Genomic DNA, 144,179 nt, shown 5'->3' with positions numbered 1-144,179 from the left:
TGAAGTCATGTGGTTCGCGTTCACGCGCAACCAAAAGTCGATAATCATGAGGGTGATCCATATGAAGGAAGTCCTCATGGCTCTTCTCTTTCCTTTTCTTTCTTCTCTTCTCCGGTCCTGGAGCTTCTGGAGTTCTGTGGAAACAAGCATAGTGTCTGTAACTATCTTTGTTTAATATCTCGTACGATAGTGTGCCTGTCCTGTAGTGCCAATTACTTCCTTTATAATTGGTCACTATGTGTGACTCCCTCATTTTTTTTCAAAAATCGAATTTTCGGACAAGCCACACTTCCCAATAATGAACCAGTGCGAGCCGTCTCGCAGACTGTGCAATTTACCATCCAAATGTTTCAGGATGTAAATAGCATGTGGTTGGCAACCTAAGGGTTACCTAAACAAAACAAAACTTTTTGAACTAAAATGCCAAAATGAGGTGCGTATGGGCCGCGACGGGTACGATTTGGATGGAGTCCCCGGGTAGGACGGTGACCAATGCCGTATCTCTCCTACCCGAGAGTAGTTGACCAGAGGGGGGGTCCCCAGGCAGGGTGGGTCCCAATCCGTTTCTCCACTGCCTGAGCAACCGACAAGAACGGGCAAAAATGTAGTCATCGTGGTGGGGCTGCCGTAGTGGTTCTACCCTTCGAACCAGAAGGGCAGTTACGAACGGGCGTCTGGTTCTTTAACCAGTCTCTGCAGACAAGCTCTCAGAGGTTTCTGCTGAACCGTTGTCTGGCAATGGTGAGTCTCTGTAGGCAAGTCCTCAGAGGTTTCGGCCGAAAAGGCGTGGGGCAGTGAGAAAAAATTCTCCTGTCGGACATACAACATTTAACAAACTTTCAAACAACAAAAAACATTCTGCAGATTCCATCAGAAAGGACAACACTTCTCCCAAGTGGTTCCTTTTAAAACATCATCTGGTTGCGAACAGGGTGGCAAAGGGGATCTCGGTTTGGGAGTCAGACCCAAGGTCGTCCTCTTCTCCCGGGTGCCAAAATCTTGAGTGTATGAGGGCTGAAAGGGCTGCGTGGTGTGCGGTGGGGTCACTCTCGTCGTTGCGGACGAGTCTGAACGAGTTGTCTCGATGCCAATAATTGGTGTCTAGTTGTGTGGGGACAAAATCGGGGTCGTCAGTGTGGGTTGGTGGTCGGTGGTGGGGTTTATTTAGGAAAGTGATCATGAAGGGATCACTTGGATCGTAGTCGGAATCGCTGGGTGTGGGTTCTGTTGCATGGGGATAGTGGGGAGGCATGCTGTGGCTATTTTCCGAGTCACAGTTGCTGTCTCTGCTGCTGCAGCCTGTGGGCGTTCCGGGGCGGAGTGTATATTTCGGGGGTGGAGTCGAGGTCGAGTCCGTGGCTGGGCTGGACGTGGTGGCGGTTGGTAGGGTTACGTTGGCTGTGGGCGGGGTGTGGTGTGCTGCGTCGAGCATGATGTGGTGTGCGTGGTTCGACTGTGTTCCATATGCCTTCAGCTGGTTTATATGAAACCATGCAGTCTTACCATTGGGGTACTTTATTTTATAAACGGAAGGGCTTACTTTGTCCACAATGGAATACGGACCCGAGTATTTTGGTGACAGGATTGTGCTGGGGTTATGTACAGAGAGCATCACTTGCTGTCCAATACTGTACTCAGTCGCATGCACTGTCTTGTCGAAACAAGCCTTGCTCTGTTTCTTCCTTGTGCCCAATTTTACTGCGGCTGCTAGCTGAGCCGTTTTAACATTTTCCACTAATTGTTCTACTGCTTTCTCGTGTGTGAGGGCCGTTACTGCGGGGCTGGTCAAGTCCAAACCTTACAAATATTCTGTGCCTTTCATGAGGCGTCCGGTCATGAGGGTGTGTGGGGTGTAACCTGTGGAAGTAGAAATTGTGTTACGTATAAACATCAGGGCGAACAGGGAGGACTGAGTCCCAAGTGGTGGTGTTCTGCTGGACCATTTTTGTGAGGGTGGATTTTAGGGTCCAATTCATGCGCTCCACGATACCACTCGACTGGGTGGTATGCTATGTGGAATGTTTGGGTGATGCCAAATATCGTGAGGACGTTCTGCATGACACGTCCCGTAAAATGGGAGCCTTGGTCGGATTCAATGCTGCGGGGTGTCCCCATCTTGGAAAGATGTGGTGGGTCAAAATCTTGGCTGTAGTTTTTGCCATGTTTGTGCGGGCTGGGAATGCTTCCACGCAATTTTGTAAATGTGTCAATCACCACAAGTACATATTTATAACCATTCCTGCAAGGGGGCAATGGTCCTATAAAATCGATCTGGAGGTTAGTCCAGGGGCCATTAACGGGTCGGGTGTGGCTGAGTTGGGCCTTTTTGGCATATCTGTCCGGATTATTCTGGGCACAGATAAGACAATATTCTATGTAATGGTTTACATCTTCCTTTAAATTCGGCCACCAACAAAGCTGCTTGAGATGGGTTGTAGTGGGATCGATTCCCTGATGTCCATGACCGTCATGGAACAAGCAAATCAATTGATTCCTGTCCTGTTCAGGAACCACATAAAGGGTGTCTTTTAACACCACACCGTCATGTGTGGTCAGTGCATTTCTAAATCTCTCATAGGGAGCTGGATAGTTTCCTTTTACAATCTCCCTGAGATTGCTGTCCTGCTTCTGGGCCTCTACTAGATCCTCAATCTTTGTCTGTGAGACCTGAACTGCACTCACTGGTGCGCTTTCGGGGGGTGTCCAAAAGTATCCATGCCTGGAACCTGCTTTAGCCAGTGCGTCGGCTTTCACATTTCCAGGGGGGGGAGGAACGATGGTGACTGCAGACTTTGATTATCCCATAAGTCCTGTTCTGGGCTTTTTCTAAAATATGACGGAGCAATGGGGCTGAGGGGAGGGGTTTTCAGTCTGCGGAAACAAATCCTCTTGCTTTCCACAGGGGCAGAAATTCCGTGAGGCTGTTGCAGATATAGAGGCTGTCCGAGTATATGTCTGCTGGGCTGGGGAAGGAATCTGGGTGTTCAACTATATGTGCGATGGCCGCGAGCTCTGCTGCCTGCGCACCTAAGTGTCCGGGTAGTTTTAACGATATTTCCTCGGGGGCGCATCCCTGCGCGTCCTTGACATAGATACCGCAACCTGTTATGCGCTTCCCATCCAAGACTGTGGAAGATCCATCCACATAGATCTTTATGGGCTCACATGTGTCCGTGTGCTGGTGGCTCTGGGTTGAACTATCTATCTTTCTGGGGGGTGTTTTAGCGATAAAGGGGCCTGTGTTGTGGTGTGGAGAGATAATTTCACATTCATGGGGGGTTCCGGGGTACTGTAAGTTGTTGGCTAAATAGGTGTGGGTCTTTGTCCTCTTCACAGTGATGTCCCGTCCCTGCAAGAGAAGGGTCCATCTGGCTGCTCTTATTTGACTGACTGTACCGTCCTTGAGTCATCTGTCCAGTAAACGTTGGGTGGGGGTGTGTTCGGTGAGAATTGTGATGGGGTTCAGTCCGGTAATGTACGAAAAATACTGGACTGCCCAGAATACTGTGAGCAGGTGCCTCTCACAGGCTGAAAATCCCTGTTCCACAGCATCTAAAAGTCTGGAGGCGTAAGCTACGGGCCTTAACTGGTTGTGCCGTTCCTGGAGGAGCACGGCTGAAAGGGTGTGGTCTGTGGTTGCTACCACTATGGCGTAACAGGAAAGCGGGTCTGGAACTTGTCGTGCGGGAGCTGCTATGAGTGCCTGTTTTAAAGAGTCCACAGCATCCGTATGCTGCGGAAGCCATTCCCAGGGGGCTCCCTTCTTTAGGAGGTCTGAGAGGAGTGCTGCCTTGCTGGCGAAACCGTCAATGTGGTTTCGGCAGTAGCCAACCAGTCCTAAAAATGACCGGAGGGCTGAAACATTCTGGGGAAGGGGCAATTTAGCAATTGAGTCAATCCTTTAATGCTCGATCTCACGTTTACCATGTGTGATAATTATTCCCAAATATATCACTTTATCTTCCAAAATCTGGGCCTTTTTGGTGCTGACTTTACAACCGATTGAGTGTAATAGTTCCAGGAGTTCGGACAGAAGCTCAATGTGCTCTTCCTTGGTGTCTGTCTGCAGTAGTAGGTCGTCTACATACTGTACCAGACATTCGGGGCGAGAGAATTTGGCGAAACCATTTGCCAGCTGTCGGTGGAAAATGGAGGGGGAGTTGTGGAATCCTTGTGGCAGGCATGTCCACATGTACTGCTGTGTTTTAAAGGTGAAGGCAAATTTGTACTGGCACGCCTTTGCCAATGGAATGGACCAGAATCCATTACTGATATCCAAAGTAAAGTATCGGGAATTGAGTCCCTGCTTGAGCATGGTCTCGGGACTTGTTGCTACTGTGGGGACTGCTGCGGGGGTGACTTTGTTGAGTTCCCTGTAATCGATGGTCAGTCGCCATGATCCATCCGGCTTTCTCACTGGCCAAATCGGTGCATTATTAGTGGAGGCTACTGTTCTAAGTACGCCCTGCACTAATAAGCTTTCTATTACCTTGGAGATTTCTCCCTCTGCCTCTTGGGGAAATCCGTACTGTTTTTGGGGTCTAGGGTCAGGTCCTGTTACTTGTACGGAGCCAGTCATCCGTCCACAGTCGTGCTTGTGGGTCGCGAATGCTGCCCTGTTCTTTTGCAGAACTGCCCTAACCTGCTTGTCCGTAATAAGCGTGGTCGGGTTGAACCAAAATTCGCCTACTGCACTAATGTTGTTCATGTATTTTCCTATGTTGAGCGTTGCGGGGGCTCTTACAGATTTTGCCATCTTCCAGACCTACACTGGTTGACTGGATCGAATGAAAGGTTGTGGGAATTCATGAAATCGATTCCCAGAATGTGTTCTGCTGTGTGGGGCAGGTCAACTAAAACCACGGGGTGCTTGGTGGTGATGGTGCCGATTTGAATGGGTACAGGGGCTGCGATGTGTCCCTGCTGTGAGTGGCCTGTAAAGCCGCTGAGGGTGATGGTGGCTGTAGTGGGCCACGTGTCTTTTTGAAACAGGGTGGAGGAATTTATTGTGGTGCGGGACCCTCCTGTGTCCCAGAGAAATTCGATGGGCTGTCCCTGAATTTTCGCTGCAACTACCGGTCGTTCGGAGCGATCCCAAAGGGTGTCGCAGACCCAACTGGGGGAGCCCGTACACCATCAGTCCGTTCCGGTCAAGTCTGTCTGATCCGAACGGGCGCTAACGCTATGAATGGGCTCTGTCTTTTTCTTAATCAGAGTGCCCGTCTGCTGGGCTCTCTGTGGCTTTTTAGGGGCATTGCACTCTCTTGCGAAGTGTCCTAACTGTCCGCAGTTGTAACACTCCTGTGACTTGGGTGGGGGGCTGTTCTTTCCCTCATTCACCCATGCGGGGTCGTGGTGTGTTGTTTTTACTGCCTGCATATCTGCGCCTGCCTGCTTTTCCTCTGGATTCTTAACAGTGGGTTTACTTTGAACAGATTGCTCCCAAGCGCGGGACAATCTTTTCACTACCCACTTCTCGTTATAGGCCTCCTCTGAGGGATCATAACTCGTACAAGCTTTCTGTCCTGTTTCTGTGGCATGGGAGATAAGGGTGCGGGTCCATTTAGCCATGCTGTCTGGGGACAAATGGGCACGGTCTAAGTCTCCAAAGACTGCTGCAAAGTGAATCCACAGGCGTCCAGCAAACGCTGTGGGGTGCTCGGATTTCTTTTGCCTACATTTGTTGAGGCCATCTACGGGGTCACCCCGGTTATACCTGATCGCATCCAGGATCGCCGTATGCATTTCTGCAAGGGTGCCTCCTCCTACGTTCTGTGGGTCGGGAAGGGCTGCTGCTACTGATGGATCTAAACTTAAAACTGTGAGCTTTACCTGCTCTCTCTCATCCAGGCCGTACATGGTCGCCTGATGCTTAACTGTGGCAAAGAAATGGTGGGGGTCTGAGGTGGGGAGGAACGGTGTGATCTTATCGCACGCGTCCCGTAATTGGGTCACTGTTAAGGGGGTGGAATATAGAAATTCCGCATCATCCGATGTGGCTGTGCGGTGGGTGGTTACAGGGTTCATTGGAGCTTGAACTATCTGCTGTGTGGGGGCTTGGGGCGCTTTTCTCTTCTGTGGCTTTCCCTGCGCACATGTTCCCTGAACATATCTCTGCGCTGTTTTGTTCAATTCTTCCCAATCAGGGCCATCTTCCTGATCTAATCTTTCTCCCAAGGTTTCCTGAAAACCTTTTTGAACAGAAAGCAGTGATTGTAGCTCTGCAATCTGCTTCCGGCACTTTGCGCGATCTAGCATGCTTTGTCTTTGTTCTGTGGTGGCAGCATGGAGTGCTCTTAATGCTGCCTTGAGGTCACTACACTGTTTTTGTAATGCCTCTACCTGTTTTTCCGTTTCTTCTCGTACCAGGACTGCACGTTGCGTGTCCTGATAGGCCTTTTCGTATTGAGACTGGAAGCTGCTTCAGTGCGCCAGACAAGACTGGTGAGCCCTTTTGGCGTCATCCACCTCTCCATCTTTCCTTCTCAAGTCTAAATTCTCCTTTTCTACCTCGCTTACATCGACCTTACTCATTCGATGTATGCCTTCAACTTCTTTCCGGAGCGTCCTAACGACCTCCTCTGTGCCTCGCAATTGTGCCAAGCAGGACACGATTGCCATCGGCTTGCGAGCTTTCCCTAAGCTCATTTTGTGGATCTCGCTCAGGGTCTCCCACCAAGTATGTCCTATACTCCCGGGACCTGATTCCTCGTTGTCACAGAATTCATTCCAAAGGGGCCATCCTTTCCCTTTGAGATATTTCCTGATCTCTTCCTCCCAAATGGGACATTATCCTACCCTACTGCTGCTTGTCGCTGCGACCGCAAATTCCTCAGGGTTCATGAGGCGCTGCATTGCCATCTTTCCTATCCGAATGCTTCTTTTAAATTTGGAACAGGGGAGCTAAGGCTGTGCTGTAAATACGGGTATGGCTTTCGCTACTTTCCGATATACAAACAAACAAAGAACAAAGAACAAAGAAATGTACAGCACAGGAACAGGCCCTTCGGCCCTCCAAGCCCGTGCCGACCATACTGCCCGACTAAACTACAATCTTCTACACTTCCTGGGTCCGTATCCTTCTATTCCCATCCTATTCATATATTTGTCAAGATGCCCCTTAAATGTCCCTATCGTCCCTGCCTCCACTACCTCCTCCGGTAGTGAGTTCCAGGCACCCACTACCCTCTGCGTAAAAAACTTGCCTCGTACATCTACTCTAAACTTTGCCCCTCTCACCTTAAACCTATGCCCCCTAGTAATTGACCCCTCTACCCTGGGGAAAAGCCTCTGACTATCCACTCTGTCTATGCCCCTCATAATTTTGTATACCTCTATCAGGTCGCCCCTCAACCTCCTTCGTTCCAGTGAGAACAAACCGAGTTTATTCAATCGCTCCTCATAGCTTATGCCCTCCATACCAGGCAACATTCTGGTAAATCTCTTCTGCACCCTCTCTAAAGCCTCCACATCCTTCTGGTAGTGTGGCGACCAGAATTGAACACTATACTCCAAGTGTGGCCTAACTAAGGTTCTATACAGCTGCAACATGACTTGCCAATTCTTATACTCAATGCCCCGGCCAATGAAGGCAAGCATGCCGTATGCCTTCTTGACTACCTTCTCCACCTGTGTAGCCCCTTTCAGTGATCTGTGGACCTGTACTCCTAGATCTCTTTGACTTTCAATACTCTTGAGGGTTCTACCATTCACTGTATATTCCCTACCTGCATTAGCCCTTCCAAAATGCATTACCTCACATTTGTCAACTGTCAAAACTTCCGACAGTTTTGACGAAACAAAAATCTATCAGTTTTACCTTATAGCCCTGTTAGTTACGCATGCATACACACACTTCCGAATTATGACTATTGATCAGAACTGCTTGAACACTTGTGGTTTTCTGTTTCCAATTGGATCTCTAATTCAAATTCTGGGTTCTCCCGGAGTGGTTTTCCACTTCTAGATCGGGTCCCGGCGGAGTCGCCAAATAATGTTGCTAACCTTTGCCTTAGTTTAATTGCTCTGTTTTATCACCTTTGCTCTTGAGTCGCCAGGTATCTTTCTGATAACGCCACGTGGTTCAAGTCCGAGTCATGATCAATAATCCAATACACCGCTTAGTAAGATTTAAATCAAAGCACATTTATTATACACAGTAATCACTACTCATGTACAAATTCTATGTCTAAGCTACTTTTACGACTAACAGGCCAATACTTAACTTGGAACTGGCCCACCAGGTCAGGGAAACAAATGGCCTTTCGTTCGGGTTCTGAGCCTGCGGGATTCGAAGTTGGTACAGATTGGTAGCCAGGAGCGCCTATCTCGTCGCGAGCGTTGAAGTAAGACTTACTAGATATCAGCGATGGCTGGACCGGTCACTGTCAAGGGTTGGTTCGCGTTGCTGAGTGACACGGTCAAGCAGAGAAGCAGAGAGGGTGATTTGAACTTGGGCTTGATTCTTATAGTCCCCAGGGGCTTCCCGCCTTTCGGGGCGGACCTTGTATCTGTTTCCAAGTGATTGGACTTTGTCCCAATCACTTGGTTTGATTTTCTCCAATGCTGGAGCGGTTCCCTGATCGATGGGCGGTCTTGAGGTGGCCGTTCACCTCCCATTGTGTAGGCTTCTGCTGGCGCCACGGAGTCTGGTTTGTCTTTATGTTTCTAAATGTTGCTCATTGTTCCCGGGGATTGCTCATTAATATGCAGATGGCTGGTGTTTTGTTATGCTGATGGTTGCCGGTATCGATCTTGTCTGGCCTTTCCAGAGGTAAATACACACTCAACCCGCAGCTGCTCATTTGTGTCCTGTTGGCTGACTTTCCCATCAGCCTTTGCCGTTCACCATTTTAAATCAGGAGTTAGCCATTCTAAATCGGGAGTTAGCCATTCTAAATCGGGAGTTAGCCATTCTAAATCGGGAGTTAGCCATTTTAAATCGGGAGTTAGCCATTTTAAATCGGGAGTTAGCCATTTTAAATCGGGAGTTAGCCATTCTAAATCGGGAGTTAGCCATTTTAACTGGCTACACCCTTTAAGAGACAAGTTCTCAGAGGGTCATGTAACCTGTTCAGCAAATCGGGCTGGAGCGCACAAATTCAAGGACCGAGAGGTTTACGTTGGCAATTTGCAGCCTGCAGTCATGGAGCACGGCAGCCTTTATCTCACTCTCTGTAATACTTATTAATCTTCATAAACTGTTTATTCATTAATCTATTTGGTGGTTGTCAGTCTTTCAAGATACCATAAAAAGTATCAGCGAAGAGATATAAACTTGTTAAGCTGACATAAAAGAAAGAAACACTTGTATTTACATCGCACTTTTCAAAACCACCAGAGGTCTCAAAGCACTTTACAGTCAATTAAATACTTTTTAGAAGTGTACTCACAGTTGAAATATAGGAAATGTACGTAGAAGGTTGTTATTAATAGGTACATCTTTGATTGTGGCCTAGTTACAAGTAAAGCTCATTATATCTCTTACCCTGGTCACCATTCATTGGTGGAATCATTCTGAAATTGTTTGATGTAATATAAATATGGATAATGAACAAATTGGTACCTGATTTAGGAAATAAGTCATGTATGGAGTATGTTGTTTAGATGATCAAATAAAGGGTGCGATTCCCCTGGGATTCCCCCCCCCCCCGACTGCACTAAGCCCCCCCCCACTGCACTAAGTGTGGGCAAAAGGGTGAAAAATATTTTATCCACTGGCAGCAATGGAGGGTTTCGGCACCATTTCATCCGCTTACTGCTACATTAATTATGTATGCAAGGGCAACACACTGGAGCACTGGCAGGCAGCCTTTAATTTGTCACCCTGCATGAACACTTCCTCATTTTGGGTGCCATATTTAAATGGTACCCTTGCATAGCTTTGTTAATTTCTGCAGCCCAGGACAGCTACAGATGGGAGCTGAAACCCAACAAGATTGGCTACCGCCAAATTCAGTGATGCCTCACTGGTGTGCCTTTTGTTAAAGCCTGCTGCAAAGTCCTCTGCTCATGTTCTGGCCACAGGAGGTCATCAATCCATCTTGGGATTGAGTGAGTTTTAAAAAATTTATGGGATGTGGACATCGCTGGTTGGACCAACATTTATTGCCCATCCCGGGGACATTTTAAGAGACAACCACATTGCTGTGGGTCTGGAGTCACATGTAGACCAGACCAGGTAAGGATGACAGATTTCCTTTCCTAAAGTACATCAGGGAACCAGATGAGCTTTTACAATAATGTAAAAAAAAATTTTTTTTTTTAGAGTATCCAATTCATTTTTTCCAATTAAGGGGCAATTTAGCGTGGCCAATCCACCTATCTTGCGCATCTTTGGGTTGTGGGGGCGAAACCCACGCAAACAGGGGAGAATGTGCAAACTCCACACAGACAGTGACCCAGAGCCGGGATTGAACCTGGGACCTCGGCGCCGTGTCGCCGTGCTGCCCGTTTATTACGATAATTGACAATTGTTTCATTGTCTTCATTAGACTTTTCATTCTAGATTTTGTCTTGAATTCAAGTTTCACCATCTGCCCTGGTGGGATTTGAACCCGGGTCCCTAGAGCATTACTCTGGTTTGTGGATTATTAGGCCAATGACAATATCACTACACCACTGACTCCCCAATGGTAGTGATGGTCAATGCCAATGTCATGCAGAAACGGTCAGCCACCAATACAGGAAGAGGATGAACAATCTCATCTGTGCTGCCAGGGTAAGTCAACCATCTCAGCACTCTCAACTCACACGCCCACAAGCCCATCACACATTTATTGGCATCTCACTCACTGCCAGCTCAAAGGACATAATCGCTCACTCTCAGAAACACCCTCACATCTCCCTCTGGCTCCATCACCCCTGGAGCTTCCGCCGTGTCCCATCCATGGTTTTACTCATCACCCATACATGCCAGATATTGTTATTATCTGCCCTGACATGCATCTTGATCACACTCTCTCCATCTGCCTTCATGCAGGATAAGCTTGTGCACAAAAAGGGCTCCAGCACAGTAAAAGGACAGCAGCTGGACACCCTGGGGCCATCCTGCCAGCTGACTCTGGGACTCCCTTGCTGATCAAACTCCCTTCTTACTGTGACTCCATCACCTCCAGCTCCACAAGCCCTGGAATCATCTACCCTACAGAAGGATATCAAACAGAATGGGGCCCTCCAGGTCTCAGCTCTCTCGAGGACGCCTGCACAGGTCATCACAGACGTAGGGCGTAGCCGTCAGCAAGCTGCCTCCACCTCCACTGCGGTTGTTGGAGAAGCAATAAGACATTACAATAGGGTTAGGAAAGTTACAAAGGTGTAGAAGCACAATGGGGACACTGTTTTTCACAACAAATGTAAATAGAATTACACTCATTTCACATCTCTTGTGTATACCTGCTTCCTTTGATGTGCTGTGTTACTGTCAATCACTTATGATTTCTTGATTCCTTCCCATACTTAGCGCAGAAGTCGCTATCATGGGCTTCTCGTCTATGTAAGCCGCTTCCATATCACCACAGTTTGTGACCCTTTTGCAGATTATTCGCCACATGCTTTGCAGGTCATGTCATGTTTATTCTTGGCTGTGTAAGATTGAGGCAGAAGTGTTTTCCTCCCATGTCTGCATGCTTGAATGGTGAAAGTTGTAGTGCTCAAGGAGAGATGTGATCATGCATGGAGAAGGTGTACATATCTTGCAACTCAATGTGCTCTGTCTGTTGGCATAGTTTTCATTCTTTCAGCCCATACTATTAGCTTGTGTGTGCTGCTGTCAGCCAGCCGCATTTTTGGTCCCTTGAAGATTTCCAGAATCTGTGATCTACTTAAGATATGAGTTGTGAACGCTTCCTGGGTATCTGGCTCAAGCCTGCATGATAAGTTTCTTATAATCACAGACCAGCTGTACATTGAGTGAGTGGCTAGCCTTTCCTGTTTGTGTTGGAGTGCCTGTTGCCAGGGAGCTTTTATAGCCACATGCGTGCAGTCAATGGCATCCTGCACCTGTGGGAATACAGAAATCTCAGCAACACCCAGTGCTCTGGTGTTGCTTGATCTCTATCGATGCTGACGTAATTGTGGGCCTTGACAAAATGGGCGTCTGTGAACTCATGAATGCATTTCTGCGTGGATGCTTGAGAAATCCCACAGAAGTTTCCAGTGGAGCCCTAGAAGGGGCAACTGTGTATTTACTATAATGGCTACTTTCACAGCCACGTGAAATGGATACGCTCTCAGTCCTCTTGGCACCAACCACTGGTGAATTTGGCAAATGTAAGTCACCAGATCCCTGGATGTATGAAGGCACTGGTGGCACTCGTTCCTGCTCATCTACAGATAACAAGTTCTGTACCCTGGGTCTTATGAATTGCATATGCATAGTATTTATGAGAACCTGATCCTCTGTGTCTGGAGAAGGCCTGCTGACCCTTGGTCTTGAAGGTTTTTTAGTGAGCCAGGAGCCTCTTGTCGCAATCTTCCCCTATATATTCAGCCGATAAATAAAGATTCCATCTTCCTCATGGGTTCCTCTCTGCAGTATCAATGAGAAACATTCAAGAGTCAGCAGTAATCTCAAAGTAATGTTATGGGGCGAGGTGTTTTCAGAACCCCAAAATGTATCATGGAGTTCAACCAACCTCCCCCTTTAATGTATTTGTTGCTTTTCCTAGCCCACGGCTTGTTCCCTAGGAGTGGGATTACAATTATGGACACGTGGGTTTTTAAACACAAAACAATGTTTATTCCATGAACTCAACTTAACAGCTTAGATAAACATTGGATCTCTTAACACCCCTTACTTCAAAGATAACTCAGAAAATATTGCAACAGTAAATAATTCCGTAAAATGTTCCTTCAAACTTCCAAGAGACTTAACACCTTTAAATAGAATCACATCAGGTTAAAGGCTTTACAATTATGAGTTTAAATCACCCAAATGATCCAGAGATAGTCTTTCATGTCAGAGATCCAGCTCCCTGCAAACACAGACACTCCCAAGATCTTTTCAAACTTGCAGCTCTCTGGAAACACATAGACACACACAAGGGGCTTTTTAAACTGCAACTAAATACCTGCAAAATGGCTGACCTAAAGCCCAGCTCCACCCACTCTCTGACATCACTGTTTTCTTAAAGGTACATTGCTTAAACATCCATGGTCTTAAAGGTACTCTCACATGACACCTCCCCCCAAGAAAATAAAACCCATCAACATCAAGATGGTTTCATTTTTCACTTTTGCACCATCCACTAAGAACTGCACAGTAAATATACATTTTCATTTAAAGAAAACAACACACTCAAACAGGTATAATAATATAGTCCATTTTCCTTTGTTCCTCTTACTCAAACCGAAATCATTCTTGATTGACAGTCTCTTTGAACAAAGTCTCTGCACGATCCATCCATTCCTCTACTCCTCGGCATTTCTCTTCAGAATCATAATTTAGTTCAATCAGACCACAGAGTTCCTTGCAATTCTCCAATACAGGAACATTGGTGATCACAGCTTTCAGGCAGTCAAATGCCTGTTGAAAGTCCGCTGTCCATTGAAATTTTTTATGTTTCTTCAACAATTCCATCAGCGGAGTAATCACGCCACAAAACGTTTGCACAACTGTTCGATCAAATCCACTCATGCTAAGAAATTGCATTATTTCCCTTCGTCTTGAGGGTATCGGAAACTCCGCAAGGAAAGTGATTCGGGCTTCTCCAAATTCACTTTTGGCTAGGTTCATCACCAAACCCGCCACCTGAAGTCGATCGAAGAACTCCATACAATGTTTTAAATGTTCTTTCCATGTCTGGAAGTTGGAAATAAAAGCAGATTGTCCCACTTTCTCCGTGCAATCCTTCAATGGTGGGATGGAGAATAGTCCGTTCTTGTAACTGCATTCACCTTCCTATAATCCACACACAACCGTTGGGTACCATCTGATTTAGGTACCATCACTATGGGTGAGCTCCATTGGCTGCAACCCACTTCAATTATGCCATTTTTAAGCTTACTCTCAAACTCTCTGTTAACCTGTGCCAATTTTAAAGGATTAAGTCTATATGGATGTTGTTTGATAGGAACAGCATTTCCCACATCTACATCATGTATATCCATTTTAGTACTTCCCAATTTATCTCTACAAACTTGCCCATGTGATATCAACAAATCTTTCAGGTCAGTTCATTTTTCCTCTGGAAGGTAACTTAACAATTCATCCCAATTTTTAAGAACATCCTCATTTTCCAACTTAATTTGAGGTATGTCAAATTCACAGTCATCTGGATTTGGTTCGTCACTTTGAGTTAGAATCATTAAAACCTCCTTTTTCTCCCCTTCCCTTTCAAAGTACCTTTTAAGCATATTCACATGACACACTCGGTGAGTCTTCCTTCTATCTGGTGTTTTTACCACATAATTCACCTCACTTAATTTCCTTTCAATCTGATACGGTCCACAAAACCTAACTTTTAAAGGCTCACCTACCACTGGTAACAACACTAAAACTTTATCCCCACTGGCAAAACTACGAACTTTGGATTTCTTGTCCCCTACCCGTTTGATCACATTTTGTGCAACTTTCAAATGTTGTCTAGCCAATTCACCTGCTCTATTTAATTGTTCCTTAAAATTTGACACGTAATCCAATAGTGTAAATTCCGATTTCACACCCACCAATTTTTCCTAAATCAATTTAAGTGGTCCTCTTACCTCATGACCAAAAATTAGTTCAAAAGGACTAAATTTGGTGGACTTATTAGGTGCATCCCTAATTGGAAACAATACGAATGGGATTCCTTTATCCCAATCCTCTGGATAATCTTGACAATACACCCTCAATATTGTCTTTAATGTCTGATGCCACCTTTCGAACGCTCCCTGCGATTCTGGATGGTACGCAGTTGATTTAAATTGTTTTATTCCTAAGCTATCCATAACGTCTTTGAATAACTTTGAAGTAAAAATTTGTTCCTTAATCTGATTGAATTGCTGTGGGTAGTCCATATCTAGTAAAGAATTTAAGTAACTCCTCCACAATCCTTTTAGCTGCAATATTACATACTGGAATGGCCTCTGGAAACCTAGTAGACACATCCATTACAGTCAAAAGGTATTGATTCTCACTTTTTGTTTTAGGAAGCGGTCCTACACAATCGATTAGGACCCTTGTAAAAGATTCCTCCAATGCTGGAATGGGTATTGAGGGCGCTGGTTTTATCACTGCTTGAGGTTTCCCTATCACTTGACGTGTGACATGATTGACAAAATTTAACTACATCTTTATGTAGTCCAGGCCAATAAAAATGTTTTTGGATTTTAGCTTGAGTTTTCCTTATTCCCAAATGACCTCCCACTGGTACCTCATGTGCAACGCGCAACACCTCCTTTCTATACCCTACTGGCAATACTACTTGATGAACATCTGCCCACTTTTCATCCACCTGCATATGTACAGGTCTCCATTTTCTCATCAAGACATCACTTTTACGGTAATAACACTCTGGTATACTCTCGGATTCCTCTTCCGTATATGCTTTCTGATGTATCCGTTTTATTTCTACATCTTTCTGTTGTAACTCCGCCAATTTTCCTGAACTAAAAATATCCTCCTCATCCTCCACCTGTTCTTGTTCTTTTTCAACCATTTGATCAAAAACCGTTTCTGATAATTGCACTTCAACTTCCTCTTCACTCTTTGATTTCTCCTCTTGTCTTAACCTGTGACTTTGCGACCTTGTTACTACACAATCCGGAGAAATCCCAGGATATTCGTCCTTCACAACTTCAGTGGACTGATTTTCCACTGGCTTATCCACAACAGTAACATCCCACCTGCGATCGAGCTATATCATAACCCAAGATAAACTGTATTCCTGGACAAGATAGTTTATCTACTACTCCTACTACCACTTCACCACTCTTCACTGGACTTTCCAACCTTACCTTATATAATGGAACGCTACTCCTCTCACCCTGAATTCCACATATCACCACCTTTTCTGGCAACATTCTTCCCAAACTACATAAATCCTCATCTCTTACCATTAAAGATTGACTAGCCCCTGTATCTCTGACAATTGTGACATCTTTACCTGCTCCTCCTGATACACGTGAGTAAACTTTACCCACACAAGTAAATTCTTTAAAGACATCTGGCGCCTTCTTAACAATTACTTCTTGAACAGGCTGTACAATCATTTTCACCTCCTTTGCTTCCCTTGGGCTTTCCTTTACCACTTGAACAAACCCCACTGTCTTATCCTGTTTTACCACATCAGCCTTCCCAGTGCTTTTCTTCAACCACCAACGCTGTGACTTTACATGGCCTAGTTTATTACAGTGAAAACATCTGAAACTTTTCATTTCTTTTCCACCCTCCTGGATTTCCTTTTTAATCTGAGGTACACTCTCTTTGTCTCCCATCAGATCACCTTTACCTTTATCACTTGAGTATTTTTCATGTCCCCAGTTTCTATCCCTCACCGGCTGAAACTGATGTCGGAAACCAATCTTTCATTGATGAACTAATTCATAATCATTTGCCATTTCCGCTGCTAATCTTGCAGTTTTAACCCTCTGTTCGTCCACATAAGTTCTCACTACATCAGGAATTGAATTTTTAAACTCCATCCGAAAGTATAATTTCTCTGAGAGCTTCATACGTTTGGTCTATTTTCAAAGCCCTTATTCACCTATCAAAATTACTCTGTTTGAGCCTTTCAAACTCCATGTATGTTTGACCAAATTCTTTCCTTAAATTTCTAAACTTTTGTCTGTAAGCTTCAGGCGCTAGCTCATATGCACTTAAGATGGATTTCTTCACCTCCTCATACGTTCCAGATACCTTCTCCGGTAGTGATGCAAACACTTCACTACCTCTACCTACCAGCTTTGTTTGAATCAGTAACACCCACATGTCTTGTTGCCATTTCATGTGTTTAGCTACCTTCTCAAATGAAATGAAAAAGGCTTCCAGTTCCTTCTCGTCAAACCTTGGCAATGCTTGGACATATTTAAATAGATTCCCACCAAACCTTCGACTATGACGCTCTTTCTCACTATCCTCATCACTATCAGCCAACTGTACGTTTCCCTTTACATCTGCCAATTTTAACTGATTGTCATGTTTCATGGCCATTTCCTGAAGTTCAAACTCCCTCTCTTTATCTTTTTCCTTGATCTGTATCTCCCTTTGTTTTTCTTTGTGTTCTGCTAGGGCTATTCTTTCTTTTCTCCTTTCTTCTCTCTCCTTTTCTGTTTCCTCTCTCTCTCTCTATCTCTTTCCTCTCTCTCACTCTCGTATTCAAGCCGCTTTAATTCTTTCTCATGTTCCATTTGTTTAATTTCCAACTGAATTTTTGCCATTTCCGATGAGTCAAACTCTATCTCATGCAACTTTAAATGCTTAACCACCGCCATAATTACCTCATCTTTTCGCATTTTGTCAGGTAATGTTAACTGCAATGTTCTTGCCAAATCTAATAGTCTGCTTTTCGTTTCTGTCCGTAAGGTACTACGTGTGACATTCTCCACCCCAAAAAACTTCCGAGCCTCTGAAAGAGCCATTGTTCACAACACTCTCCCCACTTAAACTAAAATACCACATCGGAAAAGCAACAATACTTCACTGTCTTTAAGTTCACAAAAGCCAATCCAATAGATAGACTTTTATCCCCTTATAGCCCCCAATTGTTATGGTTGAGGCGTTTTCAGAACCCCAAAATGTATCATGGAGTTCAACCAACCTCTCCCTTTCCTGTATTTGTTGCTTTTCCTAGCCCACAGCTTGTTTCCTAGGTGTGGAATTATAATTATGGACATGTGGGTTTTTAAACACAAAGCAATGTTTATTCCATGAACTCAACTTAACATCTTAGATAAACATTGGAACTCTTAACACCCCTTACTTCAAAGATAACTCAGAAAATATTTCAATAGTAAATAATTCCTTAAAAAGTTCCTTCAAACGTCCGAGAGACTTAACACCTTTAAACAGAATCACATCAGGTTAAAGGCTTTGCAATTATGAGTTTAAATCACCCAAATGATCCAGAGATAGTCTTTCATGTCAGAGATCCAGCTCCCTGCAAACACAGACACTCCCAAGCTCTATTCAACCTTGCAGCTCTCTGGAAACACACAGACACACACAAGCTGCTTTTTAAACTGAAACTAAAAACCTGCAAAATAGCTGACCTAAAGCCCAGCTCCACCCACTCTCTGACATCACTGTTTTCTTAAAGGTACATTGCTTAAACATCCATGTCTTAAAGGTACTCTCACATGACAGTAATCTCCACTTTCTGTCAATGACTCGACAGTGAATGTGTGTTCAAGGCTTTGTTCCTGTGTTGGAAAGTACTGGCCCCTGAAGTAATGGCCAGTGTGGGGTGCATATAAAGGAGCCCCCAATTCAACCCCCAAAATGCCCAACTGCTTTGGCCTAGCACTTGGATGTGCTGCTTTCACCTCTTGCACTCCAAAACTACACTCTTTGGAATAAACATGAGGGTAAATATTTAGTCAGGGAATGAGATTGATTGAGGGGTGTCTGAGGCTTCTCCTCTGTGAACCGTCCAATGACAAATTTCTAAAAGGTTTCTGAATCTTTTGCAGTGGCCCAATTGCTCTTGGGGTTTGTTACTGGGGAATTTCCAGGCTGAGATCAAGGGGTTAAAAGAAATTGATTGATCAGTGCCACTTTGTAAGATTAGTCTTGCACGAATGTGCATCATTGCTTTGCTTTTCTGATTCACTGCACTGCCATTGAAAGACCACCGACATATCTTAGCTGTGCCTCTCTTCTCATTTGTGAATGCACAGTTTTGTTGGGTGCCCTTTTAATTGCAACACCACCCCACTGCCCTCCTCCCCCACCACCACCACCACCTCCCAGTGCACATAGCTGCCCTTCAATTCACCCAGAGAATCCTGACTGGCAAGCAGTGCTTCTCCTCATTTTAATTTTCTATAGCACCGTTGCTGCAGGCTGGAAGATGTTGGTGCAGATCTCCGACTGCCAGGCCAGCTTGGAACCTCCATATCTGAGTATGAAAACCCCTGCCATTGTTCCAACAGAGCTTAATGTTCAGGTTTCCATCCCTCACAGACCTCTGAATCCTTCCCTTGATCCCACTTTGTTTGAGATGCATATCCACATGTTAGCCCCTGAATATCTTGAAGTGGGTGTGACTAATCCCCGTTTGGACCTCATCCCTCATCATCTTGAGCCCAGTTCCACAGTTAACATATATCCATCACAAACCCTGGTATAAGCTGCAATACCTTTTCCCCACCTGTAGGCTGCAGATGCCACCCGCCCCCTTGACTGAGTGTGCCAACTGCGGACCATTATGATTGCAGAAACCTCAGGAGCAGAGGCTTGTGATGTGAAAACCATGCCCTGCTCACAGCATGCTAGGCACAAGTGAGATTCGACTGACATGTCACCCACTCTCCCCCCCCCCCCACCCCCCCTTTCCACCCCAACACTCCCTGAACTGGGACAAGGATAGTCTTTGCAAGCTCAACAATGCAAACTGAAATGATTTTCCACTCTGCACTTCTTCCATTCTCATGCCGAGTGACTTCTGTCATTGAGTCACATATCCTCTCTCCATCCTGGCACTAAGAACACTAACCCCATTCATCTGTCTGAGTGCAGCTTTCCCCACTTATGGGAGCGGAAATTCCCAGGCGTAATCTGTATACAGGGAATTAGGAGACTCTTGGCACACATATTCCATGCAAGATAATAAGGTACATATTTAAAGTTAGCAGCAAAAGAATCAAAGGAGACAAAATGAGTGGTTAGAATTTGGAGTGCATTACTTGGTAGGCTGGTGGGTTCAATAGTAGCCTTTAACAAGATAAAGATATGAAGGAAAAAAGCAACTTCAAGGATTGGCAAAAGAATGGGATAGGAGGACTTACTGGATAATTCTTTGAACAAGTTGAAATTGACACAGACTTGATGGGCTGAATGGCCTTCTGTACTGTTCCATGATTCTGTTCTATTAAACTACCCATTAACAAATGGACCTGGAAAGAAACCTGGAGCTAATAGTTAATTACTTGTTATAAGTAAGCATGTATTGTGAAGCAGGTAAAACCAAAAGAGTTCTGGGTTACATTGCTAGGATTATTGATTACATAATGAAGAATACTACAATTAGGATACATAATGCTCTAATACATCCATACTTCTATGTCCCACCACTCCCTAGAAATACTTTATGCTGCGAGAGGTGAAACGATTTTGTGAGCTATTCAACAAACAAAACCTGGGGTAATTATTTCTGATTCCCTAAGTTAATCAAGCAAACTCAAGAATGCTGTGGTTTCTCATGAATCATTGGAATCCCAATTAACTTGCAACCTTTGCTCAGGAACCTTTCAAGTGCCCTTTTCAAGTGCTGGAGCAACGCCACCAATTGCGTCTTGACAGGTTGTTTTGGAGTGTGATGACTGCAAAAGGACAAAAAAGACTGCACTTGCTGACAGCGTATTTTCATGGGAATTTTCTAGCCATATCCTCGAGTCCCCTCACTCTATCGATTTCAAGTAACCTATCAAATCAGACAGTAATCAATCAGCCACATCAACTTTTTTTAAAAACAATACTTTTGCCATCATAAATTAGCATGTTAAAGACAACAAATATATCTGCTTGAGTTTCTCCAAATTAAATAGCGCTTACTTTCAGAGCACAGCCTCATAACATCCTTGAACAGTTTGTCGTTTCCTACATCCTCTCGAGTTTTTGTAAGGTTCTGCATGCATGTGACGCAAAACTATACGCAATACTCTAAGTAAGGATGCACAGGGGCCTTGCACAATATAGTTTTAAATAACTCTTTTGTTCCTAGCATTATAACTCAAAATCCTATTTATTTTGACTTTTAACCAGCTCATATAGCTTGTACACCTTTAAACAAATGATCAACTGTGACCACCATGTCCCTACTTGACCTGTATCATTACAAGGGGCACAAGTTCAAGGTGAGAGGGGATAGGTTCAGTGGAGATGTGGGGGGGACATTTTTTTACACAGAGGGTAGTGGTGGCCTGCAATGCACTGCCAAGTGAGGTGGTTGAGGCAGATACATTAGTGACCTTTATGACTTATCTAGATAGACACATGAACAGACTGGATATAGAAGGGTACAGGCATTTGGCCTAGATAGGACATGTGGGGCTGGATTCTCCGATTTTGAGGCTATGTCCTGACGCCGGAGTGGCCATTTATGACCAAAGATTTGGCGCAAAACGGCCACCAATCCCCGTTTGCCTTGGGGCGAGCAGGAAGGCAGCGTAGAGCACCCGATTCTAGCTGCCGATACGGCCCAGAGAATTGTCGAGCCCGTGGCCGCGCATGCACACGGCGGTGGCCTGCAGCGGTTGCGCCATGCAACATGGCGTTGGCCGCGCGCGGACCCGGCCTGCACAATCGTGCCTCCCCTTTGGCCGGCCCCTGTGCCCAAGCCACCCCCCAACAGTGCCACAGCCCCTGCCAAAATCCCCCCTTCCTTCGGATCAGCTCTTCCCCGACTGTGACGGCGCTGAACTGAGTCCGCAGCCACCATGCTGAGTTCCCAACAGGTAATACTATGAGAGACCCCACGTCGTAGGGAACTCAGCCGGTCGGGCGCGCAGCATCAGGGGGAGGGCCTCAGTCAACATCCTGAGGACCTCCCCTTTGGAGGGGCGGAGTATCGCGAAAGCGCGCCGCCCCCGGTTTTGTTGGAACTGGGAATTCTCCGGCCGATCGCCGAACGTGATTTGGCGTCAGCGACCGTGATCGGTGCAGGCTTGGAGGGCAGAAGGGCCTGTTCTGTGCTGTATTGTCCTTTGTTCTTTGTATCCTTTGACAGATACCTCTGTATGGTAAAAGCATTCCTGGAGTTTTGTTATACCAATGCATGACACTTGATCAGTCTCTGTTGAATTACATCTACCATGCTTGGATCTATTTATCCAACTTACCTAAATTGATCTGCACAGATTGTTTTTGTCTGAATTACTAACCTGTGTGCAAGGTTTTGTATAATCTTTGATTATATATTATATTCAAAATGGAAATTAATACTGCTGCTTTAGATTGGGCCATTGACTAGGTAGTATAGACATGCTATTATTTTGCCTGTTTTCATACATTTATAGTTAATAAAATGGTTATTCTAAAAATGTGGGTGGTTGGCTGATGCTTAGGTACTTGTAACAATAGAAGATTTGAACTAACAGTGTGCAGGTGAGGAAGAAATATTAGAGACTTAAACCCAGTGTCTCTCTTGTTTTTCCATAATCCCTTCCACCTGGATTCCAACCTTTAAAGATTATGGGCATCTCTTCTCCTCCTTGGTTAAGAATCTTACCCACTTAAGCATGCTTTCTTGCTTTGTTCTTAAAATGTGCCATTTTATATTTCTCTGCATTGAGTTGCCTTTTCTACTGCCTTGCCCAGTCTGCTCAGCTGCTTATGTCCTCATGCAAACTTTGCCAATCTGCCTTACTTACAGTTTACTATGCTTCCTATTTGGTGTATTCCAATCATATCAATGCCATTCTTTTTGTGTATGTCCAATCATTTCCATAAATGGAAAACAAGAGGTCTTACCATAGACCTCAATGGCTGCCACTGCTCCTAAAATCCATTGAAACTAAAATTTGCCCGGACTCTTTCCAGTAAAATGATGGCCTTTATTGCTAGAGATATAGAATACAGGGAGTTAGAAATTATGCTTTATTGACCATGCTTTCGTTAGACAGCATTTAAGGCGAGCAGTTCTGGGCACCACACTTCAGGAAAAATATATTGACCTTGAAAAGAGTGCACAATATTTGAACCTGAATTACAAGGAAAGGTTACATAAACCAGAGTTCCAGAATTATATTCCCTGGAATTTAGAAGATTGAGGCGATGTGATTGATATTTTCAATATGTTTAGGTAAATTGATGGGAATGGTAGAAACACCTTCTACTTATCGGGAACCTAAGACTGGGGGCAAGGTCCAAACATTACAACCTTTACAGGAATGAAACTAGAAGACATGTTAACACTCCAAAAGTAGTAGAAGTTTGGAACTCGCTTCTGCAAATGACAGTTGATGTCAAATTAATTGTAAGTTTTAAATCTAAGATTGATTCTTCTTTGTTAACCAAAGGTATGAAGGGATATGGGTGAAGGCTTATGAAGCCGATCAGTCATAATCTCATTGAATTGTGGGATGGCGAGGGGGGGGGGGGGGGGGGGGGGGCTAAAACATCAATGTTAATATTCGATGCCACAATTTTTGCAAGTTTGATAGGTGAATATATTACATTCCTTCTCAAAATCAAGAAATACAATATTCACGTTATTTTTCTTAATATTTGTTGATGTATGAAAATACAAAACAAGTGAACTAGTTTATTTGGACCCTGAATCAACACTGCTCCACCATTCAATGAGATCAGGCTGATCTGTGTGTATTGGGTTTCACATTCCCCATCTACCTCCAATACCCATTGATTCCCTTGTTGAACAAGAATCAGTCTATTTCTGCCTTGAAAATATACAGTGCCCCTGCTTCTGAGGCAGAGTTCCAAAGTCGCACAACCCTTTGAGAGAATAACTGTCTCTTAATCTCTGTTCTACAAGGGCATCCCCTAGTTCTGAACTCACCCACAAGAGGAAGGATCATTTCCACATCCACCTTGTCAATACCATTCAGGATCTTATGTACTTCAATCAAGTCACTCCTCACTCTTCTAAACTCGAATGGAAACATGCCCAGCCTATCTAACTTTCATTCATAAGACAATCTGCCCTTTCCAGATATCAATATAGTAAATCTCCTCTGAACCACAACCAATGCATTTCCATCCTTCCTTATAAATAAGGAGATCAATGCTGCACACAATATTCAAGATGCGGTCTCACCAATGCCCCATATATCTGAATTTCCACCAAACTGCATTAGAAATCCATGCAAGCTATGTCTGATTACTCCATGAATTTTCAGGCAGGCGCACATTCATTTCTTATTTATTGTGACCTGGTATTCCATTCACACTCTGGCCTGATTGGCCAAGAGGAAATACATTCAGTAAAAGTTGGGATTCTCATTCACAATGGGCAGTTGGTGCTGGGTCAAATGTTACTTTTACATCTGAGGCTGATAGAATTCTGTCCTCTGGAGGTATTTAATGTATAAGTGACAAGACCTGTATATGCAGCCATGGTCTCATTGAATAGCGGGCAGAACAGGCTAAATGGAATGAGTACTCCTGTTCCTATAATGGTAAACTCAAAGATAGGACACGTCAAGGAGTCGCAACTGTATTGCTATTTCCGGGTCTGCATCGACCGCTCAAGTGAGCGCTCCCGCCCGGTAATGTGTATTTGGAAAGTTGATTGAATCCATCTCTTCGTTAGTGCTTACCTTTTCTTGAACCGGGTATAACACTTCAGTCTTCGAGCACATGCCGCGTCTCCAACGATCCTACCAACTGCACTAAGCGACCATTATTGATGGATAATCTCAGGTCACACCATTTACTTCGAATGCGCGTGACTTTCCCAAATATCATCATCACTGGGCCAGGAAACGTGCGAGGCCAAATGTTCTGTAACTAGAGGAAAAACGTGAGCGTGTTTTAACATTGTTGAAAATATGCCGCCCCAGATCCGTTCCTTATCTAAAACAAACCCAAGAGGAGTGGAGTTCACCAAGCGTTCATTCAGAATTTTATTAAAGTTACATTTTAGAGACTTGCAATTCCAAATGAGTATAAAGCTAGGTCTTCTGTTTTGATTTAATATGCCAGAAGTTTAAGAAATTAAATGCCTTTATTGTTTTGGGAAAAAAAAGGTTTTTCGTCTGGGTGGGTCGATGTTCAGCTCTGGTCGTCTTCCAGTGGCGGGGCTATATTACAGGGACAGGGATTCCTGCAGGCAGGCGGCTGGCTCTCAGAATAACCGGGGACAACAGCAGAATGGGAAACTATCAAATTTCAGTTTATTTCCTTTCTTGGCAGTCTTTGGACAATGTCTGCGTCTTCTGTGTACGGATATAGAGGGGGCCGGTGCTGGGCGGCATGGTGATCGCTGTTTTGGCGGGCAAATGCATGACTCCGCCGTGGCGGTGCGGGATCTGCCGAGTTCGGCGAGGCACTCTGGGGAGTGCTCGGCCGTCATGATCGATTCACTGTTCGTAGCTTGATCGCTGAACGTCATTCTGCTGGTCTCTGAGGTCGTATTCATGTCACTGGAGAGCAGGGGGCTATCCGTCTCAGTACTAATGTCTCGGGTTGGGGTCAGGGCTCTACTACTCAAATCTTTGTTGGATTGCAAGTGTCTGGAGTGGGTCATGGCTGCCGCGCTCTTTCTGTCGCCATGGTGAGATTTCTGGATGTTTTCTGTGTTTGCAATGGAGCGTCTACTGACTCCGTGGTGGGATTTCGCGTCTCTCCTCTCTGAGCCCCTCCACTCCGAGTCCCTCCTGTCGATGTCGCTGTATAATCTGGAGTCTTGTCTGGAAGACAAGTTTTGAGTCGGTTCGAAGTCCATCGGAGCTGTGTAGAATGTCTGAAAGGATGTGCTAGTGTCGTGGGATGATTGAAAGGGTGCACCGATGTTGTGGGATGACTGTAAGGGTGTGCTGGCGTGGTAGGATGGCTGGAAGCGTGTACTGGGATTGTGGGAAGACTGTGAGGGTGTGCTGGCGTGGTGGGATGGCTGGAAGCGTGTACTGGGATTGTGGGAAGACTGTGAGGGTGTGCTGGCGTGGTGGGATGGCTGGAAGCGTGTACTGGGATTGTGGGAAGACTGTGAGGGTGTGCTGGCGTGGTGGGATGACTGGAAGTGTGTACTGGGATTGTGGGATGACTGGAAGTGTGTACTGGGGTTGTGGAATGACGGTAAGGATGTACTGAGGTCTTGGGGTGACTGGAAGGGCGAGTTGGCGAGTTGAGATGACTGGAAGTGTGCACTGGGGTTGTGGGATGACTGGAAGGGTGAATTGGTTGTTGAATCGTACAAGGACCTGTCGCCCATACTTGCCCAAGAGCTTCGTGCTCGCGAGGAACTTAAATCCTGGGATTCTGGGTCCATGGTGTTTACCCTGGGGAAAGATTTCCTGGACAATGTCTGGGACGACTTGGGCACGTATTCCTGGATGGCGCCAATGCTATCCAAGTATTCGGCTTCCACCAGGAGCGTGTGCTGCTCGCAAATGGTCAGGTTCAGAGTGTCGAGGTCCACCTCCAGGGGGATGTTGAAGGTGTTGGAAAAGCCCTGGTAGTTGCGCCTGATCATGCCATCCGTTTCCTCGATCAGTTCCACCCGCTCCCCACTGATGTTGATCGTCCTGCCAGTAATGGTCGCGTTGACCCTCTCTGGTGAGACATCGCCCAGGTTAATACAGATGGAAAAGTGTAACGGTTCCTCATGCTGTGCGGAGTGCTTGCGTCGTCTTTCTAGAAGTCTAGACTTTCCCCCGCTCCTTATTAATTCCGCGGAGTGGTTATATGCATCGCCATCCTCTGTTGACCGACGATGCATAATTCACAGGCTTGTAACTTTCTGAAACCGGCAGAGAGCATTTGTTCACGCAACCGATTTGCTTGCGCTTGTCCACCTCTGTGATGAAAATGACTGTGCACAATTGAGTGTTAATATACAGCCCATTAACTGCCAGGGAAAATCATATTGCCCTGGCTATCAAGGTAAAACTGCTTCAAAAAACATTGGCAATGAAATTTATTAAATATGTAAACCACAATACCGAAATTATAAGGCGGATTAATCTCCTGCCGGGGGCTCGGATAGTCGATTCCCCCCGCCCCCCCGCCACAGTCGACGAAGTTTGGAATCCACCCGGAGTGATGCAATGGATGGCTCTTTGTGAAACCTTGAAATTCTCTAATTCTCATATAGTTCTTGTTGAATTAATTCAGATACATAGTGTTACCTTATCAAGACCTGCATCAGCTATCATGTGAAATGGGGCGTTCTCAACTTTGTCTTATTCCAATTGATGACCTAATTATCTGCGAGCTAACACTCTACTTTCTGAAAGGTGAATGCCCAGTGTTTGAGTACATTGAGACTGATATTTCAGCATAAAGCATAGTTTTAAGTACTATATTGTCAGAAGTACTTGTTCAGGTAGATCCCAAAGTAGTATTCAAAGAGAACGTAGCTCTCCCAGTTTTCTGGTCAACATCCCTCCCACAACCAACATGATCAGAAATATATTACTTAGCTGGCTCATCCCATTTACTGTTCAGGGGAAGTGACAAAAATGTAAATCGATTGATTCAGTTCTATACATAACAACTGGATCTGCTCTTCATTGTGAAGACATTGGAACACCCTGAGAACTGAGGAGCCACTAGCTAAATGCTATTCTTGCTTTATGATCAAGAAGTACTTAGTATTTTGCCGGGTGCTCAAAGTGTACAAATGCTTTCATATCAGTGAACCTTCCTGTGAATTTTCACGCAGTCTCCCCAATTTCCCAATGTGCCTGCAATAAAACTATCATTAATGAATGAGCATGTTAAAAGTCAGCTCTGGCTCAGTTTTATAAATGCCTGGACAATAGGCAGGTTAAATAAACTAAGTCTATATTTATTGTAAAATTAATTGGGAATGATCCAAATCTACCAACATCACGGATAATGTTCCCTGAAATAATGTTACTGATATAAAAGCAAGCTACTGCTGTTGCTGGAAATCTGAGATAAAAACAGAAAGGACTGGAAAAAAAAACTCAGCAGGTCTGGCAGCAGCTGTAGAGAGAGAAACGGAGTTAATGTTTGAAGTTCAATATGAACTTCATGTTGTGGGGTTAACATATCAGCATTGGTAGAAGATTGGTTGGTTAGCTAATAGGAAATAAAAAGTGGGCATAAATGGGCCATTTTCAAGTTCGCAAAATGTGTCGAGTGGAGTGCCACAGCAATCGGTGCTGGTACTTCAACTATTTACAATTTATATTGATCACTTGGTTGAAAGGACTGAAGGTGTATGGAAGAGACTAGAATTAGGGGATACTGTTTAAAAATAAAGGGTCTCCCATTTAAGGTGGAAATGAGCAACAAACATTTTCCTCAGAGGGTCATGGGTTTTGGAACTCTCCTTGGAGAGTGGTGGAGGCAGGGTCATTGAATATTTTTAAGGCAGATAGGTACTAACAAGGGAGCCTCTCTCCATGTCTGCATGGGTTTCATTCTCACAACCCCAAGATGTGCAGGTTAGGTGGATTAGTCACACTAAATTGCTCCTTAATTGGAAAAAAATAATTGGGTACTCTAAATTTATTTAAAAAAACAAGGGTCAAAAGTTTAGGAGCCAGGAGGAATGTGGAGTTGAGGCAACAATCAGATCAGCCACGACTTAATGGATTGGCGGAGCAAACTTGAGGGGCCAAATGGCCTACTCTTGCTCCTAATTCATATGTTTGTATGCTCTTATGGGAACTCCTTCTTCTTGGGGCAGTCCATCAGGGTCGCGGATTACATACTTCCACTCCAGGGAGGTTGGTTCTGCAGTGGCTGAATAGTCCGATCCTGGGTCTGCAGACTCTGCCACAGGTTTGGCAGGTGGTGTTTGATAAACTGGGTGGGTGGGTGGGTGGGACGCTCTGGATTCTGTGCTCTCTTTCTGCACTGTAACAATTCTTTAATAAGGCACCTGAACTCTTGGTATGATTTTTTAAAAAGGCATCTGAACTCTTAGTATGCATCACTGATGCTGTAGACACACAGGGTTCCATAATAAGTTTTACCTACATGTCATGAAATCATTTGGAAACTCAGGGATGGTAAATATGACCTAAGAGCAGAGTACTAAATTATAAAAATGTCCAGGAATTCCTGAGAAGGCAGTCTGTCAAGTTAACTTCTTCAGTATTCACACTGGTAAAATTCTGTATCACCAATCACTTGTTTTGGAACCAGGAAATGAGGAAAGGCATGGAAAAGCGAAAATTTTAAAACCCAAATATTTAGTTACCAAGTTTTTGGGCACATTTCATTGACCAACATATTTGGTAAGCTCTGAACAGATAAAAAGGCTGGATGGTGTAAGCTTATAGAATGATAAAATCATACTGCATGGAAGGACGCATTTTGTCCCATTCTTTTTTCTTATTCATTTACGGGATGTGGGCGTCATTGGTTAAGCCAGCATTTATTGCACATTCATAGTTGCTCTTCAGAAGGTGGTGGTGAATTGCCATCTAGAACCGCTGCAGTCCTTCAGGTGTAGGTACGCCCACTGTGCTGTTAGAGAGGCAGTTCCAGGATTTTCCCAGCGACAGTGAAGGAACAGCGATATCGGGGTGGTGAGTCACTTGGAGGGGAAGCTCCAGGTAGTAGGGTTCCCAGGTATCTGCTGCTCTTATCCTTCTAGATGGTAGTGATCGTTTGTTTGGAAGGTGCTGTCTAAGGAACCTTGGTGAGTTACTGCAGTGCATCTTGTAGATGTTACAGAAGACTGCCACTGTTCATCGGTGGTGGATGGTTTGTATGTTTGTGGAAGCAGGAGAAATCAAGTGGGCTGCTTTGTCCTGATGGTGTTGAACATCTTGAGTATTGTTGGAGCGGCACTCATCCAGGCAAGTGGAGAGTATTCCATTACACTCTTGACTTGTGCCTTGTAGATGGTGGACAGGCTTTGGTTGGGGGGGGGGGGGGGGGGGGCAGGAGGTGAGTTGCTCATCGTAGGATTCCTAGACTTTGACCTGCCCTTGTAGCCAGAGTACTAATGTGGCTAGTTCATTTCAGTTTCTGGTCAATGGGAACCCCCAGGATGTTGATTCTGCCTGTGTCTGCTCTTTGAAAGAGCTATCCAATTAGTCCCATTGTTATTTCATCAAATAATTCAGTGAGGTTGGTCAAACAATTCTCTTTTGCAAAACATGTTGATTATGTTTGGTTTTTAGTTGTTTTTCTATTTTCTCCTTAGTTAGGGATCCCTTATTTTTCTACGGCCAATGTCAAGCTATCTGCTCTAGATCTCGCTGGACATGATCCATCTTCCTTCTTACATACATACCAATACCCAGGAACTACAAATTTTTCAGGTTAATTAGTAAATATATAAATATAGTAGTACCTCTGCTATCTCTTTGTTAGATTTTTGTTTAGAATGCAGACATGCAGATAAAAAGGTTTTATCGTCTTTAAGTTTGATTCATTTATTTAACATTTTGGTCATTTTATTTCAAATGCAGTTTCATAAATTATAATCTCATCAGCAGATGTCTTGTTTACTTGATGATGAAATGAAATGAAAATCGCTTATTGTCACGAGTAGGCTTCAATGAAGTTACTGTGAAAAGCACTGAGTCGCCACATTCCCTTGCTTTTGTAGTCTTTTAAAAATTAATTCCTGAAATTTGTGTGCTGCTGGCAAGGTCAGAATTTATTGCCCATCCAAAATTGTTGTTGAGTAGATGGTGGCTTAAACCACTGCAGTCCATATGGTATAGGTACATCCACAGTGCTGTTAGGGTGCATATCTCAGGTTTTTGATTCAGTGACAGTGAAGGAATGGTGATATATTTCCAAGTGAGGAAAGTGTGTGGATTGGAGCAGAACTTGCAGGTGAAGATATTTCCATGCATCTGCTGTCCTTGTCCTTCTAGGTGGGAGAGGTTGTGTGTTTGGAAGGTCTTGTTGAAGGAGCCCTGGTGAGGTATTGCACTGTATCCAGTATTTGGTACATACTTGTATATAATGCATAGCTGATGGAGGGAATGAATGTTTAAGGTGGTGGATGGGATAATGATTAAGCAGGCTGCTTTTACATGGATGGTGTTGCGTTTCTTGAGTGTTGATGGAGCTGCAGTCAGTGAGAAATATTTTTTAACACACTCTGTGCCTAATAAATGCTGGTTAGTGTTTGGGGAGTCAGGAGGTGAGTTACTCACCACAGAATTACCTGCTTTGGACCTGCCACAGTATTTAAATGTCCAGTTCAGTTTCTGGTCAGTGGTAAGCCCCCAGATGTTGATGGTGATTCAGTGATGGTAATGCTGTTGAATACCAAGGGAAATGGTTAGATTCTCTCTTTTTGGAGATGGTCATTGCCTGGAACATGTGTGGTACAAATGTTACATGCCATTTCTCTGTTCAAGCCTAAATGATGTCCTGGCCATGCTGCACCTGGGCACAAAGTGATTCAGTATCTGAGGGGCTGCAACTGGTACTGAACATTATGCAAATAAATAACAATGATAATCCCCACATCTGACCTTATGGTGGAGGAAGGTCGTTGATGAAGGTGGGTAGGCCTAGGCCTGAGGAACTAGTATTGAGGAATTCGAGCAGCAATGGGCTGGGATTGAGATGATTGTTCTCCAACAATCACAACCATATTCCTTTGTGCTAGGTATGATTCCAACCAATGGAAGAAGTTTCCCTAGATTCTCATTGACTTCAATTTTATTACAGCTGCTTAATGCCACAATAAGTCAAATAGTGCCTCAATGTTCAGGGCAGTCACATTCACCTGATGCCTGAAATTCTGTTCTTTTTAACACATTTGGATCAAGGTTGTAATAAGGTCTTGAGCCATGTGGGTAATATCTATTAGCAAGTTGGTGCTGAGTAAGTGCTACTTTATAGCACTATCACTGACACCTTCGATCACTTTACAGGTGATTGAGAACAGACTGCTCGGGTGGCAATTAGCTGATTAGATTGTGCCATTTGTGGACTGGACATTCCTGCAAAATTTTCCACATTGTCTGGTAGATGCCAATGTTGTAGGTGAACTAGAATAGCTTGGCTAGGAGTGCAACTAGTTCTGGAGCATCGGTCTGCAGCACTACTCTTGGGATATTGTTAGGATATCAAGCCTTTTATGTATCCAGTGTGTTCTTGATATTATGAAGAGTGGATCAAATTGGCCAATGGTTGGAATCTGAGGACCACAGGCAAAGGCTGAGATGTTTCATCCACTCCATACTTCTAGCTTTAATATGCTTCTTCTGCTGTTTAGCAAATATGTGGAATCATCTCAGCCCCATGGACATTGCTGCAGGAGTGTGCTAGGCCCAGCTATCTTCAGCAATGACCTTTGACTCCACCATAGATTTCATAGAATTTACAGTGCAGAAGGAGGCCATTCAGCCCATCGAGTCAGCACCGGCTCTTGGAAAGAGCACCCTATCCAAGCCCACACCTCCACCTTATCCCCATAACCCAGTAACCCCACCCAACACTAAGGGCAATTCTGGACACTAAGGGCAATTTAATATGGCCAATCCACCTAACCTGCACATCTTTGGACTGTGGGAGGAAACCGGAGCACCCGGAGGAAACCCACGCACACACGGGGAGAACGTGCAGACTCCGCACAGACAGTGACCCAAGCCGGGAATCGAACCTGGGACCCTGGAGCTGTGAAGCAATTGTGCTAACCATTATGCTACCGTGCTGCCCATGTACCAATGCTGAATTTCCTAATTTCACCCATCTTTGGGGTTTTACCATTGACCAGAAATTCAATTGGACTAGCTGTATAAAAACTGTGACCACAGGAACAGGTCAGTGGCTGGGAACCCTGCTGCGAATAATTCATCCCCTGACTCCTGGAAGCCTACCTGCTTCAAGGTAGATGGCAGGAGTATGGTTATATGGTACCTACTTAGCTAGATGAGTACAGCTTCAACAACACTTAAGAAGCTTAACAGCATAACCCAGGATAAAGCAGACCACTTGATAGCCACCCCCATCCTCCACCACCACATTCAGTTCCACCACCACTGATGCACTGTGGCAATAATTCACCAAGGCTCCTTGAATAGCACCTTCCAAACCCATCTCTACCACATAGAAGAAGAAAGATAATGGACACATGTGAAAATCATCATCTGCAGTTCTCCTCCAAGCCACACACTATCCTGCCTTGAAACTACAACTCAGTTTCTTCACTGTCACTGGATCAACATTTTGGAACTCCTATTCAAACAGCACTGTGGATGTTGGACCAATGGACTGCAATGGTTCAAAAAGGTGGCTCCCATCATCTTCTCAAGAGCATTTAGGGATGAGCAGCAAATGTTGGCCAGCCAGTGACACTCGTACCTCATGAAAGAATAAAATATGGTCCTGTCGGTTACAGGTAAGGCACCTGTTGTCGCTCTACTACACTCCTCTTGTTTGTTGTCCACCATTTCCCGCAGTCTGGAAACATGATGTTCAGAACTTGGCCAGCTCAGTAAGCAGTGCGACCACCTTACTCAGAATACATTCTGTGCACATACTACCCTTAATGCTTCTGGATGAGTGTTCAACTTGGAGGAGTACTGATTCATCAGTTGAGGGGCCGGTAGGTGATAAGAGACAGGAGGTTCATTTGCCCAATGTTGACTTGATGCCAAGGTATTTCATGGGGTCCAGAATGATTTTCTAGGACTCCCTAGGCTACTGACTGCTGACTGTATGTAACTCACCCCTGGTGCATTGATTCTTCCGATGAGACTGGACATACCCAGCGATAGTGATGGAGGAAATGAAAAACAGAAAATGTTGGTAATACTCAGCAGTCTGGCAGCATCTCTGGAGAGAGAAACAATATTAACATTTCAGATCAAAGGCCTTTCTTGAAGATTGAAGGAAGATTTCCAGCATCTGCAGTATTTTGAAGGAACAGGAGTACTAGGAACTGGAGTACACCATTTGGTCCTGGAGCCTGCTCGGCATTCAATAAGATTATGACCTTAACTCCACTTTCCTGTCTATTGCCCATAACCTGTGACTGCCTTGTGGATCAAAAAATTATTCAACTCAGGCCTGAATATATTCAATGACTCAGTTTCCACTTCTCTCAGGGTAGAGCGAATTCTAAAGTTTAACAACCTTCTGAGAGATAAAAATTGTTCTCATCTCTGTCTTATAATGCAGACACCGAATTTTGAAACTGTGCTCCCTGTTCTAGATTCCCCCACAGTCGGGAACATCCTCTCAGAATCTACGATGTCAAGCCCCCCTCAGAACCTCATGTTTCATTAGGTTTCAGAGGACAGTTAAGGGAAAACCATAATGATGTGGGTCTGGAGTCACATCTAGGCCATATTGGGCAAGGCTCAGAGGTTTCTTTCTCTGAGGGTAATCCAATAGCTTTATGACCATCATTATTGAGGATTAACATTTTATGCCAAATTGATGAATTATATTTTAATTCTATGTTTGGATTTTGAACTCATGTCTTCGAGTATTAGTCTGTGTATCTACACAATAGGCTAATAGCATGACCACTATGTTGCAATGTCATGTGATTTAAGCTTAGGATCTCATAATCTTTCGTAAAAACATGATTGACTTGCCCTGTCAGTGCTTTCTAAATGCGAACCCCTGCTCCTGTATCAAGTTTGCATGCAAAGCCTGATAGTTTCATACATGTAGCTCCAAAAAAGGTGTAGAACCACCTTGATTAGGTACTTCATGGAACACTGTTGGTCAAATCAGATGCTATCTCACACATAGTAAAGAAATCTGTTGAGCTGGATTGGTAGAGAAATTTCAAGTAGACTCTCCTTCAAGGATTCCAAAAAAAGACTACATGTTATTGCCTTTTGCATTGGAGTTCATGAATCTCATTCTTTGAACAAATGATTTCCACTCAGTGAATCAATGAGAGCACTCATCATTCAAAAATTAATAAGATTCTTCGCTGCTTAACAATGTCTTCTGGAGACTTCCGGTTGCGGCTATGCGGAGCTAAGCCGCACGATTCGGCAGCTCCCGCTACCACGGACTTTCTGGATCGTTAGAGGAGCCCCAACGGAACTTTGTTTTGACGCAACCCGTGGGGAAGGGAAGAGAGAGGTCCCCCTCCAACTTCTATGAAACGGACCAGAAGTGTAACGGCCAAAGGAGCGGCACTGGAGCAACGGGAGAAGCGAGGGAAAGAAAACAAAATGGCGGCGGCTAGGGACAAAGGGGAGCTGCAGGAGTTCATCAGGCGCTGCTTCGAGGAGCAGCGCGAGGAGATGCGCAAGGAGATGTTAACGCCTATGCTCTCGGCAATTGAAGGACTCGGGATCACCCAGAAGGCCCACAAAGTTAAGATCCAGGAGGTACAGAAAAGAGTCAGTCAGAACGAGGACGAGCTCGTGGGCCTGGCGGTGAGAGTGGAGCAGAACGAGGCGCTACACAAGAGGTGGGCAGGAAGACTCGAAGGCCTGGAGAACAGGTCGATGAGAAAGAATCTGCGAACCCTGGGTCTCCCTGAGGGAGTGGAGGGGGCCGATGCCGGGGCATACGCGAGCACGATGCTCGAGGCGATGATGGGCACGAAGGCCCCTTCGAGGCCGCTGGAGTTGGACGGGGCACATCAGGTGCTGGCGAAGAAGCCCCAGGAAAATGAGCCGCCAAGGGCGATGGTGGTGAGGTTCCACCGGTTCACGGACAGAGAGTGGGTCCTGAGATGGGCCAAGAAGGAGCGGAGCAATAAGTGGGACAATGCAGAGATCCGAATATACCTGGACTCAAGCACGGAGGTTGCAAAGCGGAGAGCGGGTTTCAACCGGGCCAAAGTGGCGTTGTACCAGAAAGAAGTGAAATTCGGAATGCTGCAGCCAGCGCGACTGTGGGTCACATACAAGGGCCAACACTATTACTTCGAAACGCCTGAAGAGACGTGGACCTTTGTACAAACCGAAAAGTTGGACTCTAACTGAGGGTTTGTGAGGGTGCGGGGGGGGGGGGGGGGATGTTTGAGGATTGATGTGTGATGGTTGTTGTATATAGGGGGTCAATCACACGCAGGAAATATTACATGGGCTGGGGGGGGAGAGAGACAAGGCCGCGACAGGAGCTGCGCCAGAGGGGTTGGAGCGGGCTTTGAAAAGCGCGGGGTTTTTTCCCGCGCGCGGGAAGAAAGGCGTGAAGGGGAGCGAAGGAATGCATATTGATTGGGAGACTCCCACACGGGGAGGTCAATGGGACGGCAGGGGAAGCCGGGGTCAGCAGGCGTCAGCTGACTTACGGGAGTGACATGGGGGGAGCAAAAAGCTAGACAGGGGTCTAGCAGGGGGGGGAAGGGTTGCTGCTGCACTGGCCGAAAGGGAATGGGACACAGAAGAGGTGGTCGGGACGGAGGTCCTCCGTCTGGGGGACTGGAGGGTGAGGGAGGCATGGACACGGCCCAGAAAAGGAGATGGCTAGTCGGCTGGGGGTGGGGTGGGGGGGTGGGGGGGCGTGGGGGGGGGGGGGGGGGGGGGGCGAGAGCCCCTCCAATCCGGCTGATAACGTGGAATGTGATGGGCCTGAATGGGCCGGTGAAGAGGGCTCGAGTGTTCATGCACTTAAAGGGACTGAAGGCGGACGTGGCCATGCTCCAAGAGACACACCTGAAGGTGGCGGACCAGGTCAGGTTAAGAAAGGGATGGGTAGGACAGGTATTCCACTCGGGACTGGACGCGAAGAATAGAGGGGTGGCAATATTGGTGGGAAAGCGGGTGTCATTTGAGGCCAAGACTATTGTAGCGGACAAGGGAGGGCGATATGTAATGGTGAGCGGTAGGCTGCAAGGGACTGGGAATACGCCTCGAACTGGGATGATGCAGGATTCATGAAGCGCATGTTGGGGCGTATTCCGGACCTGGAGATAGGAGGCCCGATAATGGGAGGGGACTTCAATACAGTGTTGGATCCAGCACTGAACCGCTCCAAATCAAGGACTGGAAAGAGGCCGGCGGTGGCCAAGGTACTAAGGGGGTTTATGGATCAGATGGGGGGAGTGGACCCATGGCGGTTTGCAAGGCCACAGGCCAGGGAATTTTCTTTCTTCTCCCATGTACACAAAGCCTACTCCTGGATAGATTTCTTTGTTCTGGGTAGGGCACTCATCCCGAGGGTGGAGGGGACAGAGTATTCGGCCATAGCCGTTTCAGAACATGCCCCGCACTGGGTGGAACTGGAGCTGGGAGAGGAGAGGGACCAACGCCCGTTGTGGCGGCTGGATGTGGGACTGCTGGCGGACGAGGTGGTGTGTGGGAAGGTGAGGGGGTGTATCGAAAGGTACTTGGAGGCCAACGACAACGGGAGGTGCGGGTGGGGGTGGTATGGGAGGCGTTGAAGGCGGTGATCAGCGGAGAGCTAATCTCCATTAGGGCTCATAGGGAGAAGACAGAGGGTATGGAAAGGAAGAGGTTAGTGGGGGAGATTTTGAGAGTGGACAGGAGATACGCAGAGGCCCCGGAGGAAAGATTACTTGGGGAAAGACGACGGCTCCAGACGGAGTTTGACCTGTTGACCACAGGGAAGGCGGAGGCACATTGGAGGAAAGCGCAGGGGGCGACCTACGAGTATGGAGAAAAGGCTAGTCGGATGCTGGCACACCAGCTCCATAAGAGGATGGCAGCGAGGGAAATAGGGGGAGTCAAAGATGGAAGGGGAGCCACGGTTCGGAGTGCGACAAAAATAAACAAGGTATTTAAGGCCTTTTCTGAAGAGCTGTACAGATCCCAGCCCCCAGCGGGGGAAGAGGGGATGAGACGATTCCTAGATCAACTGAGATTCCCGAGGGTGGAGGAGCAAGAGGTGTCTGGTTTGGGGGCACCAATTGGGTTGGAGGAGCTGAGCAAGGGTTTGGGGAGCATGCAGGCGGGGAAGGCCCCGGGACCGGACGGATTCCCGGTGGAGTTCTAAAGGAAGTACGTAGACCTGTTGGCCCTGCTACTGGTGAGGACCTTTAATGAGGCAAGAGAGGAGGGGACCCTGCCCCTGACAATGTCGGAAGCGACAATTTCTTTGATCCTAAAGTGGGACAAGGACGCACTGCAATGTGGATCGTACAGGCCGATCTCGCTCCTCAACGTGGATGCAAAGTTGCTGGGAAAAGTGCTGGCCACGAGGATCGAGGACTGTGTTCCGGGGGTAAACCACGAGGACCAGATGGGATTTGTAAAGGGCAGGCAACTCAACACCAATGTGCACCTCTTAAACGTGATAATGATGCCATCGGAGGAGGGAGAGACGGAGATAGTGGCAGCTATGGATGCGGAGAAGGCCTTTGACCAAGTAGAGTGGGCGTACCTCTGGGAGGTGCTGCGTAGGTTTGGGTTCGGGGGAGGGTTTATCAGTTGGGTTAAGCTCCTTTACAGAGCCCCGATGGCGAGTGTAGTGACGAACCGACCGAGGTCGGAGTACTTTCGACTGTACTGAGGGACGAGGCAGGCGTGCCCCCTGTCATTGAGGGAGTCAAATAAATGGAGGGGGGTGGTCCGAGGGGGAGAAGAGCATCGGGTGTCGCTATATGCGGATGACCTGTTGCTGTACGTGGTGGATCCAATGGAGGGGATGGTGGAGGTCATGCAGACTCTAAGGGAGTTTGGGGAGTTTTCGGGCTATAAGCTCAATGTAGGGATGAGTGAGCTCTTTGTATTACAGGCGGGGGACCAAGAAAGAGGGATAGGGGACCTACTGCTGAGGAGGGCAGAGGGGAGCTTTCGGTATCTGGGGATCCAGATAGCCAGGTGTTGGGGGACCCTACATAAACTGAATCTGACGAGGTTGGTGGAGCAAATGGAGGAGGATTTCAAAAGATGGGACATGCTACCACTCTCGCTGGTGGGTAAAGTGCAGTCGGTCAAAATGGTGGTCCTTCCGAGGTTTCTGTTTGTATTTCAGTGCCTTCCCATCGTGTTCACTAAGGCCTTTTTTAAGAGAGTAGGCAGGAGTATTACGGGGTTTGTGTGGGCGAATAAGACCCCGAGAGTAAGGAGAGGGTTCCTGGAACGCAGTAGGGACCGAGGTGGGTTAGCGTTGCCAAACCTGGGGAGCTACTACTGGGCAGCAAATGTGGCGATGATCTGCAAGTGGGTTATGGAGGGAGAGGGGGCGGCATGGAAGAGGATGGAGATGGTGTCCTGTAAAGGAACGAGCCTGGGGGCGTTGGTGACAGCACCGCTGCCGCTCTCGCCGACAAAGTATACCACGAGCCCGGTGGTGGCGGCAACGTTAAGGATCTGGGAACAGTGGAGACGACACTGGGGTGCAATGGGAGCATCGGTGTGGTCCCCGATCAGGGGTAACCACCGGTTTGTCCCGGGGAAGATGGACATCCAGAGCTGGCATCGGGCGGGGATTGGAAGAATGGGGGACCTGTTCATCGACGGGACGTTTGCGAGCCTAGGGGCACTGGAGGAGAAGTTCGAGTTACCCCCGGGAAATGCCTTTAGATATATGCAGGTGAGGGCTTTTGTGAGGCGACAGGTGAGGGAATTCCCGTTGTTCCCGGCACAAGAAGTTCAAGATAGGGTGATCTCGGGTGTGTGGGTCGGGGAGGGCAAGGTGTCGGAAATACACCAGGAGTTGAAAGAAGAGGGGGAAGCGCTGGTAGAAGAGTTGAAGGGTAAATGGGAGGAGGAGCTGGGGGAGGAGATCGAGGAAGGTCTGTGGGCTGATGCCCTAGGTAGGGTTAATTCCTCCTCCTCGAGTGCCAGGCTCAGCCTGATACAATTTAAGGTGGTCCACAGAGCGCACTTGACGGGGGCGAGTTTGAGTAGGTTCTTTGGGGTGGAGGACAGATGTGGAAGGTGCTCGGGGAGCCCGGCGAACCATGCCCATATGTTTTGGTCATGCCCGGCACTGGAGGGGTTCTGGAGAGGAGTGGCGGGAGCAATATCTCAGGTGGTGAAAGTCCAGGTCAAGCCAAGCTGGGGGCTAGCAATATTTGGAGTAGTGGACGAACCGGGAGTGCAGGAGGCGAAAGAGGCCGGCATTCTGGCCTTTGCGTCCCTAGTAGCCCGGCGAAGGATCTTGCTAATGTGGAAGGAGGCGAAGCCCCCAGCCTGGAGGCCTGGATTAATGATATGGCTGGGTTCATAAAGTTGGAGAGGATTAAGTTCGCCTTGAGAGGGTCTGTGCAGGGGTTCTACAGGCGGTGGCAACCGTTCCTAGACTATCTTGCGGAGCGTTAGAGGAAGGTCGGTCAGCAGCAGCAGCAACCTTGGGGGGGGGGGGCGCGGGGGAACGTCCTGGGAGGGGGGGGGAAAGGGGAGACTGCCTGGGAGGGTGGATGACCAAGAGATAACATGAAGGGTTGGGGAAACTGGCACGTACGGGAGAGGGCCGGTGTACAAAGCTGTGTAAATATATCATTTTGCCATGTATATATCTTGCTCTGTGCGATTTCTCATTTTTTTGTTACGATGGGGGGGGGGGTTATTGTTTGTAAGAGAGAAAAATTGTGTTAAAAAGCTTTAATAAATATATATTTTTTTAAAACCAATATCTTCTGGAAATCCAGTACTGGGTAGTTTTAGATATGGGATGACATTACGTTTAATCTGGTGTGTCGAAGGTGTGAATCTTAAACAATGTAAAACTACTTTTGGTCTCACATCTTCTGGTTTATGTTTGGTCAAAAGCGCCTATCACATCACAAAATCCCTAACTGCCTTATGCGAAACCAGACCATTTTGTTGAATCACCATTTCATAAGGACCATTTGCTTGATGGTTCCTTTATGGCCTTCCTCACCTCTCGCTCTATAATCTTCCCAGGCTGAATCACCAATTCACTATGTTTTAGTTTTTTAGGTCAGTGGTGGCCAACCATCTCCCCAGTGGCCACATGCAGCCCATCAGGGTTCTGAGTGTGGCCCATGAGACATATTTTGTTGACTATTGCCCATGCACAGAATTACCACATTCCACTGATTTCTGCCCGTTGTAGCTTTTTTCCGACTGGTATGACTGAAGTTGTATGCATGTAAAGCAAGGGCAAGTGAAGTGAGCTGAGTGGTGATATGCCTATGGGCTATATTATAGATGGATGTGTGTGACCTCTAACCTCCAGGTGGCAGTACAGACACACCATGGGGTCTGTAGACCAAGGTCATGTGACCTGTGACTTTGATATAAGGGGAGAGACATCTGGCCATCTTGAGAAGAAGATTGAGAGGGTAATAAGACATACAACTGAATGGTCAGTGCGAGGTGTCAGTTCCAGAGGAGTAGTTAGCAGACTCCATGATAATGTGCTCTATATCAGATTCCTATCTTACCACACGAGACTCAATAAAAGATTCTGGTTTGGACAAGTCAAAGTGTTTGGTGGATTCCTTTGTAAAATACAAAGGACCAAACACAACAAGATGCATGCTGATAGCATACATTGACTGTGAGAGCCATGTGCTCCATTTGCTCCCAAAGTGTAAATATTTATTTTATTTTTACCAGTTGAAGTTAATGACAGTTCTGGGCGGCACGGTGGCACTGTGCTTAGCACTGCTGCCTCGCGGCATCAGGGACCCGGGTTCCACCCCAGCTCCGGGTCACTGTCCGTGTGGAGTTTGCATTCTACCCATGTCTGCATGGGTCTCGCCCCACACCCCAAAGATGTGTAGGGTAGGTAGATTGGCCACGCTAAATTGGCCCTTAATTGGAATAAAAATAATTTGGTACTCTAAATTAAAAAAAAGAAGTTGATGACAGCTCTATTAATATATGAACGATTAAGCATATTGTATGGGCGAGATTCAACAGATAAATTTCAAAGTCTGGTTTTGGATGCGTTTAGTGGGATGTTTCGCGGTGGCTGTGTTGGCAAGATATCGCGGCCTATATTCAATGCTCCCCCACCACTCACTCCCAGTCAACGCACAAGCATGGCAATGCACAGACTTGCTCCTCACTTTTTGCAGATGCTGACCTCTCGACACTGTTGATGACATGCACGCCACCCTGTTCTTCCAAAGGGGTCAGTGGACCAGCAGTAGGATCATCAATGCTGCCTTGGAGGCAGTGGCGGCGGGTGTCAATGCGGGCAGCATGACCTGGAGAACTGCCATCCAACGTTGGAAAAAGACAACGACCTCCACTGGGCTGCTAGGGTAAGTTAGCACTGCTCTCCTGGCATCTTCTCCTGGCATCAGTTCAGGCTGCCAACCCTCAAATTCCCACACGCATCCACACCCTCCAAATAAGTGGCTGACACCTCGCACCCTCCCCGCATCCGATCTTTGTGCTTGTTCCTCAGAACCCCCTGTCAGCTACCAGCACAATCCCTCATGTCCAGGTGCAATCCCCACACATATGACCTGTTGTAGATCCCCCGACCTATCAAGCATGCGGCTCTCAATGCCTTCTCTTTGTCCCCACGGGAAAAGATAACCCATAAGAGGAAAGGGCCAAGATGGGGAGGACGGAGTCCCAGAAATTCAAGTCTTCACCTTCTATGAGGAACGGGCTCTGGAAATCACGGATTTGCCTGAGGAGAGAGGAGTCACTGACAATGATGTTGGCCTGCCCCGCAGAGCTTAGGATCCATGCCCCTTCACCCAAATGATCTGTCTCAAGTGAGTTGTTCATGTCAGACAAAATGATCCTTCCGTCTGACTGACCACACGGCCATTGTCTTTCAGGATCTCCATCCTATAAGGCCGGGCAATCCGGAGTCATTCCCCCGCCCCCACCCCCCCCTCCCTTCGCGACCCAAGTGACCATCTTAGAGGAGAGATCCAAGGAGATCACCATCGAAGCGTCACAGCTATCACCTGCACCTTCCACCAATGCAGAGACACACACCTCGGTAGGCGACATTAGTGGACAGGCAACTGGGGCACAATCTGGTGAGCACCACGGTTGCTTGGTACACATCAGGCGGAGGCAGGAACATCCAAGGGAGACAGCTGTTGGAGGTCTGCTGGATCCCAGGACACAGCTGGGTCCCAGTCAAATGCCGAGCCGCTGGACAAAGTTCTCCCAAAGCTGATAAAAATGATAGGACACAGCAGTGAGATTCAGGAGGGGGTCTCAGCTACACTCCAGCGACTGCAAAGCCGATTGAAAGAGTCCCAAATGCTGCAAGCACAGGAGATGGTGCCGACAATACATGGCACCGAGGCCAAAATTGCTAGGGTTATGACCGCAGTGGAAAACCTGAAGCGTGACATCCACTTCTTGAGTGATGGTGCTCAAGGCATGGCTCAGTCTGTGACGACCATGGCTGAGGGCCACAGCTTCATGTTCCAGTCACTGAGGGACATGTCCCAGATGCATGTGGATATTGCTGAGGCACTGCAGAGCATGGCCCAGTCACTGAGGGACATGTCCCAGATGCAGGTGGACATTGCCGAGGCACTGCAGAGCATGGCCCAGTCACTGAGGGACATGTCCCAGATGCAGGTGGACATTGCCGAGGCACTGCAGAGCATAGCCTAGTCACTGAGGACCATCACTGAGGTTGTCCACACCTCAATGCAGACAATGGGAGCCTCCAGGACTGGCAGTGCCAGATAGCTTAGAGGCCTCTGGAGCTCTCACTCCAGCTGCTCCTCCATCCCATGGAGTCACTGAAAGCCCTATGGCACTGTCAAGCAGGAGGAAGTGCTGGAGGCCAACATGGAGCCTGTCACCAAGGAGATGACGGTGGTCTCCAGTTCTTCCAAATCCCCCCCTCCTGACACCAGTGCATCTCAAGGACTGTGGGGCATAACAGGGTGGCCCATGTCCTCAGTGGATATCCCTTGTCCCTGATGAGCCAACCGGTCATCCTGTCTTCGAAGATACTGGATAACTCTGAGTATCCCAGGATGTAGCTGTCTTGCACATTCCCTGGATAGTGGGCACACACGTCCATGAATATGAGGTGGTGGTCACACATTCAGGGAGTGGAACCCCTTCCTGTTAGCATAGGGCACTCCTTGATGCCCAGTTCTTGCAGGGCAACATGTGTGCATCAATCACTCCCTGGACCTGGGGCATCCTGCCAATGGCAACACATCTTGCAGCCCGGGCACTTTGGTGGGCCTGGTCTAACTTAAAGGTGATATAATTGGATGCCCAGACGTACAGAGCATCTGTAACTTTACGGATGCACATGTGGGCTGTAGATTGTAATATTCCACACAGATCCCTGCTCAAGCCCTGGAATGATCCGGTGGCATAAATGTTCAGGGCTGACACTGTCTTCTGTGGCACATGGTGTCCATCAGCTCATTCAATGACCAACGACGCCATTACACTGTGGGCCGTCGCCAGCCTCCCTTTTTGGGACCCTCCTCAGCGTGATGGGTGGCCAGGCGTCCCGCTGCACATGGGGTGCCGCCTCCAGCTTGTTTTGGCCTTGTTGCTGTCTCTGGCATCTGCCCATCTGGGCTGCCACAAGTAACATGAGGGCAGCCTCCGTGGGGTGGATTCCAGCAGACATTGTTATATTTGTAAGGAATTGGAGAAGGAAAGAGACCAACAATCAGTTAGGGCTTCCACCCCAGGGCCCCTCACACCCCATACAAGACAGCCCACCCTTACATGTTCTGCCTTCAGAGTGCCATCCAGCGAGCCAGTTGTGCTGGCAAACCTTGCTCTGCACAGTTACGCCCAGCCACATCAGGAGCCCTTAGACCCCAGACCTCTGTCGGGAACATTAGGGAGACCATGCTCAGGTGCCTTTTGCTTGTCCATACACTTACACTTTGGGCACAAGAAGATCCACAGTGCTGAAGCCTTGTTCTTTAGGTTTGATTGTTAGCAACTACCTCTACAGTGCTGATGCACCTAGAGTTCAGGCTCATTGTTGAGGCTCCAAGGTTTTCTGGACATGCAATGCATTAAGCATCCTCTGAGGCATGGCACGTATGCCCTCGAGGAGGCACTTGAAAGTTGAGGAGCATGAAGTGCTATCGCAACTAATAAGGCTAATTCCTTATTTGAAGTACCCTTCAGCTGTGAAGCTAGAGGCTGCTCACAGTCAAAGGGAGTGAAATTGAATTTTTAGGAGAGAAGCCACAGCAGTGCTTTGCCCTGAGAGAGTTTGGGAGGATAGTCAGGCTGCAGCTGTGGTTGTCCACAAGATGGCTTGATGCATAGCCTCTCACCCCTCTTCCCCGGCCCAGGGACGACCACTGAACTAGGATGCTTCAGCCCCCTGACCAACCCCACTGAGGGGTCCTCAACTACCCCCCCAAACCCTCCCCCAAGCACTGGGGCAACAGCTGTGGTGCCCTTGAACTGTCCGCTGGAAAATGGAAATGGTTACTCACCTCCTCACTTCCCCTCAGTAGCCATTGTGCCAGCTTCACGCTTTTAAAATGGTGTACCAAACAACGCCCACTTGCCTTCCCGTAGGCAAGTTAAGTAATTTCTGGGAGGCCACTGCATTTAACTTCAATCTCGTCAGTGAGATTGAAATTAATGCAAATGAGGGTTAATGATATCCTCACCATTTGGGGGCAAGATCCGGAACTCGCCATCAGGAGTGGGTTGGTGGGCGCGAATCTTGATTTTGGTCTTTCTCGCTATTCACTTGGCGCAGGGGCAATGCAGTGGTTGAATTGCACCCTATAACTCATTATGAAATATTCAGCATGTATTAAATGTATCCAATCTTATTCGTAGCAACGAGCCTGATTTCAACCTTGCAGCTGACTGAGGTGAAGGATGGCCACTCATTAGCCTAGGTTACCTATCAAAGAACAAAGAACAAAGAAATGTACAGCACAGGAACAGGCCCTTCGGCCCTCCAAGCCCGTGCCGACCATGCTGCCCGACTAAACTACAATCTTCTACACTTCCTGGGTCCGTATCCCTCTATTCCCATCCTATACATGTACTTGTCAAGATGCCCCTTAAATGTCACTATCGTCCCTGCTTCCACCACCTCCTCCGGTAGCGAGTTCCAGGCACCCACTACCCTCTGCGTAAAAAACTTGCCTCGTACATCTACTCTAAACCTTGCCCCTCTCACCTTAAACCTATGCCCCCCTAGTAATTGACCCCTCTACCCCAGGGGAAAGCCTCTGACTATCCACTCTGTCTATGCCCCTCATAATTTTGTAGACCTCTATCAGGTCGCCCCTCAACCTCCTTTGTTCCAGTGAGAACAAACCGAGTTTATTCAACCGCTCCTCATAGCTAATGCCCTCCATACCAGGCAACATTCTGGTAAATCTCTTTTGCACCCTCTCTAAAGCCTCCACATCCTTCTGGTAGTGTGGCGACCAGAATTGAATACTATACTCCAAGTGTGGCCTAACTAAGGTTCTATACAGCTGCAACATGACTTGCCAATTCTTATACTCAATGCCCCGGCCAATGAAGGCAAGCATGCCGTATTCCTTCTTGACTACCTTCTCCACCTGTGTTGCCCCTTTCAGTGACCTGTGGACCTGTACTCCTAGATCTCTTTGACTTTCAATACTCTTGAGGGTTCTACCATTTACTGTATATTCCCTACCTGCATTAGCCCTTCCAAAATGCATTACCTCACATTTGTCCGGATTTAACTCCATCTGCCATCTCTCCGCCCAAGTCTCCAAACAATCTAAATCCTGCTGTATCCTTTGACATTCCTCATCGCTATCCGCAATTCCACCAACCTTTGTGTCGTCTGCAAACTTACAAATCAGACCAGTTACATTTTCCTCCAAATCATTTATATATACTACAAACAGCAAAGGTCTCAGCACTGATCCCTGTGGAACACCACTGGTCACAGCCCTCCAATTCGAAAAGCATCCTTCCATTGCTACTCTCTGCCTTCTATGACCTAGCCAGTTCTGTATCCACCTTGCCAGCTCACCCCTGATCCCGTGTGACTTCACCTTTTGTACTAGTCTACCATGAGGGACCTTGTCAAAGGCCTTATTAAAGTCCATATAGACAACATCCACTGCCCTACCTGCATCGATCATCTTAGTGACCTCGAAAAACTATCAAGTTAGTGAGACACGACCTCCCCTTCACAAAACCATGCTGCCTCTCACTAAGACGTCCATTTGCTTCCAAATGGGAGTAGATCCTGTCTCGAAGAATTCTCTCCAGTAATTTCCCTACCACTGAAGTAAGGCTCACCGGCCTGTAGTTCCCTGGATTATCCTTGCTCCCCTTCTTAAACAGAGGAACAACATTGGCTATTCTCCAGTCCTCCGGGACATCACCTGAAGACAGTGAGTATCCAAAGATTTCTGTCAAGGCCTCAGCAATTTTCTCTCCAGCCTCCTTCAGTATTCTGGTGGAGATCCTATCAGGCCCTGGGGACTTATCTACCGTCATATTTTTTAAGACACCCAACACTTCGTCATTTTGGATCTCAATGTGACCCAGGCTATCTACACACCCTTCTCCAGACTCAGCATCTACCAATTTCTTCTCTTTGGTGAATACTGATGCAAAGTATTCATTTAGTACCACGCCCATTTCCTCTTGCTCCACCATAGATTCCCTTGCCTATCCTTCAGTGGGCCAACCCTTTCCCTGGCTACCCTCTTGCTTTTTATGTACGTGACTTTGGTCACTGACCTTGGTATTTGACCATGGACTGGTGATAATGATATCCATGCAATGTTGTGCTGTATCATGAGGCTGTTACAACAGATTCAAATTCCTGACCAGCCATATGATGATATTTGCCGGAGTAAAGACAGATATTTATCTATAGAGAGGGGACAATTGCAAGACAAGTCAGTCTGCTGCGGCTACTACTTAGACTTGGGTGCAGGAGACTGACATTAAGTTTTTAAATCTTAATCATCAGCTGTTCACTGTCAAGGTAAGAATATTTAAAACAATACAAATCTTACAGTCCTGTAATCGTATTCCAAACTGAGCATCTTTGTGATCAATTATATTCTTGTATCCAATATATTTTTGATATATCTGTTTATAAATTACACCAACAAATGTCGTTTCACGGTTTTATTAAGCAAGGTGGAAACTGGGGAGTTGGTGCTTCCATTTTTTTTCCAATGTGCAACTAACCACCGCAGAAGTTTCAGATACTACAACGCTTTCTGAGAAGCTAGTTAAACGTCCTCCCCGATTCTCGGTTTATTCTGGTGTGGTGTCTCTGCCTCTTATAGTTGCAGGGGAAGTGTCTGAGCTTCGTGCAGCTTCGCTATGTTACACGGGACCGCAGCAAAGTGTGCAACAGGGCGCCCTTGAGGGCGAGGTGTATTTTAGCTTCGCCCAGTTGGCGTCCGGCTCACCGGGACTGCTGCCCATCGTGGTGCTTTGGTTTTTCTTGGGCACCTGCACCTCTTCGTCTTTCACTGCCTTCCAGGGCGTTGGCTCGTCTGTGTTCTCGCTGGGTTGGGCCAGGGTCGGAGGCTTGGTCTGGGACCGAGTCTTCTGCTCGGGGGAGCTTTGCCGATGCTGACTTCCTCGGCGATCCCGTTTGTTGCCCTGAATGAGGATAGTTTGGTTGTCGGCCATGCTGAGAGTCAGAGAGTCTGGATCCACGTTTTCGGGCAGCTCAAATTCGTTGGAAAAACCATGAAAGTTGTACCTAACTTCCCCGTCTTTTGTCTTGATCTCGTCCACATGTTGCCCATAGACATTGACCCGGGTGTCTCTGACCGTCGCGTTTACCCTGTGCGGGCCCTCGGCGTCTTGCAAGTTGACGGCCACGGTGTACTTATTGGGGGAGTGAGCGAACGATGCGTGTCCTTTCTGTTTTTTGTTCGGCATGATCTTCCCTGCCATCAATTCCAGAGCGGCGTAAGGTCCGGCAGCACGATGCGCTGACCCACGTTGTCCAATTCACAGGCTTAATTTTTTTTTAATGAAAACGACACAAGCCTCTGCTTACGCCACATCACTGAAAAACGTCTCTTCACACGTCTATGATGAAATGATTGTAGCACCAACAATATTTGTTATTTTCAGCAAAGTGTACACAAGTGGCGAGGTTTGGGGATCAAACGGACATTCAAAGGCTAGTTTCAGTATGGTAAAGATAGAACCCAGTTGTCACATCATGGGGAATATTGTAAAGGTTTTTTTTCCTGCACCTTGGCTGGTGTTTACCAATCACATTTGCGTGTTGGGGTGAGTTAACGCGGCAAGTGTGATTTCCGCTTCGATATTGACTCTCGGGCTGGGTGACCTTGATCTGAGTTGGGTGAAAAGCTGTGACTGTCGTCGAGTTCCCACTGGGCGCTTTGCTACCAGAATACTGGCCGGGGAATTAACACTGGGGGCGCGATTCTCCACTCCCGCGCCGGTTGGGAGAATGGCCTGGGCGCGCCAAAATTTCCCACGCGCCCTCCTGCGATTCTTCCAAGCGGCGGGAACAGCCCCGTCGAGTTCCGCGGGCCGCAGGCCGGAGAATCGCCCGAGACACCCAAAATGGCGATTCTCCGGCACCCCTGCTATTCTCAGGCCCGGATGGGCTGAGCGGCCAGCCCAAAACGGCAGGTTCCCCCCCGGCGCCGTCCACACCTGGTCGCTGCCGTCGGGAACAGCGCGGGAACGCTGGGGGGGCGGCCTGCAGAGGAGGGGGAGGGAGGATCCTCCACCGGGGGGTACCTCAAATGTGGGGTGGCCCGTGATCGGTGCCCACCGATCGTCGGGCCGTCCTCTCTGAAGGAGGACCTCCTTCCTTCTGCAGCCCCACAAGATCCGTCTGCCATCTTCTTGCGGGGCGGACTCGGAGAGGACGGCAACCACGCATGCGCGGGTGATGCCAGTTATGCAGCGCCGGCCGCGTCATGTATGCGGCGCCGGCCGCGTCATGTATGCGGCGCCGCCTTTACGCGGCGACAAGGCCTGGCACGGGTAGACAACGCGGCCCCACTCCTAGCCCGTTATCGGGCCCTGAATCGGTCGGGATAGGGGCCCTTCCGCGCCGTCATGAACCTCGACCGCGTTCATGACGGCGTGGGCACTTCAGCGTGGGAGTGGAGAATCCCGCCCGTGGTTTATATGGCGGCAGCACCGGGGATTCTGGGCACATTGGCGCAGATTTCGAGACTTTCAGATGGCGAGTGGCTAACGTTCACTCTCACAACCCCTCTGAATCTGAACGCAACCTCTGAAATCAGTGCATGTGGCGAATAACGGCAACATGTTGAAGTTGTCCCAATCTTTATTTCACTCTCTGTAGGTTTTTTTTTCTAAAAAGTGATTTAATTGTTATTGCTCTTCATTTCCTTGTTGGTTGTCAATGAGAAATCTATAATGTGATTGGCTGCCTGGATAGCTTGATGACACATGGCCGCTTGATGCGGGGAATCCAAATTGAACAGCATTACATTACAATGATTTGCAGATCAAATGTTCTTGCCGGATACATTGCTAGATTTCTCTGCAAGGCTCTCTTCAAAGTCAATGGTTGCTATCACCCTTGTTTTATCACTGACTGAAGAATCCAAGACAATACGATGAACATGTCTGAATTGGCACAATTGTCAGAAACTCACCATTATGGCCTGGTGATGTGGCCAGTTTGGTGAGCCGTACCTGCTTTAGACAACAAGACTTTTGAACATAATTTGGTGCAAATTTGCTTGATTCTGGGCAGGTTAAACTGATACCTGGGCTGAAGTCACAGGAAATCCAGGTCATTTAGGCTTGGCACCACAGAGTGTAACTTCAGTAAATTTATTACATACTCAGAAGTTTCCTGCCATCTCAGGTACTTTAAACAGGGGTTTCCTGCCATCTTAAGAACTTTAAACAGGGGTTTCCTGCCATCTCAAGAACTTTAAACAATGATGTTAAGCTGACTTCAATGGTTAAAAAGTACAGACAATTCTGCAGTCCTTAACATTTCAAATTTAACCATGGAAAGGGAAATGATTTGTCCTACAAATTCATATGTGCAGTGCTCTTTCCTGGGCTGGTGAGAATCCCGTTGGAAGGGGAGGAGAGTGAAGGATGACATGTTTGGCTGGAATTGATACTGCAGCTACTAATGATGTTATCATTATGTTATTAATGGGAATGACGTGCACAGTTGGCATTCCACAGATATGTTGTGAGACACATTTAAGAAAGAAATGAAAGTTCGAGTGGAATGGTGGTGATTGTGGCCTATTCCAATAAGCTGCAGAAATCAATGCTAGCACTGGTGGAGGTTCCATTTAGAAGTCACATGCCTTCATATGGAGTGTGGAAGAGGTGGGGATTAATATGTGGGAGGGAAATACATGCAAATAATCCACAAATTAGGCTTATTAGTATTCACAAGGCCAATTCACCCATTACTTGTCGGCTTAAACAGTCAGTGACATTACCCATAAGATAATTTTTCCAGTGGATGGTTTATCAGGCAATTGAAAAGCAGAAACTGAGTAATCCAGAATTATTTAATAAAAAGATATTCAAAATGTTTATGTGACACATTAAATGTGATCTGACTGAATACTGCGCTCATTAATGCTTCTAGCATGAATCAATCGGCAACCAATCTCCTTTCATACATTATACACCTTCAGTAAACCCAATTTCTTGAAATGATCCAATTTACAAAAGGTAATATGTTTTTCACAGAACTGGGTCAGCACTATGCCATCATCAACACCCCTTGTGGTTAAGAGACAAAAAAAATACATTTTAAAAGTGAACATTCATAAAAAGAAGAAACGTATGGTGCAATAAATTACTCACCACTAATATTTCATCAGGGGATTGATGCGATAGCTCTTGAAGAAACATTCACAGAGGAGTTTCGGCTGACCCAGAGGTGAAAGTCTTGACTGTATTTCACCTCCATACAGAATTCTGTTTGTCACAGGTTAACAAAGAAATCAGTATTTGAAAATGCTAGTTATAGTTTACAGCACAGAAACAGGCCATTTGGCTCAACCATCTCTGTGGGTGTTTTTGTTTCTCAGAAGACTCTTCCCATTCTACTTCATCTAACGCTATCAGCATTTTCTTCTTCCTTTCTCTCTCAAGTCTTATATAGATTCTCATTAAAGGCATCTATACTATTTGCCTGCATATTGGATGTTGCAACAAGTTCCATATTCTAAACACTGTCTCAGTAAAGCTGTTAATCCAGAAGTTTTTCTTGTATTTTGTTTTAACAATCATCTTATATTTATGGCACTCAGTTTTGGATTCCCTTCACAAGTGAAAACTTTGCTACTGCAGCAACCCTAAACAACCCTGCATAATTTTAAATACCTGTATTAGCTCACCCTTCATTATCTCTTTCCTATAGAAACAAATCTCAGACAATTCCATGCTTCTTCATCGTTAACCTGTCAGTCTGGAATAAGAACATAAGAACTAGGAGCAGGAGTAGGCCATCTGGCCCCTCGAGCCTGCTCCACCATTCAATGAGATCATGGCTGATCTTTTGTGGACTCAGCTCCACTTTTCAGCCCCAACACCATAACCCTTAATCCCTTTATTCTTCAAAAAACTATCTATCTTTATCTTAAAAACATTTAATGAAGGAGCCTCTACTGCTTTACTGGGTAAGGAATTCTTATATAAAGTCTTTGCTCCCAGTCTACATTAGCTAGTTCTTCTCTCATCCCATTGTAATCTCCTTTGTTTAAGCACAAAACACTAGTGCTTGATTTTACCTTCTCACCCTCCATCTGTATTTTAAATTCCACCATATTGCGTTTTGTTTCTGTCCCTGTTTTACTACCTTCCAACTTCCTGCATTGGTTCCCATCCCCCTGCCACATTAGTTTAAACTCTCTCCAACAGCTCTAGCAAACCCCCCCCCCCCCCCCCCCTCGGACATCGGTTCCAGTCCTGCCCAGGTGCAGACCTTCCGGTTTGTACTGGTCCCACCTCCCCCAGAACCGGTTCCAAAGTCCCAGGAATTTGAATCCCTCCCTTTTGCACCATCTGTTGCAATTGTATAAGGTGTTAGTGAGGCCACACCTGGAGTATTGTGTTCAGTTTTGGTCTCCTTACTTGAGAAAGGACGTACTGGCACTGGAGGGTGTGCAGAGGAGATTCACTAGGTTAATCCCAGAGCTGAAGGGGTTGGACTACGAGGAGAGGTTGAGTAGATGGGACTGTACTCATTGGAATTTAGAAAGATGAGGGGGGATCTTATAGAAACATATAAAATTATGAAGGGAATAGATAGGATGGATGCGGGCAGGTTGTTTCCACTGACGGGTGAAAGCAGAACTAGGGGGCATAGCCTCAAAATAAGGGGAAGCAGATTTAGGACTGAGTTTAGGAGGAACGTCTTCACCCAATGAGTTGTGAATCTATGGAATTCCTTGCCCAGTGAAGCAGTAGAGGCTCCTTCATTAAATGTTTTAAAGATAAAGATAGATAGTTTTTTGAAGAATAAAGGGATTAAGGGTTATGATGTTCGGGCTGAAAAGTGGAGCTGAGTCCACAAAAGATCAGCCATGATCTCATTGAATGGCGGAGCAGGCTCGAGGGGCCAGATGGCCTACTCCTGCTCCTAGTTCTTATGTTCTTAGACCTTGGGGGCATGTGTGCAAAAATCATTGAAGGTGGCAGGTCAGATTGAGAAAGCAGTGAATAATATATACGGGGCCCTAGCTTTATAAATAGGGACATGGAGTATGCAAGTAAGGAAGTTATGATACACCTGCAATAAGCACTATCAGCCAGCTGGAGTAGTGTTTAGTTCTGGACATCATACTTTAGGAATGATGTGAAGGCATTAGAGAGGTTGTAATAAAGATTCACAAGAATGGTTTCAGCAAAGAGGAACATAGATATATTGGAGAAGAAGATTATGAGGAGAATTGATAAAGATGTTCAAAATCGCGAGGAGTCTGGGCAGAGTAGATAGGGAGAAATAGTTTCTGTTGGCAGAAGAAGTGAGATCCAGAGGACACCAATTTAAGGTGATGGCAAGAGAGGCAATGTGACATGAGGAAAAGTATTTTTACACAGTGAATGGTTAGTATCTGGAATGCACTGCCTGAATGTGATGGAGGAAGGTTGACTTGAGGTCTTCAAAAGAGAATTGGACAATTAACTGAAAAGAAAATAATATTTATTATTGTCACAAGTAGGCCTACATTACGCTGCAATGAAGTTACTGTGAAAAACCCCTAGTCACCACACTCCGGTGCCTGTTCGGGTACACAGAGGGAGAATGTGGTCGGGAGTACGGGGAGAAGGTGGGGGAGTGGGGCGCGGTGAGCTGTTCTTGCAGATGCTGGCACGGATAGGATGATCTGAATGCCCTTCTCCTGTGCTTTAACCATTCTACTCTATGTCTCAATCAGGTTTCCACCCATGCCATTGTACCAAAATAGCTCTTATCAAAGTCACAAATGATTTTGTATGATTTTTATGTGACTGTGACAAAGGGAAACTTTCCCTCCTTATGCTTCACAACCTGTCTGCAGCCTTCGATCTAGTTGATCACACCAACCCCCTCCAATTCTTCTCCTCTGTCATCCAGCAACATCATAAGAAATCACAAAGTTTTAGTTTTCACATATATGCTAACGACACCCAGCTCTACCTTACCATCACTTATTGACTCCTCCACTGTTGCTAAATTAGCAGACTCCTTATCTGACATCCAGTACTGGATGAGCAAAATGTTCCTCTGTTTAAATATTGGAAAGACTGGAACCATTGGCCGGACTTTTCTGGCCATTCTCACTGGTGGAATCTTCCGGTCCTGCCGATGACGAATCCCTGCTGCAGGGTTTCCCAGTGGTCGGGATGCATTGAACAGTAAACCCTGTTGACAGTACCAGCTAATGGCGAGCCACTTCCGCCCCTGTGATTCTCTTGTTGATCAAAAGCTGAAGGGTCAATTATCAGCAGGTACAGAATTCAGGTGATTGGTAGAAGGATTAGATGGGACATGAGGAAAAAAATTAGGAAAAACCTTTTCATCCAGAGGGTGGGTGGGGGGGGGGGGGGGGCACATGGAAAATCTTGTCTATTGTTTTCATTCCCTGCTCCAAACTCCATTCCCTGCTCCTGACTCTGCTTTCTCCCTGGAAACAGTCTGAGATTAACCCAATCTGTTCACAATATTGGTGTTAAATCTGACCCTAAGATGTGATTCCATAGAATCATAGAAAAGTTACGGTGCAGAAAGATGACATTCAGCCCATTGTTTCTGTGCCAGACAAAAAAGAGAAAAAAAAAAATCAGTCACTCATTTTAATCCTATTTTCCTGCATCTGGCCTGAGGCCTTGCCCTTTACGGCACTTCAGATGCAGATCCAGGTAACTTTTGAATGAGTTGAGCAATCCAGCCTCAACCACCGAATCAGGCAGTGAATGCCAGATGCCCCCCCCCCCCACCCTCTGGGTGAAAGGTTTTTTCCTAATTTGTTTCCACACGTCCCATCTAATCCTTCTACCAATCACTGAAATCTGTGCCTTCTGGTAATTGACCCTTCAGCTGGGGAACACGTCTTTTGATCAACATGGGAGTCAAGGGTTATGTGGGGCAGACTGGAAAGTGGAGTTTGTAGTGATCTGTACATACATCTGCACATACACCAGGGACTACAGACAGATGTAACCGCAACAGCATCACGGGAGGGCAGCATCAGAGATGGGTATAAAGAGTCCAGCCCAAGGGAGGATCTGCCTCTTTCAGAAGCACAGGGCTAGTGAGCAGCAGCAGACAGAGACAGCTCAGCATAGGCAGTTTACCTTAGCTTCCCTGGTCATACCTCTTGACTGTATTATATCTAGTTAAGCTCTGGAAACAAAACAAACCCATTGAATAAAGTATTTGTGTTAGCTGGAAGTCTACAATCTTTATTCAGACTTAGAGAATAACATATGGTACCAGGAGTGATTTCAGAAAGCTAGCTAGACACCAGCAAGAGAAGAAAAACTTAAACCGGAAAATCGACTGTGGAAGACTTCGCAGCAAATGGATCCTCGACGACTAACTGATTCGATGGAACTTGTTGCAATTATCAGAAACGATTTTTGAACAGATTGTTGAAAAAGAACAAGAACAGGTGGAGGATGAGGCAGATATTTTTAATTCAGGAAAAGTGACGGAGTTACAACTGAAAGATATAGAAATAAAACGGATGTATCAGAAAGCATATACGGAAGAGGAATCTGAATGTATACCGGAGTGTTATTACTGTAAAAGTGATGTCTTGATGAGAAAATGGAGACTTTACATATGCAGGCGGATGAGAAGTGGGCAGAAGTTCATCAAGTGGTATTGCCGGTAGGGTATAGAAAGGAGGTGTTGCGAGTTGCACATGAGGTACCAGTGGGAGGTCATTTGGGAATAAGGAAAACTCAAGCTAAAATCCAAAAACATTTTTATTGGCCTGGACTACATAAAGATGCAGTTAAATTTTGTCAATCATGTCACACATGTCAAGTGATAGGGAAACCTCAAGCAGTGATAAAACCAGCGCCCTTAATACCCATTCCAGCATTTGAGGAACCTTTTACAAGGGTCCTAATTGATTGCGTAGGACCACTTCATGAAACAAAAAGTGGGAATCAATATCTTTTGACGATAATGGATGCGTCTGCTAGGTTTCCAGAGGCCATTCCAGTACGTAATATTACAGCTAAGAAGATTGTGGCGGAGTTACTTAGATATGGACTACCCAATGAAATACAATCGGATCAAGGATCAAATTTTACCTCCAGGTTATTCAAAGAAGTTATGGATAGTTTAGGAATAAAACAATTTAAATCAACTGCGTCCCATCCAGAATCGCAGGGAGCATTAGAAAGGTGGTATCAGACAATAAAGACCATGTTGAGGGCTTATTGTCAAGATTATCCAGAGAATTGGGATAAAGGAATTCCATTCTTTTACAATTAGGGATGCATCTAATGAATCAACAAAATTTAGTTCTTCTGAACTAATTTTTGGTCATGAGGTAAGAGGACCACTTAAATTGATTAAGGAAAAATTGGTGAGTGAGAAATCGGAAATTACATTATTGGATTACGTGTCAAATTATAGGGAACGATTAAGTCAAGCAGGTGAATTGACTAGACGACATTTAAAAGTTGCACAAAATGTGGAGACTTCCGGGTGCGGCGATGACCAGCTAGGTCGCACGTTTCGGCAGCTCCCGGTGGAACGGACTTTTGGGCTCTTAATAGCCCCAACGGCAATTTTAACGGCTAAAAACACTGTGCGGTAAACCAGAAGGGAATCCCCCCTGGACACGGATGGAAAAAGGAGAGGAAAGTGGCCGGATTGCGGAGGATCCTCTAGAGCAGCGGCAGGGAAGGCAAGCACAAAGCAAGATGGCGTCAGAAGGTGGCCGTTTAGTATGGGGCCCTGACCAACAAGAATTCCTGCGGCGCTGTGTGGAAGAACTTAAAAAGGAGATGAAGAAGGAGCTGCTGGCCCCGATATTACAGGCGATTGAAGGGCTAAAGGAGGAGCACAAGACCCAGGAGCAGGAGCTTCGGGTCGTGAAGGCAAAGGCCGCTGAGAATGAGGACGAAATACAGGGCCTGGTGGTGAAGACAGAGATGCACGAGGCACAACACAAAAGGTGTGTTGAAAGGCTGGAGGTGCTGGAGAATAATGCGAGGTGGAAGAATTTAAGGATTCTTGGTCTTCCTGAAGGTGCAGAAGGGGCGGACGTCGGGGCATATGTGAGCACGATGATTCACTCGTTAATGGGATCGGAGGCCCCAACGGGCCCGTTGGAGGTGGAAGGAGCTTATCGAGTTATGACGCGAAGACCGAGGGCTGGAGAAATTCCTCGAGCCATAGTGGTGAGATTTCTCCGATATAATGACAGAGAGATGGTCCTCAGATGGGCGAAGAAAACTCGGAGCAGTAGGTGGGAGAACGCGGTGATCCGCGTATATCAAGATTGGAGTGCGGAGGCAAGTCGGCTGATCACGTGGAACGTGAGAGGGCTGAACGGGCCGATTAAAAGGGCACGGGTACTCGCACACCTAAAGAAACTAAAGGCAGATGTGGTTATGTTGCAGGAGACGCATTTGAAACTGATAGACCAGGTCAGACTACGCAAAGGATGGGTGGGGCAGGTGTTGCATTCAGGGTTAGACGCAAAGGACAGGGGGGTGGCTATATTAGTGGGGAAGCGGGTAATGTTTGAGGCAAAGACCATAGTGGTGGATAGTGGGGGTAGATACGTGATGGTGAGTGGCAGATTGCAAGGGGAGGCGGTGGTTTTAGTGAACGTATATGCCCCGAACTGGGATGATGCCAATTTTATGAGGCGTATGTTGGGACGTATCCCGGACCTAGAGACGGGTAAGTTGGTAATGGGGGGAGACTTCAATACGGTGCTGGACCTAGGGCTGGACAGATCGAGGTCCAGGACCGGGAGGAGGCTGGCTGCAGCTAGGGTGCTCAAGGACTTCATGGAGCAGATGGGAGGAGTAGACCCCTGGTGATTTAGCAGGCCTAGGAGTAAGGAGTTTTCGTTTTTCTCCTATGTCCACAAAGTTTATTCACGGATAGACTTATTTGTTTTGGGAAGGGCACTGATCCCGAAGGTGACAGGGACGGAGTACACGGCTATAGCTATTTCGGACCACGCTCCACATTGGGTGGACCTGGAGATAGGGGAGGAAAAAGAACAGCACCCACCCTGGAGAATGGACATGGGATTATTGGCAGATGAGGGGGTATGTTTAAGGGTGAGGGGGTGTATTGAAAGGTACTTGGAGCTCAAGACAATGGGGAGGTTCAGGTGGGAGTGGTCTGGGAGGCGTTGAAGGCAGTGGTTAGAGGGGAGCTGATATCTATCAGGGCACATAAAGGAAAGCAGGAGGGTAGGGAAAGGGAGCGGTTGCTGAAAGAACTTTTGAGGGTGGACAGACAATATGCGGAGGCACCGGAGGAGGGACTGTACAGGGAAAGGCAAAGGCTACATGTAGAATTTGACTTGTTGACTACGGGTAATGCAGAGGCACAATGGAGGAAGGCACAGGGTGTACAGTACGAATATGGGGAGAAGGCGAGCAGGTTGCTGGCCCACCAACTGAGGAAAAGGGGAGCAGCGAGGGAGATAGGGGGGGGTGAGAGATGAGGAGGGAGAGATGGAGCGGGGAGTGGAGAGAGTGAATGGAGTGTTCAAGGCATTCTATGAAAGATTATATAAAGCACAGCCCCCGGAAGGGAAAGAGAGAATGATGTGCTTTCTGGATCAGCTGGAATTCCCTAAGGTGGAGGAGCAGGAGAGGGCGGGACTGGGAGCACAGATTGAGATGGAGGAGGTAGTGAAAGGGATTGGGAGCATGCAGGTGGGGAAGGCCCCGGGACCAGACGGATTCCCGGTGGAATTTTAGAGGAAGTATATGGACTTGCTGGCCCCGCTACTGACGAGAACCTTTAATGAGGCGAGGGAAAGGTGGCAGCTGCCCCCGACTATGTCAGAGACAACGATATTGCTCCTCCTAAAGAAGGAAAAAGACCTGCTGCAGTGCGGGTCGTATAGGCCCATTTCCCTTTTAAACGTGGATGCTAAGATTCTGGCCAAGGTAATGGCGACGAGGATAGAGGACTGTGTCCCGGGGGTGGTTCATGAGGACCAAACTGGGTTTGTGAATGGGAGACAGCTGAACACAAACATACGGAGGTTGCTAGGGGTAATGATGATGCCCCCGCCAGAGGGGGAAGCGGAGATAGTGCTGGCGATGGATGCCGAGAAAGCATTTGATAGAGTGGAGTGGGATTATCTGTGGGAGTTGCTGAGGAGATTTGGCTTTGGAGATGGGTATATTGGATGGGTACAGTTGCTGTATAGGGCCCCGATGGCGAGCGTGGTCACGAATGGGCGGGGGTCTGATTATTTCCGGCTTTATAGAGGGACGAGGCAGGGGTGTCCCCTGTCTCCGCTATTGTTTGCACTGGCGATTGAGCCCCTGGCCATAGCACTGAGGGGTTCCAGGAAGTGGAGGGGAGTGTTTAGGGGAGGAGAAGAACACCGGGTATCTTTGTACGCGGATGATTTGTTGTTGTATGTGGCGGACCCGGTGGAGGGGATGCCAGAGATAATGCGGATACTTGGGGAGTTTGGGGATTTTTCGGGGTATAAATTGAACATGGGGAAAAGTGAGTTGTTTGTGGTGTATCCGGGGGAGCAGAGCAGGGAAATAGAGGATTTACCGCTGAGGAAGGTAACAAGAGACTTCCGGTACTTGGGGATTCAGATAGCCAAGAATTGGGGTACATTACAGGCTTAATTTAACGCGGTTGGTGGAACAGATGGAGGAGGACTTTAAGAGATGGGACATGGTGTCCCTGTCACTGGCAGGTAGGGTGCAGGCGGTTAAAATGTTGGTCCTCCCGAGATTCCTCTTTGTGTTTCAGTGCCTCCCGGTGATGGTCACGAAGGCTTTTTTTAAGAGAATCGAGAAAAGTATTATGAGTTTTGTGTGGGCCGGGAAGACCCCGAGAGTGAGGAGGGGGTTCTTGCAGCGTAGTAGAGATAGGGGGGGGCTGGCACTACCGAGCCTAAACGATTATTACTGGGCCACCAATATTTCAATGGTGTGTAAGTGGATGGGAGAAGGGGAGGGAGCAGCGTGGAAGAGATTGGAGAGGGCGTCCTACAAGGGGACCAGCCTACAAGCAATGGTGACTGCACCGTTGCCGTTCTCACCAAAGAAATACACCACAAGCCCAGTGGTGGTGGCAACATTAAAAATTTGGGGGCAGTGGAGACGGCATAGGGGAAGGACGGGAGCCTCGGTGCGGTCCCCGATAAGAAATAACCATAGGTTTGTTCCGGGGAGAATGGATGGGGGATTTGGAGCATGGCAAAGAGCTGGGGTAGTACAATTGAGAGATCTGTTCGTAGATGGGATGTTTGCGAGTCTGGGAGCGCTGACGGAAAAATATGGGTTGCCCCAAGGGAATGCATTTCGGTATATGCAACTGAGGGCTTTTGCGAGGCAACAGGTGAGGGAATTCCCGCAGCTCCCGACGCAGGAGGTGCAGGATAGAGTGATCTCAGAGACATGGGTGGGGGATGGTAGGGTGTCGGACATATACAGGGAAATGAGGGGGAGATCATGGTAGATGAGCTGAAAGGGAAATGGGAAGATGAGCTGGGGGAGGAGATTGAGGAGGGGCTGTGGGCTGATGCCCTACGTAGGGTAAACTCGTCGTCCTCGTGTGCCAGGCTAAGCCTGATACAATTCAAGGTTCTACACAGGGCGCATATGACTGGAGCACGGCTCAGTAAATTTTTTGGGGTAGAGGATAGGTGTGGGAGATGCTCGAGAAGCCCAGCGAATCACACCCACATGTTCTGGTCATGTCCGGCACTACAGGGGTTCTGGGTGGGGGTGGCAAAGGTGCTTTCGAAGGTGGTGGGGGTCCGGGTCGAACCAAGCTGGGGGTTGGCTATATTCGGGGTTGCAGAAGAGCCGGGAGTGCAGGAGGCGAGAGAGGCTGATGTTTTGGCCTTTGCGTCCCTAGTAGCCCGGCGCAGGATATTGCTAATGTGGAAGGAAGCCAAACCCCCGGGTGTGGAGACCTGGATAAACAACATGGCAGGGTTTATAAAGTTAGAACGGATCAAGTTCGTATTAAGGGGTTCAGCTCAAGGGTTCACCAGGCGGTGGCAACCGTTCGTCGACTACCTCACAGAACGATAGAGGGAATGGAAAAGAAAGAAGACAACAGCAGCAACCCAGGGGGGAGGGCGGGGGGGTGGGGGGGGGGGGGGGAGGAACCGGGCGGGCTTGCAGGGATGTCATTGTATATGTATAGACATTTGTTATAGGTAATGTATATTGGATTGTTGGATTGTATCTTTGGAGAGTAACTATTTTTTGACAAGGCAGTTGCCATTTAGTTTTGTTTTTGTTCCTGTTTATATATTATTTATTTATTTGTTTAAAACTGGCCACTGTTATTTATATTGCTTTATTGTTGTTCAAAAGAAAAACTATGTACTGTTATGTTTGGCCAAAAAATCTTGAATAAAATATATATATTTTAAAAAGTTGCACAAAATGTGATGAAACGGATAGCGGACAAGAAATCCAAAGTTCGTAGTTTTGCCAGTGGAGATAAAGTTTTAGTGTTGTTACCAATGGTAGGTGAACCTTTAAAAGCTAGGTTTTGTGGACCTTATCAGATTGAAAGGAAATTAAGTGAGGTGAATTATGTGGTTAAAAACACCAGATAGAAGGAAGACTCACCGAGTGTGTCATGTGAATATGCTTAAAAGATACTTTGAAAGGGAAGGAGAGAAAAAGGAGGAGGTTTTAATGATTCTAACGCAAAGTGACAAACTAAATTCAGATGACTGCGAATTTGACATACCTCAAATTAAATTGGAAAATGAGGATGTTCTTAAAAATTGGGATAAGTTGTTAAGTTACCGTCCAGAGGAAAAACGGACAGACCTGAAAGAGTTATTGATATCACATGGGCAAGTTTGTGGAGATAAATTGGGAAGTACTAAAGTGGCTATGCATGATGTAGATGTGGGAAATGCTGTTCCAATCAAACAATATCCATACAGACTTAACCTTTTAAAATTAGCACATGTTAACAAAGAGATTGAGAGAATGCTTAAAAATGGCACAATTGAAGTGGGTTGCAGCCAATGGAGCTCACCCATAGTGATGGTACCTAAACCAGATGATACCCAATGGTTTTGTGTGGATTATAGAAAGGTTAATGCAGTTACAAGAACGGACTCTTATCCTATCCCACGTTTGGAAGATTGCATTGAGAAAGTGGGACAATCAGCTTTTATTTCCAAACTGGATTTACTTAAAGGTTACTGGCAGGTACCTTTACCTGAAAGGGCGAAGGAGATTTCAGCTTTTGTGACTCCAGATGGTATAGACCAATTCAAAGTTATGCCATTTGGCGTGAAAAATGCCCCAACCACATTTCAACGGTTAACTAATGTCCTGTCTTTTCAGGATTACCCAATTGTGCGGTATACATCGATGATCTGGTAATTTTCAGCCAGACATGGACAGAACATTTGAAAAATCTGATGGAGTTATTCGATCGACTTCAGGAGGTGTGTTTGGTGATAAACCTAGCCAAAAGTGAATTTGGAAAGGCCCAAGTCACATTCCTTGGCCATACAATCGGACAGGATCGAATGGTCCCACGGGATGTGGAAACAAAAGTTATTGGGGAGTTTCCGATACTCTCCACACGACGGGAAATAATGCGATTTCTTGGTATGAGTGGATTTTACTGGAAGTTTGTACCCAATTTTAGCAATGGCATTGCTCCACTGACGGACTTGGTCAAGAAACGTAGCAAATTCCAATGGACAGCGGATTGTCAACAGGCATTTGACGGCCTGAAGGCTGTGTTAACCACTGCTCCTGTGTTAGCCATCCTAAATTATACGAAACCATTCAAAGTGGTGGTTGATGCGAGTGATGTGGGTGTAGGTGTGGTGCTTCTACAAGACGACGAAGGGCTGGAGCGGCCTATTGGTTATTTTTCAAAGAAATTGAATTCTCACCAGAAAAAGCATTCCACGATTGAGAAGGAGACTTTGAGTTTGGTGTTGGCTTTGCAACCTTTTCACATTTATGTGACCAGCAATCCGTCTGACAATGTTATATATACTGATCATAATCCGTTGACGTTTTTAGAGTGATTCCGGAGTAACAATGCACGGCTGTTTCGCTGGAGTTTATTGTTGCAGCCATTTTATTTTAAAATAGTACATGTGGCAGGAGGAGAAAACGTGATAGCCGATGCTTTGTCATGAATGTGATGAATGGAAGCAATTTCAGTTGGAGAAAGTAAAAAATAAAAGGACTATATTATTATACCTGTTTGCGTGTGTTATTTTTTGAAACGAAAAAGTATATTTACTGTGTGCATTTCTTAAAGGATAGTGAAAAGGTGAAAAATGAAACCATCTTGAAAATTAATGTTTTGTTTTTTTTCTTGGGGAGAGGTGTCATGTGAGAGTACCTTTAAGAAATGGGTGTTTATAAATGGGTGTGTATATAAATATCTGTTGTGAGAGTACCTTTAAGAAATGGGTGTTTACTACTACAGTGATGCCAGAGAGTGGGTGGAGCTTGGCTCTCTGTCAGCTTTTTACTTTCATTTTTGAGCAGGCTTCAGGGTGTGTGTTAGTTTGTTTTTAGTGTTGGAGCTGAAGCCAGACCAAGCAGGTGTACTGTTGTTCTCTCTGCCATCAAAATACTATCTCTTGATCATCTGGTGAATTCAGAATTATAAATGTTCTCAGTAGTGATTATAAATCTAATGTGCTTCTGGTAAAAGGTGTTTTAAGTCGTATGGATGTTAAAAGGAAAGCTTAAAGGATTACTTAGTGTTGTCGTCCTTGGGGGTTGTATTTGAATTAATGGTTGTTAAGATGTTCACTGTATGTTTTAAAAAGGTTGACTTGAGTTCATAGAATAAACATTGTTTTGCTTTAAAAAATACTTTTCCTTTTCTGCTGTACCACACCTGTAGAGTGGGCCGTGTGCTCCCCATACCACAATCTATTAAAAGTTGTGGGTCAGGTGAACTCCATGATACACTTTGGGGTTCTCTAAACCCTGGCCCATAACAATATCAACATTTGTGGTTGTTGTTAACTGAAATGGCCTGCAGTAATTGATATTAGAATTGTTTGCATGCTGCTGCTGTCAAAGAACTGGTAACTCCAATCTTAATCTTATTGTTTGCATTTACTGACCCTTTTCATATACCAGCACCCTTAATGGTAAGCTTAATTGTGCAGCATACACTACAATCAACTGGAGCTTCTTTGAGGTTGAATGTGTAGACAACTTTGGGCCTATTCACACAGTTCAATCTTTGTTTCAGCGTGTCTACATTATGCCTGTATCTCTGTGGAGCCATGTGCCTTCTATAATCTTTTTGTTTCAGTTCTTAGATGTTGCACTGATGTCATCGGTCAAGAATGAAGAGGGTATCTCAACTTGCTCAGAATTCATTAATCTATGGCAGAAATGCCTTGAATTAATTGTTGGACTACAGAGTGACATAGAATAAATACATACAGACAAATTTGCCAGGGTACCTGACATTGGACAATATGCCATTCTGATGGTCATAACCAGGATTTTATGGAACAGAAATTCTTCCCATTCATAAATGACATTGCATTTGTGGATGATTCTGGATGTCCACAAGGGTTAAATGCAAGAACACAAGAATTAAGAGCAGGAATAGGACACTTGGTCCCTCCAGCACTTGATAAGATCATCGTTGATCTGATTGTGGCTTCTACTCCGCTTTCCTATCTGCTCACCCATAACCCTTCACTCCCTTGTTGATCAAAAATCTGTCTAACTCAGCTCTTGGATATATTCAATGGCTCAGCCTTCACTACTTTCTGGGAAACAGAATTGCACAGACTAACAATCATCAGAGAAAACCTTTTACCACGCGTGGGATTTTCTGGTCACACTACTCCACTCCAGCATAAATTCCCAGCCAAAGTCAAAGGTTCTTTTGCTGGTCTATCAAATGTTCTGTCCCACCAGCGATGATTCCCGCAATGGACAGGATGGAAAATTCTCCCCTCCTCCCCATATCTGCCACAGATCAAAAACATCCTCACAGTATTCACCCTTTCACATCCTCTCAGAATCTTATACGTTTCAATAAGATCAACTCTCATTCTTCTAAACTTCAATGGACATAAACACAGCTTGCTCAACCTTTCTTCATAAGAAAATCCCTTCATGCCAGGAATCAGTTGAGTGAACCCTTGCTGGACTTGTTCTAATGCAATTACATACTTTATTAAGGAGAACAAAATTGCACACAGTACTCCAGATGTGGGCCCACCAATGCCCTGTACAACTATAGCAGAGCTTTGCCACTTTAATATTCCATCCTCACTGCAATAAATGACAACATTCTATCTGCTTTTCTGATCACTTGCTTTGCCTGCATACCAACCTTTTGTGATTCATGTTCTCGGATACCCACATCCTTCTGTACAGTAGAACTTTGCAGTCAAATAATAAACTGCTTTTCTATTCTTCCTGCTAAAGTGGACAATTTCAAATTTTCCTAAATTATGGGTGGAATTTTCCCAAATTCTGGCAGAGTGTCAGGTTCAGACTGAAAACCAATGTATATCTCTCCAGATGCACAGCTGAGTTCTCATTCAAAGATTTTCTGGCACTCAATGCACATTAAACCTGGGGGCATGGTTTGTACCGTCTCTCTGGCAGAGCTGGCCTAATAGAGCTGGCAAGGCCAGCTCCACAGAGATCGGGGTGTCATCTTTAAAGGGCACCCGAATCTATGATAAAAATAAACTCCCTCCCATGGACATGGAGGAGCCCTCCATAAACATGGGGATGAACCCCCATGCAGGTATTGGGAAACTCCCTCCACCCAGTCCAACATGTTGGTATTTGCCCCCCCCCCCCCCCCAACCCGCCGCCTCCCCATCCCCACCACACAAGTATTTGGGCACTTCCCTCCCAGATATTGTTCTCCGCCCCCCCACAATAAGGGGAACCCTCCCCATAAGGGCCAACCCTCGGCAGTGCCAACGTAGCATGCTGGCACTGTAAGTTTGCATGCCCATGGTGGCAGTGCTAGGGCACTATCCGGCCATATCCCTTACCACCCAGAGGCTATACTTACCTGTGCATCCCGGCCAGCATGGTCACCATGACTGTTTTTTGGAAACTAATTGTGATTTGCACCAGCGTGGTCACATGCGGAGAAGATGGAAGGAGCTATGTTAAGCTCCATAATTAGATTTAAATTTATTTTGGAATATGCTAATCAGGCTCGCATCCTTCCTCAGTGTGAACCTGAGGGATATTATCAGAGGGGGTCAGTGAAGGTCCCAAACTGAAATCTCACTGGCGCAAATCTGGTTTTGGGCCTCTAATGAGATATAGCGATCATTAAGGAATTTGCACCCATGGCTAGCGTGGCTGCTAGATCACAGCATATATATTTAACCTGCCAAAAATTTTGTCCATTCACCTTAATCTACCAAAATTCTCTGTAGATGCTTAATGTTTTATTGACACCTTACTACTTATCCTTGTGTCATCAGTAAATTTAGAAACAATACATTTGGTCCCTTCATGTAAGGCATTGTTATAGTTTGTAAATACTTGAGACTCCAGCATCGATCCTTGTGATAGTCTGCTAAAAACAGTGTGCCAACCCATGAATGACTCTTTTATCCCGACTCTATTTCCTGTCAGCTAACCAATCTTCAAACGATGATAACATGTTACCCTGAACAAATTGAGTTCTTATCTTCTGCAGTTGCCTTTAATGCAGCACCTTGTCGAATGCCTTTTAGAAACCGAAATGCCCCACATCTACAGGTTCCCCTTTATCCACCTTACTTGCTGCATTCTCAAAGACTCTAATAAATTTGTCAAACACAATTTTCCTTTTGTAAAACCATGTTGATTCTGCCTGCTTGTATTCTGATTTTATAAATGTCTTGCTACTGCCTCCTTAGTAATGGATTCTGGCATTTTCCTTATGACAGATATTAGGCTAATTGCACTATAATTTCCTGCTTTCTGTCTCCTATGTTTCTGGAAAAGAGGTGTTATATTAGAGGTTTCCGAATCTGCTGGGAATTTTCCAGAATCAAGGGAATTTTGGAAGATCACGACCAATGCACCTGTGTCTGCAGCCACTTAATTTAAGACCCTAGAATGAAAGCCATTCGGTCCAGAGGACTTGTCAATCTTTGGTTGTAATAGTTTTCCCAGTATCCATTCACTCGTGATTCTGGTTGATTTAAGTTCCTCTCTCCTTATTATTTCTTGATTTTCAAGTACTCCAGGTGTGTTTTCTGTGCCTTCGACCAGGAAGACAGACAAATAAAATCCATTTAACACTTCTGTTTTACCTAATATTAATTCCCCATTGTCACTCTCCAAGGCACCAATGCTCACCTTAGTTGCTTGATGAGGCCTTGCTCTCTTAGAAAGATAAGCATTCTGAAAAGTGAAGATAATTCTCTTGCTGTGGTTCTTATTCTTAGGAATCGTTCTGTGTCTGGGCAAACAAGATATCAGTGATCTCATGCCTGAAGACCAATATTCTAAACTGAATAATCTGATGAATGTCACCTGAGAAAACCTGAAAGGATTTACTTGCACCAAAGTTCAAGGCAGCAATAACTTTCTCTGCTGCAGACACAACTGTCCCTGTCTGTAAATGAAGTTTCTGAATCTGGCTGCTGGAGACAGTACAATTTTGATATTGTCTCATTCATGCAGTACAGGTGGCAAAGACATGGCTTCTTGGACATGTCAAAAATGGTCACATCGTCTGTACATTTGCCTATTTGGCTAGGAACCCACTGAACACTCCTGTGATATCGTTTCTCCTACCACCTTTTGAGTTCAGCGTTGCCTAGTTGGGATTCAAGCTTGGTGCCTAATGCTCCCACCCCATCACTTTGCCCATCATATTCCTGAACTGCCAATGCAAGGAAATGAGAAATGTCTTCTGCAATTTTTTTGTAATATTTTGAGTTGTATGTCTGCTTCACTGGATAAATCTATTATCCAATGTGCGCTTGACATACTTTATGTTTTTTTAAGTAGAAAACTGTACAGAGAAAAATATGATCAAAGAGGAAGTATTAAACTTACCAGTGGAATAGTTCCTAGAGGCTGAAGTAATACGTTTTACTATCTTCCAGTGACATCATATCCTCTGTAATTTATCTCATATCTCAATGCAGCCCAGGATAAAAATAAAAACAAATTTCCATAGCAGTGATGTCATAATGGCTGAGTTATGTCAACTGAAAGTTTGGCCATTTCCTGAGATGATAGGAGAAATAGCAGTGAAGCAGTTTATCTTGCTCCCCAGCCCCCTGTTATCAGTATATTTTATAAATAGGATATCATTTTTTTCTCTACACATTCCATTTTGTTACCTTCATTTTCTGACATGAGCTTACAATTTAAGATGCACAGTGGGTGGAAGGAATATCATAATGTTATGGGCCAGGGTTTAGAGAACCCCAAAGTGTATCATGGAGTTCACCTGACCCACAACTTTTAATAGATTGTGGTATGGGGAGCACACGACTCACTCTAGAGGTGTGGCACAGCAGAAATGGAAATGTATTTTTTAAAACAAATCTATGTTTATTCTATGAACTCAAGTTAACCTTTTTAAAACAAACAGTGAATATCTTAGCAACCATTAATTCAAAGATAACCTCCAAAGAATACAACATTAAGTAATCCTTTAAGCTGTTCTTTTAACATCCAAAAGACTTAACAACCTTTAAATAGAAGCACATCAAGGTTTACATTCAATACTGAAAACATTTAAATTACTAAATTCACCAAATGATCACGAGATAGTCCTTCATGGCAGAGAGAACAGCGATACAGCTGCTTTGGCTGACTTTAGCTGCAACACACTGAAAAACGAAACCAAAAAGACAGACACACCCAAGCTTTTCTCAAAGTGAAACTAAAAAGCAGAACCAGAGCTCAGCTCCACCCACACTCTGACATCACTGCAGTAACATGAGCAGCTAACTATTTCTTAAAGGTACCTTTCTTAAACACCCATTTCTTAAAGGTACTCTCACATGACACCTCCCCCCAAGAAGAAAAAAATAAACCATCAACTTCAAGATGGTTTCATTTTTCACCTTTTCACCATCCTTTAAGAAATGAACACAGTAAATATACTTTATCATTGCAAAAACAACACGAGCAAACAGGTATAATAATATAGTCCATTTAAAAAATTTGTTCTTCCAACTGAAATCCTTCTCGATTGACAGTCTCGTTGAACAAAAAGGTCTCTGCACGTTCCATCCATTTCTCTATGCCTCGGCATTTCTCTTTAAAGTCAGATACTTTAGTTCAACCTGATCACAGAATCCCTTGTTATTCTCCAACACAGGAGCATTGGTTATCACAGCTTTCAAGCAGTCAAATGCCTGTTGAAACTCCGTTGTCCATTGAAACTTTCAACGTTTCTTAAGCAAGTCCATCAGTGGAGCAATCACGCTATAAAACTTTAGCACAAATGTTCGTTCAAATCCATTCTTGCCAAGAAATCGCATTATTTCCCTTCGTCTTGAGGGTATCGAAAACTCCTCAAGGAAAGTGACTTGGGCTTTTCCAAATTCACTTTTGGCTAGGTTTACCATCAAACCCGCCTCCTGAAGTTGATCGAATAACTCCATCAGATGTTTTAAATGTGCTCTCCATGTCTGGCTGAAAATGACCAGATCGTCGAGGTATACCGCACAATTGGGTAACCCTGAAACTACTGTGTTACTTAACCATTGAAATGTGGCTGGGGCGTTTTTCATGCCAAATGGCATAACTTTGAGTTGGTCTGTACCATCTGGAGTAACAAAAGCTGAAATCTCCTTCACCCTTTCGGATAAAGGTACCTGCCAGTAACTTTTAAGTAAATCCAGTTTGGAAATAAAAGCGGACTGTCCCACTTTCTCAATGCAAACCTCCAAACATGGGCTAGGATAAGAGTCCGTTCTTGTAACTGCATTAACCTTTCTATAGTCCACACAAAACCGTTGGGTACTATCTGGGTTAGGTACCATCACTATGGGTGAGCTCCATTGGCTGCAACCCACTTCAATTATGCCATTTTTAAGCATACTCTCAATCTCTTTGTAAACCTGTGCCAATTTTAAAGCATTAAGTCTATATGGAGGTTGTTTGATTGGAACAGCATTCCCCACATCTACAGCATGTATAGCCATTTTAGTACTTCCTAATTTATCTCTACAAACTTGCCCACGTGATATCAATAACTCTTTTAGGTCAGCCTGTTTTTCCTCAGCAAGGTAACTCAACAATTTATCCCAATTTTTAAGAACATCCTCGTTTTCCAATTTAATTTGAGGTATGTCAAATTCAGTCATCTGGATTTGGTTTGTCACTTTTGAGTTAGAATCATTAAAACCTCCTTTTTCTCTCCTTCCCTTTCACAGTACCTTTAAGCATATTCACATCACACACTCGGTGAGTCTTCCTTCTATTCGGTGTTTTTACCACATAATTCACCTCACTTAATTCCCTTTCAATCTAATAAGGTCCACAAAACCTAGCTTTTAAAGGCTCACCTACCACTGGTAACAACACTAAAACTTTATCTCCACTGGCAAAACTACGAACTTTGGATTTCTTGTCCGCGACCCATTCCATCACATTATGTGCAACTTTCAAATGTTGTCTAGCCAATTCACCTGCTCTATTTAATCGTTCCCTAAAATTTGACACGTAATCCAATAATGTAATTTCCGATTTCACACCCACCAATTTTTCCTTAATCAGATTAAGTGGTCCTCTTACCTCATGACCAAAAATTAGTTCAAAAGGACTAAATTTGGTTGACTCATTTGGTGCATCCCTAATTGCAAACATACAAATGGAATTCCTTTATCCCAATACTCTGGATAACCTTGACAATAAGCCCTCAACATTGTCTTTAATGTCTGATGCCACCTTTCTAACGCTCCCTGTGATTCTGGATGGTAGGCAGTTGATTTGAATTGTTTTATTCCTAAGCTATCCATAACTTCTTTGAATAACTTTGAGTTAAAATTTGATCCTTGATCCAACTGTATTTCTGTGGGTAGTCCATTTCTAGTAAAGAATTTGAGTAACTCCTCCGCAATCTTTTTATCTGTAATATTAAGTACTGGAATGGCCTCTGGAAACCTAGTAGACACATCCATTATAGTCAAAAGATATTGATTCCCACTTTTTGTTTTAGGAAGCGGTCCTACGCAAACAATTAGGACCCTTGTAAAAGGTTCCTCAAATGCTGGAATGGATATTAAGGGCGCTGGTTTTATCACTGCTTGAGGTTTCCCTATCACTTGACATGTGTGACATGATTGACAAATGTAACTACATCTTTATGTCGTCCACGCCAATAAAAATATTTCTGGATTTTAGCTTGAGTTTTCCTTATTCCCAAGTGACCTCCCACTGGTACCTCATATGCAACTCGCATACCCTACCAGTAATACTACTTGATGAACTTCTGCCCACTTTTCATCCGCCTGCATATGTAAATGTCTCCATTTTCTCATCAAGACATCACTTTTATGGTAATAACACTTTGGAATACACGCAGATTTCTCTTCCGTGTGTGCTTTCTGATACATCTGTTTTATTTCTATATCTTTTTGTTGTAACTCCGCCAATTTTCCTGAACTAAAAATATCCTCCTCATCCACCACCTGTTCTTGTTCTTTTCCAACCATCTGATCAAAAATCGTTTCTGATAATTGCATTTCAACTTCATCTTCACTCTTTGATTTCTCCTCTTGTCTTAAGGACTTTGAGAAATGTGACTTTGCGACCTTGTTACCACACAATCCGGAAAAATTCCAGGATATTCGTCCTTCAACACTTCAGTTGTCTGACTTTCCACTGGCTTATCAACCACAGTAGGCATCACTCCCACTTCCGATCCAACTATATCATTACCCAAGATAAACTGTATTCCTGGACAAGATAGTTTCTCTATTACTCCTACTACCACTTCACCACTCTTCACCGAACTTTCCAATCTTACCTTATATAATGGAACGCTACTCCTCCCACCTTGAATTCCACATATTACCACCTTTTCTGGTAACATTCTTCCCAAACTACATAACTCCTCATCTCTTACCGTTAAAGATTGACGAGCTCCCATATCTCTTAAAATTGTGACTTTTTTACCTACTCCTCCTGATACACATGAGTAAAGTTTACCCACACAAGTAAATTCTTTAAAGATATCTGGCACCTTCTTATCAATCACCTCTTGAACAGAGTGTACAATTTTTTGCACCTCCTTCTCTTCACTTGGGCTTTCTTTTACCACTTTAACAAACCCCAATGTCTTATCCTGTTTTACCACACCAGCCTTCCCAGTGCTTTTCTTCAACCACCAACACTGACTTGACATGGCCTAGTTTATTACAGTGGAAATATTTGAAACTTTTCATTTTGTTTCCACCCTCATGGATTTCCTTTTTAATCTGAGGTACACTCTCCTTATTATCCACCATCAGATCACCTTTACTTTTACCACTTGAGTATTTCTCATGTCCCCAGTTTCTATCCATCACAGGCTGAAACTGATGTCGGAAACCAAGCTTTGATTTATGAACTAATTCATAATCATCTGCCATTTCTGCTGCTAATCTCGCAGTTTTGACCCTCTGCTCTTCCACATGAGTTCTCACTACATCAGGAATGGAAATTTTAAACTCCTCCAAAAGTATAATTTCTCTGAGAGCTTCATACGTTTGGTCTATTTTCAAAGCCCTTTTCCACCTATCAAAATTACTCTGTTTTGGCCTTTCAAACTCTACGTATGTTTGACAAAATTATTTCCTTAAATTTCTAAACCTTTGTCTGTAAGCTTCAGGCACTAGTTCATATGCACCAAAGATGGATTTTTTCACCTCCTCATACATCCCAGATACATCCTCCGGTAGTGATGCAAACACTTCACTAGCTCTACCTACCAGCTTTGCTTGAATCAGTAATATCCACATGTCCTGTGGCCATTTCATTTGTTTAGCTACCTTCTCAAATTAAATGAAAAGGGCTTCCACCTCCTTCTCGTCAAACCTTGGCAATGCTTGGATATATTTAAATAGATCCCCACCATGCCTTTGACTTTGACGCTCTTTCTCACTATCCTCATCACTAGGGGCAGCACGGTAGCATTGTGGATAGCACAATTGCTTCACAGCTCCAGGGTTCCAGGTTCGATTCCGGCTTGGGTCACTGTCTGTGGGGAGTCTGCACATCCTCCCCGTGTGTGCGTGGGTTTCCTCCGAGTGCTCCGGTTTCCTCCCACAGTCCAAAGATGTGCAGGTTAGGTGGATTGGCCATGATAAATTGCCCTTAGTGTCCAAAATTTCCCTTCGTGTTGGGTGGGGTTACTGGGTTATGGGGATAGGGTGGAGGTGTTGACCTTGGGTGGGGCGCTCTTTCCAAGAGCCAGTGCAGACCCGATGGGCCAAATGGCCTCCTTCTGCACTGTAAATTCTATGACTATCATCCAACTGTACGTTTCCCTTTACATCTGCCAATTTTAACTGACGGTCATGTTTCATGGCCATTTTTGAAGTTCAAACTCTCTCTCTTCATTTTTCCCTGATCCGTATCTCCCTTTCTTTTTTTTTGTTCTGCTAGGGCTATTCTTTCTTTGTTTATTTTTTCTCTCTCCTTTTCTTTTTCTCTCATTGCATATTCAAGCTGCTTTAATTCTTTTTCAGATTCAAGTTGCTTAATCTGCAACTGGATCTTTGCCATTTCTAAAGAGTCAGACTGTATCTCAGGCAACTTTAAATGCTTAGCCACCGCCATAATTACCTAATCTTTTCGCATTTTGTCAGGTCATGTTAACTGCAATTTATTTGCCAAATCTAACAGTCTGCTTTTAGTCTCTGCCTGTAAGGTACTGCGTGTGACTGTCTCCACCTCCAAAAACATCTGAGCCCCTGAAAGAGCCATTGTCCACAACACACTCCCCACTTAAACTAAAATACCACCCCTGAAAAGCAACCACAATATGCTCACCTCTCACTGTCTTTAAGTTCACTAAGCCAATCCAATAGATAGACTTTTATCCCCCTCGAGCCCCCAATTGTTATGGGCCAGGGTTTAGAGAACCCCAAAGTGTATCATGGAGTTCACCTGACCCACAACTTTTAATAGATTGTGGTATGGGGAGCACACGACCCACTCTAGAGGTGTGGTGCAGCAGAAATGGAAAAGTATTTTTAAAAACAAAACAATGTTTAATCTATGAACTCAAGTTAACCTTTTTAAAACATACAGTGAATATCTTAGCAACCATTAATTCAACGATAACCCCCCAATGAATGCAACACTAAGTAATCCTTTAAGCTGTCCTTTTAACATCCAAAATACTTAACAACCTTTACACAGAAGCACATCAGGGTTTGCATTCATTACTGAAAACACTTAAATTTCTGAATTCACCGAATGATCAAGAGATAGTCCTTCATGGCAGAGAGAACAGCAATACAGCTGCTTTGGCTGACTTCAGCTGCAACACACGGAAAAACAAAACCAAAAAGACAGACACACCCAAGCTTTTCTCAAAGTGAAACTAAAAAGCAGAACCAGAGCTCAGCTCCACCCACACTCTGACATCACTGCAGTAACATGAGCAGCTAACCATTTCTTAAATGTACCTTTCTTAAACACCCATTTCTTAAAGGTACTCTCACATGAAAATAAAGATTCACTTGTGTGACATTTCTTCTATCAAAACTCATGCAATCCCTGACCGCACCTACCCTTTTTGTGGTCACGTTATTTCTTTTGACCAGAGGAAGAACGTTCACAAAATATCCAGTGTTCAAGGGAAGATGAAGGTATTGTTTCACAGAGCTTTAACTTCTTCAAAGTTTAACCTATGACTGGTTATTTCCTGTGACGTCAGGTCCATAATAAACATAAAAAGAATTGTTTTAATGTAATCCTTCCACAATTTCTGAACATCTCAAAGGCATTTGACACCGACTGATGTACTTTTGAAGAGTAGTCACTATTGCAATGTAATAAGGCAAATTGAATATGTCCCCTCCCCCACCCAGAATGGACTCGATAAGCCTTATATTTCTTGCTTCTAACCCCTGAGATATTTTACAAAGTAGCTTTCTAAAGAGGAGAAAGCAGAAGGAATAAAGAGAAAATTATTGGAACAAAAATAAATGCTTATGACGGAGAATCATCTGGTCAAGGTGAATAAACAAAATGACAGGGATGATACATACAGAAGTGACATGGGAAGAGACCCATTTGGTCCATGTCTATATAGTTGTGATGCCTTCACAAACATCAAAACTATTTGAGGGAGGGGCAGCAGGGTGGCGCAGTGGGTAGCACTGCAACCTCACGGCATCGAGGTCCCAGGTTCGATCCCGGCTCTGGGTCACCGTCCGTGGAAGTTTGCACATTCTCCCCATGTTTGCGTGGGTTTCACTCCCACAATTCAAAAGAAATGCAGGGTAGGTGGATTGGCCATGCTAAATTGTCCCTTAATTGGAAAAATGAATTGGGCACTCTAAATTAATTTCAAAAAATCTATTTGAGGGGGATGATGTTTCAGAAGGCAGGGATTTTCAGATGCACCACTGCTGGCTTTGTGAGTTCTGAAAGGATGGCAAATCATGGATTCCCCCCAAACGCAGCTAAGTTTGGGATCATGCAGGCCATTCAGCGAGGAATTTGGGGACATGTTGCAAGTTGGATGAGGGATGGCACAACTATGGGCAAGGTTTCCATTGGCACATGGAGCCCAGGAAGTTGCCCCCCAAGCTCCCTTTTGTACTGATCACCAGCCCATAGGATTAGATAGGGGTCTCTCCCACTGGCCATTGAATTGAAACAGCTGCTGGATAGGGCCCTTAATTGGGGTCATGGGTCCCTACTGGGCCATGGGTGGGTGAACCACCCAATACCTTCCTGATGCTTGTAAAATTATGGCTGGGTTGTGGGCAGGCGGGCCGGTGACAGACACGCACCTAATGGCATAATACCCAAATTTCTGGTTCAACCTATCTCTTTTCCCAACCATAGGTGACCCCCCATTTTCTCTGATGTATGTTATGGGACACTTATCTCTCACCCAGGATGACCTCCATCCCAGCCAAGAACTTGTCCAGTTTCTCCTTGAAGGAATGCAGTGAATCAACCTTAACTGTGAAAAAAACTGCTTAACGTCTAACATAGCTCTATCTTTACACAATTGTTATGGAGGAACACTGGTCCTCACCCCACCTATTGAATTGAAATAATGGGTCTGGATACATACAGTCTATCCCTTTTATTATCTTATAAACCTCAATCAAATCACCTCATTCTCTAATAGCTGGCTGAGTAAAGCTGGTGGATTATATCGAGATCACTATTAAACTTAGTTTTATTGAATTGGGAATTAATCGTATGGGCCTCCACGGTACCCTTTCCAAATCCTCAATAGACATCCACAATTTAAGGAGCCTAAAATTGGGCTCCATATTCTAACTGAAACCATAACAGGGCTTTGTGCAAGAATCACATAGTATGCTTTGTTTTATATTAAATTGTATACATTATAGAGCTAGTTGTAATATTGAGGAATAAACATTTTTGACAATAACATAGATTATTGGAAATAAATTGACAATAAATGACTGTGCACAGTTTGACAAGAATTTTGGCATATTTAAACATTACAGGCACATGCAGATATATGATATGAATATTTAAATATGAGTCATTACTTTTGACACATCTCCTGGTTTGCTGTTAACTATGACGATACTATCCCTGTCAAAGATTTCTCTTATTCTTCTGTAAAGAGCAAAAGAGGTCTGGATTCCAGGGGCAGAATTTTATGCCGGTGAATTTTACAGTGCCTCTGAAGTCAATGGACTTTTGAACAGCTTGCCACATTTTATGCCCCACCCCTGTTGTAAATGTTTGCCCCATGGTTCCATCGTGGGTCAATTCTTGCTGATTCGTGCTGCAAGTTTTAACGCAGTTTAAATCTCAAAGCAAATAAACTGTGTTTATTTTGTTCAAGCAAATCAGACACAAGAAGTTTTTGAGCAGTAGGGATACAGAGAAATGAACTATATTACCTAATTTTCCCTCGTAGAAATAACCTTCATCCATCACTTCAAACTCAACTCTCTAGAAGTTATTCAGTAAAGTTCACAGCCTTTATAGACCATCTTTCATACACATTTTCCTTATTGATTCATTATGGCTTGATAAATTTTACTGTGAGGATCCCGAGCAATGAAATATTTCCTTCAAAATGGATGCATTTTATTTATCACCCTGGTCGATTATTTCACTTCCTGTCTCAAATTTTTCTTGGAAATCTCATTCACAATGTGGTGACAAAAATAAGTCAGCAGGCTTACAACATACATCCTGCACTTCCAGAAGAAGGTAAACAGCACATGCAGATAAATTGTACCCTGGCTCACAACACATCCAAGGAACAAATATTTTAACCATTCCATTATTATCTGGTATAGCACATATCCACAAGCCAATTGAAAGCAAAAATGTGAACCATATGAACTAAACAAAATCCTCATTCTACATATATACATATATTATATGTGTGTGTGTGCTGTATCTCAACAATATAACAGTTTTCGTACATTGAAAATACAAAAGGCATCAATAATGTCAGGTAGTAACATAGCTGCTGGATGTTCTAAATGAATTGTCATCATCATTTCAAACTGCCTTCCAAATAATTACTGTTTAAACCATGTTTTGCAATTCTTGCAGTGCATAGCTTAGCACAATAGGATAGCAGTAGTATTTTGGGCAGGAAAATGCCATTGATCCAGCCAGACCACCTTTTCCAAAGCACCCATTAGAATCCTTACTTTAATTATGGAACTATTAGTTTTATATACTTTTCAACTGGTAATAATTAACAGGTATTCACCAGTTTTTTTTCTAGCACCTTCGATGAATTTCTCTTCCACCACTATTGATCTATTTCAAGAATTCCATCAAACTATATGAAGAAGGTGTTGTCTAAATTTCATAAATCTTTTTGACACCATCAGTTTTAAATTATGTTGCCCAGTTCTCAAATCATATGTCGGACAGAATAACTTTTGTGTATCCAATTATTCATATCTGTGAACATTTTGAGGACCACTATTATGTCCACCCACATTCTGCTCTTCCTCAGACCGTTATATCTCAAGGTTAGATTATCTGTCCAAAAACACAGCCTTCTTAAATTCAGGAATCAGCTTGTGGCACTCCTCTATACTCAAAAGTGCACATTGTACTCCAGATGCATCACCCGACCAGAAGCAGTTTCAAGATGATCTCTTTGGACTTGTGCCACATCCCTAATGGTACATCTTAACAATTTACTTGCTTCCCCCACTGTCCAAGCAGAAGGGAACAACAACTAACTCCGTAAATAATTCAAGCTAATTGTTTCATTTTTATCCATCTCATTATTTTCTACTTCATCTGCCAGATATCTGGCTATAGACTTTGAATCTTTTTGATTAACTATAGTTGACTACTAAAACCAATTTGGTGTAATCTGCAAGTTCTCTTCCGGGCCACGCACCAGCCTGACTTGGAACTGTTGCTGTTTTCTCATTGGTGCTGGGTCAAAAACCTGGAACTTTCTAATATCACTGTGGGTGTTCGTGCACCACATGGCCTGTAGCCGTTCAAGGCTCACCTCCAGCTTTTCAAGGGCAATTAGGGATGGGAAATAAATGGTGGCTTAGCCAGTGACGCCCGCATCCCATGAAAGAATGAAACAAAATAAGTTTATTTGATTTCCCTATTGGGTTTCTTGATGATTACCTGACAATGATGACCTCTAGCTATGCTTGGTTATCCAACAGGGATAAGGGACTTCAGTTATGTGGAGCAGCTGGAGAAGCTGGGAGTAGAAAAGGTTAAGAGGAGATTTGAAGTGTTCAAAATCCTGAACAGTTGAATGGAATAAATCAGCAGAAATAGTTTCCGGTGCCAGAAGAGTTGATAACCAATTGACACAGATTGATAAGTAGAACACTGGAGATGTTGGAGATCTGAAACTAAACCCCCGAAACTCTGCAAATACTCAACAGGTCTGGCAGTATTTGGTGAGAGGAAAACAGAGTTAACGTTTTGGTCTGTGAACTTTCACCAGGACTCAGATTGAAGATAATTCATAAAAGAACCAAAGGCAACATGACAACTTTTTTTTGCAAAAACAATTGCCCTGATCCAGAATGCACTTCCTGAAGGAATGTTTGAAGCGTATTCAATTGCAACATTTAAAAAAGGAGATAGATCAAAACTGGGAGGGAAAATAATTTGCAGGGTTATGGGGATAGAGGAAGGGTTGGGATTAGTTTTATAACTGTACCAAAGAGCCAGCACAGGGACAATGAGCCAAATAGCCACTTCCTGTGCTGTACCATTCTATGATTCAGTGATTCTGTACTGCCAATTGTACTAACAATTAAAAGGAAATTAGGTTGAAATTTGAGAAGAATAATTATAAATGAATGCACATTTCAACGGTCAAACCGACTGAAGTATGACATTGGGCAGACTCTTCCTAATCCCACATTGGCAGTGGGACCATGCTGAAGGTAAGATGGGGTGAGGGGATTCGATTGGTGGCTGATACGTTTTTGTCTCCGTCTGATCTTACTGGCAGCGAGATGGAAGCAGCAAGCGCTACTCGCTTGGCAACAGTGGGCACCTGATTTTAACATGTTCTGGCTGATTGGAGTGCCGCTGGCTCCCCTACTGAGGTCAAAACCCAGATGTTGCCAGGAAATGGCTTGCCCGGAGCTGAAGGGCAGGGCCTCTGAAGCCTCTACTTAACCCCCACCAGAGCCACAGCAATCAGCAGATTAAAGGTCCAGCTGCAGAGCAAGAAGTGGAAGGGGTTTCTTTCCACTGTGATGATCTGGTCGCAGTGGACCCAGATTATTAAAACAAAATGGAAACATCTTCAAAGAACACCTCAAGATGGAAGTCCTCATCACAGCCCCTCTCCAACAGAAGCTAAGCCCACTTCTGCTGGTAAGGCTGTATCCTTCCAAGACTGTGGGCCCTGTGATTTCACCTGCAGCTTCAGGAAACTACTGTTCTTAATTGGAAGGTGGATGCAGAAGTGGCCAGTTAGAAAGCAGACTCCTGAGGGTATACTGTTGGTAGGTTTGGAGTCAGAGCCTGGAAAAGGTCCCGACAAGTGATTATTTTTAAAGCGGGCAAGATTTCACCTGTTGTCTTCTTTTCCCTGGGCTTTTCGTTACATGTACCACATTCGTTTGTGACAGATATTCTTGAAAATTGCAACGCTAAGCATCATGAAGCATGTAGTAAAGCTAACTGAGAATTAAATGAGTGAGCTGAGCACTGTCCCCTACCTGCTGCTGATGTGTGGCACGATAGCACAGTAGTTAGTACTGTTGCTTCACAGCGGCAGGGTCCCAGGTTCGATTCCCACTTGCATCACTGTCTGTGCGGAGTCAGCACATTCTCTCCGTGTGTGCGTGGGTTTACTCCGGGTGCTCCGGTTTCCTTCCACAAGTCCCGAACGACGTGCTTGTTAGGTGAATTGGATATTCTGAATTCTCCCTCAGTGTTTGAATTCTCCCTCAGTGTACCCCAACAGGCGCCACAATGTGGCGACTAGGGGCTTTTCACAGTAACTTCATTACAGTGTTAATGTAAGCCTACTTGTGACAATAATAAAGATTAAAAAGAAAGGTTGCTGAAAGGTGAGTTCTCCCAGTGAGCCAGAGAAGACAGAGCCAGGAGTGAGACACAGCTAAGAGTGAGTTTGGGAATTTGAATCTAGGTGGGAATTCGAAGCTGGGTTGGGAGGAGGTGCTTTTTATCCCTGGTAAGTGACTGGTAAGTAGTGTTTCTGTTTTTCTGTTTTCATTGGTATATTTATTTATTTTGTTCTTCGTTGTTTATTTATTTATTTAAATTTTGGGGGGTAAATTGTAATTGTTGAAGTTAACCGAAGGTTTAAGACATGGCAGGAGATCTCAGACCCGTGTCATGCTTCTCGTGTGCGATGTGGGAGCTCAGGGACACGTCCAGTGTCCCTGGCTCCTTCACGTGCAAGAAGTGTGTCCAGTTGCAGCTCCTGTTAGACCACTTGACGGCTCTGGAGCTGCGGATGGACTCACTTTGGAGCATCCGCGATGCTGAGGACGTCGTGGATAGCACGTTTAGCGAGTTGGTCACACCGCAGGTGAAAGGTACCTTCACCTGCGGTGTGAGATAGAAAATGGGTGACCAAAAGACAGAGCAAGAGTAGGAAGGCAGTGCAGGTGTCCTCTGCGGTCATCTCCCTGCAAAACAGATATACCGCTTTGGATACTGTTGAGGGAGATGGCTCACCAGGGGAAGGCAGCAGCAGCCAGGTTCATGGCACCATGGCTGGCTCTGCTGCGCAGCTGGGCAGGAAGAATGGCAGGGCTATAGTGATAGGGGACTCAATTGTAAGGGGAATAGACAGGCGGTTCTGCGGACGCAATTGTAAGGGGAATAGACAGGCGGTTCTGCGGACGCAATAGAGACTCCAGGATGGTATGTTGCCTCCCTGGTGCAAGGGTCAAGGATGTCTCGGAGCGGCTGCAGGACATTCTGGGGGGGGAGGGTGAACAGCCAGCTGTCATGGTGCACACAGGCACCAACGATATAGGTAAAAAATGGGATGAGGTCCTACAAGCTGAATTTAGGGAGCTACGAGTTAAACTAAAAAGTAGGACCTCAAAGGTAGTAATCTCAGGATTGCTACCAGTGCCACGAGCTAGTCAGAGTAGGAATGTCAGTATAGAGAGGATGAATGCGTGGCTCGAGAGATGGTGCAAGAGGGAGGGATTCAAATTCCTGGGACATTGGAACCAGTTCTGGGGGAGGTGGGACCAGTACAAACCGGACGGTCTGTACCTGGGCAGGACTGGAACCGATGTCCTGGGGGGGGGGGTTTGCTAGAGCTGTTGGGGAGAGTTTAAACTAATGTGGCAGGGGGATGGGAACCGATGCAGGAAGTTGGAAGGTAGTAAAACAGGGACAGAAATAAAAGGCAGTAAGGGGGAAAATGTAAGGCATAGAAGCTATAGTCAAAAATCAAAAAGGGCGACAGTACAAGGTACAGTGACTGAGGGAGCTCAGTGAATAGGACCAGGAATACTAAAAGAAATAAAATGGGAAGTGAAAACATTAATAGTAAGCGACGCGTCATGTCATTACATGAAGATATGGGTTCAACGACAAGGAAAATTAGCAGAAAGGTTGAGAGGAAATATAACTTAGGAGAGGTTACTGATCGAGGTGTTAAGATTCAGAACAGAGGTAAAAAAAGTGTACGTTACCTGAATGCTCGTAGTATTCGGAATAAGGTAAATGAGTTGATGGCGCAAATCATCGTGAATGACTATGATTTAGTGGCCATTACTGAAACATGGTTAAAGGATGGTCACGACTGGGAGTTAAATATCCAAGGGTATCAAACTTTTCGGAAGGACAGAGTGGATGGTAAGGGAGGTGGTGTAGCTCTGTTATTTAAGGATGACATCCAGCCACAGTAAAGGATGACATCGGTGCTATGGAGGATAAGGTTGAATCCATTTGGGTGGAAATCAGGAATAGTAAGGCAAAAAAGTCACTGATAGGAGTAATCTATAGGCCACCAAATAGTAACATTATGGTGGGGCAGGCAATAAACAAAGAAATAACAGATGCATGTAGAAATGGTACAGCAGTTATCATGGGGGATTTTAATCTACATGTTGATTGGTTTAACCAGGTCGGTAAAGGCAGCCTTGAGGAGGAGTTTATAGAATGTATCTGCGATAGTTTCCTAGAACAGTATGTAATGGAACCTACGAGGGAACAAGCGGTCCTAGATCTGGTCCTGTGTAATGAGACAGGATTGATTCATGATCTCATAGTTAGGGATCCTCTCGGAAGGAGCGATCACAATATGGTGGAATTTAAAATACAGATGGAGGGTGAGAAGGTAAAATCAAGCTCTAGTTTTTTGTGCTTAAACAAAGGAGATTACAATGGGATGAGAGAAGAACTAGCTAAGGTAGACTGGGAGCAAAGACTTTATAGTGAAACAGTTGAGGAACAGTGGAGAACCTTCCAAGTGATTTTTCACAGTGCTCAGCAAAGGTTTATACCAACAAAAAGGAAGGACGGTAAAAAGAGAGAAAATTGACCGTGGATATCTAAGGAAATAAGAGAGAGTATCAAATTGAAGGAAAAAACATACAAAGTAGCAAAGATCAGTGGGAGACTAGAGGACAGGGAAATCTTTAGGGAGCAACAGAAAGCTGCTAAAAAAGCTATAAAGAAGAGTAAGATAGATTATAAGATAAATATTGGTCCTTTAGAGGATGAGAAGAGAGATTTAATAATGGGAGATGAGGAAATGGCTGAGGAACTGAACTGGTTTTTTGGGTCGGTCTTCACAGTGGAAGACACAAATAACATGCCAGTGACTGATGGAAATGAGGCTATGACAGGTGAGGACCTTGAGAGGATTGTTATCACCAAGGAGGTAGTGATGGGCAAGCTAATGGGGCTAAAGGTAGACAAGTCTCCTGTACATGATGGAATGCATCCCAGAGTGCTAAAAGAGATGGCTAGGGAAATTGCAAATGCACTAGTGATAATTTACCAAACTTCACTAGACTCTGGGGTGGTTGGAAATTAGCAAACGTGACACCACTGTTTAAAAAAGGAGGGAGACAGAAAGCGGGTAATTATAGGCCAGTGAGCTTAACTTCGGTGGTAAGGAAGATGCTGGAGTCTATCATCAAGGAAGAAATAGCGAGGCATCTGGATGGAAATTGTCCCATTGGGCAGACACAGCATGGGTTCATAAAGGGCAGGTCATGCCTAACTAATTTAGTGGAATTCTTTGAGGACATTAACAGTGCGGTAGATAACGGGGAGTCAATGGATGTGGTATATCTGGATTTCCAGAAAGCCTTTGACAAGGTGCCACACAAAAGGTTGTTGCATAAGATAAAGATGCATGGCATTAAGGGGAAAATAGTAGCATGGATAGAGGATTGGTTAATTAATAGAAAGCAAAGAGTGGGGATTAATGGGTGTGTCTCTGGTTGGCAATCAGTAGCTAGTGGTGTCCCTCAGGGATCAGTGTTGGGCCCACAACTGTTCACAATTTACATAGATGATTTGGAGTTGGGGACCAAGGGCAATGTGTCCAAGTTTGCAGACGACACTAAGATAAGTGGTAAAGCAACAAGTGCAGAGGATACTGGAAGTCTGCAGAGGGATTTGGATAGGCTAAGTGAATGGGCTAGGGTCTGGCAGATGGAATACAATGTTGACAAATGTGAGGTTATCCATTTTGGTAGGAATAACAGCAAAAGGGATTATTATTTAAATGATAAAATATTAAAACATGCTGCTGTGCAGAGAGACCTGGGTGTGCTAGTGCATGAGTCGCAAAAAGTTGGTTTATAGGTGCAACAGGTGATTAAGAAGGCAAATGGAATGTTGTCCTTCATTGCTAGAGGGATGGAGTTTAAGACTAGGGAGGTTCTGCTGCAATTGTATAAGGTGTTAGTGAGGCCACACCTGGAGTATTGTGTTCAGTTTTGGTCTCCTTACTTGAGAATGGACGTACTGGCACTGGAGGGTGTGCAGAGGAGATTCACTAGGTTAATCTCAGAGCTGAAGGGGTTGGATTACGAGGAGAGGTTGAGTAGACTGGGACTGTACTCGTTGGAATTTCGAAGGATGAGGGGGGATCTTATAGAAACATATAAGATTATGAAGGGAATAGATAGGATAGATGCGGGCAGGTTGTTTCCACTGGCGGGTGAAAGCAGAACTAGGGGGCATAGCCTCAAAATAAGGGGAAGTAGATTTAGGACTGAGTTTAGGAGGAACTTCTTCACCCAAAGGGTTGTGAATCTATGGAATTCCTTGCCCAGTAAAGCAGTAGAGGCTCCTTCATTAAATGTTTTTAAGATACAGATAGATAGTTTTTTGAAGAATAAAGGGATTAAGGGTTATGGTGTTCGGGCCGGAAAGTGGAGCTGAGTCCACAAAAGATCAGCCATGATCTCATTGAATGGTGGAGCAGGCTCGAGGGGCCAGATGGCCTACTCCTGCTCCTAGTTCTTATGTTCTAATAAGGCCTCTCAGCCATGGTATACTTAGAGGCTAGAAACTGTGTAGGACACCTTGGTTGTCTGCCTGGTATTGTAAATATCAATACTATTGAAATTGTATTGAGGCACCTCAGAATGGAACATGCTGTATGGAATCAAGTTGAATTCTATTGCATTTTCTATCATTATCAATTCGAAACCTTTTACTCAAATCTGACATGGAATGAATATTGTGAATATTGAGAGTGATACAATTGTATTGAGGCACCTCAGAGTAAAACATGCTATACAAAGACAAATTTTAAATGCACCTTCTGAAATGTTCAAGTTGGAATGTTTTGTAATGTACATTTAGAAATTGTATGAATAAAATATATTTGTGAAAAAAAACCCTGCTGCTCACTCAGACAGCTGCAATCCTTAACTTTACACCATGCAGCGCTTCAGATTTCCCGTGTTGAGCCAATGCTGATTACAGCTCACTGGCATATATATGCATCCAAGTTCCATGAAAATGGCTCAGATCTCACTGGTACAAATGGTCAAATGTTGACATTGTTCCTACTTGCTACCCAATCGGAGCTCCATTTGGATTGGGCAACCAGGGACTTTTGTTTGTTTATTATTTTATCATAGCCTCTCATCATGTCAAAACCATGACATTAATGTTTGAATTGTTTTGAAAGCTGTCATGTTAGTTGCGATGCCCAACTCTAGATAAAGTCAGACATGAGAAATAAAGTTGAAGAACTGGAACAAATATTGAGACTGAGTTTTATTTAACAACTACATAAACGGTGGCAGTCCTTTCAGTTCTAAATGAAAGTAAAGTTGTCTCAACTTTGCTGTCTTAGCTCACTGCTCCAGAAGTTCCAGGAATGTATCTTTAGAAGACAGTTGAAATTCAGGATCCAGCTTTTCATCTGATAGAAAACCTTTTGTGTTTGGGTCCACCAGGACCATCAGCAGCATATCAGGATTACCTAATCGTCCTCTTGCAGCGAGAGCAAGTACGAAGCATTTGTTTGCGACCACATTTGCATTCCTTTGTGGCTTTCTCAACTTTCTCGAGCAGTTGCCGGCTGTGATGAAAGTGAACCTTTCTCATGTGATCTTCCTCGTCAAGAAATGTTTCGAAGGGATGTTGGTCGCTTTGAGTGACGAACATCGAATGAGTGTGCCTACATTTGCATTGGATTTGCAGGCGCTGCTTCGCAAGGGACTGAATGTCGGAGTCATCTTGCGGACGTTGAAATTGGTTTCCTGAGAGAGAGTTCCCTTTTCGGGAGGACATTTCGTGATGAGCTTCTCTGTTTTGAGGAACTGGTCTTGAGGTCGTCGTTTTGTTCATTGAGTGGCTATCCTGCTCGGTTTGGATATGGGATATTCTGACCTCTTGTGCAACTTGTATTTCGATTTCAGCACAATCAAGCTGAATTTGGGGGTTAGTTTCCAGGCGAACTTGTCTACCTCGGGGCTCCAATTTTGGGGAATTTTGCTTGTCAGCATTAAGGCATTTGGGACAATCATGTATGTCTTCACGTTGAGCTGTTATTTTAGCTGGAAACGGGGTTACTAAATTATTGACCGTAATTGTTGGGGAGAATGTATCTTGGCCGTTATGATGTGACGTTTTGTTTTGTGTAGTTTCTTGTCTGTCTTGCATCACCTTTTTCTTTTCCACTGATTGCGATGGTTGACGTATTTTACCTATTGCGATGTATGTCTGACTGTTTCGTACCTCTTGCTTGGAATTTTGGGAGACCTCAGCAGGAGGCATTATATCTCTCTCAAGTTTACATTTTGTTGATCTCCATGAAGTTTCCTTCTCATTCTTTAGGAAAACAATGGAATGTTGTGTGGGTGTTTGGGGGGTAAGGGATATCATTTCCGCCTTCGGGAAATGAAGATTCCTTTCAGAGGATGTGCCCATGAGTATTACCTCACTTTGACAATAGACTTCTGAGATACTCCCTGTGTTTTCAGGGTGGACGGGATCCAGGCGATCTTGGTTGCTCATATTTCTGCTGTCTTGTGCGACTTGATTTTGCATTGCTGGGAAATCTTTTTCTTCTTGAGAAGAAGATTCCATGGAACCATGCCTGCATTGGGGATAATGTTTCAATACATGTTTTGCGTCTTTGTAATTTTCCACAGAATCCTGACTCGTTTGCAACTGAATTACTTCAGTGTCTTGTTTGGCTGAATTTTGGATTTCATGAATGTATTGGGAATCTCTTGCAGAGAAAATTAATACGTCTTGGTGACAATATTTAGCTTGTTCTTTGTGCATTGCCCTTTTCCTGTTTTTTGATTTGAATGATTGGTTTGTTTTTTCTGACTCACTGCTGGGCGTTTGGACATTATTTACCTCAGACCTTTGAGGCTGCTTCATTGTCTTGGGGTTTGATTTATTGCACACTGAATCGTTTTTGGGCGCAGTATTTGGAGGCATGAGTGCAATTTCTTTGCCTTGCTTTTGAGAAGAATCCTGATGATATTGAGCTGGGATTGAAGTAGTGATTACTTCCCTATCAAGAACTGGGCTGTTTTGGGAAGATATTTTCAAGCATAGTTCTCTGCAAGGAAAGTTTTTTGTGATATGTTGCTGCTTTTTAGATTCAATATTTAAATCCTGTTGGTTTTGGCTGTGAAAATGTCTTCTTTGTTTAATTTTGGATTGCATTTTGAGAAGATCTTGCCCATTTTCAGAAGAGATTTCTGAGGTTGGTTGTCCGCCATGGAGATACATTTTATGTTTATCTTGCATCTTATCAGGTTGGATAGCCAAGGAATTATATTGGTTTTGGCCATGGGTGCTTCCAATACTTTGCTCTATTTGGGAATGAGTTTCAAGAAGATCTTGACCAGTTTCAGAAGAATTTTCTGCATATACCTGTCCATCTCGGAGATGAACCTTTGGTTTATGTTGCTTGTTTTCAGGGTGGCTTTCCAAAAGATCTTTCTCTGTCTGACCACTTGATAATGTAATGTCTTGTTTGACTGTGGATTGCCTTTTTAGATGTTGTCCTTCCATTGGAAGGAACTTTGAAATATATTGACTGCAATGGTAGGAATCTTTGGTTTGTGTTTGTTTGTCAAGTTTAGCCTCTCTCTTCTGTCTTGATTTACTTGATCGATGCTGTCTGCCTAAATCAGTGGTGGATGTCTGGATATTTCTTTCTATCTCACACTTTTCAGAGGTTTCCAAGCTCTTGTTGGTAGGTTTTTTAGACATTGCGTCAGTCTCAGGTAATGATTTTGAGTCCCTCAGTAGCATTCCCATAGCTTTCTCTTGGAAATCATTGAAATCTCGAATTGGTACTTTAGGGCTTGAAGTGATTATTTCTTCCTTAGTGAGCATAGGCCCTGTCTCCAAAACAGGAATCAGGCTTTCATGCTCTTTGGAAGGGGTTGACGGGTCATCATTTACCTCAAAAGATGGTGGGAGATTTTTATCAGACACTCTAGGAGCTGTTGGGAGATGTTCAGGAGCCACATTGGAAGATGGTGGTAAGTATTTTTCAGCTATCTTGAGAGGTGCTGGCAGATATTCACTCTCACGAGGTTGTGGTTGTAATTCCTGATCTGTCACAGGATGTGGAGGTTGGTATCTATTTAATGTTTCAAGTGGTAGCAGTATTGTTAATTCCTTTTTGTCTTTTTGGTCGTCAGCTGTCAATAGATTTTTAGTATCCACGTTATCAGACAGTGACTGTTTTTCAAAGACTATTCTGTCTGTCTTTTGGGGTTTCTGGTCCCTGTCTGTAAGTGAACTCAGGGGTGTTGTTTGATCTTTAGTGACAGGTGGCATATGTAGACATACTTCTTCCGTAGTTTTTATTGACGTATTGTGTTTATTGGAATTGGCATTTTGTTCTTCTGGATTGCATGAAATATTTTGTTTTGGATTGTGAGTGGGTTTTAGCAAAATGTTGGCTATTATGGGAATATTTAACTTTTCTGTCTTGATGGCACTTACTTTTTGATTAATGTTGATAGTAATGCTGTTGCTACTAGAAATAATGAGCTTCAGAGAATCTAGATCAGCATTTAGTGGAAAATCAAATTTGTTACAAAATCCATGAAAAATATTTCTGATCATTCCATGTTCATCCTGTATGGTAATTGACTGATCTCCAAAGATATTTATTGTCCTACCGTTGATTGTTGAATTAACGTTATTCACTGGAATATGCCCGAGATTTAGACATACTGAAAAATGTTGCCATGCCTCATTATATTCATTGCCTCTTCCATCGTTCATGACCATATTAAAATCATTGCCATCCAAGGATTTGTTTTCCTCCATGCTTGGTCAACTTTGCAGCAATCATAGGTTTCTAACTTTCTGAAAATAGCAATGTACAAAACAACAGTTCCCATTTACAGTAGCAATTTGAAAGCACTTGCTATAACTCTAAAATGGAAATGACAATATAGGTGAGATGAAAGTCTATGGGCTTCGAATAAAACATCGTGGTCCAAAAATTGCTGTCAAAAAGCCGTGAGGCTAATAGCGCAAATGCCACAGAAACTTCAGGTGAAGACAGGGGGCAGATTAAATTCTGAAATTCAAGTTGTCAGAATGCATGTCTCTGCCAATCGCTTAGCAAAATGTCACCTTGGTGTCTGGCTCCTCATTCAAGTGCATTGAGTAATGTGAAGTTTCTGTGCTTGCACAGTGTATGTACAGTAAACTCACCACACGGAGATGAAGTTAAGGGTGACGATAATTCATAACCTTGTTGAATGGTGGAGTAGGGTTGAAGGGCCAAAAGGCCTACTCCAGCTGGTATTTCTTATGCTCTCAAGTCTAAGTACCTGTTTATTAAATTGTTAGTTACTGTCAATCGATCTGTCTGGCACAGAAAATTAATTATTACATGTATGGAGCCTCATTCCTTCAGATTTTTACTGTTATTGATGTTTGAAATAAAGTGTTACATTTAATTTCTTCTTTCTTACTTTTTGTCTTCCTTTTAACCTCTCCTGCACTTTTTTCTCTTTCTGTATCTAAGTTGACATTGAATTCACCATTTTAACTTGCACTTACTTGATCAAACCCTGTACTGTTATTTTCACAGTTCCTCAAAATTGAGACTGGGACGGAAACAACCCTTCTTAGGCCTCAATTGGGGAAAGCTGGGCTTCCTGTCTGTTGTCTTTCCGACCACAGCATAAAATTGCTGTATGGTCAGGGCAAATGTCAGGGAATCCCATCTCTTCAATTTCACGCTAACTGCTGCTTAAAAACCCGCTGGTGGGGGGTGGGGGGCGGGGGGGGGGGGGGGGGGGGGAGGAGCATAACATTTAGGCCACAGGGCAGCATTTCCTGATCCCCTGCCTACGGATTTGAAAGTGAAATCCAGCGGGTAGCATTAAGTTGAAGGGATGGGATTCCCTCTGAGTTCCCGCATGCCCATACCTTGCAGCAATGATGGCCTTCCCACCACCTATCTTCTTGCCCTCACCTGTCTGAAATTTCATGGAGAGCAGAGAAGGCATTGGGTGGCCCATCCGCCCCTAGCCATTTAAAGGCTTTCTCCTTCTGCTGGACGTATTTACTAATGGCGCGTGGAGGCCTATACCATGCCTACACCATGCCAGAAACCTAGCATTTTTATGGGCCGCTGTCAGGCGATGGGGTGTGTGGACACCTCCTCTAGGGGTCTCCTTGGTCGATTGGAAGTCATCAAAAAAAATTCTGAGCTTTAATCCCACCCTTCACTCATTCCCACCTCGCCAAGACAGCCCTCCTCCCCCCATTCCATACATAGATGTCAATTCAGTCTCCTCACTATTCAGGATTTTGTTGTTTTTGTTGTCCCAGCTGGAATTAGAGTTGCTGTCCAATCCAATTGGACTTCCCAATATGGGACTTCCTCGTGAAATTGCTCCAGCATTAAATTGTGGCATCTTGGCAGACTACACCTCCTCTGCCCTGACACTTTAGGCTGCTTGGGTGTTGTGGTGGGGACCATGGTGCCCCATAAAATTCAATTTATAGAGATTCAATGGGAAAAGTCAAGTCTGACTGCAGGTAGCTCCGGTTTGAACTATTTTTGGACCAATAAAAATGTTGGCAGTGATTAAAATAAAAGAACAATTTACTACATAATTTTAATAAATAAATTAGCGTGGATATGGTATTGTGCATATCAGCTCCAGCACAACTGTGACAAATGGAAGATTTTAGGAATATTTGATTTTAAATATTTAAGGGTTTACGCCTGGGGTTATAGTGTGTGTTGACTGCAGTGGTCATGTTTTTAAAAATAATTTTGTTTTGCAGGGCCTCAAAGGTGAAATTGACCAGAGGAATGTGTTTTTCAATGTGGGCTAAGGCCCTGTGGTTTGACTGGGGAAAGTCCCTGTGGACTTGATGTGCTTTCAGCCATGGAGGGTTCATTTGTTTTTCAGCTTGGGGAGATGATGTTGTTGCTGGCTGGAGCTAAGGGATTCAGAGATTTTGAAAAAGCTTTGGAGAGGAGTTGAAGTCTGATTTGTCTGACACTGCATCCGCAATTCTCTCCCAGCAGGATAGTTATAAAAGGAGTAATGATAATTTAAAGAAAAGCCATCTTGTTTGAGGACAAGGAAGAAGCCAAAACATGCCAGGTGAACCAGCTTTTTGGAGATATTCAACCAGAATCTGAAGGGGTTCTCACAGGAGCCAGAAGGGGTCCTAACAGGAGCCAAATCTGTTCTGCAAAGCAAGTATCATTCTATGCTGTGCTGATTTTAAGATGGTTTGAGAGCTGTAACTTTCTTTTCTTGTTGTATGATGGGGAACTGAGTAGTAATGTTTAAAGGGTAATTGTAAGTTGTTCTTTTCGGATGTGAAGTTAAAGAGTTTTATATTGCGTTCATAATAAAGTTTTGTTTTAAAAATACCAAATCCCTTCTTCTTGCAATCACTTCTGAAGTGAATGATTCTTCCCACATAATGTTACAAAACAAACAAAAATATTGTGGTTTCAGTCCAGCATCCTAGCTACTGTTGGTGTCTGGTCTGGAATCTAATACATGCATGTTTTACTTTAAGGTACGCAAAAATTCTGAATTCATAAATAAAGAATAATTACTTTACAAAATGTGTAAAATGAAATGTATAATCCAGAAGTTATCTAACCAGCAGTTATCATTAGCACCAAAGATATAACATATCCCACTGCCATTTATATATTCTGTTCATGCCACATGTGGAACAGACAACTCAAATTAAAGAAAGAAGAGGAAACATATTAGACATCTGAGGTAGTTTACAATGCAAAAGGGCCAGACCGTGATACATCAACAGATCTAAAAATGTTCTGTAGATAGACATTCATTTCCTAGACAGGCTAACATTGAACTGTGTTCAACACTGCGGTCAAACCTGGAAAACACTTCCAGGGTAAGGATATTTTAGTCTTTAATATCCATATCATTGAATCTTAAATTTGGCCAGGAATTAACCTCCTACTATATAACTTTTTAAAAATTACTTTATCAGAGTTCAAAGCCAAAGCTCAGAGTGGACAGGGGCAGACCCCTAATCCAGCTCCTTGTCTGCTCCAAAAACCAATTCAAATTGAATCCAATTCATGGTCCCCACAAGGGAGACATACCAGATCCATGTATTACACCTGACCTTACGCTCGATCTGAGCCAAATGAGCGAGAAGCAATTCCTGCATAACTTTTAATGTTGCTGGCTTATGAGTATTTACTTTTTAAAATAGCATTATACCTTTACCTGGGTGGATTTTTGCACAATAGAAACAAACTCTCCATGTTTAAACTCAAGAAAGCCTGTCAGACTGAGTTCTTAGCAATCAGAACATAAATAGTATAGGCATTGAATTAATACCCCCTCATTCTTATAAATTACAAAGAAACTCCATTACAATCAATCAAGGAGTGGGGATGAGTTCTGTCACATGTCCTCATCGGGTGTAACAAATGTCTCAATGTTCTGTTGTAGCCACCTGGGTTGGCCAACTCCCGACGTAAAATGGAGAACAGCAAAGGCTGCAGGGAAATTCAGCCAACACAGGCAGAAACCAGCAGGTGCAGGTTTACTGTGTAGTAAACTCTGCAAAAGCCCAGACAGCATCGATACAAGCAGCCATCTGCATAATGATGTAGCAGCCATCTACATACTGATGAGCGATCCCCGGGAACAATCGAAACATTTGGGATAAACAAAGCCAAGCCAGACTCCACGGTGCCAGCAGGAGCCAACACAAAAGAGGTTAGCGGACACCTCAAGACCGCCCATCGATCACAGAACCGCTCCAGTATTGGAGAAATCGAACCAAGCGATTGGAACGAAGTCCAATCACTTGGAACCAGGTACAGGGTCCACCCTGAAAGGCGGGAAGCCCCCGGGGACTATAAAGTTAAGCCCCCAAGTTCAAATCGTTCTTCTTGAGCGGGTCACTCAGCAACACGAACCAACCCTTGACAGTGACCGGTTCAGCTACCGCCAAGAGCCAGTAAGTCTTAAGTCAACGCTCGCTACGCGATAGGCGCCCCTAGCTACCAGTCCGTACCAACTTTTGAATCCCGCAGACTCAGAACCCGAACGATAGGCCATTTGTTCCCCTGACCTGGTGGACCAGTCCGAAGCTAAGTATAGGCCTGTTAGTTGTAGAAGTAGCTTAGAAGTAGAATTTATGCATGAGTATGCATGCGGTACCTGAGAGATGGATGACCATTGGCTAGACCCAGGAGTCTACCATTGGCTGATGTACATAGCTACGCCCTGAGAGGCGGAGTATAAGAACAGATGCCGACCCTGCAGCCTTCACTTTCTGTATCGAAGCTGCTGGGGAATAGTTCTAGCAGATTAAAGTCTATTAGTTATGACTCACCTTGTCTTGAGAGTAATTGATTGCGCATCAATTTAATCTGCTACAACTTCAGTGAAGGGATGGATCTCCGTATCAAACCGGAGTGCCTTCAGCTCAGCCCCCACGCGGACAACTGCTGCTATCTTCAAACATTAGATGGCGTGCTTTAAGGGCTACCTAGGCACGGCCGCCGACACCCCACGGAAAGACAAAAAATGCACCTTCTACGCTCGCGGGTCAGCCCTGGGATCTACCCTCTGATTGAGGAGGCGGAGAATTATGCTGCAGCGATCGAGCTGCTAGAAGGACACTATATCCACCCTGTGAACCAGGTCTACGCTCGTCACCTGCTGGCGACTAGGAGGCAAAGCCCCGAGGAAACGCTGGACGACTTCTACCGGGCGCTGCTGGTGCTGGGCCGAAACTGTGGCTGCCCGCCAGTTTCGGGGAATGAGCACACGGAACTTTTGATCAGGGATGCTTTCGTGGCAGGTATGTCTTCCCCCGATATCCGCCGCAGGCTCCTCGACTGCTCCTCTTGGACTGACTGAGGCACGGGCCCTGGCGAGATCCATGGATGTTGCGTATAAAAACGCGCTGGCTTTTGCTCCCGGACGTGCGGCGGCCCCCTGGCAGGCAGCCCCTCAGACCTTCCCCCTGACCCCGCAAGCCTGCGCGGCGAGACGGCCCCCTACCGCCGCCGGACCACGCTGTTTCTTCTGCGGGCAGTTGAATCATCCCCGCCCGCGCTGCCCGGCCTGCACCGCCACCTGCAAAGGATGCGGCAAGAAGGGCCACTATGTCGGGGTCTGCCAGGCCAGGCCCGCGCCATGGCCGCGGTCTCCAGCGACTATCGGCAGCCCCCCTTTCAGGCCCCTGCCGTCCAAAGCCCCCCACCACCCCCCTATCCACAGGGCCCCTTTGCGCTCTGCGGCCGTGGCCATTTTGCCCCCCGGCCACCACGCTGGACGGGTCGGCGCCGCCATTTAGTCCCTCGCCGCCGCCATCTTCTTTGTCCCCGGACTCCATGTGCGACACATGGCTGACGCCATCTTGGATGGGGCCTCAGGCCCCCAGCACAGCCGACTACACGCTGCCCGACCAGAACTCGAACTCTCCATTACTGCAGCTGGCCTCGGTGACTCTGGACCAGAGTCGGCCCCGGACGCTTGCGAAAGCTACAACGACGATCTCCATCAATGGCCACGTGACGTCGTGCTTGATCGACTCCGGGAGCACGGAGAGCTTTGTTCACCCCGACATGGTAAGGCGCTGTTCTCTTGTCACCCATCCCGTAAACCAGAGGATCTCCGTGGCCTCCGGGTCACACGCGGTGGAGATAAAGGGGTTCTGCCTAGCGAACCTCACCGTCCAAGGCCGGGAATTCCACAACGTCCTGCCGCACCAGACCGCGAATATCCTTAATCTGACTTACTATAAGGATAAATGTGTGTTTAGCACCGACTGTCTAGCCATTCCGGGCTACGTAGTGCGAAGTGGGGTCATAAGCCCCTACTCTGAGCGCATGCGCCCCCTCACGGAGTTCCCCCTCTCTCACTGCCCCAAGGCCCTAAAGCGCTGCCTCGGCTTCTTCAGCTATTATGCACAGTGGGTCCCCAATTACGTCGACAAGGCTCGACCCCTGATCCAGTCCACAACCTTCCCCCTGTCGACGGAGGCCCGCCAGGCCTTCTGCCGCATCAAGGCAGACATTGCTAAAGCCACGATGCGCGCCATCGACGAATCCCTCCCCTTCCAGGTTGAGAGCGATGTGTCCGACGTAGCTCTGGCGGCCACCCTCAACCAGGCGGGCAGGCCCGTGGCTTTCTTCTCCCGCACTCGTCGAAAAGGAGGCCCAGGCCATAGTAGAAGCTGTGCGACACTGGAGGCATTACCTGGCCGGCAGGAGATTCACTCTCCTCACGGACCAACGGTCGGTTGCTTTCATGTTCAATAATGCGCAGCGGGCCAAGATTAAGAACGACTAGATCTTGCGGTGGAGGATCGAACTCTTCACCTACAATTACGAGATCTTGTACCGTCCCGGGAAGCTGAACGAGCCTCCTGATGCCCTGTCCCGCGGCACTCAGGGACAGGGCACTTGTGCCACCGCACAAGTGGACCTCCTCCGATCCCTCCACGAGGACCTCTGCCACCCGGGGATCACTCATCTCTGTCATTTTATCAAGACCCGCAACCTGCCCGACTCCATCGAGGAGGTCAGGTCCGTCATCAGGGACTGCCAAATCTGCGCGGAGTGCAAACCGCACTTCTATCGACCAGAGAAAGCGCATCTGATAAAGGCTTCCCATCCCTTTGAACGCCTCAGCATGGACTTCAAAGGCCCCCTCCCCTCCACCGACCGCAACATGTACTTCCTGAACGTGATTGACGAGTACTCCCGGTTCCCAGTCGCCATCCCCTGCCCAGACATGACCACAAATACCGTCATCAAGGCCCTCCAGGGTATCTTTACACTGTTTGGTTTCCCCCCATCCATTCACAATGATAGTGGGTCCTCCTTTATGAGTGACGAACTGCGTCAATTCCTGCTCAGCAAAGGCATCGCCTCGAGCAGGACGACCAGTTACAACCCCCGGGGAAACGAGCAGGTAGAGAGGGAGAACGGAACAGTCTGGAAGACCGTCCTGCTGGCCCTACGGTCCAGGAATCTCACAGTCTCCCGCTGGCAGGAGTCCTCCCGGTCGCCCTTCATCCCATCCGGTCGCTGCTCTGTACTACCACAAATCAGACACCTGATGAACGTCTCCTTGTTTTCCCCAGGAAGTCCTGCTCCGGGATCTCGCTCCCAGCCTGGTTAGCAACACCCGGACCCATCCTGCTTCGGAAACATGTGAGGACGCACAAGTCGGACCCGTTGGTCGAGAGGGCCCACCTGCTGCACGCCAACCCCCAGTACGCCTATGTAGCATTCCCGGATGGCCGGCAAGACACGGTCTCCCTTCGGGACCTGGCGGCCGCAGGAGCCCCACGCGCCCCCGCACCAGTGCCCCCACCCCCACCCTCCCCGCAACACCTGACTGGAGGGTCAGTACTCCCACCGCCCTTGCCTCGGCCCGAACAAGCACCGATGCCCCCTACAGGCACCCCCCCCATCCTGCCCACTTTTCGCCCCAACAGCGCTGCCTAGGGGTGACGAAGCTGCCTGGGAGGATGACACCACGTTCCCGGAATCGCAACCGTCGGCACCCCCATTAGGATTACCACCGAAGCCCAGACGCTCCAGAAGGATGGCCAGGCCACTCAATCGACTGATTGATGCACCATGAACACTTTGCTATTACCCTCGACATCACGGCACCTCAATACCTGGTCCTACCATGCGAAAGGTGACATTAACGCTGGGCATCACCCCACCGGGCTCTTTTTTAACGGGGTGAATGTGGTGATACCAGGTATTGTGGTACCTGAGAGGTGGATGACCATTGGCTAGACCCAGGAGTCTACCATTGGCTGATGTACATAGCTCCGCCCTGAGAGGCGGAGTATAAGAACCGATGCCATCCCAGCAGCCTTCACTTTCTGTGTCAAAGCTGCTGGGGAATAGTTCTAGCAGATTAAAGCCTATTGTTATGACTCACCTTGTCTTGAGAGTAATTGAGTGCGCATCAAGTAGCGATTACTGTGTTTAATAAATGTGCTTTGATTTGAATCTTACTAATTGGTGTATTGAGTTATTGATCATTACTTGAACTTGAACCTCGTGGCGGTATCATAAAGATACCTGGCGACTCGAGAGCAAAGGTTATAAAACAGAGCCAATTGAACCAACCAAAAGTTAGCAACACTGTGCTAAATGTAAAGAATATAGAAACATGGGACCAGGGCTCGGCATTGAGCTCCCAGAGACTTTTTCCATCATTCAATTGAACAGATCTTGGCTGATCTATACCGCAATTTCATTACATATCTGATCCTTATCCCTAACATTATAGAAATCTGTGGATCTTAGTCTTGAATCTCAATCGCTCCAGATTCAAAGCGTTTTGAAGATGAGATTTTAAGATCACTCGACAATTTGTATGAGAAACAAATGCATTCTAGTTTCATTCTTGGACGGCCTAGCTCTAATTTTAAAATTACACTCCTTTGGTCTGGACTCCCTTACCAAAGAAAATATTTTCTCATGTCTATGCTGTCAAATCATTTTATCATTTAAAAAATACTGAAACCAAGGAATTACAAGGAAAACCATCCTCATTATTTGACCCTTTTAGCCTTGGTATAATTCTGGTGAATCTACTAAACTGTACTACTTTCAAGACAATTCTATCCTTCCTGAGGTGTGGTGCTCAACGTTGAATACATTACTCCAGAAGGGGTCTGGATAAGGCATTTGCCAGCGCAAGCATCAGCTCTATCCCTTTGTAATTCAGTCTCCTCAACAGCTGAATTTCTGTGTCCCCGCCAGGCATGTTTTTGGCAAGGTGGGGTGGACACCTTAAAAAAAGGCTGATTCCCACCTCTCCAGCTTCCCAAGGTCACCTGCATAATACGGGGATGCTGGATAGGTACCAAAAGTGGCCATATTTAAACAGGTAATCAAGGGTCAATATGCCTTGTTACCAAGTGAATTGACCCTGATAATACATTGTCCATGCCATTAAAAGGTTTGTTAACGGCGGGAGCCGGCAGCCTGATTTTTAAAATAATTTTGTCAAAGAGCAGGAAGGAAGGGGGTATTACATCTTCGGGAGCTGCTGTTTGTGGTTAAAGGGCAGACCCAACACCCTACCTGACCTGCCCAAATTCTCTCTCCCTGCCTAAGATTCCGGATCTATATAGATCTGGGGACCAATGGACTTTCTTCAACCTCGGCACGGTGGCACAGTGGTTAGCACTGCTGCCTCACAGTGCCAGGGACCCAGGTTCAATTCCCACCTTGGGTGACTGTGTGGCGTTTGGACTTTTCCCCCGTGTCTGCGTGGGTTCCCTCCGGGTGCTCCGGTTTCCTCCCACAGTGCAATGATGTGCAGTCAGGTAGATTGGACATGTCAAATTGCCCCTTAGGGTGAGGTTATAGGGCTTAGGTCGAGTGATCTTTCAAAGGTACGGTGCAGACTCGATGGGCTGAATGGCCTCTTTCTGTACTGTAGGGATTCTATGATTCCTCTTGCAATCCCTGCAGTGACCACCATTGCATTCTTGGCACTGTTGGGACTGATGGGCGGAAGTCCCTCTCGTCCCTTGTAACCAGCACAGCGCATAATGGCTGCAGGGTAGGCTGGCAGGAGCAGGTTGGCTCCACAATTACTTTCTGCTCTCTGCCCCCCCACCCCCGCCACTATAAAGCCCCACCTTTTAGTAGCCTTTCCAATTAGGTTTTGTACTTGCACACTAACTATTAATGGACACCTACATTCCTTTGTTCCTCCATGGATTTTAGTCTCCTGGCAATAAAGTGAATATTCTGATTTATCTTTTTTAGATTAAAGTGGATGATTTTGCACACCAACATTGAAATCCATCTGCACAGTTTTGCCCAATCATTTAATCTGACGATGTCACTCTGTAGCTTTCTACTTCCAACTACACTTTTACTGTGCCACCGGACTTAGTTCAGCAGCATATTTACATATTCAACTCTCTGCTTCATCCAAATGATTTATACACATAATTGAGGTCCCACTACAGATCCCTGCTGAGTACCACTTGTCACATTCCACCAACCAGATTACATTCCCTTTATTGCTGCTCTGTGCCTTCTACTTCCAAAACCAATGCAAACCTCATATAAAAAAGTTATTTCCAAATCTGTGTGGTTTTATATTTGCAACTTTTCTGCAGTATGCAACCTTATTGAATGCCTTCGAGAAATCCGGATCAACAGAATCCATAGAAATTCTCCTGTTTACCATGTCAGTAACTGCCTCAAAAGATTTAACTGGATTAGTCAGACATGGTCTACAAATCACAAATCCATGGTAACCTTCTTTAAAATGTTCAATCTGCCTGTCTCTAATCATGGGCGAAATTCTCCTACCCGCCCCGCCACATTTCTGCGCCGACCGGCCGGCGGGAGTCTCCGTAACACCGGCCGGTCAATGGGGTTTCCCATTGTGGGGCACCCCCACGCCGTCGGGAAACCCCCGAGCGCCGGCAGAACGGAGACTCCCGCCGGCGGAGAATGACGCCCAGATCCCAAACAACTGGCCTGAAATGTACAGATCTATAGTTTCCTGTTTCTAAATCCCATATTTTAAAATATTGGAGTGACATTTGGCAAAGCATCACATAATAGTTTTTCTTAGCAAAATTGAAGCCCAAAATTGGAATGGACAGTGGCTGTATAGGTGCTAAATTGACAAAGGAAAGGGTGGCTGAGTAGGAATTAATGTTATTTTTCAGACTGCAGGGAAATGAGACCATGGGCAAGATTCCCTATTGGCCAACGGCAAAATCGTGAAACGCAATTGGGCGGAGAATCGGTTCCAACCGCAAAATTGCGGCAGGCGCTGATTTGAAGCCAAATCACAATTCTCCGTCACCTTGACAGCGGCGTCAATGCATACCGGAACGCACGTAGAGTAAACACCGTTTGCATATCATTAAGGGGCCTGACCTGGTATTCTCTGGGCCCCCGTGATTGTCCACCTCCAATGTGCCATTCCCGATAGCGTGGTTCACATATGCTTTTAAAGATCATGTAACCGCTGTCATGGCTGATGAGGGGCAGAGAAAGGAGGTAGGACATGGAGGGGAGCTACTATGGGCTTCCGGGCCGGACACGGGCCAGGCATGCAGGGGTGAGGGGGGCCCTGCCAGGGCCAGAGGCGGGAGTGAACGTAGAACAGACCGAGTTGCCGGGATGACGAGGCGGTGCCCAGGCACGGACTGCCATTACCGTGGCCATCTTGCTGCACACACCACTGACTGTTCACCTTGGCCCCTGGTTCTGCAAAGTGACACCGACCTTATGGGTAGCCTCAAACCCCCCACCCCCACATCACACACTCCAACCCCCCACCCCACCCCCACCCGACCACCATCCGCCGGCGGCCCACCCAGGGAAACACCCATAGTTAGCCCCTATGGGGGCCGCGGAGTGTACCTCTGGCAAGGACAGTACCAGCCGACGGTACCGTACCCCTGGCATCAGAGATGGACGCCAGGGCCAGAGGCCCCCACGCTGCCGGCCATCGACGGGGTCAGGGGTGCGGGGACATGGTGGGTGTGTGGGGGACATGGTGGGCATAACCCGCAATGCCAACCGGGGCCATCGTGTAGCCCGGTGGACCTGGTTGGGTACAGGGGTATGCGCTAAGCTAACATGTCAGCATTCCACCCCCTGCAGACAATGGATATTGGAATTCAACCAGCAATGGTGGTCTTCCTGCTAGTCGCCGCAGCCCTGGGGGGTGTGCTGCAGTTGTATGAGCTGGAGCTGCTCGAGGAGGATGAAGCTGCAGCAGCAGAGCGTGCCGCAGAGGGACAGCTGGAAGCCGCGCAGGATGGAGAACCAGCCGGCCAACAGGCCGATGGGGAAGAGGTGACAAGGGGGTGCTGCATGAGGTCTCGTGTGTACTGGCACCGCCTGTCATTCGAGGACCTGCCGGACCAGACATGCCGTTGAAGAATCTGGGTGAGCAGGGAGACAGTGCGACAAATCTGCCAGATGATGGCACACCTGACAACGCGGGGGTATGGGGGGAGTACACCTGCTCCCGGTGGCCATCAAAGTGACGGTTGCCTTGAACCTTTCTGCGATTGGGTTCTTCCAGGTGCCGAGTGGGGACCTGTCAGTGATCTCACAAACCTCGGTGCACAGGTGCACCTGTCATGGAGGCCCTGCATGCCCAGGTGGCTCAATACATACACAATGTAGACCAAGCCCACCAGCTGCCTGGGCGGTTGGGTTTTCTGCCATCGCCGATATGCCCTGGGTCCAGGATGCATGTCCCCCTACAAGCACCTGAAGATGACAGGAGGCCGCTCTGCACCAACCGAAAGGAATACCACTCGAACATGCAGTTGATATGTTACCATCAGTTATGTATCATTCATGTCTGCGCCTGAGACCCGGGCATAGGGAGTGGACCATCTCCGCCTGGGATAGCGCCACATCATGTTGCGACTGTGCCACCACCTTCTGGGTTTGTGTCACATCAGCCAGTAATTGCGCCATCTCCTTCTGGGACTGGGCCGCCTCCCTCTGTGTTTGCACCATGTCGGCCAGCACCTGGCCATGGCCTGCTGTGACTGGGCCACGCTCAGGAGCGTCGCCGCGATGTCCAGGTGGCTCCGCTACGTGGTTATTTGTGAGACGGAAAACCCTGCCCTGGGCCTCGGTTAGTGCCTGCACTAGGCCTTGGACATGCTGTACCATAGCCAAAAGCGTCTCTCCAAATGCCTCCATGGCGGATGCCACCCGTGTGGTGTTGGCCTGGTTGGCATGCATTGCCGGCACCACTTTCTGCTGTTGCACGCATTTGGACTCCTCCAGTCGCACCTGCAGGTGTTGGATACTCACCGACAAACCCTCATGTAGTCCCTGGCTCTGCGACTTCATATCCATGATTGACGTGACTGTCCGTTGTAGAAGCCCGAAACCAGCTGAACGGCAGCTAGACCCAAGGGTATGCCCACCCTCTGACCGTCTGCCCACCCTCCAACCATCTGTCCCCTTTGGTGTTCCTACCTCCACCTGCTGTACTGGACCAGCCATTTGGTGAGCATCAGCTAATGTCCCAGGAGCCTAATCACTAAAGTGCCCAACCGAGGTGAGTGTCTCTGAGATGGTGGATCGTGTTGGAGACAGCTGTGGCGGAAAGTCAGTGCCATCCTCTGACTCGAGTTCTGCGGACTCCTGAGTCTCGGGCGGAGGGCTGGTGTCCGAGCTGCTCCTATTGCTGCTTGGCTCACAGCAGAGCTCTGGCGGTGGCACTGCCTGTGGTGGGAGACGGCAGATGAACCCGTCCCATCACCAGCAGGCCCTGCAAGACACAAGACAAGACGCATGATTAGGCCGTGGGCCGTGGATGAGTGGGGCTGGGCGTGTGGGTATGTGTGGGGGATGGTGGGTGGTAGGGGTGGTGTAGGGTGATGGTGGTGGTGTAGGGGTGAGGGTGGGGGTGTGGGTGGCATGGGGTTGAGTGGGGGTTGTAGGGTGAGGGTGTTGGGGTGGTGTGGGAGCGAGGGTGGTATGGGGGTCATGTTGGAGGGGGGGTTGACACACGTGTCATGGGGAATATTTAAATGTATTTAGCATGTTTGACCCACTTTGCTCCTTGCCTCTGCAATGCGTCACCCCTCTCAGGCAAAAGTCACGTGGGCGTGATTTGCTGCAGGTATTTCTAAATGGGGACTGGGTGCCATGGCTGCTGAGGGGGAGAGAGAAGCTAAACAAAGTTTGACAAACTGTTTAAAATTAAAACGGTTGCTGGGGGGTGGCTGCCTGGGTTGAGGGTGGGGAGGTGGGGTTGTAGCGGGGAGCGACTTGCTGACAGCTACGTGGATTTGGGGTGCCCCCCTCAGTACGGGATGGCCTGGCTCAGGCTGCCATTGCTGCAGTATTTGTTTTAAACACACCCATTTGGTTAAAGTTACAGGATCCTGATTGCTCATTCTGCTGACTTCTCTCTGCCCTGTAAATGTTCACAGAGCCTTTGGCCAGTTGGGAGCTCTCTGGAACTATCAGACCCCAGCTGACCCATCAACGGTTGGGCATGACCAAGGTCAATCAGTGGCACACCAGGCGCTGCCACTTCTCAGTTCACGCATCAGAAGTGTTGCCTTATTGTAGGGGAAGCAGGGGAATAGCAGAGCTCACCCCAAACAAAGAACAGAAGCACCATGGCCTTTCGCACCCTCCCTGGGATACGAGGTATCACAGACAGGTCGGCCTGGTGATCCTGCAAGACAAAAAGCAAGCCACCTGGTGAGATCTTGGGAAGGAGTGGTCTGGAGAGAGGGGTGACTCATTTGCTATTGGGACATCACTCTATATTGGGAGCTCACTTGGTTGTTGACCTCCGCCTCGGAGATAGCTCTATCATGCACATCCCTGGCTAACTCCATCGCTCTCGGCTCGGCGGGCATGGGAGCCCTGAAGTCCAGAACGCTCCCTCTGGTCTTACCCCACTCTCTTCTGTTATGGGTCCCCTTTTCCTAGGGGACACATAAAAGACAAGATGAGATGCTTGGAGATGAGTTACAAGGGAAGTTCCGTAGCTGGTGGTAATAGTGTGCAAAGCAACTGCCAAAGATAAACAATACAAGTCTTGGTGTTTATTGCAGATTGTGATGTGAGGACAGGGGAACAGAGGTGGCGACTCACCCGAGCTGACCTAAGGAGGTCATTCATCGTCTTCCACAATCGCATGATGGTCCGACTGGTGATGCTCACCCCTTGGCCACCTTCGCCCAAGCCCGGTTGACGATTGCGGGCTGGAACCACCTGCTCACCCTGGGAAAGAGGGTGTTCCACCTCTCCTCCACCGCATCCAACATTCAATTGAGCTCAGTCTCAGTGAACTCAGAGTCTCTCTTGTCCAAGCCATCTTCTTGGCTAGAATGAGACTGTGTGGGGAGTGGAGTGATTATACGCTGCTCCAGCTTGTCAAGCTCTCCAACACCAATTGTCGTCCCAGTGAATCCAACGGCAGTGGGAATGAGAATAGCTCTAGATTCACGTGGGCAGAGTGATGACCCATTAGCGTGTCCTGAATTGCTGCACAAATAGCGACCCCAATGGGAACATGACCATATGCTATTCAGTCCTGGCATCAACACTTTGGGCGGGATTCTCCGATTGCCGACGCCGAAATCGCATTCGGCGAATGGCAGGAGAATCCCTTTTGATGCTGAAATGGGGGGCGGCACCTGTTTTTGGATGCTCCGCCCCCTCCAAAATGGCGTCATCGGTGAGTATGCCGCATGCAGTTGGGACGGCCTCAGGACGTCACCTGAAAGCCGTTCCCTGATGCTCCGCCCCTGATGGATCAACTTCCCGATGGCGTGGATCACTTGCGGTCTGAGGTTTCGTCAACCTCGCGTCGCAGCTGTGGACGGTGTCCAGATGCCACAGTCAGGCAGGGGGGGGAGGGGGAGGACTTCGCTGGCCAGGGGGGCGTTGGCGGGGGCTGGGGGGACTGGTGGGGGTGGCCTAGGGATGGCGAAGGGGGTGACAGGGCGGAACTATCTGGTAGGCCGGTTCCACAGGCGGCCGGCACCATGTTGTACGGCGCGACCTCTGTGCGTATGCGCGGCCGTGGACCTGGCAATTTTACATCCGTATCGGTAGGGACAATCGAGGTTTTACATGGTGCAGCTGCTAGCCGCCCACCGGGCAGAGCATCGGTGTGGGGGCACCACCGACTTTTTTGTCATAATACTAGACACATGCTCTGGACACATGCAGGCAACATAGCCTTCTGGACTCTCACCTTTTGCTGCAGAGAACAGTGTCAATCCTCCTGACTATACTGTCCCCTACTACCACAACATACTTACGTGCTCCCCCCACTTGAATGGCTTCCTGCACCATGGTGCCAGTCAGCTCATTGTAGCTCCCACTCTCATCCAAACAAGCTGAGAGAACCGCAAACCTGTTGGGACAGTTATAGAGGCTGACACTCCTGCCCTCTGGGTCCCCTTATCTTCCTCAGTTGCAGTCACTCTCCCTGATCACTTTCAAAACCAGAAGACCCTATCCTGAGGGGTGTGACCGCCACTTGAAACAAAGCATCTGGTTTACTGTCTCCCTCCCTGATGTGTCGCAATGTCCTCAAGCTCAGCCTTCAGCTCAATGACTCTGAGTCGAAGTTCCTCAAGCTGCAAACACACATTGACAAAAAACTAATAATTGTAGCAAAGAAGCAATGCAATATTCATTGTAAAGAAAAATAATTAAATATTCCACCAGTAAGTTTAGAACTCCTTTAAACCCAATTTATGTGAGTGAGCTGATTATTCCCTGTCTTGAACACCGAGAGATAACATTTTTCTTACATTTCCATTAATTGCAGCTTTAATTATATGTTGAATTATTGGCAAACAAACCATTGAATGAAATCTTCATGGGAAATATTCTTGACAGGAAAGTTATTTTCAGTAGCATTGCCGTGAGGACCTTTTAGTCTGGGCATGAGTGACCTGCAGGCAGGGCAAGGGGAAAGAATTTAAGAACACAAGACTGAGGAGCAGAAGCACTCACTTTTGGCCTCTCAAGTTCTGCTTTGCCTTTCAGTAAGAATATGGCTGATCTGTTTAAGCCCCAACCTCACGTTCTGTTTTTTAAAAAGAATTTAGAGTACCCAATTCATTTTTCACAATTAAAGGACAAATTAGCGTGGCCAGTCCACCTACCCTGTACATCTTTGGGTTGTGGGGGCGAAACCCACGCAAACACGGGGAGAATGTTCAAACTCCACACGGACAGTGACGCAGAACCGGAATCGAATCTGGCACCTTGGTGCCGTAAGGCAGCAATGCTAACCACTGCGCCACCGTGCTGCCCCCCCCAACCTCACTTTCTTGTCTGCCCCTGCATAATCCTTGATAGGCAGGTTGTGGACGATACTCCATGGGAGTACCAGAGGATAGCGCAGGTTTTAGTTCCCTGGATGGCAAAGTCACACACTGATTCTGTTGAAGAGGGCTCTGACAAGGTCATGTGTGAAAATGGGTAATGGGCATGCACACCTAGCCTTGGTGCAGTGCTGGCCAGAGGTCTCCATGAAGGAGCATGGAAGAATTGAGTCAGATCACCCCGCGCCCCCCCCAGGACCCCAGAGCCCACCCACGCCGCCTTGTCCCGCCGTTCAAAAGGTGGTTTAATCCACGCCGGCGGGACAGTCAATTTATTGGCGGGACTTCGGCCCATCCGGGCCGGAGAATCCAGCGGGGGGGCCCGCCAACCGGCGCGGCCCGATTCCCGCCCCCGCCGAATATCCAGTGCCGGAGATTTCGGCAACCGGCGGGGGCGGGATTCACGCCAGCCCCCGGCGATTCTCTGACCCGGCGGGGGGTCGGAGAATGACGCCCAAGGTCTTCCCTCCATATCAGGCAACATCCTGGTAAATCTCCTCTGCACCCTTTCCAATGCTTCCACATCCTTCCTATAATGCGGCGACCAGAATTGCACGCAATACTCCAAATGCGGCCGCACCAGAGTTTTGTACAGCTGCAACATGACCTCAGGCTCCGAAACTCAATCCCTCTACCAATAAAAGCTAACACTTCTTAGCAACCCACTCAACCTGGGTGGCAACTTTCAGGGATCTATGTACATGGACACCGAGATCTCTCTGCTCACCCACACTGCCAAGAATCTTACCATTAGCCCAGTACTCTGTCTTCCTGTTGTTCCTTCCAAAATGAATCACCTCACACTTTTCTGCAGTGATTCATTTTGGAAGGAATAACAGGAAGATGTGGTACTTAATCCCGGGAGTGCAGTTCTGGTAAGTACCAGGGGTCCCAGGGAGGGGAGAATAGGGGATGCCCTGTGGGCCCTGAAGGGACCAATCTTGGTATTAGGTATTAGGTCAGGACAGGCGGGAGGGCTGGAGGTCTTTATTCCCTGAGGAGAGGGTACTCGGCAGCTTGAAGGGACCATCCGATTGAGGTGCCCCAACCCCCAACCATCCCAACCCAAGATCGAGGATGAGAACCTTTTCTGTTTCCCACCCTCCATTACCGAGCACCTGCCAGCCTAAAAATTGAGGCTGGGCATAAAAGGTTGGGGCATGGATGGGCTTCCTGCCTGAGACCCTGTCCACCCCACCATAAAATCTCATCCAATTCAGGGCAGTGGGGGAGGGCTCATGGAAGGAATCCCATCCATGCTATTTTATGCTCCCCCACTCAGAACCCCCCCAGGGGGGTTAAGGAAATGTATTAGGTTGAGTGACAGGGTCAAAAATGACAGCTCTCTTACCAGATCAGAATTATAGGCTGACTGATATCATGATCTGCCTACTCTACATACTTTCAGAGCACTCTGCGAATGCCCTCAGCTAGATGGCATTCTGTGAGGGCTATGGTGGACGTGCATGCACATCACGGGATGCCATTTTGCTACCAAAATCCTATTTGTCAGAGCGAAAACTATGGACCCACGGAGCCCAAGTTTGCATCTAGCAAGTTTAGAAATGTTTGAAACTTGACATATTTATTCAATTCAACTATTTAAATTTCACCATTTTGTTAATCTATTTTGTGAAATAAAATAAAACTGCCTATCTTAAAGATTGGAAGCATTTTTCCCTGTATTCAGTAATATCAAAGCACCACGATCTCAGTTGTCATAAAGTATTGCTTTGTGCAGCCAAAATCATTTCTGTTATACTCTGTGAATCACAGAACATAGAACATAGAACATTACAGCGCAGTACAGACCCTTCGGCCCTCGATGTTGCGCCGACCTGTGAAACCACTCTAAAGCCCATCTACACTATTCCTTTATCATCCATATGTCTATCCAATGACCATTTAAATGCCCTTAGTTTTGGCGAGTCCACTACTGTTGCAGGCAGGGCATTCTACGCACTTACTACTCTCTGAGTAAATAACCTACCTCCAACATCTGTCCTATATCTATCACCCCTCAATTTAAAGCTATGTCCCCTTGTGCTAGACTTCACCATCCGAGGAAAAAGGCTCTCACTGTCCACCCTATCCAATCCTCTGACCATCTTGTATGCCTCAATTAAGTCACCTCTTAACCTTCTCTCTAACGAAAACAGCCTCAAGTCCCTCAGCCTTTCCTCATCAGGGGCGAAATTCTCCCGAAACGGCGCGATGTCCGCCGACTGGCGCCCAAAACGGCGCCAATCAGACGGGCATCGTGCCGCCCCAAAGGTGCGGAATGCTCCGCATCTTTGGGGGCCGAGCCCCAACATTGAGGGGCTAGGCCGGCGCTGGAGGAATTTCCGCTCCGCCAGCTGGCGGAAACGGCCTTTGTTGCCCCGCCAGCTGGCGCGGAAATGACATCTCTGGGCAACGCATGCGCGGGAGCGTCAGCGGCCGCTGACAGTTTCGCACGCATGCGCAGTGGAGGGACTCTCTTCCGCCTCCGCCATGGTGGAGACCGTGGCGGAGGCGGAAGGGAAAGAGTGCCCCCACGGCACAGGCCCACCCGCGGATCGGTGGGCCCCGATCGCGGGCCAGGCCACCGTGGTGGCACCCCCCGGGGCCAGATCGCCCCGCGTTGTCCCGCCGTTCAAAAGGTGGTTTAATCCACGCCGGCGGGACAGTCAATTTATTGGCAGGACTTCGGCCCATCCGGGCCAGAGAATCCAGCGGGGGGGCCCACCAACCGGCGCGGCCCGATTCCCGCCCCGCCGAATATCCGGTGCCGGAGACTTCCGCAACTGGCGGGGGCGGGATTCACGCCAGCCCCCGGCGATTCTCCGACCCGGCGGGGGGTCGGAGAATGACCCCCAATATCTTCCCTCCATACCAGGCAACATTCTGGTAAATCTCCTCTGCACCCTTTCCAATGCTTCCACATCCTTCCTATAATGCGGCGACCAGAATTGCACGCAATACTCCAAATGCGGCCGCACCAGAGCTTTGTACAGCTGCGACATGACCTCATGGCTCCGAAACTCAATCGCTCTACAACTAAAAGCGAACACACCATACGCCTTCTTACCAACCCTCTCAACCTGGGTGGCAACTTTCAGGGATCTATGTACATGGACACTGAGATCATCTGCTCACCCACACTGCCAAGAATCTTACCATTAGCCCAGTACTCTGTCTTCCTGTTGTTCCTTCCAAAATGAATCACCTCACACTTTTCTGCAGTGATTCATTTTGGAAGGAATAACAGGAAGATGTGGTACTTAATCCCGGGAGTGCAGTTCTGGTAAGTACCAGGGGTCCCAGGGAGGGGAGAATAGGGGATGCCCTGCGGGCCCTGAAGGGACCAATCTTGGTATTAGGTATTAGGTCAGGACAGGCGGGAGGGCTGGAGGTCTTTATTCCCTGAGGAGAGGGTACCCGGCAGCTTGAAGGGACCATCCGATTGAGGTGCCCCAACCCCCAACCATCCCAACCCAAGATCGAGGATGAGAACCTTTTCTGTTTCCCACCCTCCATTACCGAGCACCTGCCAGCCTAAAAATTGAGGCTGGGCATAAAAGGTTGGGGCATGGATGGGCTTCCTGCCTGAGACCCTGTCCACCCCACCATAAAATCTCATCCAATTCAGGGCAGTGGGGGGGGGGGGCTCATGGAAGGAATCCCATCCATGCTATTTTATGCTCCCCCACTCAGAACCCCCCAGGGGGGGTTAAGGAAATGTATTAGGTTGAGTGACAGGGTCAAAAATGACAGCTCTCTCATCAGATCAGAATTATAGGCTGACTGATATCATGATCTGCCTACTTTACATACTTTCAGAGCACTCTGCGAATGCCCTCAGCTAGATGGCATTCTGTGAGGGCTATGGTGGACGTGCATGCACATCACGGGGATGCCATTTTGTGACCAAAATCCTATTTGTCGGAGCGAAAACTATGGGCCCACGGAGCCCAAGTTTGCATCTAGCAAGTTTAGAAATGTTTGAAACTTGACATATTTATTCAATTCAACTATTTAAATTTCACCATTTTGTTAATCTATTTTGTGAAATAAAATAAAACTGCCTATCTTAAAAATTGGAAGCATTTTTCCCTGTATTCAGTAATATCAAAGCACCACGATCTCAGTTGTCATAAAGTATTGCTTTGTGCAGCCAAAATCATTTCTGTTATACTCTGTGAATCACAGAACATAGAACATTACAGCGCAGTACAGGCCCTTCGGCCCTCGATGTTGCGCCGACCTGTGAAACCACTCTAAAGCCCATCTACACTATTCCCTTATCATCCATATGTCTATCCAATGACCATTTAAATGCCCTTAGTTTTGGCGAGTCCACTACTGTTGCAGGCAGGGCATTCCACGCCCTTACTACTCTCTGAGTAAATAACCTACCTCCGACATCTGTCCTATATCTATCACCCCTCAATTTAAAGCTATGTCCCCTTGTGCTAGACTTCACCATCCGAGGAAAAAGGCTCTCACTGTCCACCCTATCCAATCCTCTGACCATCTTGTATGCCTCAATTAAGTCACCTCTTAACCTTCTCTCTAACGAAAACAGCCTCAAGTCCCTCAGCCTTTCCTCATCAGGGGCGAAATTCTCCCGAAACGGCGCGATGGCCGCCGACTGGCGCCCAAAACGGCGCCAATCAGACGGGCATCGTGCCGCCCCAAAGGTGCGGAATGCTCCGCATCTTTGGGGGCCGAGCCCCAACATTGAGGGGCTAGGCCGGCGCTGGAGGAATTTGCGCTCCGCCAGCTGGCGGAAACGGCCTTTGTTGCCCCGCCAGCTGGCGCGGAAATGACAGCTCTGGGCAACGCATGCGCGGGAGCGTCAGCGGCCACTGACAGTTTCCCACGCATGCGCAGTGGAGGGACTCTCTTCCGCCTCCGCCATGGTGGAGACGGTGGCGGAGGCGGAAGGGAAAGAGTGCCCCCACAGCACAGGCCCACCCGCGGATCGGTGGGCCCCGATCGCGGGCCAGGCCACCGTGGTGGCACCCCCCAGGGCCAGATCTCCCCGCGCCCCCCCCAGGACCCCGGAGCCCGCCCACGCCGCGTTGTCCCGCCGTTCAAAAGGTGGTTTAATCCACGCCGGCGGGACAGTCAATTTATTGGCAGGAGAATCAAGCGGGGGGGCACACCAACCGGCGCGGCCCGATTCCCGCCCCCGCCGAATATCCGGTGCCGGAGACTTCCGCAACCGGCGGGGGCGGGATTCACGCCAGCCCCCGGCGATTCTCCGACCCGGCGGGGGGGTCGGAGAATGATGCCCAATATCTTCCCTCCATACCAGGCAACATTCTGGTAAATCTCCTCTGCACCCTTTCCAATGCTTCCACATCCTTCCTATAATGCGGCGACCAGAATTGCACGCAATACTCCAAATGCGGCCGCACCAGAGCTTTGTACAGCTGCGACATGACCTCATGGCTCCGAAACTCAATCCCTCTACAACTAAAAGCTAACACACCATACGCCTTCTTAGCAACCCTCTCAACCTGGGTGGCAACTTTCAGGCATATATGTACGTGGACACCGAGATCATCTGCTCATCCACACTGCCAAGAATCTTACCATGAGCCCAGTACTCTGTCTTCCTGTTGTTCCTTCCAAAATGAATCACCTCACACTTTTCTGCAGTGATTCATTTTGGAAGGAATAACAGGAAGATGTGGTACTTAATCCCGGGACTGCAGTTCTGGTAAGTACCAGGGGTCCCAGGGAGGGGAGAATAGGGGATGCCCTGCGGGCCCTGAAGGGACCAATCTTGGTATTAGGTATTAGGTCAGGACAGGCGGGAGGGCCGGAGGTCTTTATTCCCTGAGGAGAGGGTACCCGGCAGCTTGAAGGGACCATCCGATTGAGGTGCCCCAACCCCCAACCATTCCAACCCAAGATCGAGGATGAGAACCTTTTCTGTTTCCCACCCTCCATCACCGAGCACCTGCCAGCCTAAAAATTGAGGCTGGGCTTAAAAGGTTGGGGCATGGATGGGCTTCCTGCCTGAGACCCTGTCCACCCCACCATAACATCTCACCAATTCAGGGCAGTGGGGGAGGGCTCATGGAAGGAATCCCATCCATGCTATTTTATGCTCCCCCACTCAGAACCCCCCCAGGGGGGTTAAGGAAATGTATTAGGTTGAGTGACAGGGTCAAAAATGACAGCTCTCTCATCAGATCAGAATTATAGGCTGACTGATATCATGATCTGCCTACTCTACATACTTTCAGAGCACTCTACGAATGCCCTCAGCTAGATGGCATTCTGTGAGGGCTATGGTGGACGTGCATGCACATCACGGAGATGCCATTTTGCTACCAAAATCCTATTTGTCGGAGCGAAAACTATGGGCCCACGGAGCCCAAGTTTGCATCTAGCAAGTTTAGAAATGTTTGAAACTTGACATATTTATTCAATTGAACGATTTAAATTTCACCATTTTGTTAATCTATTTTGTGAAATAAAATGAAACTGCCTATCTTAAAGATTGGAAGCATTTTTCCCTGTATTCAGTAATATCAAAGCACCACGATCTCAGTTGTCATAAAGTATTGCTTTGTGCAGCCAAAATCATTTCTGTTATACTCTGTGAATCACAGAACATAGAACATAGACCATTACAGCGCAGTACAGACCCTTCGGCCCTCGATGTTGCGCCGACCTGTGAAACCACTCTAAAGCCCATCTACACTATTCCCTCATCGTCCATATGTCTATCCGATGACCATTTAAATGCCCTTAGTTTTGGCGAATCCACTACTGTTGCAGGCAGGGCATTCCACGCCCTTACTACTCTCTGAGTAAATAACCTACCTCCGATATCTGTCCTATATCTATCACCCCTCAATTTAAAGCTATGTCCCCTCGTGCTAGACTTCACCATCCAAGGAAAAAGGCTCTCACTGTCCACCCTATCCAATCCTCTGACCATCTTGTATGCCTCAATTCAGTCACCTCTTAACCTTCTCTCTAACGAAAACAGCCTCAAGTCCCTCAGCCTTTCCTCATAAGATCTTCCCTCCATACCAGGCAACATTCTGGTAAATCTCCTCTGCACCCTTTCCAATGCTTCCACATCCTTCCTATAATGCAGCGACCAGAATTGCACGCAATACTCCAAATGCGGCCGCACCAGAGTTTTGCACAGCTGCAACATGACTTCATGGCTCCGAAACTCAATCCCTCTACCAATAAAAGCTAACACACCATACGCCTTCTTAGCAACCCTCTCAACCTGGGTGGCAACTTTCAGGGATCTATGTACATGGACACCGAGATCTCTCTGCTCATCCACACTGCCAAGAATCTTACCATTAGCCCAGTACTCTGTCTTCCTGTTGTTCCTTCCAAAATGAATCACCTCACACTTTTCTGTATTAAACTCCATTTGCCACCTCTCAACCCAGTGCTGCAGCTTATCTATGCCCCTCTGTAACTTGTAACATCCTTCCGCAGTGTCCACAACTCCACCGACTTGAGTGTCATCTGCAAAGTTACTCACCCATCTTTCTACGCCCTCCTCCAGGTCATTTATAAAAATGACGAACAGCAGTGGCCCCAAAACAGATCCTTGTGGTGCACCACTAGTAACTGGACTCTAATCTGAACATTTCCCATCAACCACCACCCTTTGTCTTCTTCCAGCTAGCCAATCTCTGATCCAAACTGCTAAATCACCCTGAATCCCATGCCTCCATATTTTCTGCAGTAGCCTACCGTGGGGAACCTTATCAAATGCTTTACTGAAATCCATATACACCACATCAACTGCTTTACCCTCATCCACCTGTTTGGTCACATTCTCAAAGAACTCAATAAGGGTTGTGAGGCACGACCTACCCTTCACAAAACCGTGTTGACTATCTCTAATCAAATTATTCCTTTCCAGATGATTATACATCCTATCTCTTATAAACCTTTCCAAGGTTTTGCCCACAACAGAAGTAAGGCTCACTGGTCTATAGTTACCGGGGTTGTCTCTACTTCCCTTCTTTAACAAGGGACAACATTTGCTATCCTCCAGTCTTCTGGCACTATTCATGTAGACAAAGATGACTTAAAGATCAAAGCCAAAGGCTCAGCAATCTCCTCCCAAGCTTCCCAGAGAATCCTAGGATAGATCCCATCCGGCCCAGGGGACTTATCTATTTTCACACATTCCAGAATTGCTAACACCTCCTCCTTAACCTCAAGCCCTTCTAGTCTAGTAGCCTGAATCTCAGTATTCTCCTCGACAACACTATCTTTTTCCTGTGTGAATACTGACGAAAAATATTCATTTAGCACCTCTCCTATCTCCTCAGACTCCACACACAACTTCCCGCTACTGTCCTTGACTGGCCCTACTCTTACCCTCGTCATTCTTTTATTCCTGACATATCTATAGAAACCTTTAAGTTTATCCTTGATCCTACCTGCCAAAGACTTCTCATGTCCCCTCCTGGCTCTTCTTAGCTCTCTCTTTAGGTCCTTCCTAGCTAACTTGTAACTCTCGAGTGCCCTAACTGAAGCTTCATGTCTCATCTTTACATAAGCCTCCTTCTTCCTCTTGACAAGTGTTTCGACTGCTTTAGTAAACCACGGTTCCCTTGCTCGACCACTTCCTCCCTGCCTGACAGGTACATACTTATCAAGGAAACGCAGTAGCTGTTCCTTGAACAAGCTCCACATTTCCATTGTGCCCATCCCCTGCAGTTTTCCTCTCCATCCGATGCATCCTAAGTCTTGCCTCATCGCATCATAATTGCCTTTCCCCCAGATATAACTCTTGCCCTGCGGTATATACCTCTCCCTTTCCATCACTAAAGTAAACGTAATTGAATTATGGTCACTATCACCAAAGTGCTCACCTACCTCCAAATCGAACACCTGTCCTGGCTCATTACCCAGTACCAAATCCAATATGGCCTCGCCTCTCATTGGCGTATCTACATACTGTGTCAGGAAACCCTCCTGCACACATTGGACAAAAATGGACCCATCTAAAGTACTCGAACTATAGCGTTTCCAGTCAATATTTGGAAAGTTAAAGTCCCCCATAACAACTACCCTGTTGCTTTTGCTCCTATCCAGAAGCATCTTTGCAATCCTTGCCTCTACATCTCTGGAACTTTTCGGAGGCCTATAGAAAACCCCTAACAGGGTGACCTCTCCTTTCCTGTTTCTAACCTCAGCCCATACTACCTCAGTAGACGAGTCCTCATCAAACGTCCTTTCTGCCACCGTAATACTGTCCTTGACTAACAATGCCACCCCTCCCCCTCTTTTACCACCTTCCCTGAGCTTACTGAAATATCTAAACCCCGGCACCTGCAACAACCATTCCTGTGCGTGCTCTATCCATGTCTCTGAAATGGCCACAACATCGAAGTTCCATGTACCAACCCATGCCCCAAGTTCACCCACCTTAATCCGGATGCTCCTGGCATTGAAGAAGACACACTTTAAACCACCTTCCTGCCTGCCGGTACACTCCTGCAACTTTGAAACCTTACTCATGACCTCACTACTCTCAACCTCCTGTATACTGGAGCTACAATTCACGTTCCCAAGTGTTATTCTTCAGCTTGCAATGGTTATAACATTAACAAATGACCATCACTATTCTGATGTCTACTTTCTTAAATCTCAAATCAAACATAACCCTCCATTACTTACCAGCCAGTTATTTGGAAAATTATCTCATCGATGTTTACTGGTCTTCTAATGGGCTGTTAACGGCAAAGCCTTTGATTTGCCTCCATCCTTATGCAGAGTCTTCAGTGCAGGTAAAAGGTTTATGCTACAAATGCGGCGATATCATAATGGCAAAATGATGTCATTGGGCATTTTCCCCTCATTTGCTTGCGTCGAAAAAAACTACCAAAAATAATTACTAAAATAGTTGTTTTTTAAAGTTCATTCTCTGTCCATGAAAAAAGGTTCAATTTGTCATACCTGTCATGCCCAGGTAGATTGTCACTTGTTCAGCAGGAAAATAATTTTGAGTTTGATATTAAGGCAGAGACCTAGTGCCTGATGTCCAGGACACTTTGTAAATGCATCGGACACCTTTTAAAAGGGAGGTATGTTCAGTTTTGAAAACAGGAAGAAATGGGTACCAAGTTTCTTTGATGCTGCACTGGAGGTTTGGGTCAGGCAGCAGAGATGAGGAAGAGCATATTTTTTTAGCAAAGGGGCAGAAAGTTCTGGAGCTGCATTACCCTCAGCCTCATCAATAATCACAACACTGTATTGAACTGCCCTGCAGTTACTGCACCATAAACCCCTGCCCCATATAAACACAACATCATGGAGCATGGAGGAATCCAGCTTCAATTGGTGCCAAATCTTTGTGCCAGTATGAACTAAATGATAAGACCTATGAACAAGACAGTGATAGCCACCATGAGGAAACCACTGCCATCATCTCTGACAGCAACCATGTCAGCTCAAACTGCTGGTGGGTATTTGAAGGTGGATGCTATCCTGGATTTGTGGGCAGTGGAAGGGTGTGTAGGGATACTGTTAAAAAGGGACTTAGGGGTATCACAACACATCTGCATTCCATTCTCCCATAGAGTCCAAAGGATGTAGCACCATCTTGGAGCGTGTCCTTGGCTCCATGTGGGGAGTCATCTGTTATTCTATCTCAGGATAACAATCTGCCTGCTAGCCACCCACCCGCCCTCCCAACACTGCCAGCTTTGGGTGGTGTCACTCTGCCAGCCTGCCAAGAAAGATGCTCGTTTGCAGCTGGGTCCTTTCATCCCAGAACTGCAGCAGCCTTCACCTTCCCACTAACGGAACAACTCAATGGATCACCAGGATAGAAAAGCAAGTGCACTAAGGGTAATAACATTTTTTGTCAATGCTGACAGGAACTGTTTGATACATTTTATTTTTGGTCTGGCTTTGGCATTTGGAGTTGTATCTTTGTTGTGAAAGTGAGGGCAAAAGATTCATGCTTCGAGTGAGGGAAGGCAGTGGGATGGTGCTCATATGCAAAGTCATAAGGACTGTGGAACTTTAGGTGAATGGGGAGAGAGACATCTGATTTTTAAATTTTAAAAAAAATTCAGAGTACCCAATTTTTTTTTTCCCAATTAAGGGGCAATTTAGCACATCTTTGGGTTATGGGGGTTAAACCCACGGAGACACGGGGAGAATGTGCAAACTCCACACAGACAATGAACTGGGGCAGGGAATGAACCCAGGTCCTCAGCGCTGTGGGCAGCAGTGCTAACCACTGCGCCACCGTGCTGCCTGATTTAAAAATTTTAATCATGGAATATTTACTCAGTGATATTCTTAATGGTAGGATGGCCATCATCATAGACTGCTCTCACAGTTCATGAGTTACTGACTGGCTGTCGCAAGATCAATGATTCATGACGGCACGGTGGCACAGTGGTTAGCATTGCTGCCTCAAAGCTCCAGGGACCCGGGTTCAATTCCAGCCTCGGTTGACTGTCTGTGTGCAGTTTGCACGTTCTCCCCGTGTTTGTGTCAGTTTCCTCCGGGTGCTCCGGTTTCCTCCCACAGTCCAAAGATGTGCAGGTTAGGCGGATTGGCATTGTTAAATTGCCCTTTAGTGTCCAAAAGGTTAGGTGGGGTTACTGAGTTAAGGGGATAGGGTGGAGTCTTGGGCTTAAGTCGGGTGCTCTTTCCAAGGACCGGTGCAGACGTGATGGGTCGAATAGCCTCCTTCTGCACTGTAAATTCTGTGATTCAGGTTAATAGTATGCATGGACTGCGAAAACTCTTCTTTTATGTAATATCAGGAGTTTAGTAAACTGCATTCAAAACTCAGTGCTACATTGTTAAATTCATAGACAATTCACTTTTCTAACTAAAGAGTACTTCAGAAAGACAGGAATTACATTCATCATTCAATAAAGGAATAAATTAATACTATTCATAGCTGTACAAAATGATTGGGAATGATTTCTGAGAATAAGTTGGATAGGATGCCTTTGAAATCCAGCCAATTTAAACATGCTTGAACCCCAAACATTTCCAGTTTCAGCTAATTTGTGTGGAATAACCACTACCTGGACTAAAATGATCAATGGACTGATGTGCCACACTGAGAAAAGGTTGGTCAGTTAATCAGTATGGGATTCAAGGGTTACAGGGATAAAATGGGAATATGGAGTTGAGGATTATCATATCAGATCAGTCATGATCTCAGTGATTGGCGGAGCATACTCAATGGGCCGAATGGCCTATTTCTGCGCCAACGTCTTCTGGTCTTATGGTCACTGCTGCAAACCTGAAACTCCTGCATCATGCAGGTCACTGCTGACAGCAAATGCAATCAGACGAGCTCCAGGCCCAATATTGTGCTTTACTGGTCCCAACAAAATTCAAACTTATCCACAAGGTCAACCCTTCACAGTTTCTCCAATCTAAAGAGACTAGTAGCAATGTGGGATACCCACTTTTTGGGAATATGGAGTGCATTTTACATGCTACATGCACGGAGTGAAATAGCAGTTGGTCCCATAAACGAAAGTGCCATGCCATCAACACGTGCCCGCTGCCAGCCATACGGCCTCGGGCCTGTCAAGATTTTATGAATGGTGCAGAGGATTTGGTTGGGTCACATCCATAGCTCAATTGAGGCCCTTCTGTGGGCCAGCATGTATTGCCCATCTCTAATTGCCCATGATAATTAATGCCCTATTAAGGGTTTCATCTCAATGCTGCTCCAGTTTAATGAGGGACAAGGGAGAACTGCACCCAACTTGTAGCCCAGCAGGTTTATCCCTTCAGGCTGCTGTTATATTTCTTTGTTGCCGCAAAGAGAAAATTTATGGAGATTTCAAACACGATGAGAGGTTTATTAAGAGGTGTTTCTCATACAACCTGAGATGGAGAACAGCAAAGCCCACGCAAGCACCCTACTGATGTTACTACACATCATGTGACACTTTACCGACAGGGATGTACTGTCTGATACATAACATCTGCTGATAAATGAAAAAAGGGGGAATGCCTCTGTGGTGGTATCAGGTATTGCAGTACCCGAGAGGCTGTAGACCATTGGGTAAACCTAGGAGTTTACCATTGGCTGTTTGGTATGTAGATCTGCCCTGACAGGCGGGGTATAAGACCAGGTACCGTCCCAGCAGCCCTCATTCTGTACCGAAGCTGCTGGGGAACAGATCTAGTCTATTAAAGCCTTCAGTTATGTTACAATCTCGTCTTTGAGTTTAATTGATCGTGCATCAATTTAATAGACTACTCTTAAGCTGAAAGAATGGATCTCCGAATCAAGCCGGAGTGTCTACAACTCAGCCCCCACGCGCAGAACTCGGCGGCGATATTTAAGCATTGGCTGGCATGTTTTAAAGGCTACCTCGAGACGGCCGGAGGCACCCCCTCAGGAGAACAGAAACTGCATCTCCTGCACTCGAGAGTAAGCCCTGGAATCTTCTCCCTCATCGAGGAGGCGGAGGACTATGATGATGCGATCGAACTGTTAAAGGGACATTATATACTCCCTGTAAACCAGGTCTACGCAAGTCACCTGCGTGCAACTAGATGGCAAAGCCCTGGGGAATCGCTGGAGGACTTCTACCGTGCGCTGGGCAGAAACTGTGGCTGCCCGCAAGTTTTGGGCAGCGAGCACACGGAACTTCTAATCCGGGATGCCTTCGTAGCAGGTATGGGCTCCTCAGAGATCCGCCAAAGACTCTTAGAAAAGGACACACTGGGACTGAGAGAGGCACGGGCCCTGGCAGGGTCCATGGATGTTGCCTCCAGAAACACGCAGTCCTATGCGCCCGACCGCGCGGCGGCCCCCTGGGCTGCGTGGCATCCCGCAGCAGCAGCCCCACTGACCTTCCCCGTGTCCCCGCAGGCCTGCGCTGTAAGACGGCCCGCTAACTCCGTCGGGCCCTGCTGCTGCTTCTGCGGGCAGGCGAAGTATCCCCGCACGCGCTGCATCCCCGCACCTGCAAAGGGTGCGGCACGAAGGGCCATTTTGTGGGGGTCTGCCAAGCACGAGCCGTGGCCGCGGTCTCCAACGGCTCCGGGCTGCCGCGGCAACCTTCCCTTCGGGCCCCAGGTGACCAGCACTCACTGCCACCCCCCTATCCTAGGGCCACGTCCGACCCACTGGTGCGGCCATCTTGCCCCTCGGACACCACGCTGGATGGATGGGCGCCGCCATTTTGTCCATCCCTGCTGCCATTTTGTCCATCCCCGACCACCATGTGCGATCCATGGGAGACACCATCTTGGATGGGGCCCCAGGCCCCCAGCACGGCCGACTACACGCTGCCCGATCACAACCCACAACTGCTCCATCTGGCCTCGGTGACGTTGGACCAAAATCGACCTCGGACACTCGCGACTGCAACGACGATGGTGTTCATCAACGGCCACGAGGCGTTTTGCCTGATCGACTCTGGGAGCACGGAGAGCTTTATACACCCCGACACGGTAAGGCGCTGTTCACTTGTTATCCACCCTGTAAACCAAAGAATCTCCCTGGCCTCCGGGTCACACTCAGTGGAGATAAAGGGGTTCTGCCTAGCAAACCTCACGGTCCAAGGCAGGAAATTCAACAATTTCCACCTTTATGTCCTGCTGCACCTCTGCACGGCTACACTCCTGGGGTTGGACTTCCAATGTAACTTGCAAAGCCTGACCTTTAAATTCGGCGGCCCTATACCCCCCCTTACTGTCTGCGGCCTCGTGACCCTTAAGGTCGACCCGCCTTCCCTGTTTGCGAACCTCACCCCGGATTGCAAAACCGTCGCCACCAGGAGCAGACGGTATAGTGCCCAGGACCGGACCTTCATCAGGTCAGAGGTCCAAAGGCTACTGAGGGAAGGGGTCATTGAAGCTAGCAACAGTCCCTGGAGAGCTCAAGTAGTGGTGGTGAAGACTGGGGAGAAACATAGGATGGTCATTGACTACAGTCAGACCATCAACAGGTTTACGCAGCTGGATGCGTACCCTCTCCCCCGCATATCCGACCTGGTGAACAGGATTGCGCAAAACAAGGTCTTCTCCACGGTGGATCTCAAGTCCGCTTACCATCAGCTACCCCTCCGCACTAGTGACCCCAAGTACACTGCCTTCGAAGCAGATGGGCGGCTCTACCAATTTTTAAGGGTTCCCTTTGGTGTCACTAATGGGGTCTCGGTCTTCCAACGCGAGATGGACTGAATGGTTGACCGGTACGGCTTACGTGCAATGTTCCCGTATCTTGATAACGTCATCATCTGCAGCCATGACCAGCAGGACCACGACACCAACCTCCGGAAATTTCTCCAGACCGCGAAAATCCTTAACTTAATGTACAATAAGGATAAATGCGTATTTAGCACCGACCGCCTAGCCATTCTCGGCTACGTAGTGCGAAATGGAGTTATAGGCCCCGACCCTGAACGCATGCACCCCCTTATGGAGTTTCCCCTCCCTCACTGCTCCAAGGCCCTGAAGCGCTGCCTCGGGTTTTTCAGTTATTACGCACAGTGGGTCCCCAACTACGCAGACAAAGCCCAACCCCTAATCCAGTCCACAACCTTCCCCCTGTCGACGGAGGCCCGCCAGGCCTGCCACATCAAAGCAGACATTGCAAAGGCCACGATGCTCGACATCGACTAATCCCTCCCCTTCCGGGTCGAGAGCGATGCGTCCGACGTAGCTCTGGCCACCACCCTCAACCAAGCAGGCAGACCCGTGGCCTTCTTCTCCCGTACCCTCCATGCTTTAGAAATTCACCATTCCTCAGTCGAAAAAGAGGCACAAGCCATAGTAGAAGCTGTGCGACACTGGAGGCATTACCTGGCCGGCAGGAGATTCACTCTCCTCACTGACCAACGGTCGGTGGCATTCATGTTCGATAATGCACAGCGGGGCAAGATAAAAAATGACAAGATCTTGAGGTGGAGGACCGAACTCTCCACCTACAACTACGAGATCTTGTACCGTTCCGGGAAGCTAAATGAGCCTCCTGATGCCCTGTCCCACTGCACATGTGCCACCGCACAAGTGGACCGCCTCCGAGCCCTCCACGAGGACCTCTGCCACCCGGGGGTCACTCGTTTTTTCCATTTCGTTAAGACCCGCAACCTGCCCTACTTCATCGAGGAGGTCAGGACAGCCACCAGGGACTGACAAATCTGCGCAGAGTGCAAACCGCACTTCTACAGGCCAGAGAGGGCGCACCTGATAAAGGCTTCCCGTCTCTTTGAGCGCCTCAGCATGGTCTTCAAAGGCCCCCTCCCCTCCACCGACTGCAACACGTATTTCCTGAACGTGATTGACGAGTACTCCCGGTTCCCATTCGCCATCCCCTGCCCAGACATGACCGCAACCACCGTCATCAAGGCCCTCCAGGATATCTTTACACTGTTCGGTTTCCCCACGTACATACACAGTGATAGGGGATCCTCCTTTATGAGCGACGAACTGCGTCAATTCCTGCTCAGCAAAGGCATCGCCTCAAGCAGGACGACCAGTTACAACCCCCGGGGAAACGGGCAGGTAGAGAGGGAGAACGGAACGGTCTGGAAGACCGTTCTACTGGCCCTACGGTCCAGGACTCTCTCCGTCTCCCGCTGGCAGGAAGTCCTCCCGGAGGCCCTCCACACCATCCGGTCGCTGCTCTGTACAACTACCAATCAGACACCTCATGAACGTCTCCTTGTCTTCCCCAGGAAGTCCTCCTCCGGGACCTCGCTCCCAACCTGGCTAGCGACACCCAGACCCATCCTGCTTCGGAAGCACGTGCGGGCACACAAGTCGGACCCGTTGGTCGAGAGGGTCCACCTGTTGCACGCTAACCCCCAGTACGCCGACGTGGCGTTCCCTGACGGCCGGCAAGATACAGTCTCCCTCCGGGACCTGCCGCCCGCTGGAACCCCACGCGCACCCGAACCATTACCCCCCCCCCCTCCCCCACAGCACCTCACTGGAGGGTCGGTCCTCCCGCCGCTCCTACCTAGGCCATCCCACTCACCGACGCCTCCTACAGGCGCCCCCCTCTCGTGTCAACCGTTTGCCCCACCTGCGCCGTCTAGGGGTGACGAAGCTGCCATGGAGGACGAAGCCACGCTCCCGGAGTCGCAGACGCCCGGACCCCCACCAGAATTACCACAGAGGCTCAGACGATCCAGGAGGACGACCAGGCCACCCGACCGACTGAGTGCTACACTGTAACTGTAACTGTAAATGAACACTGACTGTATATATCTTCCACGCTTGTAAATACTCACGGTACCTCCATATCTGACCATACCAGGTTAAATGCAATTGTAACCACTGGCCACCAACCCCGCCGGACTCTTTTTTAACAGGGGGTGAATGGGGTAGTATCAGATATTGCAGTACTCGAGAGGCTGTAAACCATTGGCTGTTTGGTATGTAGCTCCGCCCTGACAGGCGGGGTATAAGAACAGGTGCCGTCCCAGCAGCCCTCACTCTGTACCGAAGCTGCTGGGGAACAGAGCTAGTCTATTAAAGCCTTCAGTTATGTTACAACCTCGTCTTTGAGTTTAATTGATCATGCATCAGCCTCTCCCCAAGGTTCCTTGCGACAGTTAGAAGCCTCTCTCACAGTTTTCTCTCTCCTCATTCACCATCCCCCTTCTGCTCTGTCGAACATGCTGTCCCGACTACCCTCCCTGGGTCCTGTCAACCTGGCCTGAGTGACATCTTGGACTTGTATTGGTTTCAGGACATCCATGATTCCTCCTCTTGATGGGCCTCCTACATTACTGGCTGTGGCCATTGTTCCTGGTGTGGCATAGCTGCTGGCCTCTGATTGGCCAGCAAATCTACAAGGCGGGATATCCTCCTGGAGATAAATAGAACTCCTGCCTCATATCAATTCTAGAGCAGTTGCCCACAAAATTCAAGTAGAGCTTAGAAAAATTGAAGAACACTATAGTTAATTCAGTGTAAAATATTTATATGTCAAAAGAATGCTTATAGCAGCATGGCTTTCCCATCCAGTTATAGCATTACAGTAAGAAATTATTTAGCCCATCGCACTTGCACGGTGGCACAGTGGTCAGCACTGCTGCCTCACAGCTCCAGCGTCCCAGGTTCGATTCCAGCCTCGGGTGACAGTCTGTGTGAAGTTTACACTTTCTTCCCGTGTCTATGTGGGTTTCCTCCGGGTGCTCCGGTTTCTTCCCACAGTCCAAAGATGAGCAGGTTAGGTATATTGGCCATGCTAAATTGCCCCTTCGTGTCCAAAAGGTAGGTTGGGTTACAGGGATAGGGTGTGTCGTGTTGGGTGTTCCGCTATACAAACGAACCAACACGGTTGTAGATGGTACTACTCTGTTTTATTATTCTTGATAACATCTGCTGTATACTTCTGGCTGTGGTTCGTACTTTACCAGTTAACCTGTGGACCCAGCCCTTGCACTACCTTAGAGAGGCACTCGGCACATGGTGTATGTCTGAGTGGCACGCTGTGAGCTCTGTGCTCTGAGCTATCTCCTGTTAGAATGAGCGGGAACTGTGGTGTTCCCTGTTTTATAGAGCGTGCGCTCTCACCGGTGATTGGCTGTGATGTTGTGTGTGTGTTGATTGGTCCGTCGATCTTTCCATCAGTGTATGTGTGTGATTGCACCATGATATGTTAATATGAATATCATGACATCCCCCCTTTTTTACAAGAATATGTGCCTATATGGTAATAAATATTGGTGTGTAGTGAGTGCAGCTGAATACGTGTGTGCAATATCTACAACATGTACATGAGGCTAAACTATATACATAGGAAGGTGTCAGGTGCAACATAACAACGAGGTTGTACCACAAGCAAAACAAGTGCAATCATCAAATATCGAAAGAGAACTCCTGGACCGACAAAAAGAGAAAAACATTAACTGTTGAATAACAATTCAGTGAGTCCAATGTGCAAACATGCTCATAAGTCCAGCCTAGTAGGTAGGCGACGAATCCGGGTTGACCGCCTCAAGGGTGGGTCAGGATCCACCGGCTGAGGAATGGGCCTGGCCACGGGTGATAGAGGAATAGGCATAGTGGCAGGAAGCTCCACGAAGTCGACATCAGGGACAACAGGAGGGCGTGGCACCGGTGCATGATCACGTAGCGAGCGCGGAAGCAGCCGAAGGGCCCGCCGATTACGCCGGCGAATGGAGCCATCAGGCATGCGAACCAGGAACGAGCGGGGAGCCACGTGTCGGAGAACTTCGGCAGTTGCCGACCAGCCACCCTCTGGTTGGTGTATGCGGACGTTGTCTCCAGGCACCAGGTCAGGAAGATCAGTTGCCCAAGTGTCATGTGCCACCTTCTGCTGAGCACGCTGCTGTCGCATCCTTTGCAGTACTGGAGCATGGTCGTGTTTAGGAACATGAATGGACGGTACAGTGGTCCTGAGGGCACGACCCATCAACAGTGAGCGATAGGTCAGCAGGGCTAAACAGAAGTCAGATCCGGCATCAGCAGCCTTGCAGAGGAGCCGCTTGACGATATGGACGCCCTTTTCCGCCTTGCCATTTGACTGGGGATGCAGAGGGCTGGACGTCACATGTGTGAAGCCATACGAAGCGGCAAAAGACCATTCTTGGCTCGCAAAACAGGGCCCATTGCCTGACATGACGGTAAGCGGAATGCCATGGTGAGCGAAGGTTTCTTTACATGCTCTGATTACAGCTGATGATGTCAAGTCGTGCAGGCGTATGACCTCCGGATAATTTGAAAAATAGTCAATTATGATGACGTAGTCCCTGCCGAGCGCATGAAAAAGGTCCACACCCACCTTCGCCAAGGGGGACGTTACCAACTCATGGGGCCGAAGTGTCACAGGGGGTTGCGCCAGCTGAAACCTTTGGCAGGTGGGGCAGTTGAGCACCATGTTGGCGATGTCGTCGCTGATGCCCAGCCAGTACACAGCTTCTCGGGCCCTCCGCCTGCACTTCTCAACCCCGAGATGGCCTTCGTGTAATTGTTCGAGGACCAGTCTGTGCATGCTGTGTGGGATCACAATCCGGTCCAACTTTAAGAGGACACCGTCAATGACGGCCAAGTCGTCCCAGACATTGTAGAATTGTGGACACTGTCCTTTGAGCCACCCTTCCATCATGTGGCGCATCACACGTTGTAGAAGGGGGTCAGCCGCAGTCTCCCGGCGAATACGGGCCAGACTTGAATCGTCAGCTGGCAGATTGGCTGATGTGAAGGCCACATGTGCTTCGACTTGACAGATGAACCCCTCCTAATCGGGCGGTGTGCTTACTGTTCTGGACAGGGCATCCGCGATGATGAGGTCCTTTCCCGGGGTGTAGACCAGTTGGAAGTCGTACCTCCGGAGCTTGAGCAGAATGCGCTGGAGGCGAGGGGGTCATCTCATTAAGGTCCTTTTGTATGATGCCGACCAGGGGGCGATGGTCAGTTTTCACGGTGAACTGAGGGAGACCATGCACACAGTCGTGGAATTTATCTATGCCGGTTAACAAACCCAGGCACTCCTTCTCAATCTGCGCATAGCGCTGTTCTGTGGGGGTCATGGCCCGCGAGACATAGGCGACCGGGGCCCATGATGCAGTGTCGTCCCATTGCAGGAGTACCGCCCCAATGCCGGACTGGCTGGCATCAGTCGAGATCTTTGTATCTCGAGTAGTGTCGAAGAACGGCAATACCGGGTCTGTGTTGAGTTTGATCTTGAGCTCCTCCCATTCCTTCTGGTGTGCGGGCATGCACAGGAACTCCGTAGTCTTCTTCACCAGGTGGCGAAGAGCCGTTGTGTGGGAGGCAAGGTTGGGAATAAACTTCCCCAGGAAGTTGACCATCCTGAGAAAGCGTAGCACTGCCTTCTTGTCTGCCGGCTGCGACATGGCTGCAATAGCTGCCACTTTGTCTGCATCTGGACGCACCCCTGACCGGGATATGTGGTCCCCAAGAAACTTTAGCTCAGTTTGGCCAAAAGAACACTTGGCTCGGTTGAGGCGCAGGCCGTGTTCTCGTATCCGAGCAAAGACGCGCTGGAGACGACTGATGTGCTCCTGTGGTGTGGTGGACCAGATGATGACATCGTCAACATAGACGCGCACCCCTTCGATGCCCTCCATCACCTGTTCCATGATTCGATGAAATACCTCGGATGCCAAGGTGATGCCAAACGGCATCCTATTGTAGCAGTACCTGCCAAAGGGAGTGTTGAAGGTGCACAGCTTCCTGCTGGACTGATCCAGTTGAATCTGCCAAAAACCCTTTGAGGCATCAAACTTTGTAAACATTTTAGCCCGGGCCATTTCGCTCGTGATCTCTTCCCGTTTGGGTATGGGGCAGTGTTCCCTCATGATGTTATTGTTCAGGTCTTTCGGGTCGATACAGATCCGGAGTTCGGCAGAGGACGTTTTTACGCACACCATGGAGCTGACCCATGGCGTGGGCTCCGTGACCCGGGAAAGCACTCCTTGGTCCTGGAGATCCTGCAGCTGCTGCTTGAGGCGGTCCTTGAGTGGTGCTGGGGCTCTACGAGGTGCGTGAATGACCGGGCTGGCGTCCGGTTTGAGCCGTATTCTGTAAGTGTAGGGCAGTGTGCCCATGCCCTCGAAAGCCTCCTGATTGTGGGTGAGGAGCGAGTGGAGCTGTTCCCTAAAGTCTGCATCCGGGAAATCGGACCTTCTTTCTGGAGACAGAGTGTGTACCCGCTGAACGAGGCGGAGAACCTTGCACGCCTGTGCGCCTAGCAGGGAGTCCTTCGAGGATCCATCTATCTCAAAAGACAGTGAGGCTGTGTATGACTTGTGTGCAACCTCGAGCTGGCAGGATCCCATGGCCGGGATAACACTACCGTTGTAATCGACCAACTGACAGTGGGATGGCCGAATCGGTGGTTTGACCTTCAAGGCGTAGAAGGCTGACCATGCAATGAGATTGGCGGAGGCACCAGTGTCTAAACGGAATGTGATTGGTGATCGGTTGACCGTTAGGGTGGCACATCATTCATCACCCGGATTGACGCTGTGCACTGGCATCGGCTGGTGGGTCCTACTTGGGGACATCCGATTTCTGTCAATTACCGCAACCCGGAAGGCTTCCCGGTCGTCGGTATCACCGGTCTGTACGTCGTCAGGGTATGACTCGGTGTATGGAGGCTAAATGGCCTGCACGTCCCTGCAAGGCTGGCGGAATTGGGGAGCGTTGGCAGGTTGAGCTGCTCGACAGCAGGCAGCATAGTGGCCCATCTTGCCACAGCGGAGGCATTGTCGATTTTTCGGTGGACATTGCCGCTTTAAATGTGCGGATCCACAGTTGCCGCACGTCGTGACGTCATGGCGTTTGTTGAGCCACCGCGCATGTGCAGTTCGGTCCTGCGTAGAGTGTGCCCGCGCGTCACATCCCTCTGCGTCAACGTCTCTTTTGGCGCGTACAATCGCGGGAGGCTGCGGAAAGCACGCGCAATGGCTGCCCGTATCCGGGCCGTGGGCCGGGAGGAACTCGATGGAGTGGACCCGTTATGCCTCGTGGGATCCCTGCTGTGGCGATTCGGCTGCCTGGAATTGGGAGTACCAGCTGGTCACGTTTTCGTGGAGGATGCTGGTTTCGATGGCGGTGGCTAGGGTGAGGCTCTTTATTTTGAGGAGCTGCTGGCGTAGGGTGCCCGAGGTGACCCCAAAAACTATCTGGTCCCGATTCATGGAATCGGAGGTGACTGCGCGAGGATATGGAGGTGTGTGAGAAAGGATTGAAAAGGCTCATCCTTACCCTACAGGCGCTGCTGGAAGAGGTACCTCTCGAAGCTGTCATTCACTTTGACGCTGAAGTGTTGCTCAAGTTTTAGAAGGACCGTCTTGTACTTCGTCTTGTCCTCGCCTTCCGCGAATGCCAGGGAGTTGTAGATGTGGATCGCGTGTTGCCCTGCCGTGGAGAGGAGGAGGGCAATCTTCCTGGTGTCCGATGCATTCTCCCTGTCTGTGGCTTCTAGAAAGAGCTGGAAGCGCTGTTTAAACAGCTTCCAGTTGACGCCGAGGTTTCCAGCGATTTGGAGCGGCTGCGGCGGGCTGATGGTGTCCATGGCGCAGGATGGCGGATCTCTGAAGGTGTGCAGGTAGGTCTCACAGTTGCTGGGTTCCAGTCCTGGTACTATGTCGTGTTGGGTGTTCCGCTATACAAACGAACCAACACGGTTGTAGATGGTACAACTCTGTTTTATTATTCTTGATAACATCTACTGTATACTTCTGGCTGTGGTTCATACTTTACCAGTTAACCTGTGGACCCAGCCCTAGCACTATTTTAGAGAGGCACTCAGCACATGGTGTATGTCTGAGTGGCGCGCTGTGAGCTCTGTGCTCTGAGCTATCTCCTGCTGGAATCAGCGGGAACTGTGGTGTTCCCTGTTTTATAGTGCGTGTGCTCTCACTGGTGATTGGCTGTGATGTTGCGTGTGTGTTGATTGGTCCGTGATCTGTCCATCAGTGTGTGTGTGTGATTGCACCATGATATGTTAATATGAATATCATGACAGGGTGGAAGCCTAGGCTTATGTAGGGTGCTCTTTCCAAGGGCCGGTGCAGACTCAGTGGGCCGAATGACCTCCTTCTGCACTGTAAATTCTATGAAGCTACTGAAAAATGTAAGCATTGTGTTTTCCCTAAATCCTTTTTTTTTCCAAGGAGTTATCCACTTTCCTTTTACAAACTATTATAGGTTCTAATGTTTCTTTGTCGGCCATTCCTTTCATAAGAAAACACTATGTGAAAAATGAGACTCCAAACATCGGTCTTCATTTCTTTGATCATAATTTAATGTTTATGCCCTTTGCTCAATGATCTGCCAATCATTGGAAATCATTTTAACATCTTGCCTTATCACCGCACTTCACAAGAACAGGGACACTGATCTTTCATGTGGCCCAAGGATTAGGCACATGAGGAAATTTCAGAATCTAACAGTATTAGGTTCTCAAGATCTAATTATATTTTCAGGGAATTGCAGGATTTATAAGGCGGCATGGTAGCATAGTGGTTAGCACTGTTGCTTCACAGCGCCAGGGTCCCAGGTTTGATTCCCGGCTTGGATCACTGTCTGCGGAATCTGCGTGTTCTCCTCGTGTCTGCATGGGTTTCCCACGGGTGCTCCGGTTTCCTCCCACAATCCAAAGGTTAGGCGGATTGACCATTCTACATTGCCCTTGGTGTCAAAAAAAAGGTTAGGTTGGGTACGGGGATGGGGTGGAGGTGTGGGTTAGGTCGAGTGATCTTTCAAGGGCTGGTGCATAATCGATGGGCCGAATGGCCTCCTTCTGCACTGTAAATTCTATGATTCTTTGATAAGCAATATGTAGGGAATTTTCTAACAAAATGTGGGAACATTAAGACAGTATTTGGATAGGGAACAATTGAGGAGCATGATCTCAAGGTCTGGGAGCATTGTTGACAATCGTGGGATCAGGAACATGGGAAATGTAGTTCAGGGGCTAGTGAGTACTGAGAGTGGGCTTCAAGATATTAAATATGGGTAGACTGTCACCGAGGTATCATTGAAGCTGTCCAGATTGATAGTATGTTCTTGCTATATGCACTTCCTAAAATTCTATTTTACCTTCATCCCACAAACAAATATGATGTTGACGATCTAACCATGTAACTCTCCCCCCCCCTCCCACACAACCCCCACCCACCATCTCTCTTCCCTCACCCCTAACCCTCCCCCTTTATATTTATGCTGCTAGCAATCCAAGAACTACTGCCAGTTCAGCCAATGATGCCAGAGGAAGAAAACCCAGAGAAATAACTGACTTCTGAAGAAGAAACAGAATTGCTTGATTTAACATTCACAATTAATGGCTCATCTACTGGCACAGTGCAAGCATTAGAGGGTGGCAGAATTCCTACAGTGCCGAAGGAGGCCATTTAGCCCATCAAGTCTGCACCGACTCTCTGAAAGAGTACCCTATCCTGACAACCAGGCCATCCATCAGGCTGAAGAGGAACAAAGAGGGAGACGCTGGTGACGGCCCAAGGTGTGCAGGCTTTGTTGGTCATTCAAGCAGAAGACAGACAGCATGTGCCACAGGAGACTCCCTCTCAAGAAAGAGACAGTGCGGCACCTGTGCCATGTCCTGGCAGACTTGGCACCATGTGGTGGAGGAGGACATCTGCTCCTGGTGGCTGTGCAGGTCACCGCAGCCCTGAACTTATTTGCCACCCATTCATTGAAGGGCGCGAGCGGGAACTTTCGCAGCATATCCCTAGCCACAGCCCACAAGTAGATTTGTGAGTTCATAGATGCCTTGTGTGCCCAGACAGCTGACTGTACAAACTTTGAGTTGTCTGTGCCCGCCAAGATGCCCCGGCTTCAGGATTCTTTACCATTAGCAGGAGGGTCCAGGTCCAGGGGGTAATAGATGGCATGCGTTGCATGCACTGGGGCATCAGGGAGTGTCCTTCATTAATTGGCAGGTATTCCACTCCCTGAATGTTCAACTCGTGTACAACCAACTCCTCCAGATCATGCAATGTGTGCGCATGCTTCCCGGGGAATGACACAAGTGTGCATGCCATTTTGGAACACCTGGAGATCCCTGATGGGTTGGCTCTTGGGGATAAGGGGTATTCGCTGAAGTCCAGGCTGATGACGCCAGTGCGAAGGCCGGAGACCCGTTTTAACAAGTCCTATTTGCCACACATGTGGTCTTTGAGTGGTGCATCGATTGGACTGCTGAAAATACGATTTTGATGCCTGGACCCTCTGGTGCTGCACTGCAATACACCCCTCAGAGGGTCTCCCTCTTTGTGGTGGTATGCTGTGCCCTCCACAACCTGGCACAGCAGTGGGGCGACATGATGGAGGAGGGGGAGTAGTCTGAGGAGGATATGGAGGAGGAGGCGGGGCAGGAGCGGCTTGAGGACGAGCACAGGGAGGAGCTGCAAGAGGAGCCAGAGGATGGAGGATAGGCAGCGGCAAGGACCCTGGGGAAAGGAGGTGAATGGGGTTGGGGAAGGGATGAAATTTGGATCGGGAAAGGGGGAATGGGAGACGGAGGGGAATGGGAATGGGGAAGGAGGAAATGGGGAAGGGGTAATGGGGGACGGAGGGGAAAGGGGGAAGAAAGGGATGGGGGGAGGGGTGAACTGACTCTCTGAGAGGTAAGATCTGGTGCTCCTCAATTTATGCCGAAGTATGACTCCTGTCTTCCTGCTGACAGTGCACTCACATTTTGAACGGGGTCTGCACTGGCGGCTTTTGATGTTGAACCACTGTGCTTGGGGGGCAGGGGTGGAGGGGAGCGGAGGCCAACAGGGGGTGGGGGTGCAGGCAGGCCCACTGTGAAGATAAATGTGACAGAGATGTACATAATTTTGAAACATGACAATAAATAGATTTGAAAAAAAATGTGACAGAGACTTCACATGTATCAGATGATTTAATAGTGCACATTTTACATTTCCATTCCCTCTAGCTACAGATACTGCCCCACCCTCCCCCCCTCCCTCCCCCCAGTACCCCTTAGTGATCCTCAATCTTCTTTATCATAAGTGTTCTACTGTTATGTCTCGTTGTGTCCCCATCAGAAGTAGTCGTGCCCTGTGGCCTTTGATGCCCTTGGTGGATGTCCTCTGGAGCGCCTGGGGCCGGAGGGCCCCGGCCGACTTACTGGGGCCACTGGTGTCACCGTGCCACCCTGTCCTGCCCGCTGTCCTTGAGATGCATCAGTTTCAGGAGAGGGGGATTCAGGAGAACTGGAGACCGCGTAGTCTCCTTGGTAGCAAGCTCCCGGTTGGCCTCCAGTTCTTCCTCCACTCTGACAGTGCCCATTGGGCCCTGGGGGTCTCCATGGGACCGGGAGGCAATGGAATGAATTTCAGAGGCCTCTGTGTTATCTGGCTACACTGGTCCTGGCATCTCCCTATTTCCTGCACCATTGTGTCGATGCCCTCAGTGATGCTCCTCTGTGACTCAACCATGATCTGCAGTGCCTCGGCAATGTCCACCTGCATCTGGGACATGTCGCTCAGTGACTGGGACACGATGTTGAGGCCCTCAGCCATGCCCGTCGCAGACACCAGCATTCAAGATGCTGACCTCATGCTACAGGCTTTCCACTGTGGCCACCACCCTAGCAGTGTTGGCCTCCGTGTCACACAATGCCAGCATCATCACCTGTGGACGTAGTCTTCATGACTCCTCCAATCGGCTGTGCACCTGCCGGAGTGTCGCTGACATTCCCCCTGAATCTCACGGCTGTATCCTATCATCTGCATAAGCTCTGGGATAACCTTGTCCAGAGGCTTGGCATCTGACTGGAACCCGACTGAGCCCTGGGATCCAGCGGACCTCCAACTGCTGACTTCCTGGGATGTTCCTGCCTCCGCCTGATGTGCATCAGAAACTGTGTGAGGCTCACTAGAATGTGCCCTAGAAGCCTATCCACTACTGTCAGCCATTGTAAGTGTTTGTGTCTCTGCACTGGTGGAAGGAGGGGTTGACAGCTGTGATGTAGATGATGGTCTCGTCGGAGCTCTCTTCCAAGGTGGTCTCATGGGTGGCAAGGAGAGTGGGGAATCTCATGGGTGGCAAGGGGGGTAGATCCTGCGAGAGAGTGAACATGTGGTCAGTGAGTGGGAAGGATCATTTTGTCTAACATGTACAACTCACTTCATACAGGTCATCTGGGTGAAGGGTCACCCCTGCAGCACAGGCCAATCCTGCTCTTGGTGACTCCTCGCTCCTTGGTCAACCCTGTGATCTCCAGGTCCGGTTCCTCATAGGGGGTGAGGACTCTGATCTCTGACACCTGTCTTGGCTCTTTCCCACCTATTATGGCTCAACTTCTCCTGCGGGGATAAAGAGAGGGCATTGTGAGCTTCACGTTTGATGGATCAAGGGGGTTTATGGCAAGTGACATGTGTGGGCACTGCAACTGAACATGTAGAATTGTGCTGGTGGGTGCCAGGGGGTACGGAGGACCAAGCACGATGATCGGATGTGGGTAGGGTGCGAGTGATTTTGGAGGGGGTTGGGAATTTGAGGTGTGGCAGGCAGAATTGATGCCACGAGGAAGGTGGCAACCTACCCTTGCAGCTCGGTGGAGGTTGCTGGTCTTCTTCTGTATTGAACGGTGGTCCTCCTGGTCATGCTGCCCGTACTGCCAGATTTCCGCAAATCAGATGGCGAGATAGCTAGTAATGGCGAGGCACGATCAATTTGGCTGGAGACGAAGTTGAATTCAAACTGAGGCTTTATTAGTATCTGAAGTGTGGCCTCCTACAGCAGCTGACGAAATGGCTGCGAGCTGAAGGCCACGCATATTTATAACCCGGCTCCTGGGCGGAGCTAGCATGCAGTGGCCCAGGAGAACCTGTAGTGCAGGTTCTACCGTACAACCCTTAATATAGGAACACAGTGGTTTACCACATTCACCCCCTGTTAAAATTGAGTCCGGCGTCTGGGGGCTCGTTGAGTTTGCCAGGGCGATACTTAATCTCGTAGTTATAGGTGGAGAGCTCGGTTCTCCACCGCAAGATTTTGTCATTTTTGATCTTGCCCCGCTGTGTGTTGTTGAACATGAAGGCTACCGACCGTTGGTCAGTGAGGAGAGTGAACCTCCTGCCGGCCAGGTAATGCCTCCAATGTCACACAGCCTCAACGATAGCCTGGGCCTCCTTTTCGACGGATGAGTGCCGAATTTCGGAGGCATGGATGGTGCGGGAAAAGAATGCCACGGGCCTGCCTGCCTGGTTGAGGGTGGCGGCAAGGGCGACGTCCGATGCGTCGCTTTCTACTTGGAAAGGAAGTGTTTCGTCTCCAGCATGCATTCCAGCTTTGGCAATATCAGCTCTGATCCTGGCAAAGGCCTGTTGGGCCTCTGCCGTCAGGGGGAAATGAGTGGACTGTATGAGTGGGCGGGCCTTGTCCGCATAGTTTGGGACCCACTGAGCGTAATACGAGAAGAACCCCAGGCAGCGTTTGAGGGCCCCCAGTGGGGGAGGGGAAGCTCCATGAGGGGGCGCATGCGGTCGGGATCGAGCCCCAGAACTCCGTTCTGGACCACGTAGGCGAGGATGGCTAAGCGGTTTGTACGGAACACACACTTCTCCTTGTTTTAAAAAAAAATATGTTTATTCAAATTTTTCCAACAAAATTTTTGAACAAACAAACCCACCCCATAACAAAAAGAAGAACACAAACACCACAATCAAAAATAATTAACTACTTAGACATTGGGTTTCTCCCGCATATATTAACCCCCCCATATGACATTCAAAAGTACCCTTGGGGAACCCCCCCCCCCACCCGCCCAAATACCCCCCCGAAAGAGACCACCCCCCTTCCCAACCAACCCCCCCCCCCCCCCACCCCCTCCGGGTTGCTGCTGCTGCTGACCTCCTCCTAGCGCTCCGCGAGATAGTCTAGGGACGGTTGCCACTGCCTGAAGAACCCCTGCACAGACCCTCTCAAGGCAAACTTTATCGTCTCCAGCTTAATGAACCCTGCCATGTCATTTATCCAGGCTTCCACATTGGGGGGCTTCGCATCTTTCCATAATAGCAAGATCCTCCCCCGGGCTACCAGGGACGCAAAGGCCAGGATACCGGCCTCTTTCGCCTCCTGCACTCCCGGTTCGTCCGTTACCGCAAATAATGCCAACCCCCAATTCGGCTTGACCTGGACTTTCACCACCTTGGACATAGTCCTCGTGAAACCCCTCCAGAACCCATCCAGTGCCGGGCACGACCAGAGCATGTGGACGTGATTCGCCGGGCTTCCCGAGCACCTCCCACACCTGTCCTCCATCCCAAAGAACCTACTCAACCTCACCTGTCATATGCACTCTGTGAGTAACCTTAAATTGTATTAGGCTGAGCCTGGCGCAAGAGGAAGAGGAGTTAACCCTACTCAGGGCATCAGCCCACAGACCCTCATCAATCTCCTCCCCAAGCTCCTCCTGCCACTTGCCTTTTAGCTCCTCTACCGAAACCTCCTCCTCTTCTTTCATCTCTTGATAGATCACCGAAACCTTGCCTTCTCCGACCCATACACCCAAAATCACCCTGTCCTGAATCCTCTGTCCCGGGAGCAACGGGAATTCCCTCACCTGCCGCCTCACAAACACTCTCACTTGCATATACCTGAACGCATTTCCTGGTGTTAACCCAAACTTCTCCTCTAGCGCCCCTAGGCTCGCAAACGTCCCATCTATAAACAGGTCCCCCATTCTTCTGATCCCTCCCCGATGCCAGCTCCGAAACCCACCATCCATCCTTCCCGGGACGAACTGATGGTTCTCCCGAATCGGGGACCAAACCGAGGCTCCCATCTCGTCCCTATGCCGTCTCCACTGCTCCCAGATCTCCAACGTTGCCGCCACCACCGGACTCGTGGTGTATCTTGTCGGCGAAAGCGGCAGCGGTGCCGTCACCAGCGCCCTCAGGCTCGTGCCCCTGCAGACGCCATCTCCAACCTCTTCCACGCCACCCCCTCGCCCTCTATTACCCACTTACGGATCATCGCCATGTTGGCTGCCCAATAGTAGCCGCACCTGCTACGCTACAGAAACACCCTCTCTACGCTCGGGGTCTTATTTGCCCACACAAAACCCATGATGCTCCTACTTACCGATTTGAAAAAGGCCTTGGTAATCACAATGGGAAGGCACTGGAACACAAAGAGAAACCTCGGGAGGACCATCATTTTAACCGACTGTACCCTGCCCGCTAGCGAGAGTGGCAGCACGTCCCATCTTTTGAAATCCTCCTCCATCTGCTCCACCAACCGTGTCAAATTGAGCTTGTGCAGGGTCCCCCAGCTCCCAGCCACCTGGATCCTCAAGTACCGAAAGTTCCTTTCCGCCCTCTTCAATGGTAGGTCGTCTATCCCCCTTCCCTGGTCCCCTGGATGCACCACAAAGAGCTAACTTTTCCCTCCGTTGAGCTTATAGCCGAGAAGTCCCCAAACTCCCTTAGGATCCGCATGACCTCCACCATCCCCTCCACTGGATCTGCCACATACAGCAACAGGTCGTCCGTATACAGCGGCACCCGATGTTCCTCTCCCCCTCGGACCAACCCCCTCCATTTCCTGGACTCCTTTAGTGCCATGGCCAAAGGCTCAATTGACAAAACAACAAGGGGGACAGGGGGCACCCATGCCTCGTCCCTCGGTACAGCCGACAGTGCTCCAACCTCCGCCGATTTGTAGCCAGACTCGCCACCGGGGCTCTATATAGGAGCCTGACCCAACTGATAAACCTCTCCCTGAACCCAAACCTCTGCAACATTTCCCTAAGATACTCCCACTCCACCCGGTCGAAGGCCTTCTCCGTGCCCATAGCTGCCACTACCTCCGCCCCTCCCTCCCCCGATGGCATCATAATCACGTTGAGGAGCCTCCGCACATTAGTGTTTAGCTGCCTGCCCTTTACAAATCCCGCCTGGTCCTCATGAATCACCCCCGGGACACAGTCCTCAATTCTCGTAGCCAGCACATTTGCCAGCAACTTAGCATCCACATTGAGGAGCGAGATCGGTCTATACGACCCACATTGCAGTGGGTCCTCCTCCCGCTTCAGAATCAGCGCCCCGGACATTGTCGGGGGCAGGGTCCCCTTCTCCCTTGCCTCATTGAAAGTCCTCACTAACAACGGGCCTAGCAGGTCCACATATATCCTACAAAACTCGACCGGGAACCCATCTGGCCCCGGGTCCTACCCCGCCTGCATGTTCCCCAATCCTTTAACCAGCTCCTCCAACCCAATTGGCGCCCCTAAACCAGCCACCTCCTGCTCCTCCACCCTCGGGAACCTCAGTTGATCCAAAAATCGTTGCATCCCCTCTTCCGCTGGGGGCTCAGATCTGTACAGCTCCTCATAGAAGTCCTTAAGTACCTCATTTACTCTCACCGCACTTCGCACCGTATTCCCCCGCTATCCTTAACTCCACCTATCTCCCTCGCTACTACCCTCTTACGGAGCTGGTGTGCCAGCATCCAGCTCACCTTCTCCCCATACTCGTACGGCGCCCCCTGTGCTTTCCTCCACTGTGCCTCTGCTTTCCCTGTGGTCAACAGGTCAAACTCCGTCTGGAGGCTTCGTTGCTTCCTAAGTAGTTCCTCCTCGGGGGCCTCTGCATATCTCCTGTCCACCCTTAAAATCTGCCCCACCAACCTCTCCCTCTCCCTGCCCTCTCTCTTCTCCCTGTGGGCCCTAATGGAGATTAAGTCTCCCCTGACCACCGCCTTCAACGCCTCCTAGAGAAACCCCACCTGCACCGCTCCATTGTCATTGGCCTCCAAGTATCTCTCAATGCACGCCCGCACCCTCCCGCACACCTCCTCATCCGCCAGTAATCCCACATCAAGACGCCACAGCGGTGCTGGTCCCTCTCCTCTCCTAACTCCAGCTCCACCCAGTGCGGGGCGTGGTCTGAGATGGCTATGGCCGAATACGCCGTTCCTTCCACTTTCGGGATTAGCGCCCTACTCAAAACAAAAAAATCTATCCGGGAGTAGGCTCTATGTACATGGGAAAAGAATGAGAATTCCCTGGCCAGGGGCCTAGCAAACCTCCATGGATCCACTCCCCCCATCTGGTCCATAAACCCCCTAAGCACCTTGGCCGCAGCAGGCCTCTTCCCCGTCTTGGATCTGGAGCGATCTAATGCTGGATCCAGCACCGTGTTGAAATCCCCCCCCATTATCAAGCTTCCTGCCTCCAGGTCCGGAATCCGACCCAGCATGCCCTTCATAAATCCGGCATCATCCCAGTTCGGGGCGTATACGTTTACCAGTACCGCCCACACCCCCTGCAACCTACCGCTCACCATCACGTATCGACCTCCATTATCCACTACGATATTCTTGGCCTCAAACGACACCCGCTTCCCCACCAGTATTGCAACCCCTCTGTTCTTTGCATCCAGCCCCGAATGGAATACCTGTCCTACTCATCCCTTTCTCAACCTGACCTGGTCTGCCACCTTCAAATGTGTCTCCTGAAGCATGACCACGTCTGCCTTCGGTCCCTTTAAGTGCGGGAACACTCGGGCCCTCTTAAACGGCCCATTCAGGCCCCTCACATTCCAAGTTATCTGCCGGATTGGGGGGCTTCTCACCCCCCGCCAACTAGCCATCTCCTTTTCTAGGCCAGTCACGTGCCCGCGCCTCCCGCACTCCCCAGTCCCCCAGACGGTGGACCCCCGCCCCGACCACCTCTCCTATTTCCAGTTCCCCATTGGCCAATGCAGCAGCAACCCTATACCCCCCTCCCTCCCCCCCCCGCTAAATCCATATCTAGCTCTTTTGCTCCCCTTATAACACTCCCGTAAGTCAGCTGACTCCTGCTGACCCCGGCGTCTCCCGTATTCCCATCGACCCCCTCAGTGTGGGAATCCCCCCTCCCCTCCTCCCTAGCAGTCAGTGTGCGCTCCTCCGACCCCCACCGCCGTCCTTCCCTAGCGCGGGAAAAAGCCCGCGTTTTCCTGAGCCGGCCCCGCCCCCTCTGGTGCAGCTCCTTTTGCGGCCTTATCTCAATTCCCCCATCCCCGGGCCTCCCCTCCCTCCAACACCGGCGCCCACACTCTCCCACAGTCTCCCCATCAAATCCCTTCACCCATCCCCATCCAGCACCCAACCAAGGGAACATTCCCTACACGTAGTTGAAACCATATATACAGCAGACATCCCCCCCACAACCACAGACCCTCAATTTGAGTCCAATTTTTCAGTCTGTATAAAGCTCCAAGCCTCCTCAGGCGTTTCGAAATAGTGGTGCTGATCTTGGAATGTGACCCACAATCGCGTTGGCTGCAGCATACTTAACTTCACCCCCTTCCAATGGAGTATCGCCTTGACCCGATTAACACCAGCTCTCTTCTTGGCCACCTCTGCACTCCAGTCCTGGTAGATTCAGATCTCCGTGTTCTCCCACCTGCTGCTCCGCTCTTTCTTGGCCCATCTCAAGGCACACTCTCTATCCATAAAGTGGTGAAACCTCACCACTACAGCCCTTGGCAGCTCGTTGGCCTTGGGTCTCCTTGCCAGGACCGGATGAGCCCCATCTAGTTCCAGGGGGTTTGGGAAGGCTCCCGCGCCCATCAGCGAATTGAGCATCGTGCTCACATATGCCCCGGTATCGGGCCCCTCAACTCCTTCAGGGAGACCCAGAATCCGAAGATTCTTCCTCCTCGACCTATTCTCCAGGTCCTCAAATCTTTCCGCCCACCTCTTATGTAGCGCCTCGTGTGCCTCCACCTTCACCGCCAGGTCCAAGATCTCATCCTCATTCTCCGAGGCTTTTTGCCGCACCTCCCGGATCGCCGCCCCTTAGGCCCTCTGGGTCTCCACTCGCTTCTCAATCGCCGCCTTCATTGGCGCCAGCATTTCTGTCTTCAGCTCCTCAAAGCAGTGTTTAAGTAACTCCTGCTGCTCCTGCGACCACTGCGCCCATGCTGCTTGGTCTCCACCCGCCGCCATCTTGTTTTTTCTCCCTCTCACTTTTCGCTGCCCCAAGATCCCTTTTTTCACCACCCCACTCCTGGTCCAATCCATATACTGTCGGGGGGACTTTGCTTTCACCTTCCCGCACTGGAAGCCGTTGAACAAGTGCCGTTGTGGCCCCTCTAGAGAGCCCTAAAATCCGTTCCCGGCGGGAGCTGCCGAACATGCGACCTATTCAGACATGGCCGCAACCGGAAGTCACACTTCTCCTTGTTATACATGAGGTTGAGGAGAGTGGTTGTGCGGAGAAATTTAGCGAGGTTGGCGTCGTGGTCCTGCTGATTATGGCCGCAGGTGGTCACATTGTCGAGGTACGGAAACGTGGCCCGCAAGCCGTACCGGTTGACCATTCGGTCCATCTCCCTTTGGAAGACCGAAACCCCATTGGTGACGCCGAAGGGGACCCTAAGGAAGTGATATAGCCGGCCGTCTGCCTTGAAGGCGGTGTATGGCCGGTCTGATTTACGGATGGGAAGCTGGTGGTAAGCGGATTTCAGGTCCACCGTTGAGAAAACCCGGTACTGTGCAATCTGGTTAACCATGTCAAATATGCGTGGGAGGGGGTACGCGTCGAGCTGCGTGTACCTGTTTATGGTCTAGCTCTAGTCCATGAACATTCGATTTTTCTCCCCAGACTTAACCACTACCACTTGAGCTCTCCAGGGGCTGTTGCTGGACTCGATGACTCCCTCCTGAAGCAACCGCTGGACCTCGGACCTGATGAAGGCCTTCTCCTGGGTGCTGTACCGTCTGCTTCTGGTGGCGACAGGTTTGCAATCTGGAGTTAGATTGGCAAAGAGGGAAGGAGGATCGACCTTTAGGGTCGCGAGGCCGCACAGTGAGGGGTGGTAAGGGTCCGCTGAATTTAAAGGTCAGGCTCTGGAGGTTGCACTGAAAATCCAGGCCAAGGATAAGTGCAGCGTAGAGGTTAGGGAGGATGTAGAGGCGAAAACCGTGGAACTCTACGCCTTGGACTGTGAGCGTGACCGTGCAGTACCCCCGGATCGCTACGCGAAGGGATCCGGAGGCCAGGGAGATACTTTGATTGGCAGGGTGTACCTTAAGGGAGCAGCGCCTTACCATATTTGGATGTACAAAACTCTCGGTGCTCCCGGAGTCCAGTAGGCAGGAGGTCACGTGGCCGTTGACTTTCACACTGGTGGATGCTTTGGTCAGAGTGTGTGGTCTGGACTGGTCAATTACGAGGCCGGGTTGCGGCGATGCGGAGCTAAGCCGCGCGATTCGGCAGCTCCCGCGAAAACTGACTTTTGGGCCCACTAACGGAGCCCCAACGGCACTTTTTTAAAAAACCAACCCGTGGGGAAGGAAGGAGAAAGGTCCCCTACTAACCTGCATGGATCGGACCCGCAGCGAAACGGCGAAAAAAAGCGGCCCTGGAGCAGCGGGAGAAGAAAAAAGAAAAAAGAAAAATGGCGGCGCCCACGGACAGAGAGGAGATGAAAGAATTCATCAAGTGCTGCTTCGAGGAGCTGTGTAAGGAGATGGTGGCGCCTATACTGGCAATGATTGAAAGACTTGGAGCAACCCAGAAAGCCCAAGAGGTGAAGATCCAGGAGATCCAGGAAAAAGTGAGTGAGAACGACGATAGCTCGTGGGCCTGGCGGAGAGAGTGGAGCGGCACGAGGCGCTGCACAAGACGTGGGCGGGAAGACTCGAAGACCTGGAGAACAGATCAAGGAGAAACAACTTGAGGATCCTGGGTCTCCCAGAAGGAGTGGAGGGGGCCGATGCCGCGGCATATGTGGGCACAATGATCAGGACGCTGATGGGTGCGGAGGCCCCCCCGAGATTGCTGGAGCTGAATGGGGCGCACCGAGTGCTAGCGAGGAAGCCCAAGGCAAAAGAGCCGCCAAGGGCGATGGTGGTGAGATTTCACCGGTTTACGGACAGAGAGAGGGTCCTGAAATGGGCCAAGAAGGAACGGAGCAGCAAGTGGGACAATGCAGAGATCAGAATATACCCGGACTGGAGCGCGGAGGTCGCTAAGCGGAGAGCGGGTTTCAACCGGGCCAAAGCGGTGCTGCATCGGAAAGGAGTGAAATTTGGAATGTTGCAGCCAGCGCGACTGTGGGTTACACATAATGGCCAACACCACTACTTCGAAACGCCTGAAGAGGCGTGGACCTTTATACTAGCTGAAAAATTGGACTTGAATTGAGGGTTTGTGTGGGAGGGGGGGTTTGAGGGTTGAAGTATGATGGTTGTTGTACATAGGGGGTCAACCACGCGCAGGAAATGCTATATGGGCTGGGGGAGAGGGACAAGGCCACGACAGGAGTTGCGCCATGGGGGGCGGGGCAGGCTTTGGAAAGCGTGGGGTTGTCTTTCCCGCACGCGGCAAGAAAGGCGGGAAGGGGAACAAAGGAATGTACATTGATCGGGAGATTCCACACGGGGGGTCAAGGGATGGCGGGGGAAGCCGGTGTCAGCAGACTTACGGGAGGGGGATATGGGGGGAGCAAAAAAGCTAGACGGGGATCTAGCGGGGGGGGGGGGAGAGGAGGGGGGGAGGGGAAGGGGGGGGGGAAAGGGTTGCTGCTGCACTGGCCGAAAGAGAACGGGACACAGATGAGGTGGCTGGGACGGGGGTCCCCCGGCTGGGGGACTGGAGAGTGAGGGAGACGCGGACAAGGGACTGGCCCAGAAAAGGAGATGGCTAGTCGGGGGGGGGTGAGAGTCCCTCCAATCCGGCTGATAACGTGGATAACGTGGAATGTGAGGGGCCTGAATGGGCCGGTGAAGCGGGCTCAAGTGTTCGCGCACTTGAAGGGACTGAAGGCAGACGTGGCAATGCTCCAAGAGACACACCTGAAGGTGGCGGACCAGGTCAGATTAAGAAAGGGATGGGTAGGACAGGTATTTCACTCGGGATTGGACGCAAAAAATAGAGGGGTGGCAATTCTGGTGGGATAGCATGTGTCATTTGAGGCCAAGACAATCCTAGCGGATAATGGAGGGAGATACGTGATGGTGAGTGGTAGGTTGCAAGGGACGTGGGTGGTGTTGGTAAATGTATACGCCCCGAACTGGGATGATGCTGGATTTATGAAGCGCATGTTGGGGCGCATTCC

At 47.6% G+C, this 144,179-nt stretch overlaps 1 protein-coding gene across 4 annotated transcripts; it reads right to left on the bottom strand.

The window, feature by feature from the left end:
• Positions 1–86,023: 86,023 nt before the first annotated feature.
• Positions 86,024–116,386, bottom strand: LOC140428296 (uncharacterized). Of its 4 annotated transcripts, XM_072514612.1 has the most exons (3): positions 116,323–116,360; positions 105,577–105,897; positions 86,024–89,616 (listed from the first exon to the last, which is right to left on the bottom strand). In XM_072514612.1, the coding sequence occupies exon 3, from the start codon at positions 89,575–89,577 to the stop codon at positions 86,245–86,247; it is 3,333 nt and encodes a 1,110-aa protein (XP_072370713.1). In that variant the 5' UTR covers positions 89,578–89,616; positions 105,577–105,897; positions 116,323–116,360; the 3' UTR covers positions 86,024–86,244. The 4 variants fall into 4 exon arrangements, 3 of the variants coding, with proteins under 3 accessions (XP_072370713.1, XP_072370712.1, XP_072370714.1); XM_072514611.1 differs by lacking the exon at positions 105,577–105,897 and having other exon boundaries at positions 116,323–116,386; XM_072514613.1 differs by lacking the exons at positions 105,577–105,897; positions 116,323–116,360 and adding an exon at positions 106,126–106,162.
• Between the last annotated feature and the right edge of the window lie 27,793 nt (positions 116,387–144,179).

Source organism: Scyliorhinus torazame, chromosome 8 (genome assembly GCF_047496885.1).
Source record: "Scyliorhinus torazame isolate Kashiwa2021f chromosome 8, sScyTor2.1, whole genome shotgun sequence".
Classification (NCBI taxonomy): Eukaryota; Metazoa; Chordata; class Chondrichthyes; order Carcharhiniformes; family Scyliorhinidae; genus Scyliorhinus; species Scyliorhinus torazame.
The sequence above is the reverse complement of the archived record's forward strand: the minus strand, read 5'-3'. Positions and strand labels throughout refer to the sequence as shown.

Bases quoted from the DNA above. Each gene is read 5' to 3' on its own strand.
- LOC140428296 (XM_072514611.1), bottom strand. From the start codon at position 89,577: ATGGAGGAAAACAAATCCTTGGATGGCAATGATTTTAATATGGTCATG.